The 137,905-nt window shown below is 33.2% G+C and overlaps 11 protein-coding genes and 1 pseudogene across 15 annotated transcripts; 6 read left to right on the top strand and 6 right to left on the bottom strand.

The window, feature by feature from the left end:
* Window positions 1–13,170: 13,170 nt before the first annotated feature.
* Window positions 13,171–16,988, top strand: LOC11435057 (probable protein S-acyltransferase 5). The gene is made up of 5 exons (XM_003602723.4): window positions 13,171–13,335; window positions 13,421–13,603; window positions 14,917–15,213; window positions 15,823–16,056; window positions 16,192–16,988. Exons 1-5 carry the CDS (start codon window positions 13,246–13,248, stop codon window positions 16,666–16,668), a joined length of 1,281 nt encoding a protein of 426 aa, XP_003602771.2. The 5' UTR covers window positions 13,171–13,245; the 3' UTR covers window positions 16,669–16,988.
* Window positions 16,989–19,482: 2,494 nt separating this feature from the next.
* On the bottom strand, window positions 19,483–22,270 carry LOC11435056 (mitochondrial import inner membrane translocase subunit TIM8). Its single transcript, XM_003602721.4, has 2 exons — window positions 22,117–22,270; window positions 19,483–19,985 (listed from the first exon to the last, which is right to left on the bottom strand). Exons 1-2 carry the CDS (start codon window positions 22,162–22,164, stop codon window positions 19,797–19,799), a joined length of 237 nt encoding a protein of 78 aa, XP_003602769.1. The 5' UTR covers window positions 22,165–22,270; the 3' UTR covers window positions 19,483–19,796.
* Window positions 22,271–27,171: 4,901 nt separating this feature from the next.
* Window positions 27,172–28,459, top strand: LOC11429693 (NAC domain-containing protein 83). The gene is made up of 3 exons (XM_003602720.4): window positions 27,172–27,468; window positions 27,629–27,900; window positions 28,042–28,459. Exons 1-3 carry the CDS (start codon window positions 27,288–27,290, stop codon window positions 28,312–28,314), a joined length of 726 nt encoding a protein of 241 aa, XP_003602768.1. The 5' UTR covers window positions 27,172–27,287; the 3' UTR covers window positions 28,315–28,459.
* Window positions 28,460–29,905: 1,446 nt separating this feature from the next.
* LOC11424384 (nucleolin) lies at window positions 29,906–31,617 on the top strand. The gene is made up of 2 exons (XM_003602719.3): window positions 29,906–30,873; window positions 31,322–31,617. The coding sequence occupies exons 1-2, from the start codon at window positions 30,166–30,168 to the stop codon at window positions 31,487–31,489; spliced, it is 876 nt and encodes a 291-aa protein (XP_003602767.1). The 5' UTR covers window positions 29,906–30,165; the 3' UTR covers window positions 31,490–31,617.
* An 816-nt stretch (window positions 31,618–32,433) lies between these two features.
* Window positions 32,434–33,991, bottom strand: LOC11434552 (B3 domain-containing transcription factor VRN1). The gene is made up of 3 exons (XM_024779024.1): window positions 33,556–33,991; window positions 32,960–33,084; window positions 32,434–32,775 (listed from the first exon to the last, which is right to left on the bottom strand). Exons 1-3 carry the CDS (start codon window positions 33,989–33,991, stop codon window positions 32,434–32,436), a joined length of 903 nt encoding a protein of 300 aa, XP_024634792.1.
* Window positions 33,992–38,321: 4,330 nt separating this feature from the next.
* Window positions 38,322–43,145, top strand: LOC11424383 (ubiquitin-conjugating enzyme E2 27). 5 transcript variants are annotated; one of them, XM_024780065.1, is made up of 6 exons: window positions 38,322–38,472; window positions 38,589–38,776; window positions 38,927–38,975; window positions 41,244–41,403; window positions 41,584–41,673; window positions 42,749–43,145. In XM_024780065.1, exons 2-6 carry the CDS (start codon window positions 38,599–38,601, stop codon window positions 42,848–42,850), a joined length of 579 nt encoding a protein of 192 aa, XP_024635833.1. In that variant the 5' UTR covers window positions 38,322–38,472; window positions 38,589–38,598; the 3' UTR covers window positions 42,851–43,145. The 5 variants fall into 5 exon arrangements, with proteins under 5 accessions (XP_024635833.1, XP_024635832.1, XP_024635831.1 ...); XM_024780064.2 differs by having other exon boundaries at window positions 38,327–38,472; window positions 38,576–38,776; XM_024780063.1 differs by having other exon boundaries at window positions 38,347–38,472; window positions 38,569–38,776.
* Window positions 43,146–52,455: 9,310 nt separating this feature from the next.
* LOC11431162 (probable serine/threonine-protein kinase At1g54610) lies at window positions 52,456–56,941 on the top strand. The gene is made up of 7 exons (XM_003602714.4): window positions 52,456–53,120; window positions 53,215–53,499; window positions 54,435–54,752; window positions 55,184–55,411; window positions 55,489–55,589; window positions 55,677–55,797; window positions 56,307–56,941. The coding sequence occupies exons 1-7, from the start codon at window positions 52,815–52,817 to the stop codon at window positions 56,628–56,630; spliced, it is 1,683 nt and encodes a 560-aa protein (XP_003602762.2). The 5' UTR covers window positions 52,456–52,814; the 3' UTR covers window positions 56,631–56,941.
* Window positions 56,942–64,111: 7,170 nt separating this feature from the next.
* Window positions 64,112–67,455, bottom strand: LOC11431221 (3-dehydrosphinganine reductase TSC10A-like; annotated as a pseudogene).
* A 2,695-nt stretch (window positions 67,456–70,150) lies between these two features.
* On the top strand, window positions 70,151–73,640 carry LOC11431161 (uncharacterized). The gene is made up of 6 exons (XM_039831735.1): window positions 70,151–70,443; window positions 70,836–72,035; window positions 72,153–72,404; window positions 72,612–72,692; window positions 73,017–73,397; window positions 73,474–73,640. The coding sequence occupies exons 2-6, from the start codon at window positions 70,953–70,955 to the stop codon at window positions 73,528–73,530; spliced, it is 1,854 nt and encodes a 617-aa protein (XP_039687669.1). The 5' UTR covers window positions 70,151–70,443; window positions 70,836–70,952; the 3' UTR covers window positions 73,531–73,640.
* A 4,503-nt stretch (window positions 73,641–78,143) lies between these two features.
* On the bottom strand, window positions 78,144–80,375 carry LOC11430468 (vacuolar protein 8). Its single transcript, XM_003602711.4, has one exon. It carries the CDS (start codon window positions 80,109–80,111, stop codon window positions 78,447–78,449), a length of 1,665 nt encoding a protein of 554 aa, XP_003602759.1. The 5' UTR covers window positions 80,112–80,375; the 3' UTR covers window positions 78,144–78,446.
* A 21,043-nt stretch (window positions 80,376–101,418) lies between these two features.
* On the bottom strand, window positions 101,419–102,399 carry LOC25491154 (uncharacterized). The gene has a single exon (XM_013606212.3). It carries the CDS (start codon window positions 102,234–102,236, stop codon window positions 101,541–101,543), a length of 696 nt encoding a protein of 231 aa, XP_013461666.1. The 5' UTR covers window positions 102,237–102,399; the 3' UTR covers window positions 101,419–101,540.
* Window positions 102,400–133,645: 31,246 nt separating this feature from the next.
* On the bottom strand, window positions 133,646–136,217 carry LOC25491151 (transcription factor bHLH137). Its single transcript, XM_013606209.3, has 8 exons — window positions 135,814–136,217; window positions 135,348–135,518; window positions 135,145–135,210; window positions 134,924–134,992; window positions 134,740–134,823; window positions 134,452–134,646; window positions 134,216–134,352; window positions 133,646–134,128 (listed from the first exon to the last, which is right to left on the bottom strand). The coding sequence occupies exons 1-7, from the start codon at window positions 136,129–136,131 to the stop codon at window positions 134,263–134,265; spliced, it is 993 nt and encodes a 330-aa protein (XP_013461663.1). The 5' UTR covers window positions 136,132–136,217; the 3' UTR covers window positions 133,646–134,128; window positions 134,216–134,262.
* Between the last annotated feature and the right edge of the window lie 1,688 nt (window positions 136,218–137,905).

Here is a 137,905-nt window from a genome sequence, read left to right as displayed (position 1 = left end):
CTTCATGATTGAAATGAAAATTGACCAATTCCGTACTACTAGCTAATCCTCGAAATCTCGAATTTGACGGAATAGAAAATTTGGCTAAATTATTGGAATGTCTGTCCAAGTACACCAAGACAGTTTGGCCAACTCCAGATAGATCTTCTTACGTGCCCTAATGCATGATTGTTTAATTTACATTGTCAACCATATGTGTGTGGATAATAGCTATGAATTGTGATGATATTTCACTTTGATTTAGTTTACGCAAAATAATTTTTCGACATCAAAACTCATCTGCATTAGAGAGAGAAAGAAATAATGAGAGTGGTGTGATAGATGTTACGTTATTGGTTGGTGATGTGATAGGATGAGAAAAATAGATAGAAAATAAGATGTTGAATGTATGTAAAAAAAAAAGAAGCGTATTCAAATATATAATTGCCCTTAATATATACACATTGTTAATGTTATGATTTTTTGTACTAACAAGGAATTATCTAGACTTTCCTCATAAGGGATTACAAATTCACACATGTATATTCCTGATATATTGACGGTTTAAATTTTTTACACTGACATTAGAGCTGAAGGCTGGCACTAAGGAAAGGCAACAACCTAAACATTGCTTCAAAGTTCAAACCACCATACTCACTCAACTAAAAAGATTCTTAGTTGGGCCTCACTTAGATTTCACCTCTCATTTGGAATAACATTTTTTTGTTCCCGACTCAATTATAGATCACGGGAATGCTGTATTTTTCGTCATTTTTCGAATCCAGATTTGGCTGGAGTGGTGCAATTGTCAAAGAACTCAAGCAATTTCACACCCGAGAAACCGATTACGGGGTTTAAATCCGCTCAAAATATTGGGTTTGCGGTGTGAATGAATATATAGTTTGCATGGGAAACATTATAGTACTGATCACGTTTTGCGAATCTATTTGATGAAATGGTCCCTCCCTGTGACAAAAAAGCTAGCTGGGCAAAATTGTCCTCAACTTAATGAAACTCTTCTTAATGAAAAACCATACACATGCTTTTCGTACAATTAATTGCCCCAGCTCCTTGTTCGTTTATGAAGCTTCATTAAAATAGCTCGGAATTTAGTTTGAATATAAGTAAAAAAATAATAATCACAAATATACAATCCAACAACGAAGCTAGCCAAAATTTTGTGATGGGACAAATATATGGGAAAAAAAAAAAAAAAAAACTTTTACGATGATTATTTTGACAATTTTTGTAGTTGAACAAGTCTTATGTATATTTACTATGGACACTGAAAGTGATAAAACGAGAAAAATAAATTTATTTATAAAATGTGTTGTTTTTCATATTTCTACTAGTAAATTCCTCAAAAAATATTTCTACTAATAACTTTTACAAATAAATTTATTTAATTTGTGATAGCTAAATTATATTATGAGAGTAGCTATACACAAAAATACAAGAACTTATAAAAAAAATTAAGAAAAAAAAAGGAGGTGACATTAACACCGCCAAGTGTCCCTACCATCATTTTTTTATTAGGGTTAAATATGTTTTTAGTCTCTCTAAATACACAAATTTACGTTTTTAGTTTCTAAAATAAATTATTCAAAATTTGATTACTCTAAGTTTTTAGTTATCAATTTAGTCATTTATTGTTTACAAAAGTTCACATTGCGTGTTCTAAGTGACCTTTTTATGACATGTCAATCTTAAACTATCATCAACTTAATAATTTAACTATTTAATCTTTAAAACTTGCGACATGAACTTTTGAAATGGACTAAAAATAATAGTCGGTATATATATATAGAGGGACAAAAAATATATGTAACTCTTTTATTATAATAACAAAATATAATTCTACTTTCCAAAAGAAAGAAAAATTTAATTCATAAACATAAAGAGTTTTTACAATGTAAATCAATCATAGACATTAAATCATTATAAACTTTTGAATTTAATCATAATAACTTTTAAAAAATCACATTCATTTTTTTTTTGTCACATAAAAATCACACATACATGATACATGTTATTTTGATATATTGATCAATGTAAATTTTTTAACATTAAAAGTGTATCAAAATTAAACTCACAAAAGAGGTTATTGAAACTCAAAATATAAATTAAATGAAAAATATTTTAGGAAGAATATGATTTATACATATAGTAGAACATATTTTGTTTTGCCTCTTTGTTGAGGACTTGATGTCTTTTTGTATTCGTTCGATTGATCTCTTTCGGTTGGAGTACTCCTTGTGCTCCCCTTGATCTTTATATTTTTTTGTCTCCATAAATGTATCAACTTTTCATTTTATTCTCTTTAAAAAATTTCTTTAATTTTTAGTTCTCTAAAAGTTTTTCATCTTCACTTTTAGTCTCATCTTTAAAGTAAACTCATATTTAAAATTTGTATTTTTTTAATAAATTTTTGCAGCAAAATTTATAATATTATAAGAATTTCTCCAAAAACAAAATAGAATTTTTATATTTTTTGCGGTTAAAAATTCATATTTAATTTTTTGTTTCGTTAAAAAATTCTATGTTTTTGAGTGATTTATACAATATTCTACACAATTTCATTAAAAAAATACAAAAATTGACTTGAACATAGAGACTAAAAGTAGTGATTGAAAATATTATAGGAACTAAAAATTGAAGAAATTTTTCAGAGAGACTAAAACGAAAAGTTAGAATATTTATAGGGATCAAAAACATATTTAACAATATTAGAAGAACAACTTCTTCGTAATAGGCTACCAACAAAAGACAATCATGTGCGGCGATGAGTCCTACACATGGATGACACAACGTGGGTGGGAGGCTACAGTTCTACAGAGATTGCAGATCATCTTCTTTTCGGTTGCGATATCTTTGGTAGCGTGTGGTTCGCGGTTATGGGGTGGCTCGGTGTATCTTTCGTCGCTCCTGTTGGCTGCCGTGACCATTATCTTCAGTTCAGACACTTGGCCGGATTACCGCATTGTTCTCATTCGTTCCTTCGGATTATCTGGCTAGCTTATATTTGGGTCATCTGGCAGGAGAGGAACAATCAAATTTTTCATCAGAAGGTTTCTGAAATTCACATTGTAGCTGACATGGTTAAACTCTTATCTTTCTAGTGGATGAAGGCCAATTTGCACACTTTTGTTTTCAGCTATCATGACTGGTGGTTGCACCCTATGTCGTGTATGTGTGTGGTGTTGTAATCTTCATGTTATTTTCTTTTTTTGAATCAGGTGATCCGACAATATATCTATTTTAGGTGATTCTCTTTTGCACGTCTTGTGCGAGATGCATAAATCACTTATGTTTAATCTAGTTCCATTTTAGAAGTTGGAGAAATAATATATCAAGTGAGTTCAATCACAATTCAACTTTAAATTATCTACTCCAATTGAAATACATCTAGAATACGCGCGAATATATAATTCATCGTAAACTTTTCTTCGTATCACTTTCAAGATCATGCGATACCTTTGCATTGTAAATACGTTGTTTGAAGTTCACCATGTCTCCAGAACCACAATCATTTTGCCGCTTCGCAAATCCTCTAGGACAATCAACATCTTGAACTAATTATTGTAATTATAATGTTTATATATAATAAATTGACGTCCTTGTAAATTAGCCAAGTGTTTTTAACTTTTAACTAATTAAACTACTCCTACGGAATGGACCCTATATCATTAGTGATATACACATATACATATACTACTCCACCATGGTATTATTCATTAATTGGTTGGTAGTGATATACATTCATTAATTAGATGGAGAATACATACGATTTTGATGAGTACTATATATGGAATTAATAGGAGTTAGCTTAGTGAACAAATAATAAACATGAGGTATAGTTTGGTAAGAGAGTGATGGTAGCATTAAATTAATTTAGAAAATGTGAGGCTAACTATGAGTTAGATTACTTTGGCATGAGGCAAAGGCAATTTACTATCACCGCTAGTTTAATACAATTTGAAGCACATTCATTAAAGACGATGCAATTTGTACATCTTTTTCGTTCTCAGCCACTACATAACAAGAACGCAAGCATAAATTGTGGACTTTGGTTCTTGCATTTAGCTTATATGCTTAAAATTCATATTGAGAGTTGAATAGCAGTCACATTCTGGGGGAATTAATAAATATGCCATGTTCGCATACACATGAAATGGATCGATCTTATCTTGTCCATGTCGTCGTCCACGAGGCCAAAATTATTGAAGACATTATAAGATACGATAACATCAAATACTACAACGAAGTCCACATAAATTCTTTGCATTCGTGGACAGCCTTGAAAATTCAGAGAAAAATATTTAATGGCGCTTTTATATATGGATTTAGACGATTTCAATCATAAAATTGTTCATTAAAGACAAATGTTTCATAGAAAAATATAAGACAATTGTTAGATAGTGTTTTTTTTTTTTCTTTCACGATTTTTTTTCTGAACTGTTGTTTTCAATTTTCATCGGTCTTCAATAGGATTTAGGGGGTGACCACGATATGACAATACTTCCATTATATCACCATTTTCTAATTAAAAACAAAAACAGGAACCGTTCCTTCAAAAAAAACAGGAGCTGTTTTGTTATTTTTATTTTAAAGGCGCCTTGTTGGTGGAGAAGTGTGCGTGTTTATATATAAATTATCATTGATTTCAACTTTCCAACAATGCGAGACTTTTAAGATATACATGAACAATGATCTTATCGGATTTGGCCATACCTTGATGACGACAGGCCATTGGAGGAGAGACGGTGATCTTCATGGTGGTTGGCCTAGCCCCTAGAGGAATGGAGGGGGTTTTGTACCAGCATGTGTTCCGATGCCCAAGTAACAAAGGGACAGGCTAGGGTTAGATGAGAGATACTTTGTGATGTCTTGGTTGTGGATTTTTCTCTACTAAGTTCTAAAACTTCTCTTTAACACCTTGAAAATACCAAATTACCCCTAACGACAGTTAACTAGTTCACTTTCAATTACCGTTAATAACTTTCGTTGCATTCTGGTTTATTCCATAACAACAATACCACCTCCAACAGTGCTCCTGAACACAAATCAACCTCTTTCCATTTGCTTAACAAGTCATTTACTTATGTATGGTGGTTATTTTTTTTATTTTTTTAAATAATGTATATGTGACATTTAATTGTTCCTAAAAATACAGTGTTTTACCAAGATATGGTGGGGTTTAGTATGGAAAGGAGAGTTGTTTCCCACCATGGAAAACTTTTTTCAACCATCAGATTAAAGAGGTGTATCAATTTTATCATGGACTGCCATTACCATATTTTTTTTCCTTTCTGTTTCTCTCACAACCTCTTTTTTTGCTCAGATCTGAAATTTTTTTCTTTCCTAAATCTGGAATTTTTTTTAAGATCTATAACCGGCTCATAAGTGTAAATTCAATTAGATGAACTAAGAATGTTTGGAAGCAATTTTTCCGGTGTCTGGTAGTTGGTTTAATTTTTTCGGTGCTCAAACATACTCTTCCAACCAATGATTATACATGCTAGATTGACAATAACAAAGGTCACATTAATAGCACCGATTCTTGGTATGTAAGGAAACATTACGAACTTCTTTTAACTGAAAAATGAAGTTTTATACTTTCATATTTTAAAATTTGGATATGTAAAGTGGACTTTTTACATATCTAGCTTTCATTTCACAAATAGAAGATGAGAATATTTTCAAATTGGTTTGATTATGATTTTGATTTTGATTTGAGTTATTGAATTGAAGATGAGAATAGTAGAAATTATGAGAAATGAATGTTTTTAGAGAGAAAGTTGTTAAACATGATTTTACTCATAAAAAGAAAGAAGAAAGAAGCCACTGGTGAGATAAACGAAATTAGTGCATGAAGAAAGAAGCCACTGGGCTGTTTTCATTCAAGGTTAAAAGGTTGAAGAAAGTGGAAACAAAAAATCTAGTGATGAGAGATCATGATAAGATCAATGTTCCTTGTTGATCTAATGGTTAAAAAAAACTTTCCCATGATGGGAAACAACTCTCCTTTCCCATACTAAACCCCACCCCAAGATATGCCACAACTAAGACGTGAAAGTTTTGTTCACACTACTTGATATATGCATATAAAACAATAGAATACCACATATGATAATTTATAATTTTATTTCATCTTCGTTTAAATCAGGCAATTATAATACATAAACACAATTAAGGAAGTCTTACATGACATTCTTCCTAAGGAAGTTGTATCTTTATGATGTAAAAATTTATTTAATTCATGGATGTATCAGAAAATGTTGGCTTTGAAGTGTCTAATACTCAGTGTAATGATTTGCTAGTCTCTTCGAAAATTCAAAAGAATGGAGATAACATATTTTGTATTCTACCTAGTGAGCTACATAAGTTATCAAATCAAATCCCTTCATATAAAATAAGTAGTGACAACAAGGAAAGTGTTCCAATATATTCTTTTGAACTTTATCATACTATCCTAACAATTAACATATATCAATTGACAAAGAAGAATAATCAATCTTAACACAACATCTTGGAACACACTCCCTTTCGTTGCCACTTCAATGCCAACATTTTTAGAAACTTCAATGAATCAAACAAAAATCTACATAATAATGATACAACATCATCTAAATAAAACATAAATCAACATAATAGATCATGGATCATGCAACCTAACATCTTTATCTAATTCCTTCATGCAAGCTCTGATTTATTCGTAGGTTCTGAACTGATTCAAAAGATATGACCAGTGAAGCTCTAACTCGATCGGTCCTTCAATGTTTTGTTTACCAAATATCTAAAACATGTTGGTTCATTTAGCAAGCAACGGTTAACTTCTGTTGGAGGCGAACAACAGTTGAAGTCGTTGGGGGCATTTTAGCATTTGGGGAGAGGGGGTGTCAAAGAGAAATTGTAGAAGTGGGATGAGCAATATTGGTTAGTTGCTTTATATAAGCCAAGTGAATAGTAGTTGGTCCTTGTTAGGCCATTTACCTTGTTGGACTTCAAATGACTTAGGGTGTTAGGACCCATTATTGAATGAGTGTTGCTCTTTCAACATCTAAAATTGCTCCCACGCACCCAAATATTACCTTAATACCCCCAACCACAATAGAATCTTAAATAGCAAATATCTTATTGTATGATAGACACATGTCTTCACATATGAGCTAGTAACTTAGGGTGACCCGATCCCTTGTTGGATTGAGCTTTGGCCCAGTTTGGAACATGCATAAAATTTTATAGGCACGATGTACTTGAGTTATTATGTTGTTATTTTATGATTCTTATTTTTTATTGGGCCTTATTTTGGTGTCATATTCACATTGTAGTATTTCAATCCTAGTATAGCACAATGTAGTCGGACCTTTTTCAAAGAAAAAAAAAGGAATTTCTTTTCCAACCCCTTATGTTCACGATTATATCTTTCTTCACCCTCCAAGCTTCTCGCGCACCCTGTGATTTTCGTTTTTTACCTCCATTCGAATTATATAATTCGAGTAATGCATATATTATATATATGCTTATGCTGATAACTTTTCATATGATGACAAGGACTTACCCATAGGGGTGGGAATAGGTCAGACCAAACTTTGATAGCCTGAGTCTGGCCTACAAAAAAATTGCAAGTCTGAACCTAGACAATGGCCTTTCGTAGACCTTTTTGCTGGCTTGGTCTGGCCTAAAATCCTTTTTACATGCCTATTTCATAATAAAATCATTAAATAGACTATTTTATCTACTTGTAAATAGGCTCAACATGCCTAAAAGTCTATTTTAGTATAGAGAAATTATATTTGTACAACCATTTTGCTGCAACTTTTTAACAACTATCTCTCTCATACTCACATGATGTTATTATCCTCTCTCTTCCTTTTTCTCTCTACATTGTTTTTGACCAATCAAAAGAGAGGAAAACAAAGTTGTCACCAAAGCTGTCATTAAATGGATGTACAAATATCATTGCTCTTTAGTATAATGCTTTCCTATCACATTAAGGCCTTAAAGGCCTTTTTCACTGCAAAACCATAAAGCCTATTTAAATAATACATTATTTGAGTTGTTTCTTTATTTTTATGTTTAATATAAATTAAAAATAAGTTTTGATCATATGCATAAACAGGTCGGCATATCAGGCTTCCTAAGCTTTTTTTTATAGTCTAATCCTAACCTATTTACTTCAATAGGCTCTTTCAAAAGTCTAAGCATAATCTTTTTAATAAATAGGTCAAGTTGTAGGCCCTTGTAGACCGGTCTGACCCTCTGTTTTCGGATTATAGAATATGAATTGAGTTTTCCCTATGTTTTTAGGTTTAAAATAAGTTTTTCACTTATTACACTGAATAAATTGATGATCATGTCGGATATGAGTTTCCTCATTGCAAAGATACAAACGTGTGGTGGTTCCACTCCTCATCAACAAAGGGCAATCATAAACCTTTTTTCCCTCTACGTGGTGCACCTTCGCATATAGATTGAATGATGTGTCTAGGATATGTGAATGACAACCATTTGATGAAGATATATTTGAATGATTGTTGTCAAATTCCTCCCACTTCCCTGCTATGGAAACAACATTTTTGAGAAGATGTAAAGTCATGGGATGAATATATCAAGAAGATGATTGCCTATAATGAACTATGTTGGGCGGCATGTTATGAGGTAATAGGAGATGATAATTTGTACCTTGTTGAAAACCTTGACCCTGAAGAGAATGTTGATGCTGGCAAGAATGTTGAAGATGGAGTCAAGATTGAATAGGATGAAAGCCTGGAACTTGATGATTGTAGTATAGATCTTATGGCGGATTAGTTGAAATGTATATCTCAACAACTGCATAATAATTTTTTTATATAATGATTTGTTAATATAATTATAAGCTCATTGTCTTTTATATAATGAAAATTTGTTGAATCCACAAAGACATGAAATCATTTCAAATAGTTTGCTAAACTCTGGCACATTTCAGATTATGAAATCCGAATAATTGTTTGTATTACATAATTCAAACAAAGGGTATTTTCAGATAATATTAAGGCGTGCGAAAAACTTTTAAGATAGAAAAAAGTAATAGTCTAAGGAGATACCAATTTTGTGTGCGATTTTTCTTCCAATTTTACTTTCAATGTGTGTTACACACACTTGTGTATTTTTATCTTGGTAGTAGTTTGGGTTTTTGGGCTCCATGTGAAGAATACTATATATAAAGGGAATATGGGAGTTTGGGATGATTTTTTCATTCTTCAATTTTCTCCCTTTTAAACAATTTTTTTTAATTGATGTATATTTTAAGCATATTATTTTTCTTATAAAAACTTAAAATTATAGTTTGAAAATTATAGCGTCTAATCTCAATCAAACAATTATCAATGTGATTGATTGCATGAATGATTCTCGAATAAACTTTTTCGATCTAAGTTATTAGATCCTTAAAAAAATCGAAGTCTTTAGAGTACATCATCAATATAAAGTATATTAAATGGTGTAGCCAAGATCCTAAGTTAGGGACTTCAGACTTTTTAACTTCACTAGAGATACCAAAGTTTTTTGTAGTTATTTTTTCATTTAATGTTATCATTGTTTTCAATCAAATAACTAATTAAAATATATATCACATGAAAGTTAGAATTTTAAAGATGAATGCCATAAATAATAAGAAATTAGCGATCATAGTTTTATTTTAGTCAAAGTGATCATAGTTACAGTGAAGAAGAAAAATAAAATAAAATAAAAAGGAAGATGGAGAATGACATACTCCATCAGTTCTAAATTATAGACAAAAATGAAACAATCAATTCACACTTATTAAAAAAAAAACTAAAACATAATAATTCGGGGTACAACTTTTCGTGTTCTTCTCTGAATAAGTTTTACAGAAAGAAGTATAAACAATTTTTATTTTTTTTAAAGAAAGCATGAACAATTTTTACTGATTATTGGTTATGGATCAAAGGGGGTGTAAATTGAATACAATTTGCATTTAATTTTATCATAATAAGTAAAAAACCAATTGAGAAAGCTGTTTTTTTTTAAACAACATGATTAAATAAGGTAAAAATTTGTCTTTTTTTGCTTATAATTTTAAGACAATGAAAATAATTATTTTTATAATTTAGAATGGAAGGAGGATAAAGTTATGAAAGTATATGAAATCTATCAAAAAGAAATGAAACTATATTAAATATTAATTAAGTAATACATGCACGCACGTGCACGTGCACGCGCTCGCGCGCGCCCACACACATGATTTAATGGTAAAGGCTTCTCATATGACTTGTAAAAATTGTGTTCATTCCAAAATGTCTCATATTAACTTCAGCACAAATTTAATTATTAATAAGAAAATAATGTAAATTAAAAGGAATATATATATCCTTAAAAGATATATATATATATAGGGATTTGCTAGAACACACCCACTAGTTTTTATGTGGGAGTGTTTTAGCAAAGCTACACCTTAAGGTGCAATAGAAAAGTGGTTATATACATATAAAAGAGAAATGATATTTAAACAACTATTTTTAAACAACTTTTGTGACAACTTTCTCTCTCATACTCACATTATATTTTTATTCTCTCTCTTTCTTTTTCTCTCTCCATTCTTATTGTCCAATAAGAAAAGAGGAAAAAAGGTTGTCAATAGAGTTGTTTGATTTTGGTTGTCCAAATATCACTCCTCAAATAAAAAGTGGTTATATGCATATAAAGAAAAGTCATTAACTGAGTCAGATGTCATTTATATGAGCCGAGGAAAACTTAAGCTTTAGATACAAAATGTTTGGAGCAGGTGCAAATTAAAAATTTCAAGTGGTTCAAATAAAAATAAAATTGAGCAGTAAAAATTAGTATGACATCAACATCAGTTTACACTATCTACTCTCTCAGCTTTGTAAACCCTTTCATAAACAATCTCATAAATTTGATGTTGTTGTCTCAACATAACCAAAATTTGTGGGTATGATTTCTTGCAATGTTTTGAACAAAGGATAGTTGGAGGTAAAATTTTAAACCAACTCCATTTCTAAGTTCTAACCAAAGGGCTTTCTAATTGGCTAACTTCAAGAAACATTCTAATATACAATTACCATGGATGAGCATATACTTACCCTTGCTTCAAGAAACATTCTAATATACAATTATCATCTGTAAGTGACATAAATGCTAGATAAAATGTCTCTATCACACAACCGAATGTGTTGATGGTGATGAGGAGAGTTTCACCAGTCTTCTCATAGGCATAGCATTGCACTAAGGAGGGCTGCAATGTACGGAATAGATTGGAAATTTTCAGTTGATTTCCTCTTATAATCATCATATATTAAAAACATACAATAAAGTGAAGTGGATTGAAAATATATTGTTTCTACTTACAGATGATGTAATGTTGCCTAGAACTCCAAATGCAAATGATAGATGACTGTGGTGGTGGTGGTGGGACGACATGGTTATTGGTTAGTTTATATTACAGGGAGATACAGAGATAAAGAGAGAGAAGGAAGGTTTTTATTACAATATATTGAATAAACTGAGTTATTGATGATATAGGTTAAACATGGATATGACATGACTTTTTAATTTAGAATCAAAGGTTTGTTATTCAACAGTATAATATGACTTATATATCGGTGTCAATTAATATTCATTCTATATTGTTATTCATCTAGATTATATTTGCGAATAAAATAAAATTCTAGAAATTAATTTTCAAAATCAAAATAATTATATAATATTATATTTTCGAATTTTTTTTATAATTTTAATTTAATTCAGATTTTTTTTATAATTTTTTTTTAAAATTTCGATATATATTAATTTTTTCATTTGTTTAAATTTTCCAGATTTTTATTAAATTTTCTAGATTTTTTCATTTTTATTAATTTTTCAATTATCTTTTCAGAGTTTTTTCATTTTTATTAATTTTTCCATAATTTTTTTAAAAAAAATCACAAATGCCACATGTTCCCCATAAAAAAATAAAAAGAATTATACAGTCAATATGCCAAGTCATCCGAAAAAAGGTGACGCAACATGTCACATTAGCGAAAATGCACAGTCAGTTGGCCTAGGGGGTATTCTAAAACAAATTTTTTTTGCAAGGACCGGATAAAATAAAAAAATTTACAAGGGGCAAAACCAAAAGTGACCTATATTACAGGGGGTAAGGGCATATTAACCCTTAATTTTTTATCCAAAATTATAGGCCAACATTATTATTCCATTCTTTATTTCAAAAATAAAATAAAATTACTATTATAAGGATGACAATGGGACTCAAGCCTAATGAACACCCGTAAAAAATACTCATAAAGAGCGGATAAATACTCGTAATGTTGGGTTTGCACTTGACTTTGGGTAATTACCCGTAAATTTGAACATGTGTGGACACGAGTACAAGCACTCTAGTGTTTGGCCCGTTCCACGCTCACACAATATATATACTGTAACTATTATTTTTTGTAATACTCTCTTCGTCTCAAATTATAATTTGTTTGGAGAAAAAATTGTCTCAAATTATAAGCCGTTTTATATAATACTCTTTTTTTAAAAAACTTCTACGGTACATTTGCAAATTAAGGTGTACTGATAGTTTATAAAATCATACTAAATTTTTTAACATTTAATTGTAAAAAATAATCAAAATTTTCTATTATGAGTAATAAAAATTTAGAAAAATTTCCTTCAAAAAAAAATCAAGAAAAATTAAATTTTATTTCGTCGACGTTTTTGGCAAATAAGATTTAGTTATTATAATTCTAGGTATTAGAAAATAATTTTTTCCTTCAAAAAATAACTTATTTAAGGATTTGGTGTACCAAATACACTCAAAAAAAATTACGTACCATAGAATTTACCCTTTTAAATTTCAATTCTTTAAATTTTCTCTTTCGTATACCCTACATGAATGATTAATTTGTAAAGTTACTTAGCATTTCCGTTTCTTTTTCTCTTAGTAATTACATTTTTTTAATTAAACAATTTATAATTTGAGAGAGAAGTAATTACTTTGACTAAGTTTATGTGCAATTATTTATTATAGTTGACTGGCGGCTCAACATACAACAAAACAACAACGAGGCTGATTGCCACATCATCTCATGAAAAAGGAATCTATGAAATCACACTTCACATATTACAAAAGTCAAACATAAACTCCTCCTTTTATTTTATCACAATTATTTTTTCTTTATTTACTTAATTTAAATAAAAATAAATAAAAGATCAAACTAAGACTAGAAGCCCTTGTTCAAACCAGAAGATCAAACACAAATGCATCCTCCGGCGCCGGCGAACTCAGTGCCCGGAAATACTATTGATCCTTCGCTCATCAGAATTTATCGCGCTTGGAAAGGAAATAACGTAAGTTAAGCCTTAATTATATAAGGATTAATTAAGCTTTTCTATTGTTTAATTATCATTACTAATACTACTTTTTTTTTTTCAGGTGTTTTTTCTTGGAGGGAGGTTTATATTTGGACCTGATGTGAAATCTATATTTACAACGCTCTTTCTTGTGATTGCTCCTGTTGCTGTTTTCTGTGCTTTTGTAGCTAGAAAATTCTTTGATGATTTCCCCAATCACTCTGGATATTCAATTTTGATTCTTGTTATTCTTCTCACAATCTTTGTAAGTCATTTTTATTCATATAGTTGCTCAAAAGTCAAACTTTATTATCAAGTCAGTTGCTTCTGATTGAAAGTGTGTCCCACGTGTCCAAAATATGTGATTACATTCAATTATATCATTTTTCTCAAATTATTATTGTTGTCGATGTGTCTGTGTCATATATGTGTCCGTGCTTCATAACTTGAATCCATTAGGGTAGTGCTTTAAGTAGGCAGATTTTTCCTATGACCTGCCTGTTAGTTATTCTTAACTCATCATGGGACATTTTATCTTTTCCAACTTCAAAAAATTTATACAATCGGTTAGCTGAGAAGGACTTGAGGAAATCATCATAGTTTCAAATTTGATTTTTTTTCCTATTTAGAATAGAAGAAGTTCAACATTTGGACAAATTTATGGATTCTGATACTTTGTATGGCTAGATATTTTTTTTTTGGACCAAGTATACTTAGCTAGATATAAATAAGATTTCTGGATATTACATGTGGATGTTGCTAAGATTCTTAAATGGTGTCATAAACTCTATGAACTACTTAGATGTGTGATAAGACTAGACGGGATAAGATTAGAAATGACACATTAGAGAGAGAGAGTTGGGGTAGCACCTATTCAGTAGAAAAGATGGTGGAAAATAGGCTTAGGTGGTTTGGGCACGTAGAGAGAACACTTGTAGATTTTGTAGTAAGAAGAGTAGATCAGATGGAGGATAGTTAGATTACAAGAGATAGAGGAAGATCTATGAAAACTATAAGAGAAACTATTAGGAAAGATTTAGAGATTAATGAGTTGGATCCAAATATGGTTTATGATAGAACATTATAGCATAATTTGATCCATGTCGCCAACCCCACTTAGTGGGATAAGGCTTGGTTGTTGTTGTAAACTCTATGAACTACCTTTGTTAAGAATTGGAGCTAGGGATGATCACTTTAAAATGAAGGAAAATGTGTCAGGTTTTGGCCATAGTAATTGGGAAATAAAAAAACTAGCGCGTCTCTTTCTAAATAAGTCATCCAAGAAGTTATCTCGACTCTAGAATTTGATTTTCATAATGAAATATTTTCTTGGTGAATGGAGTTATAATCACTTGTTTGCAGCTCTTCCATGTTCATAGCTATTACTAACTTTTAGAGGGTAATTATGTTTACTCTTCGTACTAAAACAAAAAATGATGCTTAAAAATACATGAATCTGAAAGTTGAGTGTAGATTACTTTTACTTTTTCAGTGCTTTTCAGTACATATGAAATTTTGTTACAACACAATGTTTAATGTTTGCCACTTTAATCCTAAACACGTTACACGTATTGCCAGGTTCTGATTGCTCTTATACTGACCTCAGGAAGAGATCCTGGCATAGTGCCTCGCAATTCTTATCCTCCACTCCCAGATAATTATGATGGAAGTGACAGTAACAACAGTGAACAAAATCCACCACCACATTTACCACGATCCAAGGAAGTAATTGTCAATGGAATAGCTGTGAGAGTAAAATATTGTGATACTTGCATGCTGTATAGACCTCCCCGCTGCTCTCATTGCTCAGTATGTGATAACTGCGTGGAGCGATTTGATCATCACTGCCCATGGGTTGGTCAGTGTATTGGACTGGTAATGCTAGTTAATTATATACAATATCAGTACTATGTGTTCCAATTTAAAGGATTGTATTCAAAAAGATAATTGGGTCTCTTTATAACGTCTCATTATAATTTTAATCAAGAATAATATTTTTTGTGCTGTCATTTTAATTTGTCATCTGTGTTATGTTTTAGATTTCAACTATTGATAAAATCTTCTTGCGCAATTATGAAATCCTGAACAAACAATTTTAGTGGAGCATTGACTAAGTTGTCAAAGGGGACCTCTTCCCGGACCCTGCGTATGCAAGAGCTTTAGTGCACCAGGCTGCCCTTATTGACTAAGCTGTCAATTTACTGTTATCAAATGGTTATATTTACCTCCTAATTAGAAATGGAATAATATAATCATATTCTAGTTGTTTTGTGTATATATAAAAAATAGTAATGGTTGTTTCTTTGCATGTATATTGGCATTTTCTGCTATATTCCAAACATCACACTCATTGGTACAAGCACAAGAACAAACACAATTAATAATAATACATAATTATATTTGCAGAAGATATGATCATGAAGTTGCTAAGTTAGAATTTTCTGCTTCTTTTTGCCTCTTTGCTTTACATGTACACGGCGACAGCGCAATTACCGGTTCTACTACATGTTTGTTTTCTCAGCAACCATGCTTTGCCTTTATGTTCATGCCTTTTGCTGGGTTTACATCGTGAGGATCAAGAACTCAGAGGAGATATCGATCTGGAAAGCAATGATCAAAACCCCTGCTTCCATTGCACTAATAATATATTCATTCATTGCTGTCTGGTTTGTTGGAGGACTCACTTGTTTCCATACATATCTAATCAGCACAAACCAGGTTTGAACACTATTTAACTCATAATCCCTTGACCTTAAATGCGACTACTTAATATGTCATTTGTAAAAGACTCATTCCTTTCTAGTTCATTTTTCTTACATATGTTAATGATTGTTCCTTTTGTTCTATGTGCAGTCTACTTATGAAAATTTTAGATACCGGTATGACCGGCAAGTCAACCCTTATAACAAAGGGGTAATTGAGAACTTCAAAGAAGTATTCTGCTCTTCCATTCCCATATCCAAAAACAGTTTCAGGTCCAAGGTTCCAAGAGAACCAACAGAATCATCTAGACGAAGAGGTGTTGATACCCTTATGATGCCCGTTTACAATGAGGCTGATGAGGTGGAAAAAGATTATAAAGACGAGGAATATGGCAAGAGTAGTGATTTAAGTGATACATCTGTGGATTTAGGCAGTATGCTTCACACAGAAAGGGGACAGAGACAAGTTGCTTCCTTTCTAAGGCAGTCCTTGTGGGAACAAAGCAGCAGAAAATGGGAAACAGCTTCTGATGTTCTTGATGAGGTACACGAAGATGGGGAATCAAAGCGGATCACCAGTGATAGTAGTAATGAACCTGATGGCAACTCAACAAAAACACCTCTATAATTTCAGAAAAATTCAAAGATGTAAATTAAAACTACAAAGAAAAATAGGTGGGGGATAGGGAAGTACGGCTTGTGTTTCTTTGGTTGAAAAATGTCATTGGATCTTGCTCATTGATTACTGAGTTTTATTTTTTTTGAGTTATTCTGTGGTGATATAGTTTTTTAAAGGTGGCACTCGTGTAAAGAAGTAGAAGATGGTGAATAGAAATTGTGGAAAGTGATCCTTCCATTATGTTCATTTACTTTTTTCCCTTCATTTCTTTTGTTTTTGTCCTTATACTATTGCTCCGAGAATTTAATTGCCGGCACCATTTGATTTGACTTCAGCATTGTTTTTATGTTTGCGGTGTATTTTATTTTGTTTTATTTATTATAGAGAGGGAAAAAAACAGGAGGATAAACTGTATTACATCGTTATCATTTTCTCCGATGAATGAATAGGATAGTCAGAGAGTAAGGTAAATACTCCATAGCCGTAACATTTGTACTTGTTTTTCCTATGTAACGACGGTTTGAATTTTGGTTGGGGGTGCTTTGAACTTTGATACTTCATTGATAATAACTTGCCAAAGGGGATTGTGCCGTGATATTGGTGCATGTAAACTAAAATATGACCAACTAACTAACTAGTGATCCAATTGTCAAATTAAAGCATTTACAAGTCTTTAACGAGAAAAATGCCTACTTGAACTAAATTTGATTTGTAATTACAATTTTATCCATTATTAAATTTCTATTTTACCACATTATCATCTTTGTATGGTAAGCTTTCCTATACTGTCGTCAAATTTTGTTGGCAAGTTGTTCATACTGTATAGCATATCTGTTTCAACAACAAAGATTTTGGAATGACCGAAGAATCGACTGTTCATGTTTTGTATCGCGTTTTTATGGTACTGTACTTTTATTGAAATTCCGAAGTAAAATTTTTGTCAAAATTTTGTTGAACCGTTGTAATTTTGCTAAATTCATTACCATTAACACAAACATAAACTATACAATGATAGCTGATTTGTGTAATGTGCGAGTTTCCTTCTTCGACCTTGTTATGTGAATGTGTGGGTTGTGACAAATTTGGCAACGTTACTTAGTTTTTTTTGTGTTGCCGTTTGGATGGTTGTTTGTGTGGCTAGTTTGGAATCAACAATCTTCACTATTAGTAGTTAGTTTTTTTTTGGCTTAGCCTCCAATTCTTAGTTGAAGGAAGTCGTGATAATCTAGAGTTTGAGTGAGAGGTAAATACAATTTAATTGAAGATTGATTTGAATTATGCATTAATATTAGTTCAAACCAAAGCAACAAAACTATAAACATTATAGTGGTGAATCAAATTACATATTTTATCTTATAATTTAAGAAGAAGAAAAAATCATTGAGAATGATGGAGAATGGCAAGACATGCAATATATCGTTTGAGGTTTGGAGAAGTCTAAGAAACTGTTAGATGAATGGATGAGAAAAACTTTAATTCTTATTTTTTTTAATGGACAAATATTAGTTGTTATGTTAGTATTATGTACACGATTACTTCCTTTCTCATTTCTTCTACCCTTACGGGTTTGAGTCCTAAAGTCTTTCTTTTTCTTGTAAGTGAAGTACTACCCTCTCACCATAAATTTATTATAGAAAAAAAATAATAATAGTAAATATAGCGTTTTTTTCCCTTTCTTTTCCGTATACAATACTACTATCTGTTTACTACGACAAGGATAAAAAAAAAAGTTATAATGATATATCTTCTGCCGTGCTAAAATCATGTAATGGGAACACTTATTCTGAACATGCCGTGTTTGTCTCCTAACTTAACGTTTGACCTCAAGATTGTACATAATAAATAAATGTCACCGTTTCGATAATGCCTAGATTCATGTCCAAATTTCTCTAGGCATACCAAAATCCTCCAATTGGCTAAGGCAATAAAATAGCAAGCAAATCTTAAAAGCAAAAAGAAATGCCATTATCCAGATACTGGAAATGGATTATGGACTTCATGCAATCCCTCTTTCAAACTTTTCCTCCTTCTTCCCCTCCTTCTCCACCAGTGGAACTGTGCAATGACATTCTCTTTGAAATCTTTCTACGCCTCCCTCCCGAAGTGCTCCCTCGTCTCAGCATCCTTAACAAACAATCTAATGAAATGATTAAAAGCCCCGTTTCAAACAACCTATTGGGCACAAAAACTAAGACTCCCTCGCCTTTGTGCTATGGTGTATTACCAACGTAAGTTGACAAACCGAATAGGTTTTACCTTGATCAACAAGGAACATGATCATAGATTGGACAAGAATGAGTTCCATAAGTATACACAGGTTCCCAAGATTAATTTCCATTCTAGTTACAACACTAGGCTCCACCAAAGGACCAAATCCATGCTTAAATACTACGAGATGGGGCAAAATGGCAATGGCTAATGCCACACTCGACAGGCCAACATCACGGCAGCTTGAAACATGTATGGAATCTCTACCTTTTGGTTGCAAAAAAAAATATATACAGGCAAAACTTGGATAAAATAGGAGTGAAAATGTTGTTCAGAATGGAGCAAGAATGATGAGAAAGAAAGGTAGAAAATTCATTGCTTAGGTCGATAATTGTAATCTATAATTCATAAGTTTAATTCAAAAGTATATACAATTTAGCATTTTGATTAAACTGCCAAACACTAGATGATTGATTGACAAATCAATAAAATCCACCAAGCATTATCTAATGGAATAAAAGAAAATAGCAATCAGAACCTTTGGCCCCAACTCAAGCTGAAGATGGAAACACTAATTTGCATGGAAATAAAAATTACACGAACAAGAAATATCAATTTCAAGTGCAAAATGAAAGTAGTTGGAATTTGAAAGCAAGAACATGGCAAGACCCTTGGTAAGCTGACAATATATCAGTGCTATTATAACAACTTTCCCACATTTTAAAACTGATACATGAACCCTTCAGTCAAACAAGCTCTAAGTTATTAACCACATGCACTGAGCTTTTCATCATCAATGCTGAAAAGTAAATTAAATATTCGGACACCACGTCTCGACAAAATATAAAAAGAATCCAAAATTTGCTAAATATTAACGACAAATTTAAGACTGTTTGTTAATTAAGAAAGCACATCAAGGCCGTTGATCTTCATTGCATACTCTGAAACCGTTTCATGATAAGCATGCTCATCTCCACGTAACGCTGTGCACAGTGTGTTAGGCAATTAGTCTCACCGGAACTGAACTTATTCCCCGGCGTGCCTGTGATGCATTTGTCCCAGCATTGACTAGTCATCTTTGCCACCATTTCATTAATCATGGCTCTTTGTTGTTCTTCCTGCATTTGGAGGGCAAAATTAGGGTTGTTATATTACATTATTGGGGAACAACAGGAAAAGTTAATTTAGATTGAAATATTGAAAGAAAAAAATGCCTAAAACAGAAGGCAGAGCTCAAGACTAAATATAAGTGGTCTATATCAGAATACCATTTTGAGCCCCTAAGCCATAATAATGATAACTGGCAGTGGTCAAACAATGAAACTTAAACATCATGTTTGTTGTGAATCCCCGATCGCCTAGATCGAACCACACCAATACAAAGAATGATGTGTGGAGCGACGGAGAGCGGTAACCACCAAACAAAGTGTTTGTGCAAGCAATAATCAACAAAACACCACCTAGATCTAATCTAGGAAACTAGTGAGAAACACAATACACAATCACAAGATAAACAAGGAGAGGGAAGAAGAAAACAAAAGCACCAAGAGATTGTTCACTCAGTTCGGTCCAAACTTGACCTACTCTGGAGGAGAGATTGTACTCTCCAATCCACTATCAAATGAGTTCTTACAAAAAAAGGGATACAAAAGGTTACAAGAAATTAGCTTGACAAGTTCACTATGAACAAACCCTAATTTCTACCCTTTTCCCAATCTCACCAAGACACTCAATGATTCTCTCTTTGCAAGGTGTTTCCCATGTTTTCAACCCAAGAGATACTCTAATCAAAGAACCCTAAACCCTAGAGTTGCTCCCTTTGATTCCCCAAGTCTCTCTCTCTCTTCCAACTCTCTCTTCAAATCTGCACAAGAACACTTTATACTAGCCTTCCTCTGTTGAAATCGTGTCACGATTTTCCCAATCGTGTCACGATCTGCGTACCACCCAAGAAACGACCAGTCCTTATCAAGGATACTTAACGAGCAAGTTTCACGATCGTGTCACGATTTTCCCAAATCGTGTCACGAATTTGCACCCTGCAACCTAGCTCACGGCACCCCGAAATCGTGTCACGATTTCCCTGTTCTTCCAGACCACAAATTTGAAGACAATCTCAACAATGTTCTTCACATTAGAGCTACAGGTTTTCATACTAATAGAGCTACAGTTTTTCATACTAAAATGGCCAGAAAAAGTACCAGACGTCAACCTCATTAAATGGATAGCAAAATTTAAAACTAAAGTAAAGTTGTTGTAGCTCATACAACACTAATATCATTGTAAGGCATACATGCAACACATAAAATCAAATAAAAAACAGAACAGATGAAAGGTGTAGCTCATAAATCAAAACTCTTCGGCTATCTTCAGAATTCAGATAGGTGAAGTCTCAAGGTTTTCAACAGATAAATGCCCAACAGTGGAAGCAGAACAAATATTATCTTCCCTCTATGTTTGGTTACCATTCCATAATTACAGCTATTATTAGATCAGTTAGAATGATAATATCTGCTGTCGTACTATTTTTTTTTTCTTTTTCATAAGATAAAGGGGGTCTTCTTTTTAGAATCTACTAAGTCTAATCATCGGTAAATGTAGTCATACAAGATTCACAAAAAGAAATAGTTAATCACCAGCAGCTGAAGTGAACCGAATCACTTTAACATTCTTAGGGTGTGTCTGTGAGTTGGATTATAGAGGGGAAGCTTTGGAGGGCCAAGTCTACATCTTAATATGTACTATTTGATATTTAATTTTTTTCTTTAAGAACAACATATGATACATGATCATATAATATCATATTGTTCTTTTAATTTTTGTTTTTTTAATATCAAATACACATCCTTAGCCGTCCCCTTCGAAAACCAACTAGCAAACACACCCTTAGCACTTGCATAAGTGAAAAACATGAAGCATATTTCCAATGATTAACATAACACTGATAGTATGTGTTATTTTGAAATTAGCATGACAAATCGTATATGTTTGAAACCTATAGTAACATACATAATCAACCTTTGCCACCATAAAATTGATTTGATAGCATCAGCATGAAAAATCAAATCTAGAAAACAAGGTGAACATGAAATATTGTATTAATCAAAGTGCAATAAAAATAAAGAATACATTATACAGACTTATTTACTGAATTGATGAACATGTAAAACTAAGAAAAACAGTAAAAATGTAATCGAATTGAAAAGGGAGTATCTATTAATCATAAGAAGGAGAAGAAATTGAACTTACAGAGTAAAACCTCTGCATTTCAGCAGAATTGAGGTCGGAAAGATCCATTGAGAACGAGCGATTGAGGAGAGAAAGGAATTCTAGTGATAAATCTCGCAAAAACCCTAATGAATGAAACACAATGACTATAGAAATAGAAAACCCTAAACTTAAGGAAAAAGAAGAAAAAAGAAAAAAGATGGCTTGTTCAGCGGGTCTCAGTTATTAATGGGCCGATTGCTTGGATGTTAAACATGGCCCAAATCATCGCCTAGCTTGAAAAACATTTTTTTTTAAAATAAAACATGTTTTTTTATCCCACTTAATCGCTTCTCACACTCTACAACATCTCGATTTTTTTTTTTTTTTAGAAGCACAACATCTTGAATTATATAATCTGAAAGCTCTACAAATACGTCCGACACCTTATAATATTTTCAATTATATAATTTGAACCATATATGAATGGTGGGAGAAGACTCCGTCATTTTTTACTTTACACTTTAGATTAAAAAAAAAATTGAAGGAACTTTGGATAATTTAGAAGGTCAAATTCTAACAAAATTGAAATAAAATAAAATAGCTTTCAAACAATTGAATCTTCTATGATTTTAAAAAACTCAAAATTTAAATTTTCTAAAACGTATTTTTATTGTGGCATATATATACTTTTGTTTTATGAATTTTGACTTTTCTTTTTTATAGAAGAGTTAGTTAAGTTCGAATAGTGGTTTAGTCATGGTTGTCCTATCATGGCTAAATTTTATAAGTTGGAAAATAAGATTCAAATTGTTCATGACAGTTGTGTTTTATGAAATTCCATATAAATAAAAACTTGAATTTGTGAGAATTAATTTCTTTTTTTGACAAATTCAAATTTGAGTTTCTGGAATTTCGAAATTCTTTTTTAAACGAAGGTTTTGCCAAAAGTCAAACAGTCAAATGTGGCTAAGTTTTAAAAATTGAAAAAAAGAAAAAGTCATACCGGACAATTTATTTTTTACAAAACATTGTGGGAATATGTGTGAGAATAAATGGGTATTTATTTTTGGACAGGCTTCTAAGAAGAAGAAGAAAAAATCTTAACTTTGCAATTTTTAGGAAAAAGTAATTGTTAATTTGAAGTTTGATCGAAAGATAAGAAAAATTTGACTATGAATTATTGAAAAAATGTATCAGTAAGCTGTTTATCGGTGTTTTTGGCAAATAATAGGATTAGTTTTGATTATTACAAGAACGATCAACCTAGAAATCGTAGGATATGTTGTGCAATCTTTTTCCAGAAAATATATATATGTTCATCATATTCATAGGTTGCTTTATGATTATGAACAAGATGAAGAAAAATGATTATTCAAACAAAAAAAATGAAGAAAACTGTTTTTTGTACAAAGATAATAGTCTTTCCACATAAATCAATGTAAAAAATGCAAGTAAAAGACTTAAAAGTTTAAACGCAAAAAACTTAAATAAAAGTAAATTGCATTGCATTAAAGTAGATGTGGTTCGACAAATCAGATTACATACATTTTGTGACTTTTCTCAGGACACTGCTATTTTGAGTGCTAGAATTATATAAGTGATTTGTGACCCTTTTTTCTTATGAAAAACTACTATATATACATAGAAGAAATAATTGCAAAACTAAATTGCTAAGAACTACGTTTCTACGGACCCAGGAATTTTAAGTAGTGTAGGCCATATAAATATAAGTAAATAATTATTTAACCATCCATCTTCCATATAATTTTGCATCCAATTCTCGTAAATACTCATAATAAAGAAAACTATTTCATTAGTTGCAGTTGCCATGTTTTCTGGTGGAATGAGGCATGCAATTTGGGAATTGAGATATACACTATTTGGTTTTTAGTTTATTGTAAAATTACATGGTTCATCTCTTAATTTAATTTTAGGTAACACTTTCGTCCTTCATCTTTTTTTCGTCCCAATTTAGTCCTTTTTGTTATAAAATGATAACACCTTATCGGTTTTTATGAGATTTTTCAATATAATCTGATTTTTCAGGTTTGTATGATGAAGATTTGAATTTGTTTATGAGTTTGATAAATTGTTTTGTAGTATTTGATTTTTGGCTTAAATATGCTTTTCATCCCTGTAATTATAGGCCGTTTGATTTTTCATCCCTGAACTTACTAATCCTTCCATTTTGCCCCTGTAATTACTAATCATTTGAAAGTTCGTCCCTCTTCCCGGATAATCACTGCCACGTCATCAAATTAGCAAAATGACATGGGAATGGACAAAAATACCCCTGGCTTATTTTTAAAAATTTAAAAATCTGAAAAAAAAATTAAAAAATATAATTTTTTGAAATATGAAAAAAATATAAAATTATATAATTTTTTAAAATCTGAATATATAATTTCGAAAATTATTAAAAAATCTGATTTTTTTAAAAATCATAATAATAATTTCGAAAAAATTTACAATTATATAATTTTAAAAAATATATTTTTTGAAATATGAAAAAAAATGGAAAATTATATATTTTTTTTAAAATCAGAATATATAATTTCGAAAATTATTAAAAAATCTGATTTTTTTAAAAAATCAGAATATTAATTTCGAAAAAATCTGATTATATATTTTTTAAAATTATGTGAAAAATTATTTCATTTTTTTTCGAAAAAGTTATTTTCAAAATATTTTTAGAATTTTTTTATTTTTTAAAATTATTTTCAGATTTTTTAATTTATAAAAACAATTTTCAGAATTTTAAAAATAAGCCAGGGGTATTTTTGTCAATTCCCATGCCATTTTGCTAATTTGATGACGTGGCAGTGATTATCCGGGAAGAGGGACGAACTTTCAAATGATTAGTAATTACAGGGGCAAAATGGAAGGATTAGTAAATTCAGGGATGAAAAATCAAACGGCCTATAATTACAGGGATGAAAAGCATATTTTCCCTTGATTTTTTTTCATAAAAAAGGACAATTATGTTGATATTTTATAACATAAAGGACTAAATCGGAACTAAATTGTTACCTAAAATTAAGTTAAGAAACAAATTTTGTCTAATTTTATTGTAGTTTATTAAATGTAAGTTTTTTATCATTCATCAATGGAGTAGTATATATAGGTAAAAAAATGTTGAAAAAGTAGTGAGGGCCTTGGCCCTCAAATGGGTTTGACGTGGGTCCGTCCCTGCCTTCCATGTGTCTGGACACTTGAAACCAACTTCTTTACTAAATTAATTGTCTGTCGAATTGTGGTTTCTACATAATGCTCTCGGTATATGTCGAACTCATCAACTCCAATCATGGACTTAGTGAATTTTGCAACTTTGAACATTATTTTTCTTGTGGATTATACACAAGATAAAATACAGTCCAACATAAGCAAAAAAGATATTTGATTCATATCAAGATTTAAATTTGTTTTGATTATCTTAATAAACGCATTCAATATTAAATAATTATATTATTTTCATAATTTCAAAAACTATATTATTCTCATTATTTCTTCTTGTATTATACATTTCGAAACAATGAAATTTTGAAACATGTTGATTATTTTTCTTTATTTTTGACAATTGTAGATTATTTTTCTTATTAACACAAGTCTATTTCAAATAGTACGTTTTTATATTCTTTAGTATATGGGAGTTAAGAACAATAATTTTCACAGTATTCTTTAAAGTCACATTCATTGACCAAGTTTCTTATGCACTAAGCATAAATTGCCTTTTCTGATTAGGTAAAGAAAGCACATCAAACTTTGGAAAATTAAGAATAAAAAGATCATGTGACAGAAATTAAAAGAGAAAGGGTCAAAAACCAGATAAAATGAGAATATTGATTGGTTAGATGCATTAAGAAAGAGAGGTGAGACCCATGTATAGAACTACAAGACACCCATTTAAAGGATTACCACCTACAAAGTGCATTGCTTTTGTTGCTGCTGTTAAGCAATGGATTCAACCTTATATAAGATATACACATATATAGAGACTTTTATATTCTTTTCAATTTTCTAGTGAGGGAGTGAATCTTTCAAAAATCTTTAGTTAAGTGGGAATAAAAAGAAAACTCTTGAAAGCAAGTTCCAGTAAGCAACATCTTCTTAGTGAAGTAAAGGACCAAACTTAAGTTTTTTTTTCTTTACAGCCACAGAAAAGAATCTGTTTATCATACATACAGTTGACTATACCTATTGGTTTAGCTTTTATTTATGAAAGAATATTGATATTCCATTCTCTGTTAGTCCAAATTCGATTCTCCAACTACTTTACAAAACAAGAAAATAAATTTCTATATTTATTCACAAAAAGTGATTAGGCAAATTCATCCCTAAAAGCGCCGGTATCAATCAAAATAGTCCATGATTTTTGCAAATGCAACTGCAAACATTACTCTCTCGAGTCGGGTAGAACTGAGAGTTAACACTGTTGCATTTAAACTTAAGATGATGTTTGCCAATCGACTTATACATCCTAAAATTGTAAATCGTTGGTCAAAATAATCAATCTATCAGTGTTAGAGATTATAGAGACATTAACCAAATAAGTTCCCTCCGTGTTAATAGTTAATCATTCGTTCGAGTTTGAAGTGACTTCCAACTTGTTAACCTTTAAGTCAAACCAATTGAGTTATCCAACCCAAATAATATCAACTTTGGAACTCGAACTTTTGCGACCAACCAGTAAATCAAAACGTTAACAGCCACTGCACCACTTAGCACATTAATAAAATGGGACAATTTATTTTTGTTAATATGGCTTATATCAAAAAGAAAAGAAAAAAATGTTTCAAGAAAAAAAGAAAAAGAAGCTTCATCTTTAGAAACACCTGCAGGAGACATGTATGTAAACGGCTGAGTCATCTATCCACTAATAATTGAAATTCATAAATAAATAAAAATATATATAGGAGAGAAAACCTTTGTCAAAAAAAGAATATATAGGAGAAAGCCAAATTAATTTAATACAGTACAAATCCACCAAGTCACAAAGGTATCTTAAAATTGCGTGGATATTCTTTAATATTAATTTGTTAATCATAAAATTTTAGACCAGTAAGCATTGTCTCCTTTATATGTTTCTCATTCTCAACCTGTTATATATAAATACACTCATGCAAGTATATACATATTCGTTAAAGTGCCTATCTTCAGCCTCATACTCAAACCGATCAAAATCAAGAGTTTGAGGAGAAAGTTTTAAGCAAATGGAAAAGCTGAATTTTGTGAAAAATGGAGTAAGCAAATTGCCTCCTGGTTTTTGTTTTCAGCCAACGGACGAAGAGCTTGTCTTTCATTACTTGAAATGTAAGATCTTCTCTTATCAATTGCCTGCTTCCATTATTCCTGAGATCAATGTCTGCAAGTTTGATCCTTGGGATTTGCCAGGTACTTAGCAAACTAGGCACAACATAATCATGCTACTTTTGTGCTTTATAACATAATGTGATAGATAGATGTTAATACAAAAATGATATAATATATAGCAATATATAAATAATTTGGTTAAATATTTTATGTGTGTGTGTGTGTGTGTGTGTGTGATTAGGAAATTGTGGTGAGCAAGATAAGTATTTCTTCAGCAGCAAGGAAGCCAAGTATCGAAATAGCAATCGCATGAACAGAACAACCAGCTCTGGTTATTGGAAGGCAACAGGATCAGACAAGAAAGTTAGTGTTTCTTCATCACTAAGTAATGGAATCGCGGGAATAAGAAAAAGTCTTGTATTTTATCAAGGAAAATCTCCAAATGGATCTCGAACTCATTGGATCATGCATGAATATCGCCTAGTTAGCTTAGGAACTACCGCTTGCAATCAGGTAATTAATATTCCATTAATCATATATGTAGTCTTTTTTACAACCAAAGTGACAATGACCAAATTGGAGTAGATCGTGGCAGCAAAGTCACTGTCACTTATAATGGCTTATCTGTTAAAACTTGTTGAATGTTGGGTGCAGTTGCAGAACTATGCAAACGAGATAGGGAATTGGGTTTTGTGTCGTATATTCACAAAGAAAAGAAGTAATATAGAAAACGGTTACATGATGAAGAGCAATATAGTGATGAATACTAATGTTGAGGTAGCTCAGCCAAGATTCTTTGATTTTATGAGGGTACACAACTTAGCTTCGGACCCTACTACTCATTTTTCTATATCGTCGTCTTGTTCGAGTTCCAGTGAGGTCTCTTCATCAGAAGAACGATGCAGCGATATATATACTGATTTTTAGTTACATTCCTTTTATCTGCAAAGTTAATTGTTTATGTCTATTGAGGAAAATGGATCACATGCTTGAGAATTGTTACTCTGATTTGCTCCTATAAAGAAGTTATTGGAATGCCTCGCAAGAGGATCCACTCCATACTTATTCCATATACAACATTAATTTTGACCAGCAGATTTTTAAGTTTGTCTATAGTATAGTACTATTTATAATTTACATAAATCAGTTCTGTATACATACATATTATATAGATTGCTGAAATACAGGATAGAGGGAGAGTCTATAAACTATTGGTTCTGTTCTGATCTTTTGGATCACGAACGCTTAAATTTGGACAATAAAGTCTAATCTGTAAACACTGCACAAATTTGGTAAAGTGTTCCAACATGATATTAGAGCTTAATGCTTAATTAACAGTTTTGATGGACCGACTAAAATATTAATTCAATTGTGCTCGAGGGAAAATGTTGAAAAACTAAGTTCGATATCGAATATAACTTAAAGGGCTAAAATGGAATTATAAGCATCCGAACTAGTGTCTATATGTTTAAACAAATGCTTTAAAAATTGGATCGGTCATCGAACTAGTAGCATCCTTGAGTCACGGTTCAAACAATGATGCAACCGAAATCAATCCAACCGTGCTAGCCCGCTTCCATCTCATAAATACAGTATATATTTTTAACATAATAACTTCTCACTAAAAAGCATAATATTTTTCTGATTATAGCGTGATCCAAATTTGGTAAATCTCATTCATATGAACCCTTGGTCCTAATTCACAATCTAATATGTACTAACAATAGTATATAGAATATTTTACTTCAAAAAAAAATAGTATATAGAATATTCAAAAGTGATTATACATGGTTAACTTATATGGCAAGGTAAGGGTAATTTAGTAGAGTATTTATGATAATAAGACGCTTAATTTGTGGTAATTAAAAAATGTTAAAATATTATTACAAAAAAAGGATATGCATTATGAAAATTTATTATTTTGCTGCATTATTCATCTTTATTTTGAGGGGTATATTATACATCTTTTGTTGTTGTATTTTAAAAATGATAATATGACATAAAAAAAAAAAAAAAAAAAAAAGAGTCTCCAATTAAATGTCAAGGTTAAATTTCTGTAAAAAAAAAAAATGAATGTAAATTTAATTTATACCGAAAACTTATCACTAAACTCATTTAAATTAAAGTGATAATATATTGGCTCAAACAATAAAATAAAATCCCTATTAACTCATTTGAAGAAAAATATCTGTCCTAAATTTCCCTGTCATAAGAGTGTTTAATTTTATGAAGACCAAAAATAACAAAAAGATTTGGTATATTCTATTTGTGTGCGAGTAAAAGGAGGAGTAAGCCTTATTTAGAGAAAATTGACAGATAAGTAATAGAACCAAGTTTGAGGCTGTGGCTTTATGTTACAGTTTACTGTTAACTTGTACAGGACATGTTGTGTTGGTGTTTTATCTAAAGTTGACACTTTCCAAATTCCAACAATAAAGATAACGTGACAGACAAGCAACATATAAATGGATCAATTACTTATCTTAATCTATAATTGAGCATCAACACCTGTAAACACAGACTGTATCTAGTTACTTATCTTAATCTTCAACTGTCACATTCTCAAAACCCCTTCATAACCCCCCATCTTTTTTACTTTCAATTCAACCTTGTAAACCAATCCAAAGAATTTTATTTTATTGCTACTATTTTTCATATTATTTTCCCACCCTGCACCCTCTTCAACATTGCAGGGTATACAGCTTATATATAATTAATTCATTCATCGACTTATATTCATAATTTCAACATCATTAATTGTATCTTGATCCCTTAATAATGGGAGGCAACAATTCTAGATCGGTTAATCCAAATGGAGAAGATGTATTGCCTGCAAGACTTCGTCCTCTTCTTCGACAACGTATTGAAGAGTTTAGAAAACGTAGGAATGCACGAAGAGATGGCGCTGTCTCCAAGAAGGAGCTTCTAAAAGATGATGCCGGAAATAATGATGATCCGTCTTCTAATGTAAATGAAGTTTTGGAAGAAACTCAACAGCATGAAGAGGAGAAAACAACAGTACATGCTGTGTCCGTAGAAAAACTCTCTCAAGTCGCTCCATTGCCTGTTTCTGAATGTGGAATTGAGGAGGAGGAGCATAAAGGAAGCAAAGATCACGACCTAGAAAAATGTAAAGAAATTGAAAGGAATGTAGCTGAGGTAAAGATTGCAGCATCATTACAAGAAAATAAATATGAAGAATCTAATGAAAAACATGATGATGAGGACAAGAAGGAGGAGGAGGAAGACGAAGAGGAAGACGAGAATGAAATTGGAAGACTTATAGGTCCTGGATCGCCAAGTTTTAGAATATATTACATTGAGGCCACGGAGAGAAAAGAGCAAGCATTACGTGATACGCGTGTAAATGACAAACAACAAGGTGAGAAAGAGGATGAACCTATTGTCGTGCACTACAAGTCACACAGTTGTGAAAGTGATGAAAGTGTGACATCTGAATCAGAGAACACTGACAACTCAAACGAGGTAATTAAATCGTTTTCAGTTCATTTGATTGATTTCCCTACCCTATAATCTATATGTTTAGTTATAAGCATGAGGCAATGTAACCCATTTGGGGTTGGCCTAGTCGTTGGCTTGGGATCTTGGAGTTTGCTCCTCCAGATGTCTCAGTTTCGATTCCCTCTGGTGCCAATTTCGGTGGGCTAAGTCCATACGGAGCTTGCTCTGGCTTTAAACGGGGCCCCCGCAAGTGGGCGGTGGGATTGGTCCCCTCGGATTAGTTGACTCTTGGATCGGATACCGAGTTTTCAAAAAAAAAAAGTGTGAGGCAATGTGATGCATAAGTAAAAGACATTTCACCTTATAAACCAGTTTTGTATGATTGAGTTAGACGCAATTCTAAATATTCAAAACAATAATATACATTATCAAGATTTTGATCTCAATTAGTCTCTATTATTTGATTATTCAGGTTGTTGAAATCGAAACAGCTCCTAAGAAAAAAGGACATCATAAGAGAAGGAAATTGGTGGCGATGAAGAAGAATCTACTCAACGTTAAGAATCTGCAGAAGAATAGCATGAACAAAATGATGGCCTGCGCTGGCAATGATAGAAGAAAACTTCTTGCGGATCATTGATTAATACATTAGTTGCTGCTAGAACGAATGTTGAAGACACATTAATTATATAATAACTTAGAAATAAGTGTTTCTTTGTTTGGGAATTTCTAGGCATTTTTTGGTTCAATTTCTTCTGAATCCACATATACTGGTAGCTAAATGTATGTAATACTATTTGATCATATTTAGAATAATGCAACCAGATTGCCTTTATAGCAAACTTCAAAATAGTCTATCTTATTCTTATGAGATACACTTGGTTGGTCCACAAGCCTAAATAAAATTCATTTAGATGTACACACATAAAGTATATATATTGATTAATTCTTCTCTTTTTCATTTATGTGTGTATGTCTAAATGAATTTATTTTTCGTCTCATAGAAAAAAGGTGGCACTTTTTCGTGCCTATAAAATTTTTTAGGTTGATTAATCCAAGCAGAGGAAATTTATTGTTTCCAAGACTTCGTCGTATTCTTCGATATCATATCGAAGAGTTTAGAAAACGTAGGAATGCAAGAGCAGAATTTGAAGAGTTTAAGGTCTACCAATCTATGTCAAACATTTTTTTTGACTGAAATTATGAAACCAAAACAGTTTTTTTTTTTTGTTTTGAGGAAGAAACAAATACAGTTGCATTGCAAGAGTGTATGACCAATTATTATTTTAATCATAAAAAACTACAAAACTAAGACTAAAACAATACTCAAGGGGTTGATATTAGGCGAAGATGTTTAACAATTCATTAAAAAAAAAATATATCATCAAGTAATGCCTAGAAATGCAAAAAATTAGATTGAAAAGTGAACTGCTTCATGACTTAACCAGCATTCAAAAGAACTACAACTCTTTGGTGGTGGTGGTAATTTGATTGTAGTGATGATTCTCATTCCCTTTCTGTATCATTGAGTAGCTTCTTTCATTTGGGGAAATTCTGCATAAAGTGGAAGAATAAATTTATTTGTCATATGAGAAAAGGAATTGGAAAGAAAATTAAACACCAATTAATCCTACTTTGAGATGTTGAACAATTTGTGTTGTCTTTATCTGTCTCCCTGAAGATATGAACTTGGAAAGTCATATTAGTACTAAGAATGAGCTCAAAGTTGCAAGCATCGCCAACTTTCAAGTTATTGTCTTTTGCGAATGTCTTCCATCCACTTGAGAGTTCAAATCTTAGTCCTGTGTGGGACATCCTGATTCGGTACTTTGCAGGCCAAACTCTGCCATTTGACAGTTGAAAATGAATATCTCCTCGCTTCTTATTCAAATCAAAGTGTCTCTTACCGAACATAGATGGTATAGTCTGCCAAGCAAAAGAAAAGGCAAATGTTAAAGAATAAAACACTGACATGTTATTGTATACATACTCTTTAAATTATTCTTAAATGACCAATATATATTTCTTAATGGAGAAAGATTTGGTTGTTGATGTTGTTGGTTATCAACTTAATTATGTTTTAAGAGCCAAATGTTTCTTTGCAACTTACCAGAAGAAAATGGTGCTCAACGTATGATGCACCCATGACAACAACAAAGGATGGATTACATGTTTTGAAAGATTTTGCTCTTTCAAGTGTTGTAACTTTATCAGCATCAACAATCACTGGTTTTCCTGCAAAATCGGAATGGAACACCATAAAGTAGATATTTAGTTGTAATTTTTTGTTTATAAAAATTGGTTTTAGTTTTAGTTAAAAGGGGATTGATTGTGAAGTGGTTTATGTTTACGTACAAGTGAGTTGAACAATAAATTTGAGCGTAAAATTCACTCTTGGATTCAAAAGATACAAATTCTTGCTTAAGTTACAACCAATTCTGAGACAAAGTCAATTTCAATCAACGTCATTGAGCTGAACGTGAAATTGTTTATGTGTAGATACATTCGCCTAAAAATGAGTTGAATAATAAAGTTGAGTGCATAGATCATCTTTGGATTCAAATTATGTCAGTCATTTTCCACATGGTTATACTAGAGTTAACATGAAGTACATGCCATTTAAAAATGATAACATGAATTGAAGAGAACAAAACAAATAACTTATGCGAAGCATTCACAAGACAATGAAGACACAAAATCTCATACCTTTACCCTTTCTGTCAATATGATGTACGGCTGCCTTTTGAAATTTCCGAACATTAACACAGCTACTGCTTCCAATTTCAAAGGAGGAGTTAGTTTTTCTCTTTTGACTTGCTCTACAATCTTCATTATTTGAAGGTTTTTTTCCTTGACAGTTGAAGACCCTTTTATCTTCAACTCTTGTCAAAGGGTAATTTATCTCTAAGGCACTCTTATCAAAGATGTGCACATGAAAAAGGGAAGTTCTTTCATATTTAAAAAGCAGGAGATGGCCATGAGCTAGAGAATGATACTCTGCAAATTCTTTCCATCCCTTTTGAAACCATATTTTGCCATCACTTTTTACCAAATTTAATTTCCAATTTACACCATTTGGAGTCTTTACACATATAGTTTTCGGTAAGCATTCTCCATATTTCTCCACAAACTTTCTTGGCATCATCTGCTAATCAATTAAACCAGGTTAATATGTATGATACTGCTCATAAAATTTTGTACCGCTACTTTAGACAATATTTACCAAGGTTGCATAGTTTATGAGCTAAATTAGAGAAATTGTGATAGTTTAGACACACTAAATTGAAAGTATATTAAAAAACATAAAAAGGTTGCATTAAGTTCTCTTCAAGCTTCTGTCAAAAAAGAAATCTCTTCAAGCAAGACACGAATTTACATCATCATTATGTTATAAGATATATAAAAACAGAAACTACAGGAACAATCTATAACTCAAATTGGCTTACAAGCTTTCCATGATGAAGGTTTTGAGTAAGTATGATCTTGAAGAAGTGAACTGGCTTCGCTCGAGGAATTTTGTTAGCCATTAAGAAGTAGCTTAACATAAAAGTATAAAACCTTATGAATGACTGAGTAGTGAGTACTGTCTATAATGAAGTTTAGATTGACAATAAAAGCAAAGAGGAATACTAAACTATGGCTTTTCACATTCCATATTAGGGAAACTGAGTGAGGAGTGTGACACTCTTTTTTATTTTGTGGTGGCATTTGAAATTTGAGATTGATTCGTAAACTCTTGTGTAGCCTGTACTACCCTAGCTACTCTTTTCTGCAAACCAAAGCTCAGGGCTTCTTGGAAGTTGGAACAAGTAATCGAAAGTCACATTAAAAGTGATTAAATGATTTCCAATGAATTGCATATTATATGCAGAGACCGGGTTCGAACCTCATGCACTCCATATTTAAATTATGTGAGCTCTAGCCAATAGGCTCCTATTTTTTTGGACAGATTTAAGGCAAAGAAGATCAATGTCATTCATGACTTAATTTGAATGGTTGGTAGAAAAATGTTACTCTCTCCGTCCCATAATAATTGAATTATTTGAAAAAAAAATTGACTATTTTCACTTTTCAATACAATAATAATTTTTTTTAGGCTAAAATATGTTTTTAATCCCTGCAAATATAGCAAGTTTGGGTTTTGGTCCCTGGTAAAAAAAAATTTTGAAATCCATCCCTGCAAAATTTTTTGTTTTTTAAAATAGTCATTGACCCCACTTTCTTGCTTATTTGGCACATTTTGGTCTAGGTGACAGTTGATGACTGTACAATCAAGTACATGTGACAATTATTTTATTTTAACTTTTAAAAAAATCAGAAAATATATTTATGGAATAAAAAATGTTTATTTTAATTTATTAAAAACAACATATCCCTTCTACTTCACCCTCCTCTTCTTCTTCGCAGATCTTTCTGCTTTCCTCTTCTTCGCCAGCCATTCAAACCTTCATCAATTCATCTTCTTTAAATTAAGATTCTAGAAAACGAAATTCATCTTCTTCAAATCAAAATCATTCATGTTCTCAAATTCATCCAAATCAAAAGTCTGGAAACACAGTGTTGGTCGAAATCGGAAAAGAAGATGAAGTTCAAAGAGGTTGAAATCAAAATCAAAATTCTGAAAAACGCAAGATTGAGGATGAATTGAAGATCTGCATCGAAAAAGAGGAAGAAAAGGGAAAAATCTAAAACCCTAGAAGTTTTCCCCTATTATGATTTTGGGGTTTGGGATGAAGTTCATGATGAATTTCTGAATTCAGGATTGGGTTTGGCACTGCTTTTTCAGTAGAAACAAAAAAATCAATGAGAAATATTGTTGAAATGGGAAAACAACCCATTTGGGTTTGAAGAAGATGAACAGGGGGAATAAGAAGAAGAACAACCACGATTAAGAAGATGAACACAAATTTGATGTTACTGAAGACTAGTCGCTGTTGAATGAACTCTACATTAATACTGTTAAAATTTTAGTGTTATTTCAGGAATATGGTGGTCAGAAAGAGAGGAATATAGTGGTTACAAGGAGAAAAGATGAACACTTTGTGTGGAGAAAAGATGATGGAGAGATCTGATGAAATCAACAAATTAATTAACAGATATGAAGGAGAGATTCTTTCAAAAAAATAAATGTTTTATTTTTAATGTAAATATATATTTTTTATTTCAAAAATAATTATTCTGATTTTTGAAAATGTTTTTAAATATTTAAAATATAGCAATCATGTCTGTGCCACGTGTACACAATTAAACAATCAACAATTGCCACATAGGCAAAAATTGGACAAATCATCAAGAAAGTGGGTATAGGGACTATTTCAAAAAACAAAAAATTTTGCAGGGATGGATTTCAAAAAAAAAAATTACCAGGGACCAAAACTCAAACTCGCTATATTTGCAGGGATCAAAAACATATTTTAGCTTTTTTTTTAATTATAATTTTATTCTATTTTGCATTTATGATAAGAATGAATGAATCAATATTTGATAAAATACTCAAAACTATCTTTCTCTCTTTCACTTGTACATTTTTTCTTAATATGTGTGAAATGAACCAAAAACTTAAAATGGGACGTAGGAGTAACTAGTGTCGTTGGTTAAGGAATCAAATATTGTAAAACTTTTTTGAAAGGTGTGTGACAATGTGTCAATTTCTCTCATAATCAATCATTCTCTCTCATCAAAATTAATTTATTCATAGAACATCCTCTTTCATCAAAATACACTAAAAGCATTCACATATATGTCATCTATATGTGTGGTATAAATGGGTCACACCGAATACATTATATTATTTCACACTTCTCAATCATTTAAACCACTAAACTAGCATTTTCTAAATATTCATACCACCCATCCAAAACTCAAAATTGCGTTCCACTTAATCACACAATACACCTCAAATTTATAGTTTAAAATCAAAAGTAGGAAAGAGACAGTGGTATTGCAGTACCACCACATTTGTTGGACAAAGTGAAAATATATGACACACTGTCATAAATATCCGCAAAGACACTCTAAAAAGGAACCAATATTTATGCTCTAATGTCAGCGATGTCACGGAACTCAATGTCACCAAAATATTTTCTCTTATTCACACATTGAGAGAAACTACCATGCGCTCGCTAGCTTGCTAAACAATAAAGAAAATTGCTTTTTTGACATTGAATATTTCCTATTGACACAAGTAAATGACCAAATCACACTCAGCGGAAGTTAAGTGCCTCTGGCATATGCGCCAGCAGTTAACTGCCGCTGGCTCCTCCAGACGAAGTTAACTGCCGCTGGCTTTGCTGCTTTTTATTATGATTTTACGCGTTTCGGTCGAAAAATCAAAATAAATCGAAAGTTATTAAGAATTCTACGAAACTTTACAAACACCTCTATAAAAATACATATAGATGATGTGCAAAGTTTCGTAGCATTTCGACTAAGTCTCGATTTATTTTGATTTTTCGACCGAACCATGCAAAATCGCAATTTTTTTCAAGTGCGAGTCCGAAAAAAGTGTCCTAGAGGTTGAAATTTTTCATGCTTTTTTGCACTCATGTTTAGAACAAAAAAATAACATCTCCCACAAAAAAATTTGAACTTTTCGACAAGGGACGGATTAAATATGAATTTTTAACGCGTCTAAAATTTAAGACACGAAAACATCAAAACATCAACCTAAAAATTGAATTTTGAGCTGTTTTTTTGCAGACACCTCTATAAAAATACATATAGAGGATCTGCAAATTTTATTAGTATTTCGAGTAATCCTGAATTTATTTTGAATTTTTTACTAAAACGTGTAAAATTGCAATATTTTTCCAACTGCGCGTCCGGAAAAGTTATATAGAGATTAAATTTTTCATTATTTTTTGTACACATATTAAGAACATAAAAAAAAAAACATTTCCTGCAAAAAATTATAATTTTTCGATAAGGGATGGATTAAATATGAATTTTTAATGCGCCAATAACTCAAAAAACCAAAACATCAAAACGTCGACCTAGAAATTGAATTTTGATATGGTTTTTTGCAGACAACTCGAAAAAAAATATAGAAAGGGTCTGTAAAGTTTCGTAGAATTCTGAATAAGTTTCGATTTATTTTGATTTTTCGACCGAAACGCGTAAAATCACAATAAAAAGCAGCAAAGTAGAAGGAGCCGGCGACAGTTAACTATCGACGTATATGCCAGAGGCAGTTAACTACCGTTGTGAATAATTTGATCATTTTCTTATATCAATAGGAAGTATTGAATGTCAAAAAAGCAATTTTCAACAATAAACATGAAGTCAATGTTAATCATCTTCTAACGTTGTGCAACTATCTTGCTCATCAAATTTCTCTAGAGCTGTATGTGGATTTTGCTAAAGTAATTGAACATTTAATTCCATAACTTTTTTTCTATTTTGAGGAAATTTCATTCAGCAATTTTCTTAATGTTATTTCTTTCTCAAAGTTTGTTGTTTTACCTAAAATTAGTCACAAAGAAAAAGATCTCTAAACAAAAAAAAATACACCAAGCACTCACTACCACTTCTATTATTACTACTACTACTACTACTAAAAAGTGAAAAGTAGCAACGAAACGGGTTTTTATTCTTAGCTTCTTCTGTACCGCACCCCACACAAAGGTGAGTCACAAACCGCTTCTTCTCCTTCTCATTCACATTCATATTTCTTCAACACACACAATACCGTATACTCTTTGAATTGCTAGGAATTTCTAGGGTTCAGTGATTGTTTTCAGATTGAAGAAGATGGTGGACTTTGCTCGCGTGCAGAAGGAGCTTGCCGATTGCCGCAAAGACGCTGAAGGATCCGGTATTCGGGTTGCCCTCAAAAGCGATAACCTTGTTAACTTGATCGGAACCATTCCTGGTCCCACCGGAACTCCATATGATGGTGGTGTTTTTCAGATTGATATCACATTACCCGGTATTGAAATATCCCCAATTATTGTTTTTTTAATCAGGGTTAGCTAGGGTTTTTCATTTCTTCACCTGGATCGTTAATTATTGCTTGTAATACGGTTAATTAATTATTTTTTATTATTATTAATTATTAATGACTTTACTTTTGTTGCAGATGGATACCCCTTTGAACCTCCAAAGATGAGGTTTTCAACTAAAGTCTGGTATGAAAATGTCTCTTACTCTCTCTTTTGTCATTAATTTATGAGTGGACCGGTTTGGATAAACAACTAATTTTTGCAGCTTATAGGATAAACGCATATCATGATAAGTGTTTTTCTATATCAAAAGATAAAATCAAAAAGTTAAATTGTTTTCTTACAAGCTATAAGCTATTTTCATAAGCTCTCTTGGAAAATTGGTGAAAATAAGGTGAAAACAGCTTATGAACAATGCCGTAAGTTGTTTTCATAAGTTCTCTCAACCAGTCTCACTAAACTTATGTCAGTAAGTTATCTCAAATAAGCCAATTCAAAGTGTGACGATGGAGTATGTGATGGGCAGTGTTATCTATGCAATTCAGTGAACTGGCGGCTAGCTGAAATCAGCTGCCACAACCTATTGAAATCTCTGTAATTATGTTGATCTATTGTAATATTTATCTTTGTATTTCATTGATGTCTACTATGTTTTATTCTTTGTTTTCCTTTTTAGTTGAAATGTTTTTACCAATAACAACAAAAAAGCCACATGTTGAAAGGGAAATGATATTTATAACGACAAATGTGATCATGGAATGAATCACGAAGGCATAAGTGAAACGTGGCAAAATATTAATGCTAAATAGTAGTGCTTCCCCAAACGTGTTTTCCTGCCAAAAGAGATGTCGATTGGTTGCCTAGAAACCATGTACCTTTTGTGAGACAGTTTGTCGTGATATATAGCAGTTCTCTTGTTGAAAACGTGAAACGAGATGAAAAATGATTTTTTTTTTTTGTTATTGTTGTAATTAACAGTGTTAGCATATCAACTGTACATATATAGTTATATAAACAAACCAAACTCACCCTTATAATTTGTTAGTGTTTAAAACTCATTGCAATTTGTTGCTTGACATGCTGTTACTTTCGTTGAAATTTATAGTGTAATCCCAGAATATAGTTTGGGTTTGATTTGAAAGATAAGCTCATCTTAGACCAATATGTCATCCTGTAGATGAGAGAAATGCTAGGGTTATCTTCATCTTTGTTACTCCCACTAAACTGTCTCTTCTTCACACAAATTCATCTGTCAAAAGGCATCAGTTAATTGAAATGTCCGATACAAAGCGAGATCTGGAAGATATTGCCCCTGTTAACCCTCAAAGTTACAAAAAAATTACTTTGAAACAATTTAGGAAATGAAATCTGGAAAATGTACCCATATCAAGAACATCATAGAACCAAAACATACCCAGATCAATAATCTCATAGAACCCAACTCGAAAACAATTTAGGAAATGAGATCTGAAAAATCCTACAACATACTCGAAGTGCGAGCGCCCCTTTCCAGGTTATGATTTATTCCGGCAACGGCAACCTTGGGTTTCTGTTTCATATTGTTGTTGTTTATCTATTACACAAAATTGAAGTTTGATGTTGTTGATTATTGTGCAAAACGTTTGCTCTAATTTCTTGTGAACTGTTGAGATTTTGTTGTTGCTGCTATGTAGTGCAGAATGAGGGAAAAACAAAGGAAAGTTAAATTCAGAAAATTGTGTAAAAAATGAGCAAAACTTGATTGTTAGTGTCACAAAAATAAAATAATAAATGAAGAACCAGAATGCTCATAAGAAGGTGGAAAGAGAAAAAGGCAGCAAGAAAGACGTTGAAAAAAAAGTGTAACTTTTTTTATTTTTTTTATTTTTTTTAACTTGCAGCAACCTGTAGAACCGGTTATTAGGTAAATGAATAAAAAGAGTGGATGATGTGGCTAATTATCATTGGAGTATGTTATAGGAGTGAGTTAGGGAGTGTGTCCCTAGCATTTCTCGAGTAGATGATATTGGACAATTGTAGTGACATTTTATGCTAGATGTTCGATCTGTCTTGATTTAATTACTGAATGAGTGTAAGCTCTAAACCTATTAGAGTAACATGATATGCCCATCTTTTTCATTAGTTTTTTTTTTGTTGTTGTCTTTGTCGTGTAATGTGGTTTTGGTCTCAAAATATTGACAGAGTTTTGTATGTCATCTTTTCTTAATCTTTCCCTTTCACCGTCTCTCGTTGATTACCAAATTCGCCGATTATGTTTCTTGTGCTTGTTTCATTTGCCTCATCATTCGGTGTCCAAGCTTGTTAAGAAACGTATGATTATTTAGTCTATTTTCTATTCTAGCCTTTATAGTATGAGCAATTACTTATGCATAGCAAATATGGCATTTAAATACATTACTGTTCAACAAATATCTATTCGATTGATTAATTTTGTGATGCATTTAACCATTGTAGGCACCCAAATATCAGCAGCCAAAATGGTGCTATTTGCCTGGACATCTTGAAAGATCAGTGGAGCCCGGCACTTACTCTGAAGACTGCACTACTTTCCGTGCAAGCACTTCTTTCTGCTCCTCAACCTGATGATCCTCAAGATGCTGTTGTGGCACAGCAGGTCTGATTCATTCTTATGAACTGCTTCTTCTCATATGTTGTGTGTTGAACTAACAAAGACAGTACACCTAAGAATGTCATGCTTGTCCAAGTTTCTGCTAGATCAACTTCTACTGGCAGTGCATATTTTTATCGATTATGTCATTCTGTTTAAACCAGTGTGTATTTATGGGCAATGCAGTATCTGAAAGACTATCAGACATTTGTCAATACTGCTCGCTACTGGACAGAAAGTTTTGCCAAGACATCATCTCGTGGGGTTGAAGATAAGGTAATAAACTTGTTGCACTTAAGTTTCTGAATGTGGATGCACGTCATTAAGCATATTTTAATTGGTCTCACCAGCTGATTACCTCTTTTTAATATTTCACAGTGCTCAATTTTTATTATTTACGCGGGTTTGTTTTGCACAAATGTCTTGTTTAAGAGTCAATGAATATTTCGATCCCTAAAAGTAGTAAGTTGTATAACACTTAGGTCTTTGAAAGTCTGTTTATACGAATCAGTCTCCAACTATGCCAACTTCTTTACAAATACATTCTTGTCAGGCAGGCAACATGTGGCACTTGTGTGCTATGTCAACTACTCCCTCCGGTCCTTATTATAAGCAACAAAACCAAAAAACATCAAAACCAATGCATTCATTGATTAATGTAACTTTTTGAACATTTTTACAAATATACCCTCAAAAAATTGTGAAACATTAAATACACCCACTAATATTTAAAAGAGAAACATTAAATAGGGATAGAAAAGTCATTTAAGCAATAACTACAGCTTAAAAGTTGTGACATTTTCTTATAAATAGGACCAAAAAAAAATTTGAAAATTTTCTTATATTAAGGACCGGAGGGAGTATTACGTTACACCTTCTTGACTGTAGTTGATGGAAAGAAAAAAAGAGTTTGTGAAAACAAAATAGAATATATTTGTGAAATTTGACATATTAATGACTAAATGGTATATTCATTGTCTTTCTAATGTGTTTTTGTTAAACATTTCACTAAAGAAAATTTGATAATGATCCAGTTAATAATATTGTATTACAATTTACAATGTGCTTTTATGACAATTTTATATGAAAGCAATAAACGTGCAAGTTTCGTTCATCACTGATGATTTTGTATCATATAACTTTATACCATAATTGTTTTTGAATATGAATCTTGCATTGTGGCATGCATATCCAGTTTAAGAGCATTGGTGTTGTACTTATTATTTGGTTTGCATAAAATTGTGAAATTTAAGTTACATCAGTAATTATTTTATTTCCATTGCTAATGTACAATTATGACGACGTTTGTTTGATGTAGTTTCATAACACACTTTATTTAATTTTGTTTCAGGTACAGAAACTGGTTGAGATGGGATTTCCTGAAGCTCAGGTAAGGAACATTTTGGAAGCTGTTGGTGGTGATGAAAACTTGGCTCTTGAAAGGCTGCTGTAGCTTATTTATGAGATATTGACTAAAATATCTTGATCATTGTGAACTTATTTCACATGTCGACGTAAGATGTTGGAAGCACATAAACAAAAAGGGTTAATTGGATATAAAGATAAGTTATAACCTATTAAAGATATATCGTATAGTCTTTTTGGTTAATTCTGCCTTTTATTTGCTCTTTTGAAACATTGTACCCGACATTGTCCTAATTTTAGAGTAGTAGGTATGGGAGAAAAAAAAAGTACTATGAAATTGATTGAATCCATTATTATTGGCAAGGTTTCTACTTCACGGATAAGTTCTTGGATTTTTTAGCTTTGTTCCAAAATATAATTCTAGTCCTAAACTTTTCCTTGCGGTGTGTTTGGTTGGTGAGTGGAGGAGGTAATGTTTTAAAAAAATTTGTCTCTGACTCAGGATAAAAAGCAAAATTGTCTCTGAATGTGTACCTTTGTTAGCCATTTTAGTTATTGACGTTAAAAGCTGAGCCGACAATTGTTTTGGCTAACAAGGATGTATGACGTGGATTTACGGACCAAAGTGGCAGTAGGCAGTTCAAGATTTTGATCCTTGACTCATGATAAAATGCAAAATAGTCCCTGGATGTGTATCTCCAATAAATTGTTTAGTCATTGACATTAAAATTGACCTTTAAAGTTGAGCTTACAATTGTTTTGGCTGACAAGGATGCATGTCGTATTTTGGGACCAAAGTGACAGTAACCAGTTCGAAATTATCAGATTAAATCTGTAAATTCATAGATCCCTAAATCCTAAAATCCCAATTCATCCCTCCCAAAAGTATCCACAACGTCCTGGATCATCCTATAATCAAGTGAAAATTGATTCAATTAGAAATAAGCTCATAGCGGAAAAATGAGGTATACATAAAACTACCCAAACGAAAATTGCTTCAATTTTCCAACAACTTAAATGTGAAAATTTATTCAACATTAAGTATCCACAATACCCAAAAGTATAAAGCCATATTAAAGAGACCTAATCGTACCTTCATAAGTGCATATGCGAAGAAGTATTTTCCCCTATTAGCATGAGTTTGTGCAACACGCCTAACATCAATTCTACCACAACCACATAACAATTTCATTGAGAAAAATACAAAGTTCTTGACGAATGAGAAACACTTCATTGGGACGAGTTTCCACCACCACCCATCATCATCATCATCATCATGTGTTTTGTTTGGTATTTAATGGAAGATTGGATAAGGAGAATGGTTATATATTCGTTTGAGATTTTAGGATTTAATTTGATAATTTTGAATCGGTTATTGTCACTTGGTCCCTAGATCCACGTCATACTTCATTGTCAACCAAAACAATTGTCATCTCACCTTTTAACGACCAATTTTAACGTTAAGGACTATAATGGCTATTGGAGGTACACATCCAATGAGTATTTTGTATTTTATCTCGAGTCAACGACCATTGTGACAGCGAGGAGTAAAGTCAGGGACCAAAATTTCGAACTGGTGACTGTCACTTTGGACCCTAGATCCACGTCATACATTCTTGTCAGTTAAAACAATTGTCAAGTCAACTTTTAGCGGCGAATTTTCACTGGCTGACATGAGTACACATCTATGGACGATTTTGCATTTTATCCCGAGTCATGAATCATTGTGACAGCGAAGTGCAAAGTCCACAAAGCCAGGGACTTAAAAAAAAAATTATCCCGATTTCCCATTTTTTAACGGTTGAACTAGTTTATAAGTATGAAATAACATGTTCTGTTAAAAAAAAGTATAAAATAACATAAAAAGGATATATTTAATTTTTTCAATTAAAGCTGCAACAGTAAAATTCGGATAAAAAAATTGACATGTTATAAGCTATTAGTTGGTTAAAATAAGTTATAAGCTTATGATAAAGTGATAGATTTTAAATGAGTTTATTTAATAGAGTAAATAGCCAATTACCTCCCTGAAATTGTAAGTTTCGTCAATTACCTCCATGAAATTAACAAAACGTCAATTATCCCCCTGAAATTGAACGTTAATCAATTTACCTCCTCCGTCAAATTTTTCTGTTAGTGAACATGACGTTTTGCAAATACCCCCCTGAAGTTTTGCACATGTGTGCAAAATGCCCCCCGAACTTAAAAATTTATATTATTTCATTTTTTTATTGTGGTTGGATAAAAAAAAGTGGGGTGAAACATGGTATCAAATGTTTATATTTTTTATTGTGAACTTAGTAATGTTTGTTTTACACGTGCACGTGTAAATTATGCGTGCACTCTATCTTTAGCTCCAGATATCCTTTTCTACGGGATTTTCCGGTGACGAGATAGATACAATTTTTTTCTTTTTTAAATTAAATGTGTAACCAAAAAAAAAAATGTTTATATCTTTTCATATTTTTTTTCTCACTCAATTTGTCCTAATCTATGTTTGGATCACATTTCATATTCCTAAGAAATCATATTTTCTTGCAATTCTTCTTTATTTTTGTTGATCAAGTTTGAATATTCTTGATGATTATATCCGCAACAGCAATATAAAAGTTTACTATTGTTTAAGTTAGTTCATAACTTCTTCCTTAGATCTAATCACAAGTGTCCTACATGTATTATTTATAATAGTGTATTCTTCCATAAAAATACAACATGGTTAAGAAAGAATAAGGTGAATAAGGTTAATTGTTTGCCTTTAAGAAAAAATAATATAGATTTTTAAGTTTGGGGACATTTTGCACATAAGTGTAAAACTTCAGGGGAGGTATTTGCAAAACATCATGTTCACTAACAGAAAAATTTGACGAAGGGAGTAAATTGATTAACGTTGTGCAATTTCAGGAGAGTAATTAAAGTTTTGTTAATTTCATAGAATAATTGACAAAACTTACAATTTCATGGAGGTCGTTGCCTATTTACTCTTATTTAATAAGATGAACTTATAAGACCTGAATTATAAGCTCAAATACGTGGCTTGTAAAACAGAGAATATTAAATTAAACTTTTACTCAACTTATACAAAAATAAAATAAGATGAATTGACTTGGTTTACACAAAACGTAACGTGCAAAAACTAGGTCAAGCCTCGTGTGTTCTGCAGATTAGAACAGTCAAGGTACTAGCGGTCCCTCCAAATATGCTAATAATACCACAAATTAGATTTCCAACTGTCACGGCAAGCAATTTTACTTGATCGTATTGTTAAAGTTTTTTGAGCAAACTGATGAAGTTATGAAAATTTAAAAACATAAGTTTTACTTTCATTAGTTAATACTTCCACTCCACGGTTAGTTTATTTTCATGCCCCAGCTTTTATTCTCCTTTAAGAAAAAGTTAGGCTAAACAAATTTTGGGAGAAGCTCTAAAAATAAAAGGAACTTCTTTTATGGAGTACTGTTTTAATTAAAGAGTGAACCATCAAATTCGTTCTTGAATTTTCACGGGTCGGCCAAATTCATCCCTCAATTATGTAAAATATCAACTTAGTTCCTGAATTTGTCAGACGTCCATAAAAAATGTCCCTCCGTCCAAGTGCTCCGTTAGTCATGCTGACATGCCGCCCTGCATGTTGTGTTGTCTTGTACACGTGGCAAGAATGAAGCCACGTGTTCAAGGACTAATTTGATTGAATTGGAAAAAGTCCAGTTTTCACTTTTCACTTTATTTTTTTCTGCTTTCCCCATTTTGCCCCTGCATTACCCATACATCCTTCACATTTTAGTCAAAACATCAAAAACATCCTTGACCTTTTACCTTTCCGCTAAAACTTTCTCCATTCTCACCCCTCCAAAATCATCATCTCACTGGCGATTCTGACGTTTTTGAAGTTTCTATGTTCGGCTGTGATTAAAGGTAACGCCTTTCAGATTGTTTATCAAGATTCTGTGTTCGTATTTACTCTGGAGATGCAGAAACTGCAGGAAATGTTTTTGCAAATGTTGGACAGGTGTGACTCTTAATTTTTAAGGATCGTTTTGGCAATTAGTATATTAATTGAAGGACTGATATGATTGATTATGTTATGATTAGGGAATAATTTGATTGAATTTGCAATTTGAGAGTGTTGCACCAAGGAGGTATGACCTTAGACGACCGATTCCTTTAGCTGATAGGCCTAAGCAGACACCAATGAGGGGTTCTGCACCAGCTTATCCAACTCATGCTGGCATGATTAGGGTTCCATATCCAACCTATGGTCCACCCGGTTCGACTCAACCTACTAAATTCATGGAGTTTATACCAACTCCCGAATTTCCAAAGAAGTGATGATTACTGGAGTTTAATAGATGTTTTGGATTTGTAATATTTAGGCTTATTTGAATTATGCCCCGTAGTTGGGTTTCTTTTTGCTTAACTTGCCGTTTAAGACTTATGACTTGTTGTTAATGCCTCATAGTTAAGTTGCTTTTGCCTATGTAATTTCTCAGACTTATGACTTATAACCTATGACTTTTGCCTATGTAATATTTCAGTTTCAATTTGTGTGTTCTGGCATTTTTACTTAATTTTGTACTCATATGCTTCAATGATCAATTTGATATCTGATTAAACAATTCAGAAACTTATTTGATGGTTTTTAATATAACGTAGGGATCTATTTGATAGATAGTGAAATAATTCAGGGACTAATATGATGGAAATATTATTACAGAAATGTAAATGTTACATTTCTGAATCATCTTCAACCTCTCTTCATCACCATTAAACTTGGAGCTTGAAAATGAAGCTCGACTTTCATAACAATTTTTTTTCCCATATTCTCACCCCCTTCATTTCAGATTCAATTTCAATAGTTTTGTTTCAAGAAATTTTGTGGATTTTGGCTTTCAGATTCAATACGAAAAATTAGGGTTTCAAGTTTTTTGAATTGGGGAAGAACTGGACCACTTATTATTGGAGGAAATTTAGGTGATTTTAGAATGTAGATTGCAGATTGTGTAATTAGGGTTCAAATTTTATACAATTGGGGAAGACAGAGCCGTTGGGGAAGAAAAGAGCCGTTTCGGAAGAAACAAAAAAAAAATCTGCAAATCAATCAATTTAGTCCTTCAAAATGTTTGTTATTATCGGTCAAATTAGTCCCTACCTACGTGGCGCCTGACATGTGAGAGGTTAACGGCTACGTTAGCCCCGTTAACGCTTCGTTTGAACAGAAGGACTAACTTGATTGACATTTAACAAATTCAGGGATTAAAGTAATATTTTGCATAATTGAGTGATGAAGTTGACCGATCCGTAAAAATTCAGGGACGAAGTTGATGATTCAATCATTAATTAAATCAACAAATTTGATCAAGAGCAACTTTAATTTGATCTAGTCTGCACCGCAAGTACAACACAAGTCTTCCAATCCTGCGCAATTTACTTTTTACCTCCTGCTTTTAAACTTGGTTGACCCTCTTCAAATTAGTTATGGGTATGGACACTTTTCTTTTGGAAAGGAGTTTTGGACTTTTTCGTAAGAGTTTTGGATTATTTTTGTTCTCCATAAATAATTTATGAATAAATTTTGGGTCTCGTTAACAATTACTTTTAGGGCACCATTTTAAGTAAATAAAGTTACTTTTAAAGTTTTAATATATTGATATTGAATGCACCATTTTTAAGATAAAATTTCTTTCTTAATCTTTTTAACTAAAATTTGAAGGTTTAACGAGTTTGATTGAGTTAACACTCGTTAAACTCGACCGATTTGTAATGGCTGACACAATATTTTTTTTTTTAAAGATTTGTAAGTGCTGGCATAAGCTTAAATATGTACAATTGAATTTTGTGGGAATAACATTTTTAATAAATAAAAAATGTGTATTGAGAATAATGTGTTCGAGTGTTTTTTAGTCCCTTAAAATCTTATAAAATCCATAAAATTTGAAAATCAATAGTAGAAGAATTTTTTATTGGTTTTATTTTTCTTTATTAAAATGCTATAATTTATTTGTTCATTATTTTTATCATTCATGCTTGTAAGTTTGTTTTTTTTCCCCTAAAATTCATTGAATTCTTTGAAATTTTAAAATCACATAAAATCCTTAAAAGTCCGTGTGATAAATCCTTTAAAATCTTGAGTGTATAAAGTCTTTTACATAAAAAGTCTTTTAAAATCTCACAGAATCAATACAATCTCACACAGTCTTTTAAAATCTTAAAGATTTTTTTTATTAAAATAGTCTTTTAAAATCCTAATCTAATACACCCCCTAGACACTTGTTAGCATTTTCCATAAATTTTATATATTTTTTGCATTTTTTTTCATATGAATTATAGTATATTAAATATATTATGATAGAAATTAGGACTTTGAAGAAAATATTTTATCAAAAGGCTTTAAGTTTAAAAGTACTTTTTAACGAAAATGAAAATAGCAAAAGCTTTAGTTCAACGATTACGGCTCTATTAATAAACTTTACTCTCCGCTTATTATTAAAATAATAAGTTGATTTTTATTTTTTTTATGGTCGAGATTCGAACTCCAAACCTTACATATATTATGCATTGTCCTTACCAACTGAGCTAAGCTTTAACCATGTAACTGATTATCTTAATAATAGAAAGTACCAGAACACAAAAAGACAATGGATGGAATCTATTTTATTATTTATATCATTTTATTTAAATTATCAATAAGAAAATCAGTTAAATTCCATAAAAATAGAAATAATCCATGACAATAAGAGGAAAAATCCTTTTTTTTCTTGTTATAATAAGAGGAACAATCTACAATAATAAGAACAATATTAGACGTCATAAAGAAAAACCTTTTATGGTTTCTTGCATATTCAAAGAGAGAATATTACACACGTTGGTGGTGTTGACTTGAAATTTTAAAGTGGGTTCTTCCTCAAAGTCTCAAATTTGATTGTATTTAGTGATAATTTGAGTACGGTAGTTTAACTTATTAAAAAAACAAAGAGAGAAGATTAGACACGAATAAATGACAAACAAACTAAAAATTGCGCCTCTAACGTAATATTTTTTTTAACCTATAAATATAGGGTAGTATGAACCCGCAAATCAACATACTACGAGTTTATTGTCAAAAACAAAATGCATAGTAAGTTGTATTTATGTAAAAAAAAATTGATAAATTAGTTGGTAAAAAAAGGATATTTATAGAAGATGAACATATAACAATTAATAGAATTTTAAGATTTTTTCTATCATCTTTTAAAAGAAAAAAATTCTATCATATGCAAATTTGCATTAAATAAAAAGTCAAACATAATAAGTTTATGTTTCCCTCCAAAAAAAAAAAGTTTATGTTAAAATTTTCTGTGTTTTTTGTAAGGTTGTACATAATTTTTATTTTGAATAAAAAATAGTATTTTTTTAATTACCTACCTTAACCTATGTAATATTGATTAGAATAGGAAAACTCTTAAATTTATAGTGTTTAGTAAAATTAATAGGTAAATGATCTAATAAAGTAACTACATTTTTTAATATGCGTAAAAATATAAAAATAAGTAATAATAAAATAGGGAGATAGGTTATTATTCGAGTTTTCTTTTTGTTAAACAATTTGTTTTTTATTAGAAAAAAGTACTACTCCTTTCGCCTACATCTATAAGTAATTTTTATTTAAAAATTCATTGAATAACTAATATATTAAAAGAGAATGCTAACCAGTGCCTTAAATGTATTGGTTAAACAACTGAAATAAATAAGTTTATAATAAAAAGTACTCACCCCGTCCCTATATATAAGACCCTTTTGTCAAAATCACGGGAATTAAGATAGTGAATATTTGTATTAAAGTTGTTTGTAATCACTATTGTTTTTACAATTTTATCCTTTAAGAAAGAAGGTTAGTTTATGTTTTCAACATGTTATTTATTGTTGATTGAAGAAAAAGATGTATAATAAATAAGGGCATGTATGTAAAGAAATAATTAATGTAGTTGGAAATAACAAAAGGGTCTTATAAAAAGGGACAAAAAAAATTCTCAAAAGGGTCTTATAATTAGGGACGGAGGGAGTAGTATAATTATTACTTGGTCAGTTATAACAGCTTACATTTCCAAAATAAAATTTCTATTTATGGATTACTTTTGTTCTTAGGACATTGGTTAGCAAGACCCTATCTTAAATCACATTTATATAAAGTTGGCGCAAAGAGTAATTCATCAATTCGAGTACGTCAAAAGAGAGAGAGGGGGGTTAGTTCAATAAAATAAAATGAGTAAATAGGCAATTACCTCCCCTGAAATTGTAAGTTTCGTCAATTACCTCCTGAAATTAACAAAACTTCAATTATCCTCCTGAAATTACATAATGTTAGTCAATTTGCCCCCTCCGTCAATTTCCTCCGTTAGTAAAAAAAAAATTGAATTTTTTTTTTCACGTTATGTGCAAATATCCCTTTGAAATTTTGTACTTATGTGCAAAATATCTCATAAAATTTATAATAATCAAGCAAATTGGACCTTGACAAAAAAAATATTCTTTTGTTCCCAATTTTTTTCTTTATCATCATCATCATCATCAAAGGCCCTTGTTTTAAACCATGATGAAGGAATCAAGCAAACAAGTTGACCTGAAAAACGAGATGAATTGATGTTCTGTTTTGTTATGTATTTTTGTTCTTTTTTTTTCTTTTCCTTTTATATGTTGTTTTAGATTCTGTTTTTTCAACATCTGTATTAGTCTTAGACTCTTCTTGCAGACTGAAAGAATTTTGTACAAGGCAGCACAATTCACTTAAGATAATTTACTAAATTTGAAAAGAAAAAACAGTATTGATAATATTCATATTATGTTATCTATGCATGGTCAAGTCAAATTAGTCATCCTCATCAGACATCACAAACCATTCTTTAAAGGGTTGTCTATTTTGTCACCACTCTACATATGCACACACAAGATATTGCAACAAGTTTATTTTATAACATATTGTTAGGCATGCTTAGGTTTCCTTTATAAAATCAAGTTCAACATGTTTTAGAAATTTGCAAATTTTTTTTTTTTGTCGCAGGAACCAATTTGCTTGATTGTTATAAATTTTAGGGGGCATTTTGCACATAAGTGCAAAATTTGAAGGGGGTATTTACACATAACGTAAAAAAAATCCAGATTTTTTTTATTAACCGAGGAAATTGACAGAGGGGGCATATTGACTAACGTTGTACAATTTCAGAGGGGTAATTGAAGTTTTGTTAATTTCAGAAGGGTAATTAACGAAACTTACAATTTCAGAGGGGGTAATTGCATATTTACTCAAAATAAAATTGGTGATTTTATTTGTAAAAAAAATAAATATTGGTGATTTTATTCTCAAAGTTTCCATCCAAGTCCTCTTTCTCCTTGTTTTAGAGCAATGAATGCAAAGCAAGTATTTACTCCAAATGGTAGAAGCAATATTTAATACGCAGAAGACGGTAGGTAGAAGTAACAACTTCATGTGTCAGATTTTTCAATCTTGAATTGAAACCATTAACTACGTTCACCATTGGTTCGTAGTCCCATTAAATCCTTTCTTCAATAGTTGCACCTAAATTCATCAAAAGAATTTCAATTCAAACAACACGCCATAATAATAATCAACCATAAAGTCAAATATCAAGAATTTTTAGCAGTAGAATTTTGTTTTTTCTTTTTCCTCTCTTTTACTTTTAAGGCACCTTTTTTTTTTGTTCACAAAATCAAATTACGTCATGTCGTTTTGGACTTTCTCTCTCATAACCACCACCATTGCATTTAACTGACAACACCAGCTCAGACTTTCAGACACAGTGGCATCTCCGTAATTTCATCTTCTTCCCGTGTCTTTTCTTAACTCATTCTACTCATTACACTTTCTCACTCACAAAACTTTCAACTAAAAGTTCATAGCCTTTTTCTTTTCTTTTCCCTCTTTCAACTAACAACCGTTACTCCGTCGTATCTCCGCCGCACACGACGGCGATTTTGTAAACTAACTTATTTTTTCTTCTGATTCCATGTGATTTCCATTTTCATACTCTGCATCCCTAACAGTACGTTGTCTCATCTGACGGATGGGTTGCGTGCTTGGTACGCCGGCCAGTGACGGAGACAGAGACCAGCGCCGTCAACGAAGAACTCAGCAGCGTAACGGTTCTTCTGAAGTAACTAATAATGTTGTTAGAGTTCGGGAGAGGCAAAAAAATCGGCATACCGGAGATTTTCCGGTGAATCTACCGGCGCTGGAGCGCCGGAAGCCTATGCTCGATCCGCTATCAGTGAATCAACAAGGTTGGCCGTCTTGGTTGATGGCCGTCGCCGGTGAAGCCATTGGCGATTGGACTCCTCGTCGCGCCAACTCGTTTGAAAAACTTGCTAAGGTGAAATTATACATTTTTTGTTGTGTAGTTAAAAAAATAATGAAAAAATGGATCTTTTTGAATCGGTGGTGATTTGTGTGTTTGATTTGTTCAGATTGGGCAAGGGACATATAGTAATGTGTATAAAGCAAAAGACTTGGTTACAGGGAAGATAGTAGCATTGAAAAAAGTGAGATTTGATAATTTGGAGCCAGAGAGTGTGAAGTTTATGGCAAGAGAGATACTTGTTTTGAGGAAACTTGATCATCCAAATGTTGTAAAGCTTGAAGGATTGGTTACTTCTAGAATGTCATGTAGTCTTTATTTGGTATTTGAATATATGGAACATGATCTTGCTGGCCTTTCTGCTGGTCAAGGTGTTAAGTTCACTGAACCTCAGGTACTATAATTTTAACCTCCTTTTGGCATGCTTAAATTATAATTAAATTAACTGTTTTTTTCTCCTTTTATTGGGTTTAATTACATAAAGTTGTTTCATTTGATTTGCATTAATTTTGTTTGTATAGTTTTAGGCTTTTGATCTTGCTCCTAGCTCTTTTCTAGGGGAAGTTGGGACCTCTTTTTACTATTCTAACCATATTTAGCTTTCCATTTATTTCATGATATTCATAAATCAATATTGTCCAAACTTCTCACATCCTTGTATGGTATGCGATATTTTTCAATTACATATTCTCTCTTATGGAAAGAATTTGACTTAACTAAGTGTTATATTTCAAATATTAATATTTTGTGTGTGTTGAGAAGCCTAGTAGATTATTTGGTTGTTTTTTCTTAGGGTAGATTATTTGGTTGTTAAGAAAACGTTTTTTAATTTTTAGTCAACCCCTACTTTGAATGGAAAAAAGAGTTTGCACATCAAATAGGTAGGGCGACTTCACATTTTATACAGCTGCAATTGATTGTTAAATCAAATCATATAAGGCTTATTTCATAAAAAAATTAGGGTCTTGTTAACAAGTGCCCTAAGGGCATTGTTTAAGGAACCCACAAAAAGAAATTATGTCTTGAAAATACAAGTCAAACATTTGTTAAAGTCATAACCGTACAATTTCCAATGCAAAAGTTGCTACTTTTATATGCTTAAACAATGCCCTTAAGGCACTTGTTAACATTTTCCAAAAAATTAACCATGAGACTTATTTCATGGAAACTTTTGCATTTAGTAATTGATGGAGTCTTTTGAAGCAGAGCTGCTTTTTCAATTATCAGTGAGACTAGATGGAAGAAAGACTCAGTCATGTTTTGATAAAATGTTGAAAGAAAACACATACTGAAAGGCTAAATTGTCTCTCAGTATTTTCTCTATGACAGGTTAAATGCTTTATGAAGCAATTACTTTCTGGTCTTGAGCATTGCCACAGTCGAGGCGTATTGCATCGCGATATCAAGGGTTCAAATCTGCTTATTGATAATGAAGGAATCCTAAAAATTGCAGATTTTGGGCTGGCAACTTTCTATAATCCTAATAAAAAACAAAGCATGACAAGCAGAGTTGTGACACTTTGGTATCGACCCCCTGAGCTTCTTCTTGGAGCTACATTTTATGGCGTAGGTATTGACCTTTGGAGTGCCGGTTGCATTTTGGCAGAGCTGCTTGCCGGGAAGCCAATCATGCCTGGCCGAACAGAGGTATTGCTCTTCATCTTGTTTATCAATCCTAATTGGGATGCGTTAGATCTATTTTTAAATATTTCGAGTATTTGACTCTGTAGTTTGTGGTTGATCTTGTTCCTTAAGCAACATTTCTTTTCCCGACCTTTTACTTGAAAAATTCTCTTTGACGCCAACCAAGTTGGGTAAGGTAGGAGCTTGTTTATTGACTAAAATAAACAAAGCATGTTAAAGAGAGATAGATTAAAAAGAAATAACAGAAAACAAGAACCATTTTGTTTAGGGCAGTTGCTATGATACTTAGTTTCTTCTGTCGCAAATATTTTTGGTTAGCAGTCTAGCCTTCTCAAGTTTCCTTTATCTGCCCTATAAGATGTCTTTTATTTTTGCTCTTGAAATGTGTATTTTCAGAACAATGTATGACTGACTTTTGGGTTGCTTGGGGCTAGGTTGAACAACTGCACAAAATTTTTAAGTTGTGTGGCTCTCCAGCTGAGGAATATTGGCGGAAGCATAAATTGCCAAACGCTACAATCTTTAAGCCGCAACAGCCATATAAACGCTGTATCTCAGAAACATTCAAGGATTTTCCTCCATCTTCACTACCTCTAATTGACAGTCTTCTTGCAATAGATCCCGATCGCCGTGGAACTGCCTCAGCTGCCCTAAACCATGAAGTAAGTGATCCCTGTGGATTAACCTTATATTTGAAAACTTAGATGTAACATATTTCACATCTGTTTTCTATTTGCAGTTTTTTACCACCGAGCCCTATGCTTGTGAACCGTCAAGTTTGCCAAAGTATCCTCCTAGCAAAGAATTGGATGTTAAAATGAGAGATGAAGAAGCTAGAAGGTCGTCTTATTCTTTTTTCGTATTTAACTTCTTGACTCACTCATCACTATGTCTATTTGCTGAGATGCTTTTTCATTTTATTCTCAGGCAAAAGGCACTAAATGGAAAAGCTAATGCAGTCGATGGTGCCAAAAGAGTCAGAGCACGTGAGCGTGGTCGAGCCATTCCGGCCCCAGAAGCCAATGCAGAGATCCAAACAAATTTAGATGTAAGTCAAAAATATAGTTATATTTGTCTGTTATACACTACTTGACACTTAATTTTTATTTAATGTGCCGCATATGTACACAATTTGGCTGCAGTTCATTTTAATTTTAAATTTCTGATCCTTCAACCAATGTTCTAGCATGTCACATACTTTTGTGAATAATGAATGTCTTTGACCTTATATGCATCTACCGACATACACTCATGACTAATTTAAAATCTCACTATTTGGTATTTAATATTTATAAATCATAATGTCACCTGGAACTTGAGACCTAGATTCTTCAGCATTTGTTTACTTGGGATTCTCTGATCTTGTCTACCCTGACATAAAATATTATTTTTGTGATTAGTTTTTTGTTTTCTTCTGATATAAAGACATTGAACTTTGTGAGAAATTTTGTTTGACTTGATGATGCTCTCATGGTGAATCGAGCTTTCCACTAAAATAGTGTCTTATATTATGCCTTGATTGAGCAAACATTACATGTGTATCTCACTGAATTTCAGAGGTGGAGAGTTGTGACCCATGCAAATGCAAAAAGCAAGAGTGAGAAATTTCCACCACCTCATCAAGATGGAGCTGTTGGATATCCACAAGATGAATCAAGTAAAGGACCTGTTTCGTTTGGTGCCTCGGACACATCCTTTAGTTCAGGGACATTCAATGTAAAACCATCTGGACCTACTAGAAGCCATGATGGTACAGGACTTCACAAAGGTACAAAAACTAAAAAAGAAGAGTCTCAGATGGCTTCATCATGGAAATTTATGCGTCCATTTAAGCCATCAACTATTGGACTTTCAATGGATTTATTATTCAGGAGCAAATAATCAGTTTCATTTGATTTTGCCATCCTATAATGAGATAAAAAATGATTTAGGCCTTGATACATCTTTTTGGCATGGTTTCCAATTTTTTTCCTTGTGTTTCTCATATTTTTTGGTATTTCATTTGCATAAAGTTGTTGTTGTATAATCATCTACAACGGGGATTCATATATTTGTATATCTTAGGATCAAATTCACTGCTGTACAGTTTTTGGGAGCACTAATTCGTCATGACCTTGGAAATGTTCTTCCATTTAGCAAGAAAATGTTTATTTTTTTAAGTGCTCTCACGTTTAATGTTTCATTTTTTATCAGTTTTTCTTTTCACTAAAGCCTTGGTATGCAGTTTCACAAGTCTTGTCTGTTGAACCAAATCATAAAATTTGTATTATTGTCTTAAATGTGATCATGCTTACACTTCGTTCTATTAAATCTGTTTTCCACGCTCTGTTTCATACACATGTTTCTATTGAAAGCTTCATACCCGTAATTTAATACTGTGCACCCATCTTCCATGATATAGTCCTCACTTCCGACCACAAGAGTCTTCGTAATTATCTCAGACCAGTCTTGTGAATAGTGTATTATAGTATGTTGTAGTGTATATGTTTTTTTATGAGGGTATTTGTCTATTCTAAACTAAACTTAAGATTCCCCAAATAACAAAACTAGGTAAAACTCAAATATGATCCAACATGTTCAAAACAAAACCTGTAAGATATGCAAGGCGGGTGGGTTCGGTATAAAATGGACTTGTAAAAATATTGGTTCATCATGGGCCACTTTTTTTTTATGGTTAGATTAGACCATGTACCAAATCTTACCATGGTCCACTCATATCAAATCTAACCCCAACTCCACCTATGTCATTGCGTCTCTCTCTATCTCTCTGTTTGTCTCCATCCAAACGAGAAATGGTTCCTTACTTCCTTTATATTTTTTGTTCTTGCTTTGTATGAGGTAGAATGACCCCCAAAGTATCAAAATACCAATTGCGATGTTTTTTTTTCTTTCCAGATTCAAAAAATTGTTGATTTTCCATCAATCCTCACTAAATTCTTTTGTATGATTCTCAAAGTATCAAAATACCAATTGCGGATGTTTTTTTTTCTTTCCAGATTCAAAAAATTGTTGATTTTCCATCAATCCTCACTAAATTCTTTTGTATGATTCTCCATCCACCCCTAAGAATAAAAATTGTTCTGTAGATTTTAACTTTTGAAGTGTTACTGCTACTTCTCACTCTGTAGAAACATTGTTTGAGGGAATAACAAGTGAATAGTTGCTGCAAAAAGAATTAGGAAGAAATACGGCTGTTATGAAATTGAAATTAAACAGGTCGAAATTCATATCAAAAGTTTATCTAGTTTGGTTGAACCAATGATTACTAGTGTTTGAATCATTTGGTAAATAATAATTCTCAATGTTTGTGTAATTCATATGAAGTGGATAATTTCTCATTAAACATGAGAGTTGAATGAACCTGTCTAAAAAATACTCTTTGTTGCGTTGAATGTGGGTTTGAGGTAGATCACCATGATGTTCATTAAGATTTTTTTCCCAAAATTGAAGAGATGTGAATGGTCTTCCACAGGGAAGAGAGAGAAAGTAAAGGAAACTTTAGAGAAAGTAAATGAATCATATGTGTGTGATGTATAGTGTTATTGTACTTACATGCTAATCTAATGGCTTTAATTTTTGGTCCATTATGGACCAATACTTTCATTGGTTCAGGCTAAATGCCACCATGCAAGGGACACATATTCTAAACAAAAATGATCCAACATGCTCAAAACAAACCTGGTAAAATCAAGTCAAATATGTTAATAGTAATTCTAGATGCAACATGTCAATAAGTAGAGTTTTTGAATTTTTTCAGTCTTTAAGTTAAACCAATCCTCCGAACCTACCCGTATTTCACTGGTAGTAGTCGATGTAGCATTTAAAGCAAGAGATTTACTTTTTCCAACTTATGGTTTTCTCACGCGTTCTGTAAAATTTTCAAAAATGCTCCTTTGCCGTTCGGATTATGTAATTCGGATTGCATTAGCACCATGAAAAAAAAGATCTAAATAATGGAATTTTGGATTTTGAGGGTGGAGTCCCGTAAGAAGTCTCTTCTAAAAGAGGTTTGATCATAAAAACACAAGTATGAAAACTAGTAAGATTAATATCGTCCTTATAATGACTATCAATGTTATAAACATGTTCAGAATTGGTGATGGTATTGTCCGGATTACGTAATCCGGATTGCATTAGCACCATGAAAAAAAGGGTCTAAATGATGGAATTTTGGATTTTGAGGGCGGAGTCTCGTAAGAAGTCCTTTCTAAGGGAGTCTTGATCATAAAAACACAAGGACAAAAGCTAGGAAGATTAATATTGTCCTTAAAATGACTAACCATGTTACAAACATGTTCAGAATTGGTGCTCGTGCTGTCCGGATTACGTAATCCAGATTGCATCAGCACCATGAAAAAAAGGGTGTTTGGTTTTCAGATTATGTAATCCGAAAAAATCATGTAACGCGCCCTATTTTTTGAGATTTTCGAATTACAAAATCCGGAAAAATCCATAACTCATTTTTTCATCTTTTAACAAAGGAAAACACAATTCCGGATTATTAATTCCGAAAACTTCAAGGATATTTTTGAAAAAAATAGGGCGCGCGAGAAAAACCATAGGGTGGAAAAAGTAAATCCCTTAAAGCAATCCCCCAAATAACACAATGAAATGTACCAACACACCATCTATTGATTGGATCAAAATTAATGTCCTAAATTAAAAGAAAATTGGTTTTTAGACATTCAAAACTTCATATTGACACTTGTAAATGACATTTTTACTCTCAGCGGTGGTTAACTACCGTTCAAAATATACAACACAAAACAAAAAAATGCTCCAGCGGTATTAACTACCGTGGAGAAGCATGTATATGATTTTTATGAGTTCTCACTTGTAACCACAAACACTTGAGAAGCTGGAAGTAGTTTCAACTACCAATTAAGTAAAAATATTAGTACTAGTATAAAATTAGTTCTGTTTATCTTTTTTATAGTAATTGAAAGCAATATTTATTTAATTAGTTAGTTGTATATGTGTACTATTGTGTAGTTATTTAGTTTGGGGACAAGTACAGAGGAAGTTATACCTTGTGCCGTATATTTTCAATTGGAACTATATACTCTCAATCTCACAAGAAAATATAAAGTTATACCTTGTGCCGTATATTTTCTATCACTAGAAAAAAAAGGGTCACTAAAAGGAAGTTCATATATATATTAACTCAAATCTTGTATTAATCTTACAGACAAGGCCTGAAGATTAATCTACATAAAATTAATAACTAGCTAGCTCTCTCTCTCTATATATATATATACTCGTAATATTAATTTCTAAGCTATATATGATAATATAGTTACTAGACTTGAGTAAGATGCCTGCAAGTAGGACAAGAATAATGAGATAACAAAAACTTATCAATACAAACCACATGGAAATGATGATTGCATTTCGGCAGGAACCTTATCTGGTCTCCATTACAGAATTCAGCTAAACAAATGACACAACTAAAAGTTGAGGATGGAGAACCTGAGTCACGAGTTGAGGATGGAATTGTTACACTCACGCTGCATTAAGGATTCCAAAAAAATCAATATTCATGCTCTACGGGTGTTAACCACCGCTGGAGTTTTTTTTTTTTTTTTTTTTTTTTTTTGTGTTGATAGTTGGAACGACAGTTAACCACCGCCGGATAAATCCAGCGGTTGTTAATTACTGTTGGAGGTAAAAATATCATTTACATGTGTCAATAAGAAATTTTGAATGTCAAAAAAGCAACTTTCAAATTAAAAAACTTAATTACAATCTCAATGTCACAAGTTTCTACAAGATCCTATCTTTGTTGCATGGTGCCATTTAATTTGGGAAAGAAGAGTTCTTTTCCACCATGGGAAAGTTGATCATATCTATTAGATTAAATGAGGAACATATTCCTATCATACTCTCTCAACCACTAGATTATTTTTTTATATTATCTTTCACACTCTCTCTTTCATGTCCCCACACACCCATACCACCACCACTAAATCACAAATTCAACAACCACTTTGACCACCACTGCACCACCACACACCACCATGGTTGCTGCCGGAAAACTTGTTAGCGTACGATTTTTAAAATAGGAAGACCAAAACATCATTTTCTTTTTAAATAGAAAGACCAAAAATGCATTTAAACCTTACTTTTTTAACATTTTTTCTTTTCTTTTCTTTTTTTATGCTTCCAGAACCCATTTGTTTCTTTATATAAAAAAAAAAACAGAAGAAAAATAATATAATTCAAAATTATATAATACAATCATTTTACCTGGAGAGAAACGAATTAATTGGATAAAAAAAAACACGATCACAAACATGTATAGTTTATGCGATGGTGATTGGAATTCGAACAACAAGATAATTATGCATCCCTCTAAAATAAACTATGAACAAAATAATATTGCATCCCTCTAAAAAAATATTAATATAATATTGCATCGTTAGGTTAATTTAGATTCTTTATAGGAAAATTTGCAGGTACCCTTGAGTTTTGATTAAAATGATGGTGCCATTTAATTTGGGAAAGGAGAGTTCTTTCCGGCAGCAACCATGGTGGTGTGTGGTGGTGCAGTGGTGGTCAAAGTGGTTGTTGAATTTGTGATTTAGTGGTGGTTGTATGGGTGTGTGGGGACATGAAAGAGAGAGTGTGAAAGATAGTATAAAAAAATAATCTAGTGGTTGAGAGAGTATGATAGGAATATGTTCCTCATTTAATCTAATGGACATGATCAACTTTCCCATGATGGAAAAGAACTCTCATTTCCCAAATTAAATGGCACTTGTTGCATTATTTAGTCTTCTCTAACATATGAACATGTAATTAATCTCAACTGGTTGTGCATAAAACTCATATCTCACCACTACTTTTAAAAGCAAATATTAGAGTAACATACTTTTGTGAGTAGTATTGACAGTTAAAATAAGAGTAAATTACACCCCACTTTCTTCTAAGATGCTTGAATTACATTACCCTATCTTTTTATGTTAAAATATATAATCTCCTTCCCTCTTATTCAAAACATATTAGAAAACTTTACACTCTTTCTCCTAAGAGAAGCTTGAATTACATTCCCCTCCCCTCTTATGTTAAAATCTGCACTTTACTCCCTCAATTTTTCTTTTTATTTCTAATAATTTAGCAAAAATAGTAATAATCTAACACACTTCGGAAAAAAATTGTATTACGGGTCTATTTTAATATAATAAAAAATTGAATACATATTTTTCGCTATTTTTTATTCACAATTTCATTAACATGTAGTTTTAAACTCTATTATAAAATATGAAACAACTCAAAATAAAATTAAAATATGTAAAAAATTACTAAAGAAAATAAAATAGGGTTATTTGAAAGTTAATTTTATACTCTAAATTATAAAATCAATAGCAAAATATTTAAATTTAATTATCATTGACATTTAAATTATAAAGAAATGAATTATTTTTTCTTAAAAGGTGGTTCAAAATTAAAATATATCATAAAAATATTTATTTATGTTAAATAGATTAAAGTGTAGATCATATTTAATTATTAAGGGAGGGGTTGTAATTCAAGCATCTTATAAGGGAGGAGAGTGTATATTTTAACATAAGAGAGGAGGGGAGTGTAATTCAAGCATCTTTGAGGGGAGGGGGGTGTAATTTACTCTTAAAATAACGAAAACAACTTACTAAGTGAGTTTTTTTTTCTCATTTCACAAAAATGTATTAGTGAAGAAGAGAGAAAAATGGTTTTAAGTGCTCTTGTCAAGTATTGGGACATTTACTATCAACGTAAATGCAAAGTAGAATACATTGAACTAAGAGTGATAAAAGTAGTATTAATTATAGTTATAATTGAAAAAAAAAAAAAAAATTAATATTGCATTGAAAAGTGAAATGAGTTAGTTATGTTAGGATAATATTTTTTTTACAAAAGACTCACTTATTATGGGACGGATGAAGTATATTTAAACCACTTAACTATATTTTTCAAATATCTATACCACTCAGTCCAAAATTTCATAATTTTATAATGATCCCACTAATTTCCCAATATATTACAAATTTATATCTTACATTAATTTAAAACAACCTTTGCACAAATATGAACCTATTAATTTAAAAAAAAAAACTCAAGTAAAAAAATGTTGACAATTGCAGGTAAGGATACGTTGCCGTGTAGAGCAACGATGAAGAGTTTGGCTACCATTCTTCAATGCCAATTATCTAAGACATTCTAACATAAAGACATTGAATATTGTGGAGCCACGACAATATACATACGATATTGATGCTCCTAGTGCCACATCCAAAGTTGGACGAAAAAATGGAACAAAAAGTTTTTTTTCATTCGAAACCTAATTAGAGATTTCATTCGCTCTCACGTGTAATTTGGTAACATTATCATCTATTATTTCATTCTTTATTTTTAAGAAAAATAAAAAATGGTCATATATTATTTTTGAAGAAGAAAAATGATCATACCTTATCATCAGTTTTCTTAATTTTTGTAATTTGGTAACATGGTCGTATATATTAAGGGAGGAAAGTAGTATATCATCCATTAAACCGTGTGGTTGAGTTGAAAGGACTGAACGGTATTCTTTCTCTGGTCTATTATGTGAGATTTTGTGGAAGGGTGTTTTTAATCATACTTCATACTCACTCATATAGGTGTTTTTAATCTGCACCATTCATATATGGTTCAACTTCTTTAGCAATTTATTACTTGAAAATGAATATGTAATGTGATAAGCTAAGGACTAAATGGTGCAGATTTTAGATGTAACTAAAATAGTTGTATGATTTTGTTGTGATTTCTGATTAATAGTATCATCTACTTTCTTTCAGTTGAAGGGAATCAATTTATTTACAAAGCTGCTTCAGAGTTAGGCTAATATGATCTTAACTATTATGATCTTAACCAATATTTTTCTCATCAATAATTTGAATTTGATACATTATAGCGAACTTTCATCTAAAACTAAAAGAGTGCTAAAATCATCAACTAAATCGTATTCATATCTCTGGTGCCTAAAATTTACACTGATTGCTAGCTTAAAAAGGGCACAGTCCCCAGGCAATATGCACAGTCCCTGTCGAAGATCTTCGGGTAAACCTAGATTCTATTTGTTACAAACAGGAATATGATATCTTTGATGTAAGGAACACATACTCTGTGTCTTCAAACATATAAATGAACAAAATCACACACAATAGAAAATCTTCATTCATGCTTCAAATAAATAGCACATGATTTAAACACATAATAACTACTAACGAATCAATCATTGAAAGCCAAACAACATTACACGTTTTAGAATTAGAAAGCATACACCTTTTACTAACAGAAAACACACGAGGCCAACTTGATACAGTTAAAAGCAGACAGTGTAAAATGACTAATTCAAAATTTAGGATGCTAAATTGCAAATAATAATCATTTACTTACAAAGTCTGTGAGGAACAAGAAATGAAAACTGGTCAGCGAGATATACCATATTGAGATAAAATAGTAGAAATTAGGTGTGCTCTTGAAGAACATTACCACAATTATAACTATAATTAATACTACTATTTTTTCGAAAATAGTGGATTCAGTCTACTTTCAGAAACAACATTGTTAAAAGAACATTTGTTTCGAAAGTCTAACATTTAGTCTACTTTATGAAACAAACTCAAATAGTAGAAAAACTATTCATAAATTTTATCTAAAATCAGAAACCACAGTTGAAGAACTCAATGTGTATGGAGTTCTCATTTGTCAACAATCATTTAAGTTTCGCTAAATTAATTTCATCGTAGAGCAGAGTGGATGAAGACAACATTTGTTTTGCATTTAACAGAGTGAGTATAAAGCTCAGAGTGCATCAAGTGCTTTGAGGTGTACCTGTATGAAGAAAAAAAAAATCATCAAATTCACAAACAATACCCAGCATTAAGAAAGTTACACCCAATTAACCTTCTACAAAGCACTAATTCATTTTGCAATAAAATGTCACTTTCTATTATGTGCATGTTAATTTTATTTACAGCATAGACGGACCACAATCATCATTTTACGAAAGAAAACTACAGATACTAATACTATTAATCATTCTAGACAGTCTACTTCACATTCATAAATTGGAGTAATAACAGAAGTTCTGAACAATCTCCAGAATACTGAATACATGAAATTTGTGGAGACAAACATTAAAGCAAAAGTAAATAAGAACATAAATAATCAATTCTTCATTTAAATGTGATTGAACTATTCTTAAACTGTAATCAAAGCCAAAATTTATAAAGCCATTCTTAAGAGAGTTAGAAAAAATGCCTTGATATAAAAGTATTGTTTCCTAAATCAAAGGGACTGTGCAAACCAAATTGTCAAGGACTAACATCCAATGTACACTTACACTAAAGTAGTCATGTCCAAAGTTTTATTCTGTAACCAAATTTAAAATTTGCCACTTTAGTTTGACAGTTTCCATGTGGATCCTTATAATTAGAAAACGCTTTTAATTTAGCTAAAAAACTGATTCTGTTATTTAGGAGTAAATTCCAACTCAGTTCCTCACTTTTCTATGATGTGTCAATTCAGTTTCCTACTATCATAAAATGTTAAGCTGGTCTCTCACTTTGCAGAAAGTTTGTCAAATTAGTCCATTTGTCATGTATTTGCTCATCGCTTGGATTTCATAGACACCAAGTATGTAATTTCATGGACCAAGAATACGAAATTTCAGGGACAACTTGATACTCAGTCAGTATGTAACTCCAGTGACAACTAAGTGAGGGACTGACGTGACATTTCATAAAAGCAGGGGACCAAATTGATACACCCTATAAAAATAAGGGAGCAAACTGGATATTTACTACCCTATCTATAACCAGCTTGATTATTCATTACAATTACAGGAGTCTTCCATCTTATTTTTATCAACTTAAACTGACAACAAATTTTAGAAAATGAAAACAAAATATGTTTTTAAAAAGTAAACAGACACTTACACTTCCTTTGCTTGTGCCATTTCTCTATACTTCCATACCAGTTCCACTGGAAACATAGTGCTGCAATACGCATTATTCCAGCAGCAATAACCTCAACAAAAGCCATTAAGAATGACCTCTGAGGGGATAAACCTGAAGTTGCTAGGGATAACGCAATACCCTCCAAATTGCAAGAAATGATAAAACTGCCACTTCTTATGCCATCAAAAGCTTTCTGAGCAACTTCATCGGCTTTCATAAAACCAGAAGAGGCGGCAATGATTTTGGTGAGCTCTGGTTTTCTCTTATTTTCTGCAAAAAGAACCTTTCAGTTTGTACTTACACTTGGATTACATTATAGTATACATAAATTTACCAAGAGATGGCACAAAATGGTACTTGGCATGACAAAATCAGATAATTTAGGACTGAGCTAACAATATCCTACATGACAATATACTATATACCCAAAGACACACTCATAACATGGAAGCTAGACTTAATAAAAAGACAATATATATTGAAATGCTAACAAATCATCTGTCAACTGATGCAGAATTTGTTTCACAGATTAAATAATTTCAGAGAAGTTGTACATTCAAGCACTTCCATAGCAGGACCTGATTCCCCATCCATATTGAGGTTGTTGTTAAGCCAAGGTTACTTACCTCATTTTCAATGTAAAATGAACCTAGATCAATTATCAAAAGTAATACTCCTTATATGGTTGATGAAATAAGCTCGAGTATCCAATTAATTACCTTCCACAAGTCCAGGAGTATCCGTGTCTGGAGGGAATATCAGAGAGACATGAATATTATCTCCTATAACCTCTTGTTGCAATGCTTCTGCTAAACCACGGAGGCCAAATTTACTGGCTGAATAAGCTACATAACCATAAATTCCCACCTAAACTCCAAATTAAAAAAATAAATAAAAAACCACATCACTAGATTATCTCTCTACATACTCAAACCGAAGGCTATTTTCCATCATATTTACAACTATAGGTGCTACTCCAACACACACACTCTCTCTGTCTCTCTAATGGTGTCATTTCTAATCATATCCAGTCTAGTCTTACCACACATCCAACGCAACATCCTAATCTCGGCTAGGCTTACTTTATTCTCGTGTTGAACAAAAAAAAAATTAAACTTTACTTTATCTTTCGTTATAAAAATAGCTTATACACAAACACTTATGGTATAAAGTGCAAATTAAGCTGTTTATCTAAATGGCCATAATTTATGGGTAAAATTCCCAATTCCATACCTGACCAGCTTGTGATGAAACAAAGCAATAGAAGCAGGTAAAGTATCTTTCCTATTCTTCTTCATATGAGGCAAAGCAGCTTTAATCATATTCAAACAACCCATCAAATTAACATCAATCGTAAACTTGACATCACTCAATTCCAACGCATAAAACACTCCATGATTCAACAACAACACATCAATGGGTCCAGCTTCATCAGCCACTTTCTTCACCGCATCAAATATCCTTACTTCAACGCCGGTGGCGTGTTTGACGGAGTTCTTAGCTTCTTCGAGTTTGGTGAGGGATCGTGCCATGATGGAGACACGTGCGCCATCAGCGGCGGCACGGTGGGCGAGGGCGAGGCCGATGCCGCTTGAGCCGCCGGTGATGAAGACGTTACGGTTGGTGATTGGGATCTTGATGGGGCGGGGGCGGACGAGGAAGTAGAGGAGGGGGAGGAGGAGGAGAGGGAGAAGATGAAGAATGCGTCCGCCATTGATGAAGCTTCGAAATCAAAATCAAAACCGATTAAAATGATAAAGAAAAAGTTTGAATCTGAAGAATTCTTCAATTTCTATGTCACTCTGTAACAAAATTGTTATTGTCGTTTGTGTAAGCTGAAGTGCTCTCTTGCTATATGGCGGGACAGAAACAAATGTATAGTATATTGTAAAAATCAATTTAAAAAAGATAAATTATGTTTTAGGTACTTATAAATAGGCGTGTTTTTAATATTAGTTCTTACTTAAATTTTATTAAATTTTTTATTCTCAACGTTTTTTTCCGTTAGCAAAATAGGTCATTGTTAATTGTTGCTGATTGAGCAAATGGTGAAGCACACGTGGATGTCATATTTGACGTTTTTTTGTTAGGTTAAATATGTTTTTAGTCCCTATAAAATTGAGGCATTTTAAGTTTAGTCCTTACTTAATTTTAATAGTTGTTTTAGTCCTTACAAAAATACTACGCACTCAGTATTAGTCGCTGCTCAATTCAAATTTGTTTAATTTATGCTTAAACTCTTAAGTTTTTTAACAATTTTTTATAGACGTGTTAAGAACATTATTAAAAGTTCCTCCGCAAAAAATTTATCGCAAAATTTTATTTATATGTCCAGATTTAATTACTTGTATCTTTAAAATTTTATCGTTTTTAAAAATTCATATTTAATTCGTTTCATGTTAAAATATTCTAAATTTTAGTAATTGAACCTTTCAAAGTGTTCTAAACTTGTCTCAATAAAACCGTTAAAAAATTTAAGAGTTTATGGATAATTAAACAAACTTTGTTTTAGCATGGACTAAATTTAGAAGTAATTTTTTTTTTTGTAGGGACTAAAAAACCTACTAAAACTAGTTACGATAGTATTTTCATCATGAAAAGATATTTTTGACTAGCAATTATTCCAAAAAAAACTATCAATTCGGCAACAAAACCACTCATGCCCGACAATGCAAGAGAAGTCATCGATAAGATAGTGAAAATCGTGAATATTTTTGGCATTGGGATAGCCATTCCCTCCATTTCGTCAAGATAAAGAAGACGTAGTTTATCATAACTAGTTCATGCCAAGAAAAAAAGGGTAGCGCCAATAAGTCCATGAGATATTATTTGTAAAACGGCCTCGTTGAGCCCAATATCACTTATAGAACCAATTCCTAGAATTATGAAACCCATATGAGATACAGAAGAATAAGCTATTCTTTTTTTTTTTAAATTAAGTTGACCAAAAGATGTTGAATCGGCATAGATTATTTGAATAGAACCAAATACCATTAACTAGGGGCAAAATATTGAATGAGCGTGGGAAAATAATTTCATATTAATTCGAACCAACCCATAAGCTCCCATTTCATGCAAAACTAGTGACAGTATACAAGAATTTAAGCATAAATTGAACAAATTTGAATTGAGCAGTGACTAATACTTAGTGCATAGTATTTTTGTAAGGACTAAAACAACTATTAAAATTAAGTAAGGACTAAACTTAAAATGCCTCAATTTTATAGGGACTAAAAACATATTTAACCCAACAAAAAAAAGTCAGATGTGGCATCCACGTGTGCTTCACCGTTTGCTCAATCAGCAACAATTAACAGCGATGACCTATTTTGCTAACGGAAAAAAACGTTGGGGATCAAAAATTTAATAAAATTTAAGTAGGGACTAATGTTGGAAACGCACCTATTTATAGGACCTAAAACATAATTAACCCATTTTAAAAAGTTAGATTTTTTTAACAAAACTTGAATTTTTTTTCCGTTAAAAATATAAAAATTCATATTTAATTTATGTCTTGGTAAATGATTCTAATTTCTTTTGGAAGAGTTCCTTATAATATTATACATTTTTCTGGAAAATTTGATTTAAAAATATAAATTCGACATATGAGTTTACGATTGAAAATAAAGAAGAAATTTTTTTGAAAGATTAAAAGTTGAAGAATTTTTTTTATAAAACGAAAAGTTGACATATTTATAGGAATAAAAACATATTTATAAGATTTCTTAGTTTTACTTTCTACCATTTTCTCATAAACCAATTCTCATTAGGTTTCTCAAAATAACAAGAATATCATCTAAATATGACATGGAGCGTAATGTCAACATGTCATATCATCTAATTTGGATGAGAAAATGGAATAAAGACTAAAACTAAAATATGTCCAAATGTTAAGGGCCAAAAACACAAACAACCTTTAAAGTAAAAACTAAAAACACCAAAAATATGCCAAAAAGTTTGAAAATCTAATTAGATTTCATTTGCTTTCACCTGTAATTTGGTAACATTATCATATATATTATTATTTTTGAAGAAGAAAAATGATCATATATTATCATCAGTTTTCTTAATTCTTGTAATTTGGTAACATGGTCGTATATATTAAGGGAGGAAAGTAGTTTATCATCCATTCAACCGTGGTTGAGTTGAGAGGACTGAACCGTATTCTTTCTTTGGTCTATTTATTGCAACATTGATAATTAGATTGATGGTACATGGTGAAATGGAATAAATTAGACTACCATAATATAAGAATGTCCTAAAATGTCAACATGAAATTTCCATCATAATAAAAAAAAAACAAAAAAAAGGCATGTCAACATGGCTAGACATATGTCATGGAAAGAAAAATAGAACCGCAACTTGTTGGACTCAAAAACAAACACACAACACAAGTTGCTTTTTTTTTTTTCCATTTTGCAAATTGTGGTTTTCAATTCAAACAACAAAATAGAACCAGCCAGCCAAAAAATTCTGGCTTAGCCATGCCCCACATAAATTCTTTGCTATTAGAATCTTTTTCATACCAATCATTATCATCATCCATTCAATCCAACACCCTACGAAACCAAGATATGGTAACACTTTCCATAGATAACACAAAACATAAAAATTCCTAGCTGATACAATACAAAGTTTGTTCTTTTTATCGGTGAATTGTATAAGCAAGATTGAATTTTAAGCATTCATATGGACTGGCGTTTGAAATAAAACCTCTGGTGAGTCTTTTTCATCATAGGAGGATGCTGCATTTGTACATTTTGTGTTTTGGTTGTTGGGTTTTAAGAGATAAAAATAATAATCATGTGCTTCACAATTTATTTTAAAATGGAAATAACTTTTGGACTAGTGGTTTTTCACCTTTGGAATTGGTTGCAGGGTTTATAAGAATTTAATCATTTGAGATTCTGTTGAAGGGTGTTTTTAATCATACTCCACAGTCATTCATATATGATTCAACTTCTTTAGCAATTCATTACTTGAAAACGAATATGTAATGCGACAACCGACAAGCTAAGGACTAAATGGTGCAGATTTTAGATGTATGATTCTAGCATGATCTTGCTGTGATGTCTGATTAATAGTACCATCTACTTTCTTTCTGTTGAAGGGAATCAATTCATTTACAAAGCTGCTTTGGTGTTGAGCTACATGGATTTTTTAAGAGTATGGTGAAGAAGGCGATTTGTTTTTGAAAATTTTGAAGAAACCTACACCTAAAATATAAATGGGGTTGCCACAGGTATCTTCAACCTACCTTGCTGAGGAGGTGGCAACTTCAATAGGCACATTTGTGCAATCTACACCTAGGAATAGAATTGCCAGCATAAGCAACTATGAGTTGAAATTGTTGGCCGGAGAAGAAGAACTTGGCAAATGCATGCACATTCATATGCCTAGCTCTGAAAAAACAAATGTTCTAGAGCTTTCAAAAGAATCACCTAATTCAAATATGTGTAAAGATGGTAAGTCCAAGATACAGAAATTGAAGATCGACTCCACGGAACAAATTGGTAGGTTATCTGTCAATGCTGAGCAAACTATGCAGATACCTACTTCTAGAACTGTAGGTTTTCAAATAAGAGCCTCAGCTCCTTGCGTTAATGGTTTTCGTGGAAACAGATATTTGCCAACTGGAGTATCTGAGTCTAACGTCAAAAAGCGATTATTATCACCTTTGAACGTGACATTGTTAGAAGATAATTTTAAAGGCGATCACCTGGACATTGGCAATGAGTTTTATCAAAGGTCTTCAGAGGCTGGTGATGATACTCTACATGCGGATAAGAAGGTTCATATTAGAAACTACAACAATATTCACTCTACACTTTGGTCTTCCTCTTGTTTTCATCAACTTGTAGATTCATCATGTAATGACCCAAACCAAATTTTAACGAGTCACGGCCATTCAAACTGTGAAATTGAGGAGCCAGTATCTTTTAAACATTACAAATCATTTCCTGCATTTAATGATTTGGAGGATTCAACTAAAATGAAGTCACAAACAGAAACGATCTTGAGACTTCAAAATAAGGCGTCATCACCTCGCTTCCCTTTATCTCCTTTGGGTAAAAAAACTTGTACAGATAAAAAATTGGGAGAACGCAGAGATTTTGATACTATGTTGAGTGATGTCAATCTGTTTACTCCTGATAATATCCTTGATATGAATGAGTATTGGACTAGTCCTGCTAGCTTTCCTCCTCGGCATGCAAAGTTATATGGATCGGTGAATAGGTTGCCAATTAGAAGGTCCCTGGTCGGTTCATTTGAGGAGTCACTATTGTCCGGTCGTTTACCGTCTGAGAAAGTTAGTCTGGTTGGCCTTATTTCTCATATATCGTGAACCTCTCCTGGTTGGCATTATTGGAGTGATGTTTATGTTATTTGACTCTTGTTATTGTTTTTACCACCTTCAATGTTGCAGAAAATTGAAGGCTTTCTTGCTATGCTGAATGTAACTGGAGGCAATTTCTCACCTCAATCGCGAAAAGTTCCATTTGCAGTAACAAGTGTGGATGGAGACAAATACCTACTTTATTATTCATCAATTAATCTTTCAGGAAAGTTATTATCAGGCAAGACTAGAGTAACTAAATTTCAGAGAAAACTTAGCATGGATGAGTTGCGATATGTAAAGAGACGTATGCGTATACCTATAAAAGGATGTATTCAACTGGTATTACACTATAAGACCTTTAAAATTGTTGAGTTGAGAATATCGTTTTCCCCCTCCTGTCTATGAGATGCCATGTATATGTAGCTCAAAACGGTTAAGCGTAGTGTGGCAGACTTGATTCACAACCTAATATTTTGTATAATGGATCATTAATTCATTATACTGTGTGTTCATATGTTGAATTTGTGTGACAAACTTACTGACCAGGTTCTCAACAATCCAGAGAGTACACCGATTCACACCTTCTTTTGCAATTATGATTTAAGCGATATGCCAGCCGGTACCAAGGTAGGGTTGAATGAAATATTGCATTCAATATTTTGTCACGTTTGGTCTTTTCTAGAAGTTGAATTTCTGAACAATGTATGTTTCCGAGCTCAAGTAGCTCTTGTGTAGGGAGCATGTTAGAGATACAATACAATCATTCATCATGTGTCACATAACAACTAAAGCTTTAGAGAGAGTTGGGTTGTGAAAATATTGATTGAAACCTTTCAAATTATAAGACTGTCTTCGTATATCACTTCTGATAAGATACTTTAATATATAGATGTTTAATCACCACTTCTTACAAGCTCGTGTTTAATGTGCTTTACTTGTGTATCTAAGTAGACGTTTTTGCGGCAAAAGATCACTTTAACCTCGTCTAGATCGATGTCTACAAATGGAAAAGAAATCCAAACAGATTCTGATACTGATGCTAAGTTCTCAAGAAGATGCCTTGTTGATGAAGACTGTGACACATTTCTAAATGGTTCTTCAAAGATCAACAACAATTCTCTCAACAATTGTATCATGCTTTATGCTCTTCACCTTCGCTTTATGTGCCCCTTGCCTAAGAAACATTCAAGGTTTGTTCCTACTCGCAATTCTGACCCTCCACCTTCGGAAGCAAGAAATCTTATGCACAATGAACATGAAAGAAGTTTCTACTTGTATGATGATATGAGAGTAGTGTTTCCTCAGCGTCACTCGGATTCTGATGAGGGCAAGGTATGCAAAAATATACATGAAAGTGGTTTTAATGCCTCATTTGTTTATGTTACTTAATGATTATTTCATGTTGCAGTTGAATGTGGAATATCATTTCCCATCTAATCCGAAATACTTTGACATCAGCAGCTAAAATGTCAATGCATCTCTGTCAATGGTTTTGTACATATAATTGTAAATATTGTATGCATACAATTCATATCTTCTTTGAGTTTTGGGGCCAACTGCTCCAATTTTTTTTTACTTCTAGCTTGTAAATTACTTGGTTGTTGTCCATGCTGAATTTTTAGTACTTGCTTCAGGAGTGGTTCTGCTTTCAATAGAAATTAAATAGTATTATGCTTGGGAAGGAAGACAATGATCACATTTAACATTGGAACAACTAAATTAATCAAAAGTCAAAGTGGTAATCATGTTTGCATCTTCTTATACAGTATATGCAGCCCACAAACTCCTCTAAAGTTGCATTGAGCTTGAAATGTAACACTAGAAGAGGGCATGAAAATTATATAGAAGCTAGTTAAGGGAATATAACTTTTCTTACCGAGTTTAGGGAGACTTCACAAGCTTAGCTGAGCTTTATAATTCACAAATCCACATAGTTCAAGGAATATTAGGCTTCCACTGCCCCTTCCGCGACATATTGGATATTCATAGGCGGAGATAACTCTTTCCCGCCGTCACCGCCTCCATGTGGCGGTGGTGGCGATGGAGAATATGGTGCATCTCGGTAAAATCAAGTCGGTCCTAAGATTTGTAAATAAAACAAGAAATGAGCATTTAGTTGTTATGACAAATGTTATTAATTAGTTATTGTATTAGTTTTTTTTCTTCTTCTTTGTTCGAGTTTGAACCTATAACCTTTAATCGAACCTGAGACCACGAGGAGGAGCACACTCCCAGATTTTTTTTGATTTAAGATATATATAAAAAATAAAAAATAAAGGGAAATAGAGGTTTTTTTATTAATAAGCTTTTGAATATTTTAGGAAATAAGAAACTTTAAATAAATAAACTTGTAAAAAAAATGTTATGGTTGAAGTTTCTTATTTCCTAAAATATTTAAAAGTTTATCTATTTAGTAGTATTAATAAAATAAAGGGAAATACAAGTTTTATTTACATTACCAAAGGGAAATAGAAGTTTTCTTTACATTACTCATTGATGAATTAGAGGAAATTACTCTTATCAAGTAAAAATCTCATCATTTGTCAAAAAAAAAAATTATATCAAGAACATCAAACTTTTTTTTTATCTCTTTTATTTAATATGTGATATTCAATTCATTCGTTACAAAATCGAATCCGACCTATCATCAAAGGTATTAAATATTTTAGAAAATAAGAAACTTTAAATAAATAAACTTGTAAAAAAAATCTTATGGTTGAAGTTTCTTATTTCCTAAAATATTTAAAAGTTTATTTATTCAGTAATATTAATAAAATAAAGGGAAATACAGGTTTTTTTTACATTACCAAAGGGAAATATAAGTTTTCTTTACATCATTCATTGATGAATTAGAGGAAATTACTCTTATCAAGTAAAAATCTCATCATTTGTCAAAAAAGGTAAAAATCCCATTTCTTCATCTTTGTTATTACAATCAGCTATCATTTTTATATCAAGAACATCAAACTTTTTTTTTTTTTTTTTATCTCTTTTATTTAATATGTGATATTAAACTCATTCGTTACAAATTCGAATCTCATCCATCATCAAAGGTAAATTACTACAAATTCATCATGGAATAGTGCAGATCTCACTTATAGAGTTTTTTTTTTCTTAGAATGAGTATAATTTTCATCTCAAGAACATTAAACTTTTTCATCTGCATTCAATATGTGATATCCAACTCATTTGTTCCAAAATCGAATTATACTTATCAATAGGTGTAAATTGTTCCATAGAAATCTATTGTTATCATGATTTGCGTGAAACTAGACTCAGTTCCTTAAACAATGTCTCGGGCACGAGCCTTGCCTAATTGTGGATAGTGAAATGTGGTTACGGAGGAGTATCTAAAAAGTAAATAGACTCTCAACAGATCAATAATATGGTTATGGAGGAGTATCTAAAATTTAATTTAAAACATGGAGAAGGTTAACTATATATAGAAAACCTATCTCATTATTTATATATAGACTTTAAAGAGAAGAACAACTATTATATCAATAGTTGCATCATAAGTAAATCATAAAAATGGTCAAGATAGAAATCTACCACAAAGCATATATGTTTTTGGTAAACCTGAAAACTCCATGAGATTAATCCTTTGCAATCTGTGAATCTAAAAAAAAATAAAACCAAAGAAATGGTGAGTCACAAGAATTCAATGGGAGCATGACAAACAAAGTGGAAAATAATGGGTAAGTGAAAATTTCACCGGTCTTTACCCAAACAATTTTTAAACTAACAATTTCATCCTTCGAAAGCTCATTCACGCTAAAAAATAATACTTGCAATAGCAAAGTCAATACTATTTGACAAAAATTCTTCGCATGAACCAACGGTTAGTCATACATAAAATTCTACAGCCCTATCTTCAAATAAATATATAAAAATAACCATTTCAAATTCTACAGCCCTATCTTCAAATAAATATATAAAAATAACCATTTCAACATGACTAATATCATTTATCTCTTTTCACTATTTGTACATAAACCACATTATCTCTTCGTTGTGGTGAACGGAGATATATCACATTTCTCTTTGTTGTGGCGAACGGAGGCGAACGGAGATATACCACATTATCTCTTCGTTGTGGCGAACGGAGATATACCACATTTATCTTCGTTGTGGCGAAAGATATTTTCTCTATTTTTACTATGAGCACGTACCACATAGGCTACATTATCTCTTCGTTGTAGCAAACAGAGTTTTTACATTTCTTACTATAAGTCGTACCTCATGGGCTACATTATCTCTTCATTGTAGCAAATGGTGTTAAAATTCTCATTAGAACATTAAAACAGAGTTTAAAAATAGTGTATATCACCAAAATTAATTCATAGGATTAAAACCCTCATAACAGGTTACCCTATAACAAGTTATTTTGAAAAATTTATTTGTTTCTCCCATTAAACAAATTTGTATTTTATAAAAACATGCCACAAGGTAATTTAGCTACTCACAACTATGTTGAACCGGCTGATATTTGACCCGCTGCCTTCTATGGTTCCATTTCCGGATTTCCCATTGAATCTCAATTACCAATAACTTAAATTATGTTGGCATCTCATAACAACAAGACTTTCCCCTTTCATCTCATCAATAATCTTCTCTATTGCTCTATTAACACATAACATGTGTATATACCATGTAGAGACATGTTTCTCCCAATAATTATTTCCTCCTCCCTCTGTGATTGTTACTCTCTCTTAGAAAAAACTTCCTAATTTCTCTAATTTTAGCAACTTCCATTATAGCAAGGAGATCAAGGTTTTATTATTTCATTTCAGTCATACAGATGGCATGCAAAAAGACTGAAATTCTAGAGACCTGTACATTTTCGGCTGGCTAAAGAAGTATCTATATTTTCTGTATTAAAGAACTGTTCTCAGGATGTGAAGATTCCCATGTAAAGCTGTCATCAAACATAAACTACTGATTTTTGATAAATTGAGATAATAATGACAACGCAGCAAAAGAAATTAAATTCAGGCATTCATTCGCAGGGGTCTTCAACAGAAAATTGTTTAAAGACTGAAAGGACAACCCCAGCACAGGAGTGTAGAGAGTCGAGGGAAAAATATTAAGGTAGGTAGGTCCTAATGTGTTAGAGCAACAGACAACAACAACACTGCAATTTGGGCAATCAATAAACCATATGCACATGCTCAAGAACAATAGCACATGGCACTCGCAGGCAATTATGTCACCATCCACCAAAAAGACATTTAGGAAAATCCTATGGTATCAAACACTTCTACTAATGTAATCATAAACTAATGAGGCAAAGGCAAAGAAACATTTAATTTTTTATTTATGAAATCAGTTTTAAGTATGATGTAGACATCAAAGAAATGTAAATTATGATAAAGGATAAAGAAGTGACCAAGAAAGCAATTCCTAATATAGCAAGGAGGAAATATTTATTAAGAGGATCGATCACACATGGTTCAGCCAAACACGTAAGAGTAAGATGAGTAGTAACCTATCAATGGTGATCTGAATCCTGGGATTTCCACTAACATGTTACCCACCTGTGTAAAAGAAGTTATGATTTGTTGATGGCAGATCAGGCAAGTTATTTGGAACTCATATGAAAACAGGGATTGGAATTACTCTGTGGTGCATCAATCAATATACAGTTAGAAACAGAAGTCATAGATAGGTTCATAGCCATTCTCGGCTACAACAGAATCAATCCTATGGAGTATGAACAAACACAAGGCATTATCTTCTATTTTATGCTTTAATTGATTGATGCTGAAATATAAAATGGAGAAAAATGAAATAGAATTTAGCATTAGTTATTACCAAATGTTTTTTAAATAAATAAAAAAAAGGAATAGAACTTTATCAGTCCATTTCATTCATTGTATCTATGATAAATTTTACTATTGCTATTCTTTTCCCAATCCTTTCCTACTACCATATTTGTTCTTGACCATAATCTATCCTACCCTATTCTGTTCTGTTCTGGCGGCATGTTAGATGTATCTGAATCAGAAGATAATGCAGGAAAGCTACATTGAAAATACTAGCATTCATTGATGTTGAATTGCACAGTTAAAAGCACCATATCAAAATCATCTATGCAATAAATTAACTATGAACTATACTAGTCTAGTACAATGCAGAGTCATCTACTCTGTGATGTTCCTAAACATAAACACAAATTCCCATTAAATAATTTGACAAAACTCACCTCCACATACAGGAGAAATAAGCATAAATTATTAGTAATTACAAGAAAAAAAGGGAAAATAAAGAAAACAAAAAACTGAACACACCTATAATATCATACATACAGATTCAGTGAAAAATCATCGATTGTTATTGTTCCTGTACCATGATTTAGCTCAATGTGGATCAATCTGATCTCTAGGGTCTTGCAAAAACTCCCCAAATCTTACCACGACCAAGTCCATCTAACAATTTCTTTGAACCCGGAACATCCAACTCAACAAGCTTCTGCATATATACACAAGCCCCAGCAGCCACCATTTGTTTCCGACAAGTCTTCGAATGCAAAAGTGAAACCAGAACCGAAACAGGGTATTTCTTATCCAAATTAACCAAAGCAGGGTTCAATAGATGAACTGCACTCACTATTCCCCTCTCATCCTTTCTAAAGACCCTCCTATTGAAAGGGTGCTGCAACAACACCGACAACGCCATTGCAGCAGATTCTTTCTCCTCCACACCTTTCCCATCCAACATCTTAATCAAAGAAGGAACACACCCACATTCCCCCATTTCCTTTCTCGTCTTATTTCCACCATTCAAACCCATAGCATAAACAGCCCTCGCGGCCGCAATCCTCACCGTTAAAACATCACAATCCAACACTCCAATCACCCTCCCAACAAACCCTTCACCAACTAAAACCTCATCAATTGGACCAGTCATAGCCAAATACCTCAACATTTCAACACCAACTTCAAGACTCTGAATCATCGTAACCGAATCCCAGTAATTCTTCAAACACTCGACACCACCTTCCTTCACAGCCAAAACCCTCATACTCTCATCCTCCGAAATCAAATTCGCCACACAACCAATGGCATTCTCTCGCGCCAACCCCGTCCCAGACGAAGCCAGCCCTAACAAAACAATAACCGCATTCTCCTCCACAAAATTCTCCTTAATTTCATTAAATTTTGCCAGATTCCTCAAAACCGCGGCCGCATAACCTTGCGAACCTGGCGTTCCACCTTGACAAATCCCTAACAGAGACGAAATTCCACCTCTAGATCCAATCGCTCTAGCATTATCTCTACTCAAACTCAACGCCTGAAGCGCAATACAAGCTTTCTCTATCGCTAAACCACTTCCCGAATCCAAAACCCTAACCAAATGATTCAACAACAACAAACCCTCCGCAAGTAAATTATTCTTCCCACTCTCCACCGTCGAAACTCTCGAAATAGCAGCAACTGTTTTCTCCTTCATATCAGAGCTGGAATCGAGTAACCGAACCAGAACCGGAACGACACCCTGTGCGACGGCTATGGTGACGTTTTTGTCGTCTTGATTGAGAAGAGATAAGAGTGAGTCGATTGCGGTGGCGCGTGATTCTGGTGAGCCGATTTGCAACCGTGCGATGAGGTTTCTCGTTAGAGATCGAACGGCTTCACGTTTAGAGAAAGCGGGGGTTTCGAGGAGGAGGCCGCTACGGAAAAGAACATCGCAGTCAGTGACGTGGCGGTGGAGAGTGGCGATGAGTGAATCGATTTGGCTTTGAGTTTGGAGTTTACCGTGGGGTAAAATTTGGGATTGACAGTGGTGAGAGAGTGAAACGGCGTCGTTGAGGGTTTGGAGGACGGAGTGGAGGAGGTGAAGGGAGAGTGGGTTGGTGGTGGAGGATTTGGAATATTCGGTGGAGAAATCGGTGAGGTGGGTTTGGAGTTGGGTTAGTTTGACTCCGAAGATTGACCATTTGGTTTTTAAGTGATGGACGGTGGGGATTTCGTTTTCTATGAGTGAATTGGTGAGGTTCAGACAAATAGTTATTGGGTCTGCTTCTGTTGTTGATTCCTTCATCATGAATTGAAGTTCTATGGTTCAATTGAGAACTGAAATGAGCTATAGGAAGTAGAAATAGTGAAATAGGGAAGAAACGGTTGTGTGTGGGACTGTGATTGGGATTGGGAGGAGAGAGAGAGTGAAGAGTGAGACTCGACTCAGCAGCGTTGTTGACAGCAATACAAAGCGAAGCGATGATGTGGAGCGTGGGACACACTCGCGTTTGGGACTTGTTAATTCCCGCTAGCGCCACTTGCCTGTTTCTTCTTACCGCCAAGCCAGCCGTTTGTGTCTGCGCTGTTCACCGTGTTATAATCACTTTGTTTTGTTGTTTCAATAATTAAGGGCTTTCCTAGGGTATCTTTAATTTAACCATTCATATTCATAATGATATTATGTTTTATATTAATTCACACTAGACCTGAAAACGACGACTAGAGTTGTTCAGGTGCGGCGGAGGACTACAACTATTCATCGATGGGTGATGTATTTGTAAAGACTTCAACGTTCGAGTTGGTGAGGGTTAAAGGGACACCACTTTAGTGCCATTAAGGCGTCAATAGCATCTGCCATTTGACCAATTAGGTAGTGTGTGTAAATCCAAACAAAACATAAACGCAGAGGTGCGCAGGGGTATACATGGTTGGGTTAACCCAAAAAAAAGTTTTGGTTATAAATCATGTCTAATTTCTAAAATTGACATAACACATTCTCTATATTGAAAATCAAAACATGTTGGAGTTACGAATTATGATGTTGCACTTTTTAATTATTTTGATGTTAATGCAATTTTACATCATCCAACTTTAATTTGTTGCAAGTATTTTATGATGAAATTTGTTATTAAATATTATAACTTATTATTTTATAAATATAGTGAAATAGATTACACAATTTTTTTAAGAAAATAAAAAGTTGAGTAATTTTTATGAGAAAAAATACGAGGATTCTAGTCATTTAATATTACCAAAAAAACAGAAAAATAATTTGGGTAACCCACTGCCCAACCCAAACCAAACCGAAAACTAGTGGGTTTTCCCAAACCCATCCATTAATATAATGGGTGGACATTTTACCTCACCCAAACCGGGGTACCCTATATGGTTCGGGTCTTGGGTTTGGTCAAACCCAACCCAAACCCACCCACGTACACCCCTAGAGGGGCGTATTCCTTTATCCTTCCCCTTTCTTCACTTCACTTCAACCCACCCCACCATTTCAGCCACCATCCGCCGCCTCTTGCCGTCGTTCTTTTCTTCCTCATTTTTTTTATCTTATTAAAAAAAAAACTGAAGGAATTATAAATGACAGAAAACTGTTTTCTCCCTCCTAGCAAGTCGCCACCAGATCTCAATTTTGTACTCTGACAAACACCTGTATCTTGAGATGCCACCGATCTTTGCTCCATCCTCACTGTCGCACCTCACTTCTTCCATCGTCATTGTACCAGTATTTCTCATAGACCCCGATTCTCCTCGCCGACGTCGATCTTTGCATTGTCGGCGTTGTTACCGTTGCACTAGTATTGCTCAATTTGTTCTCATTGTCTTAAATTTGTTTTGTTTTGGTGGGTTTCTACTGTCAAAAACCCCAATGGTAGTGGTGGTGTTCCTGTGATTATTTGGTCGATGGTGTGTGTATCAGTGCGCGCGTGGAGACAAAAGAGGAGATGGAAATACAGTTTCTTTTTATTTGTTATTTTCTCTTAAACAAAATGGACACATTGATCTAATAGCTCACAAGCATCCAAAGTCACATGACTTTGGTGCTTTAAAGTCACTAAAGCGTGATCCAGTTTAAAGAGAGTTTTAGAAGTTTAATGGAATGGACAACATGCATTTCACATGCATGTGCGTCCTTTTAAATTTAGTTGATGTGTAAGGGACTCTAAGTTAAAAGTGGTTCTACGTTTGAGAGATATTGTAACACCCCGTTTCCCAAAATCAATTAATTAATAAATAAACATGCATCAGAGTAATTCCCAAACGGGCATGTCACACTACATTTTCAAATTTTCTTAAATAGAATATAAAATCTATTTAATAAGCATCCTTCAAAATCATCATTAATGTTGCAGCGGAAATTTGCATCAAAACAACAACAACAGCTATTTAAATCTCCATAATTAAATCTTGGCATAAAAGCCTTATCAACATAAATTCAACAACCATAGGGCTACATCAGCAATATTCAAAAATTGATACATAGGAATGAAAAACAATAAGAAAATCTCATCCCGTACATATCAGAGCCCTAGACACTAGAGCCACCACTCCTACTAATCTTCAAATACCTGCAAGTTACCCATACGAAGGGCAACATTTCCAAGCAGAAGGGGTGAGATTTCTCAAACAATAATAATAAGCATAAAATTCATCAATTACAATTAACAACATAGACATCATCATATACACTCAATAATAATTCTCCTTAACATCCCCGTAGTGCTCATGAATAGAAGACAACTTAACATAACCCTCATCAAGTACATTTAACAACTCATAGGTAACCTCATGTAATATCATAACAACCTCGCATTCAACACTATAGAAGATCATCATAACCTCGTCATACTCATCAACATAAACAAAGTAAGAGTACACCACCTCTTATAGACAACAACAAAGTAAGAGTACACCACCTCTTAGAAAAACGATAAAGTAATAGTACACCACCTCTTATAAAATAACAACGTAAGAGTACACCACCTCTTATAAAGACGACACCTAAGAGTACACCACCTCTTATAAAAAACGACGTAAGAGTACACCACCTCTTATAAATGACAACGTAAGAGTACACCACCTCTTATACAACAACAACGTAAGAGTACATCACCTCTTAGAAAAACGATAAAGTAAGAGTACACCACCTCTTATAAAATAACAACGTAAGAGTACACCATCTCTTATAAAGACGACACGTAAGAGTACACCACCTCTTATAAAAAAACGACGTAAGAGTACACCACCTCTTATAAAACACCTAAACATAAACAATCACCAATAACAGCTTCAACTACGACTTCAACAACTTAGACAACATTAACAACTTAAGACTCCAATCAATACCATATTTCATTTCAAATTCTGGGCAGAGATGAAAAGAAAAATAAGAAAAAGCAACCTATATTATTTAACTTCACTTTCATTCAAAATCATCATAATCAATTGATTATCTAAAAATCTATAAACAAATAATAACCAAATTACTTGAACACACAACCATAAACTTCATTGATCAAAAGCAAAACATAAATTTCATCCAAAATATGATTCGACAACATCTAGCCAAATATTATTAATCCCTTTGATATAAAAATTAGCACCAACATGAACTCATTCGAACAAAAGCTATATCATGTTTTATCTATATAAAGGCATATCATTATTAAGCTTTTTGAAGACCTTTGGCAAACCAAATTCACCAAGGTTTAATCAGGGAACATAAAAAGTGGAATAGTTGAATTTAAGAGATCCTATGACCTCTAGAATTGGACAACTGAATGACTAATTGAACCATGTTGCAATTAAAACAAAAAAGAACAACAAAATAAATCGAAGCATTCACAATTATTTATTTTAAAATAAAAATTAACTTTGTATTCTATACATGCCTGATCCATGCTGATAAAGGAAAATAAGAAACAGATAGGCATTCAAAGATCTTGACCAATAAAAAGGCAACGATCATAAAGGATCAATAACAAAGTAATAGGCATAGTGAATAATTCAAAGCAATTGGCATCCAATTTACACCGATTTACAATAGGCTACGATAAAGCAATAGGCATCCATATCATATATATAAATTAAAAGAGCAAGTTTGTCTCTCAAAAACCAAGTACGATGACAAGAATCAATTACATAATAAGAATCATACAAATCTTAGTATTCTCACGGATCATGTTATCAGGCACGACAACAAAATTGGCACCCACTATGAATAAATCATCAATTCCTCACTTTAACCTAATTCTCCAACTTCCTTAAATTAATCCTACTCTTGTTAAATTAATCATCAGAATTACAGACTTAATAAGATTGAATGCTAGTCTCACCCTTACCTTAATTTTACCTTAATTTTGCAGAAAGAAATGCACAGCAAAATCAGTTCTTGGCTCTACTTGCTCTTCTCTCCCTTTTCTCCCAAAAATCTGTTTTCACGTAAACTGCTTCTGACTTCTCTTTTCCTAACTTCCCATTACTTAACTCCCCTTATTTTCATTTAACCCCCCTTAATTCTATTAAATCCTAATTAATTCCCCAAACTCCAAAATAATACTAATTTCTCTATTAATCTAATTATTATTAAAATAAACTATATAATAAAATATAACACACCACATAATAATATAAAATCAGATGTAAAAAGACTTTAAATCGACCAATAATAATTAAATAAAATTGGGGCGTTACAGATATCATGTACAGATTGCATATAACCATTATCATACGAGGGTCGTAATCCAATCAAAAGGTTCGATCCCCTATGTTGCTATACATTGTACGTTTTGGACATTTCACACATATTAAGAAATGTAATTAATATTGTGTGGGAAAAAGATATTATAAGTTGTTTTACAAAATTGTCATCAATAAATGATATGGAAAGATAAATGAAGGAATTGAAAGAAGAGAGTAATAAATAGTTAAGGATATAATAGGAAAAGTAACATTAATTTTTCATTGGTATTGTAAAGCGACATATAATTTAGGACAAATATTTTTTCTAAAATGACATACAATTTGGGACGGATGAAGTATTTCTTAGCCACATCGAACCTTGTCCATTCTAAAAAAAAATATTGTTATATATATTGTGTTTATGTCTCTCTACATAAAATTGTTCATTAAATAGAAAGGATAACAGGTCTCATGAGTGTGCTACTAAAACTAATGATAGCACACTCAACACTTGTGAATGTGATTAATCAATCATTTGCAATAGAAATTCTTCACATAAACTAACACAATGTAATTAACAACAAAAGAAATAGAGGTAGAGATGTTTCTTCTTCTTCTTCTTCTTCTTCTTCTTCACTATTTCAACTAAAAAGCTAATTGATTCATTCTTTAATTTGATCAACAATATAGGCACCAATTCATAAAAATAAGACAAAAAATCCTTATGTGCTAAGTAATTCATAAACTGCAGTAATATACGGATGCACTTACAACATGTTCATCCTAATCTTAACAACTACTAAGTTATACAAATATAGGATCTCAAACTTTGCAACTCAATTGTGCACAACACATGCATTCCTTCAATTTTAATTGGTCGGTATAGACTTTTACTCCGTCAATATATTGAAGTCAATTATGATGAAGAAAAGGGCTAGGGATCGAAGGAACAGGTAGAAGTTGGAAGCAGTATGAGCGTGACATAAAGACAGCGAAGTTTCCCAGGTCGAGTCTTTACTCACTCTTCTATTCCGAACTCCGGAATCACATGCAGTCATCCTTTTTAGTTTCTTTTCCTCCTTGTTGTTGTTGCTGACTTTCACGTGTTCACACACTCGGTTTCACAACAACTCTCACACGCGCACCCCTATGCACTTCATGGGTAGCGGCTACTTCACACGTTTTTAATGGATTTTTTTTTCTTCTTCAGGGTAGCGGCCATAGAAATTCATGAATAAGTGGGGTGTCCTGGTCGAACTCTGACCCCTGCATATAAATGTATAATCCCTTTATCAAATGAGTTAAACGCACGAGGACGATTTTGTTACTAGTTTACCAAAAATATTTTTGTCTTCTCTAAAATATAATACCTATGTTACTTTTATAATTTTTTTTGATACTAAACGGGTTAAAAAAAACTCCAGAAAAATTAGAAATTGCGCATGAAAGAGGTTAAAATACGACAACGATTAACTAAAGATAGACCTAATGTGATTCTTAAAACTATTACAAAGACATTGGCCAATAGAATCAAAAAAGTCTTGCCTAATATTATCCATGACTACCAGAGTGTTTTCCTTCCTGGGAGACTCATTACCGATAATTCCCTTATAGTTTTTAAAACTTTTCATTATATTAAAAAGCCCAGGAAGAAAGACAATGGTTTTGTGGGCATTAAATTGGACATTGCCTAGCTATGTTAGCTAAACAGGTTTGGAGGCTACATACCAACCCCAATTCTCTTATTGCCAGATGTTTCAAAGCAAAATACTATCCCCAGATGGACATTCTTCAGGCCCCTACTGGAAATTACCGAAGCTATGCTTGGAGGAGCATGCAAAACTCTATTTGGATTATTCTCAAAGGAAGCTGTTGGAGAATTGGGGATGGTAATTCAGTTAGAATTTGGAGGGATAACTGGATCCCTTTTCATCAGGATTTCAAGGTTCTATCAACAGAGTTGCCCAACTCAAACTACAATCTAGTTAAGGGTTTTATTCTCAGTGATAATCCCTCTTGGGACACTGAGGCTCTCCATTCCCAACTTTTACCTACAGACTACAATCTTATAGAACAAATCCCCCTTATCAACACCTCAAAAAAAGACTCTTTGATGTGGATGTATGAATAAAATGGGAATTACACTGTTTAAAGTGGGTACACAACTATTAAGAGATGTCAGAACCAGGAGTCCTGGTCCTCCCCCACTAGTAGTGCTAAATCTATTGTCTGGAAAAAGATATGGGCTCTAAATACCATACCCAGACACAAGATAATACTGTGAAGAATTCTCCATAACTCCTTACTTTTCAGAACGGAGTTAAACAATAGGGGAGTCCACTGCTCCATTTTATGCCCTAGATGCAACTCTAAAACGAAGTCTATTACTCATATTTTTATGCAATGCTCAAAAGTTGCCAGAGTGTGGTTTGGCTCGAGCCTCACCATCAAATTTCCAGAACAACCCAACCCAAATTTTATAGATTGGCTCTACGATTTTATACTCCACAATGATGCACATGCTATTATTAGCATAACAGCGATCCTCTATAACATTTGGCATACTCGTAATATCAAAGTTTTTGAAGACAAAGACTTACCAGAGGAAGACGTAATTTTTCGTGCAGATCGTAACATTGAAGAATTTCTGCAAGCTATAAAATCAGATGATGTTGTTTCAAACCCCGAAGTTCTGCACCCTAATCCTCGTGCCGCATCCACTGGTGTCTCTAGCTGGAAAAAACCGGATTTGGGCTTTCTTAAAGCTAATAGTGATGCCAATTTGAAGAATATAGGCAGCTGAGGTCTTGGTGGCATTATCAGGAATGATGAAGGTTTTAGTCATGACTACATCAACCTGGAAGTCTCTAGGTAGTAATGACCATATGTTAGTTGAAGGTTATGTTATGCTCAAAATGATGGTGTTAGCAAAGGAGTGTGGTCTCAGACAAATGGTTTTTGAGAGCGATAGCGAGACTTTGATTCGCATGGTGAAAGATAAAACTCAGAGTAATGATCTTATCTGGAAAGTATTATCCAGGAAATCTGGTATATCCAGTCCTATTTTGACACTTGTAATTTTGCTTTTACACATAGATCAGGCAATAAGGTTGCGGATTCTTTGGCCCATTTAGCTCATGATAAACTGAATTTGGTTTGGATTGAAGAGGTGCCTTTAGATGCCCACTCTTTGTATTTCCATGACCTATTGAATTAATATAAAGCACTTGTTATTTCAAAAAAAAAAAAAAAAGATAGACCAAACTTTGGTTAGACAAGCAACCACTTTGCTTCCCGGTAAATATGAGTCTCTTCGAATGGTAAAACTTCTAATCCTAATGAGTAACGAGAATTAAGTTGCAACGTGAGGGAGACAAGTTATCCTTTCCTATCGACGAATCCCAATTATGAGTCTCAACCATATACACGATCGAATTTGAGTATCCATATTTGGACGATCCCATCCTGCATGAATATAGACCATATTATTTATTATAAAAAAATGTTTAAAACTACATTGTTTTATCAATTTGATTTTTAAAAAAATAAATAAATAGAGGAAACGGCTTGTTTAAGAGTTTGACTTAGGAGGGTGTATTAAATTAAGATTTGAAGGGATTTTAAAAGACTTTTTAATAATAAAAAAATCTTGTGGTATTCAATCAAAACTTTTATAAAACATAAATAAATCTCATGGTATTGAATCAAGACAATCAAGATTTTTTATTCAAGGCAATCAATTCCCATGGTATTCAATTGAGTTTTGTAGCAACTTATAAAATGTCTATTGGTATTCAAAAATCTTGAGATTTTAATAGATTCAATTGTAGAGTGGATTTTGTGAGACTTTTTAGTTAAAAATACACCTGAGATGCTCATTCAACAATCTCACAAAAAACCTTGAGACTTTTTGAGACATTCACAACTTTTGTTTCATCCTTGTCTCTTACCCTCACAGTCATAGCCTCTACTCTCCTTCAACGTAATTATTCCAATTTCACACCGTACACTTTATATTATTGCTCTCTTAAAAAAAAGTTTTTATATTATTGCTCTCTTAAAAAAAGTTTTTATATTATTGCTCTCTTAAAAAAAAGTTTTTATATTATTGTTTCTCATTGTTGATGTGCTCATTCCAGTCAAGAAGGTTGTTGTCCACGTTACATAGTGATACTTGTATTTCAAAATTGCAGATTCATGTGTAAATTTTTTTAAAGTCAATTTATTTTCTAATTTATTATAATTATTTGAATTTGTAACAGAAAATTTTTGTTGACAATGTTATGTTATTTTGTTGGTAACCAACAATTTTTTCGTTTTTTTTTTTTGGGAACAATTATTATTATTATTATTTGATTATTTTGAGCAACTTATTATTATTATGGAAAAATTGCACTTTTAGTCCCTTAATTTAATTTCAGGTAACAGTTTGGTCCTTTATCTTTTTTTCATTTCAATTTGGTCCTTTTTTGTCCATTTCCATATACATTTTCAAGCTTCAAATCTAATATTCTTATGCAAACATAGACGAGAATCATAGATTTGAAGACTCAAAGACCATAAGAAAATAAAATTATGAATTTTAAGCTTAAAATTTCATATGAAAATGGACAAAAAGGACCAAATTGAAATGAAAAAAAAGATAAAGGACCAAACTGTTAACTGAAATTAAGTTAAGGGACTAAAAGTGTAATTTTGTCTATTATTATTATCGGTCAATTCCATATTACAATTTCATTCACTCTAATATTGAATTTTTCTTAAGAATCATACAATCCTTTCAAATCTTAAAATCTCATACAATCCTTTCAAATCTTAAAAGTAAGTTACAAATCCTTTCAAATCCTGATTTGAAAATCTTGATTGTAAAAAGCCTTTTAAATAAAGTCTTTTAAAATCTCACAAAATCAATACAATCACACAAAGTCTTTTAAAATCTTTAAGATTTTTTTTGCCAAAACAATCTTTCAAAATCTCAATCCAATACACCTCTTAAATTACTTTTAGGGTTGTTAATCTAAAATATGTAAAAAGTGCAAGTAGATGATAATTTTTTTTTAGAGGATATTGACTGGGAATCACACCGTAAATTGATGTCTATAATTTGATATATATATATATGTTCACCATTAATGACTATTTATCGTGTACAAAATTATTACTTCCTCCGTTTTAAAATGAGTGTCGTTTTAGTTAAAAAATTGTTTTAAAATGAATGTCACTTTCAGTTTCTAATGCAATAATAACTTTTTCTTTTCAATTGTACCCTTCAATTAATACTATATTACACTACTTTCAAAGTATTATTTTTTCTTTAATGAAAAGCAAACCAATAGTTGATTAGAATAATTTGGTAAAATTGCTATGACATTTGACTACTTTATTTCATTCCTTAATATGTGTGCAATTGGCTAAAGCGACACTCATTTTAAAATAGAGGGAGTATTTTTTATTAATGTGTGCTTTTTAAAAATGGAAAGAAAACTCATTAGCTCTTGAGGTATTCCTTAATAAAAAGGTCTTGAGTACCTATCAAAATTCCCAAAGTATTTGGGGGGTGAAGCACTGTAACTGTATAATAAAATCGCCCCTTTTGTTCAATAAAATTGCAATTCATCATTTTCTGTTTCTATTTCAAACTCATTTAATATGTAATTAAATATTATTAACTACTACTAATTACAAATTTTGTTAAAAAAAATTATTAATTATAGATATATTAATTATAACTACATCACTTAAATATAAGCTCGTTTTCAAAATTTGTCCCTTTTTATTAACTAACTCTTTTACAAATTTACTAGATATATTTTATTACAAAAATATCCCTAGTTATTTAAAACTCGAGACAATCATCATCATCAATATAATTAAGTGGAAAAATGTGGGGTCGAAGTCCACAAGATTTCTTACATGAAGTTTTCATATCAATAGCTCAACATCAACATTGATCTCATAGCATGCGAGCACAAATTGCATAAGAATATTAACTTTTTTTTTTTTTTTTTTTTACGTTAGGATAATATCGATAAAAAGTTTTTATCATCGTTGAGAGGTGACTAATATCTGAGAAAAACCTGTGAGACATATAAGACGTGTTCTCCCCTTTCAACTATGTTTTTTCTATACATAAATCAAAACTCCTTACAACATGCTTAACGAGCTCAAATTTCTTACCACTTGGATGGATTAGTCCATTATTTACACATGATTATTACTTATATACTATTAAAGCTAAAGGCTACTATATCAAAGATTTGATGCAAACAAATTTGTTATATAAAACATTTAACTACTATGCATGTATACCTGAGATATTTTCTTTCTGTACACTCTCCTTTTCATATGCTAGTCTAAACGTGAAATTAAGCCCTCAAAATATGCAATAGCACTAATCCTTGACCACCTGCTTAAACATAGTTTGATACTGTATCAAGAACTAACACACAAAAGAATGCTATGAAATTGGATACAAGAAATGTATCATGGATGACTTACTCTTGCAATTCAGGGATATACTACCATCTTGTTGCATTCTTCAAACTGTAAAGTTCAAATTATTCAATTTAATAGAGCATATACATGTTCCATTTGAATATATATGTGGTTGGACTTCAACATCAAAACAATGTGTTATATGATATTTGAAGAGTGAAGGTCTAGCATGTAAGATAAGAGACAGTCAAAAAGCCTAGGATACCTGCCTGCTAATAAACTAAACAAGGGACATACTCATCATCGATCAGACATAACATATACAAATTAAGTCCCCAATTAATGTAAATGGTTTTTAGCTAGGCAAGTCATCCTTGGCTTATAAACATGACTCTTCATCTACATACAAGACCCCTCTCTCCTTTTTACCTAACTACTTTCTTCATCTGATGCTTAATAATGGTGAATGCCAACTTCTCTTATTTATAGCATTCATCATACATAATACATGTATCATATAATTCACGTAAAAATAGCACTTTATTGGCATATGCTAACATATTCCTCGTTATCACGATTTAAATGTTACTCATTCATGATTTCTCCTTGGCTTGGCTACATTATATCATATCTGCTGCTAGAGAAAGAGATAATGAGTTAAGAATATATTCTTAATTCTTTTAAGAACTTAATTGGAAGGACCATCGATCCATTCATTTACATATATCTTCTAGGCCGCTTTGACAATATGGCAAGTCAACTGCATGGTCCTGCATGTTTTGATGAACCCAATTTAATTTGCAATCGAATCTGTTGGGTTTCAAATTCACCATTTCTCAAAGTACTCATCAAATCATCCATCTTCAATATTAATATACTCGATCGTTATCTTTTGAACGGTTGATAATCTTTAGATAATTAGATCCATCTAAATATATAATTACAGGTCACACTCACACACACTCATACTTCATGAAGATATATGCCAGAACATATTAATGGGAAAAGTAGGGGCAATTTTGAGCCACGAGGAAGTACTCCAATATTCTTGACCTACGTTACTCGGATTTTTAGAATTTGTGTTTAACTTAACTCAATTTTTACAAGGGCCGCTCTCATTTATTAACACATTTTTAAATTTTATCTCATCAAATATGAGATTCTTATCACACTCTTCAAATCAAAGATTCGACAATTAAAGCATGATCTGAGTGGTCCAATATCTAATAACTCTTAATCAAAGTTTCAATTAAGACCCAACGCATACTAGAATTTTTATATTAGACCCAACACATACTTAGCAAAGTGACCCTTTGTCAGGATTAGTTAGTTAGACTCGGTCTAAATTATAAGACAAAGTACTATTATTTGACATCAACCAATGTGAAGATCGTAGTCAATTCCTACTATATGCTTTCTTAACGGGGAAGCTTGGAACAATATATTCATGCATGTTTCTAATAACATTTCCGTGCTTTGCAATCCAGCAGTTGAAAATTGTGAGTGACCACAATTATATATGAAGCAACTTCACCTAACTGGTTGACTTCTCTATAAAATATTATATACTTTTTATATGAAATTCTTCTATTTTGAATAATTGGGGGATAAATTACGACTTATGAAGGTCAAACTCAGGAATTAATGCTTTTCATCATATATATATTGGGAAATTTTATGACATAATGTGTTAATTTGACTGATTAATTTATCCCTGTTAGTTATATGAAATCATTTTTTGTTAAAATTTGGACTTTCAAAGCATTGACATTTTGTTTTAAGGGCAAGTCTATTGGGTGGGTGTGATCGATCTGTGACTCATAAACCCCAAATCTATTAAAATCATAATATGTCTAACTAACACTGTTTTAAGCAATGACTCATGAAATGGACTATGATCTATCCTAGAAGCTATTCTATGTGAGAGTGAAGAAGCTCTTATAATATCTTTTATGCAAACAAAATTATACCTTACTAATGAAAGTACAAAATACCACGAAAAAAGATCAACCTTTGATGTTTAAATTCGTAGGGTAATAAAATTAATTATTTTCTATAAATAATTTTTTTATAACAAAAATAAAAATAAAAATTAATTAAACTCTATCACCAATCTAATCTTTATAAATTTACAAAGGATATATTCCTCGATTTTTTCAGATAAAAATAAGAATTTGAATCATTAAAAAAGTAAGTTTGGTACCACATTTTCTTTTTGGTACCACATTTTGTTTTGGGGACAATATGGAACTAAAAGCTCAAAGACAAAACAACCTAATTACCTACGGCCACGGGGAAGCCAAGCAGAATATATACAATTAGACTATCGACCCTTGCTCTGCACGGGTCCTTTTGACTAAAACATGTGCGAATAAGTTATATCATATTAAAAAAAAGAATGTGAAATAGTCACATGATAAAAATGTATTACATTAATCATATCATTTTGACATTAATATAGTTTGAAAACCGTACATTTTACATTTATCATCCGTTATCAATTTCTTCAACCGTTTTTTTTTTTTTTTTTACGTATTCAACTCATCTCTTAAAATAACTCTTGTTAATAGTGATTGCAAATAAAACAAACAAAAATTGACTCCTTCAAAACATGATCCAAGCCTTGCGCCAATTCCTTATTAAATGAACCAACCTTCGTTAACATAACTTAGTTAATATATCCGGTTAACATTTTCCGATTTAAATTACAAATCATAAATTTTCATTTATGACATCTTTGTGTTGCATTCCAATAGCAAAACATGATAACAATGTTAGAAATTCTTACAACTTAACTTGCATCACAATAATAAGATAATAGTTAACAATATAAATCAATTGCTATGAAATTTGCTAAGATAGAAGCTGACATGGTGAGCTAGAATGGAAAACAAAATAGCTTTGTGTTACTCAGACATTAAAAAATTATCACGGAAATAAAAAGAAAGATTAAATTCATCTTAGCAATAAAAAAAATCATGGTTTTTTTTTTTTGAAACCTTATCTTTGCAATTTATACAACTCATATTGTATCTTGTTTTGAATTCTCCCCCACTTCATTTACATAGACATCTTTGAGTATATGAGAGATAACCTCTAGCTTATTAGCATCCTCAACAACACATAGCAGTGCACTCAAAAAATATATTCATGAAAAATTGTCAATTGAGAAAACATCTTGTTTATAAGTCAGCATTATGAGAAACATATTTGTAAAAAGAAGAATTACATAAATTGTCAGAGGCAAGGCAGGTGTAGTAAATTTGTAAAACTCTTATAGCTACAGTCCTATAACTTGCCTATCGACGACATTAAATTTACAAAATACTACTTGTCATGATATGATATATGCTCTCTTCATCATCTTCGTCTTTTCCTCCTTAATATTACTTAATTATCAAATTACCCTAAAAAAATTCAAATTTAGTTAATTAATTCATATAAGTAATAAATGTGTTAAACGAATAAAATATAAGTAATACAAATATTAAGTTAGGAACACTTCAATAATTATTTACATAGCAATTACCTAGACACTCTAAGAAAAACTACAACACCAATTGTTGCTTGAATTGCTGTCTCTTGCTTGTTGCTTGTCGAGATAAATTCCTCAAGACATGACATGTTAATCTAGGACAGGACAGAATGACAGTGTGTAAATTGCAAGTGAGTTGAGTTTCAAAACATTCATATATTTAGTTTAAATTTTAGAGCTGAACGCCGATGCAAGATTAACCAATCTGTTCTAGAAACTTTTCTCTATATTAGAAAGCATAAAGCATGCATGGTCATTTTTATTCATATAGCGAATAAGCTTGTATCAGACTAATCAACTAAGATGCTTTAATTGCTTGAGATTTGAACTTGAGAGAGAACATAAAACTTATTCAATAGTTTTTGTAAATTGTGATAGCTAAAAGTGAAATTGGAAGTGTGAAAAAAAATCACAAATAAAAATAGTAAATATTATATTCAGTTAGCAAGTTCCTTTATTCTAATTGTGTCTATAAAATTATAAGTATGTGGTAACAAACTGAAGTTCTATTTCGGAGCATTAATAATTTACCGTATACATTAATTTTTAGAAAAGAGGATATTCAAAATGAAGAAAAATGCAATTTAAACATTTAAGTGAAACAGAACATATAATTTTTTGAAGAAAAAAATAACATTGTATGATAACCTTTAGAAGAGAAAAGAAGACACTACACTTACACATGTATGCAGATCACTTGCACACATCACCATTTTGGATTTGAACTGTTGGTGATAGATAGAAACAAATATCAATGTTAGAAACAAACAAAATGCATAATTAGACGGTTCATGCAGAGAAGATATATATTATTGTTACTGTCACTTCTCAAATTGGGAAATTTAATCATAACAGCAAGTTCATCATATATTTTTACATGTTTGATCTTCCAAAGCATGCAATTGCACATGAAACTCGATAATACAATTTTCTATAAACACAAAATCTTCAAATGGAAAATCCAAAAATCAGAAATTGAACAAAAAAGAAATATTGTCAAGGCTTCTCTAAAGTTCAATAACTTTGTGTAAAAATTATAAATAAATGAAATTTGACTTTTGTTTAATCTGTGTACAATGCCAAAGAGTTTATAGATTTAAAGCAAAAGTGTTTGGATACGTTTTTGATTTTGAGAAAAGGATATGAAATGTGGTTTCAAGATGAACTCATTCATGTTCAGCAATAGATGAAATTGTGACCTTATTAGAGACATAGATGTGGAGAAATGAAAGGGAAAACAACAATTAATTTTGTCTCTTTGAAAAATGAACAAATTTAGATGTGCCATACAAAGTCATTAAGGCACCTTGATTAACGTTGTTACTCCCTCCATCTCAAATTGTATGTCACTTTGGAAGAAAAAAAAATTTGTCCCAAATTGTATGTTGCTTTACAATACTAATGAATTGTTACTTTTCATATTATATCCTTCACTATTTATTACCTTCTCTACTTCTAAGTCATTCATTTATTTTTCCCATATTATTTATTAAAGACAATTTTGTAAAACAACTCATAATAGTTTATATGGGACGTATGGAGTATGTAGTATTAATGATGTTACTCAACAATGATGACATGACATTGGAAACAAACAAAATGATGGGAGAAATTGGGATTATAGCTTATATGGACCCCTCACATAATTAATTGAGGATATGGGAGGGAAAGTGGGATTAAGGTTAGGGTTAAGTTATAGCTTGACCTAATTAGCTTTTAAAGTAAGTATGATTCTCATAAGTCATACCTGGTGAATGAAAATCAGGGAGGAGTTTACCGCACACCCCTAACGTCACTTTAGACATAAACTTCATATTGAAAAGAATTGCAAAATTTTGTACATATTTGAATAAAATATGTCATCTTATGAAAATATACTTTTTTTCCCCTTCCAAATTTATAATTCTAAATGCATGTGTTATTTTTTTTTATAGAAATTTATAATGTTATTGTAGATAGTTTTAAATGGGCTGAACACAAAGAGATAGACATTTGGTGTATTCACTACATACAATTTTTTTTATTTTTTTTTGGGTGATAAATATCTTTCACTATAATGTGGTAATCAATTATTTAACAACTTTAAATTATTATGTTTTAAATCAATTTTAATTAAATTGTACTCACAAATAAATGCATAAAAGTCATTACTTGTCTGTCGTATGAATTATAAATGCATGAAAATACTAACTCAGAGTGAAAATGTATATCATTACAAGACAAAACATAACAATCGAGCAGAGAAGATTGATTATTTGATATGATTTTGAGAAAGGGTGAATTTCAAACAGAACAGATTCGATTGCAAATTGGTTCATCAACACACAAATTAACCCATACAGGACCATGCAGTTGACTTGCAATATTGTCAACTGCCACCACATTGGCCTAGAAGAGCAACACTTAGCATGTTAATAAATGGTTGGTCCCTGCAAGTTCTTAAGAACATATTCTGAATGCGGCAAATATGTTATAATGTAGCAAGGGACAAATCATATATGAACGAGGAATATGTCAGCATATACCAATAAAGTGCCATTTTTAAGTGAACTTATTATGATGATATGTGAAGGAATATGATGCTATAAATAATAGAAGTTAGCATTCACTGTTTAGCATCAGATGGTTAAAAGGAAGAGAGGGGCCTTGTATGTAGATGAAGAGTCATGTTTGATAGCCAAGGATGACTTGCCTAGCTAAAACCTATTACTTGGGACTTCATTTGTATAAATTCTGATGAATTAAGTGAAGTCTCTTGTTTGGTTTATTGGTAGGCAGGTATCTCTGGCTGGTTGACTGTCTCTTGTCTTACATGCTAGACCTTCACTCTTTTCATATCATATCAATATATGAAGTTTAATTTCAGGATTTCTTTTCTTGAATTGATTGAGTTTCAAGGACAGTTGAACTAGAATGAAGTTGTTGATTTCAAACCAAGCCATCAGATTGATGAATATCTTCCAATATTTTTGTCATGGATAGCATCTCATGACTCATTTTATTTGTAATTTAACAATTCCAATGAATGGTTATTTATTTATTTTCCTATCAAACCGTTAACAATTATTAATGTATGTCCGTTTGTGGCTAGGATAAGAGACCAAATAAAATAATTGCATCATATTATTTCTCAAGTTTGATGAAATTAAACAACAAAATATGATAAGTTTAGGGTCGTTCCCGACAATGAAGAAGCACTGCTATAATCTTGACAAGTTTCATTTAAAAACAATTGAAGAAAAAATAAATCTAATATCGTTTATAGGGATAAAAAACTAAGTTGTAATTAAATATATGAAAAATGGTTCAAATATGACTTACAAATAGACATTTACCTTTAAACAATCCATAATTGACAGGATAATTGTTGTCTTCCATAGGTAAATATTTATTTTTATTTTTATACAAATTTTGAGGCCCTTCTTATTAGTTTGAGGTCCTGTGTCAAGGCCCTTATTGCACTTGATCAAGGTCGGCCCTGGATAAGTTAATCCACCTCTAAAAAAAAGATAAATTAATCCTCATACCTATTCTATCTAATTATATTTTTTATCATGGATATAAGATGAGTTTTACATACACACATACAAATATAATTTTTTTGTATATATATATATATATATAATTGAAATATGATAAAATAAGAGGTGTATTATTTGAACAACCATTTGTGTGACAACTTTTGAGACAATTATAAATTTATACAAAAAAAAAAGTATTGACACGGAAACCAAAACAATAGAGAGAGAAATTAAAAATATAATTTAAGTATGAGAGAAAAAATTGTCACAAAATAGTTGTACAAATATCATTTCTCAAATCCTAATTACTCAAATAATTGTACATATATCATCTCTAATTCTAATTACTTACAAATGCCATATTTCTAACTTAACATTCGAATTGATTGTAGACTAGAGGTTTTTTTTTTTCATGATCTAGCATGATTTATCAATTAAGTAAATGACCTAATTGATTAACAAAAAAATTGTTACTATCATATATTAATGCCTGAGTATCAAAACATCTTTTAACCAAACAATTTAGTTTAAGTAGGTAATGTGTTCAACGAAAAACGAATTGTTTAAAAAAACATAAATTTAAATATAATTATTGGTTAGACTTTATTTACGTGAGAATCAAACTTGAGATTACCAAGATTCATTTTTCATGATTATTGGAGGGTAACACCAAATACATTTTTCAAGTAACAGATTAGACCAAATTACTTAGTATTTTATTTTACTCTAATTCACTGCATTGCAAATAGAATGACCAAGTCTCTCTATGAAAACAACAAACAAATAAGGAGAGAGGGTCACGTACGTTGGCAAATATCTCTAGAAAAGTTTAATATCGAAGTCTAATTTCCTTTCAAATTAATATTCATAGTAAGCCAGAAAGAAGCAATGAGAAATTAAAGAAATCGGATTATTCAACAAGCCAAAGTAATTACAATGTATCATTGATCAAATGGTTTTGATGATTGGGTGTGAGCATATAGACGCGGGATCAAACTTTGTGTTTTTTCGCGTTCAACTGTTATTTCTCGTCGCTAAATAAAGATACTTTTACAAATATGGTTGATAGTTCAATTGTTGTTTCTGTTTGCCAAATGATATAAAGATACTTTTACAAATATGATTGGATAGTTTAACTAATTTGAAAATAGTTAATGAGTTAAAATATTATGGTTCAAGTTCAAGTTCCAACTAAAAAATAAAAAAGCAAGCCAAAGTAAATTCAAGAACTCCAAAATAAAGCATCATTCAAACCTATGGCCTAATCCATTCAAACCAAATTGTGACTAGCTCACGGTTTGGCTCTCAACTATCCATCACAATTCAGTTCTTTTCACCCAGTTCAATTTAGCAGTTTAGATCATTTTAATTTAATAGTCATAATATTCTATTCAGCTTGATTTTTAGTTTTTCTCAATGTTCCTAATTACCAATCAATTTTAGCTATTAGATAATGCTTGGTTCACAAAAAATGATAAGTTCAGCGCCAATTCCATTGAAAAATATGATAAATCAGTTCAGTTCCAAAAAAGTATAATTTTTTTTTTTTTTTGGAAAGATAATTGAAACCACCAAACCAATGCATCGATCCTTTGTAATGGTTCGGTTCAGAATGAACAATTAACGGTTCAATTCAATTTTAACAAACTTTTGTACCAATTCAGTTTGGTTTTCTTCCCCGAATCAAATCGTGAACAATACTACATATCTAGGTTTGTTTGTCTTTTTTGTTGGTACAAAATCTAGGTTTGGTTTTACACACTAAGTTATATATGTATATTGGTTCGATTTTCTCCGGTGTTAATTTAGGTAGATTAATTTACCTTCTTCAAAAAACATATAACATATATGTATATTGATAAAAACTTTTCAACGGTGATATTGATCTAATTTATCAGTAGTCTAAAATACTTTATATTTTTTTTTTACGTGAAAAATATATTTATATTTATAAATTAAATATTTTACAAATTAAATTCTCTCAAAAAAAATTATCTACACACAATACATCATGTATTATGTATAGATTATTTTTTTTAAGGGACATATATAGATTATTATCAGTCAGTGTCACGGGACCTAAAATAAAATGTTGAGTTATTGAGATATCGTTGGATGATTGGATCCCTTTCTGATAGCATGAAAGTAGTAACTTAGAAAGTGAAAATGTATATCATTACAAGACAAAACATAACAATCGAGAATAGAAGATTGAAAAATTGATGAGTTTGAGAAAGGTTGATTTTGAAACTGAACAAATTCGATTGCAAATTGGTTCATCAACACACAAACTAACTATCGCAGGACCATGCAGTTGACTTACTATATTGTCAACTGCCACCACAATGGCCTAGAAGAGCAACACTTAGCATGTAAATGAATGGATCCATGGTCCCTCCAAGTTTTAAGAACATATTCTTAAGTCATTAATCTCTTTCTCTTGCAGCACATATGATACAATGAAGCAAGCACATATGATACAAGTCAGCATATACCAATATAGTGTTATTTTTATGTGAATTATATGACATGATACATGTATGTATAATGGAGGCTATAAATAGGGGAAGATTGCATTCACTCTTTAACACCAGATGAAGAGAGTAGATATATGGAGTTAGTTAAAAAGGAGAGAGGGGTCTTGTATGTAGATGAAGAGTCATGTCTTCTAAGCCAAGGATGACTTGCCTGGCTAAAAACCATTACATGGGACCTGATGAGTATGTCCCTTGTTTAGTTTTCCGGCAGGCGGGTTATCCTAGGCTTTTTGACTGTCTCTTATCTTACATGCTAGACCTTCACTCTTCCCATATCATATCAAGGTTCTTAATCTTACTACTATCTATGATGAATCACCATGATAGTAAATGCTATTCTTAATTACAGGAAAATGTTTCTTGTGGTCTATATGTTCTTGTTTTGACTGTCAGAGAGACTTGAACTGGAATGAAGTTCTTTATTTCATGGTATGTATATGTCTTTAATCTGCACATTTTAAAAAATAGATTGTTTTTAGTCCTCGTTAGTATTTTTGAAGAACTAAAAAGAATAAATTTTTGTAATACCAACAATGGAAATACACTCCCCATAGAACTAAGAAAAAAATGTTATGGAAGAATAGTCAACACACCCAAACACATTCGTTCAACAGGATTATAACAGACAAAACATACCTAACAGCATTGATAACTACCAAATAGAGGCTAAGAGAAAAGGCTTTAACCAACCACATCATATCATATTATATGTTATATTATATGGTAACTCTTGAAGAATAAAAGCATGCCCACAAATTCAAATGAGACCAACAGAGCCAGACATAAGCATAACATTAATCATTTATTACCCAATTGAGAAATCAAACAAATAACACATACTTAAATTCTTCCTCATAAATGTTACATACACCTACAATAATTATACTCAAGCACTTTTAAAACAAGTTATTATTATGTGAGAAAATAGAAGATAATCTACAACTAAGTAGAACTAAGAGTTGAAACATGCATTGCATTCATTATGAATATAAGGTTACAACAACAAAAAAAGAAGCTTAGGAGAACCCCTTCCCAAGCTTCTGAATAGCACAATACAATTTCCTTCTAGAACCAACAGCATTAATACCCATATCTTTAAGATCTTCAAGTGTTAACAAAGGCAAAACTTCATCATCAACTTCATGAATTTGAAAAACAGGTGCATATCGACCTAAACCTAATCCATTAAGCCAAATTCTAACACCATCTTCACCACAACTTCCTCTTCCACCATCTTCATTCCTAGCATCAAAATCACCTAAATTCTCTGAAGAACGAATTCTACTACCCGAATTATCACCTTCAAAATCTCGATACAAATCATCTTCATTATCATTATCAACATCTTCACCTTCTTCGATTCGCGAAGATACCCAATTCGATCTTGGTCTTTTGGAACCCTTTTTCACTTTCCAGCTACCAATGATTACACCGTCGGTGTTCGTTTCTACGTCTTCGTCGAAATCGGAAACAGAAGTCAAATTGGTCAAAGGACGAGTCTTTGAGGGTTTACCTGAGACGTTGCCCAAGCCAAATCGCCATGATTTTGAACTACGGCGAGGGTGGGAATCGGAGGGTTGGTCTCCGATATCGCCTAATCGGACGCTGGGTCGGCGTTGCCGCTTCGATCCATGAGGTTCGGAAGGGGGTAGTGTTACTGCAGTTGTTGCTCCGCCGTTTATCTGGACCTCCGGTGGCGGAACCTCTTCCATTTTCGTCCGTCTCCGGTGAGATATGTGGTGGTTGCTGTGTTAATTTGAAGTAGATTGGGTTGTTAAGAAGAGTAGATATAGAGAGGGAAGACAGTGAACGAAACGATAGGAATCTTCAGTTGCTGTGTGTCCAAGTGAACTAGTAAGTAAGTCACAGTAAGTCTGATAATATGACAGAAACAAATTTAAGGCATGTTTGGATAAACAACTTATTTATCATTGTTTATAAGTTAGTTAGTATAAGCTATATTTTTATAGTAAACAATTGCGTATAAATTTGCATAAGCTATTCCCTCCGCTAATGAAAATTTCCAAAAACTAATAATTTTGTATACATTGACATCTAATAAAAATTCACTATTTGTACGATAAATCAGAAAATGCATTTATAAGAGGGGGATAATGTGGTTAACCAATGTCGTCCCCCGCCAATTTAGAGGCCCTATTGTAATTTCGTCAATTTTTATTTAAAATGTATTGGAAAAAAAATCCAACACCATCTATAATGACAAACATCTACGTTAAATATACACGCAATAACTCAAATATAACTTTTATCTACGGACAAATAGATATTTACAGCAGAATTATTGTATTCTTGACTTGATTTTTACCTATAGGAAAAAAAAAGATATTTAGTGATAGATTTTGTCCGTAGGTATAAAAAAAATTTCTTCCATTTTTATAAATTTTGAGGCTATGTGCAAAGGGCCTTCTTATAATATTTTTATCATTTTAGGTAACGATTTATAAGGTATAAGGTTGTATATATTTTTATCATTAGGTAACGATTTATAGTTAGTTTTAAAATATTACAAAAATAGGTTGTAATTATTATAACTAATAAATTCCCTAATAAAAACAAATAAATAAATCTTCTTAGAAAAAAAACTAATAAATAATTTCAACTCTTTTGTTTAAAATTGGACATTTTATGAAAAAAAAAAAAAAAAAAAAAAAAAAAGGATTGGGCTTTTATCCATTACCCTTATTCTTTGTCTTCTCAAACTAGAGCTGTAAAAAATGAGCCGGGCTCATGGGCCGGCCCATATTTTTGGGCCGGGCCGGGCCTAAAAAACTAACCAAAAAATGCGCTCGGGCTTTTTTGGCCCAAGTCCATTTGGGCTAGACAAAAGTTGGGTTGGGCCGGGCTGGCCCACCGGGCTTTGGGCCGGCCCATTGGCCTATATTTTATTTTATTTTTGTTAAAAAACAACATATTTTTTTAAAAAATTATCAACTAATTTAAAATTTATTAACAAAAAAATATTTAAATAAATAAACTTAATAAATATGGATGAATTTAGCTTACAGTTTTAAAATTTTAAAGTTTATAAATTATTAATTTGATTTAATTGAAAGAATAATCTTGAGTTTAATTATTATTCAATGTTAATGTAAAAATTATTTATATTTTTATGTCCATCCAATCATATTTTAGCAAAAAAATAATGGTGAGTAACTAATACATAAAAAAATATATAAAAAAAAAGTGAATAAAATTTAAAAATAAAACATAAACGGGCCAGGCCGGGCTCTAGATTTCACGGCCCAATCATAAACAGGCCGGGCCGGGCTGGCCCATTTCTATAGTCGGGCCTCTCGGGCTTGGGCCAGGCTGAGCCGGGCCGGCCCATTTGACACCTCTATCTCAAACCAAGGGAAAAGCTCATTATATAATAGTAGAAACAACTCCATAAAAGCATCGAGTATTTTTTGAACGGCCATAAAAGAACAGAAATCAAACAAAATCAAAACTTTTGATTTATTTTCTTTGTTTCAAGTTTAATTTATCATGTTGTTCCCCTCTTCTCTCTATTTCTCCTGTAAATCTGAAACAAATCTGCAATCCTTATATAGGAAAATGAGGAAGATAATATGGGTATTTTGGTAAAGCACCTGCCACTTGAGAAATTAAAGCCAAAACCACGTTTTCTCTACCGCAGAAGCTAGGAATACCAGCTTCAACAGAACTGACGTTTTGAGTCCTAAACTGTGTTTCCTAGAATCAGTTTTCATTCATCCAAACAAAACAAAAAATGCTGAAACAACGTTTGACAAAGTAAACGCAAATTTGGCTGAAAAAACGTGTAGTCAAACACACACGAAGTATGCTGCTTGTTAAGGTTTTGAACATGCGAGTATTACATGCTTATGTGAGTTGTATTTAGGAATCCTGAACTACTCCGGCTGATTGCAAAGTCTATAGCCACTTAATTTCAAAAAATGCCACATATAAATGTAGCTTCCACAATGATCTAAATCTATACCCATCCAATTTGCCACCCTTAATGGATGGATTGTATAAATTTTGTAGCTGATGGATTTAATATAGTAGATTAAATTGCTACCCCAAAGCAAAACTGTTAAACTCTATAACTTTTTTTTTTTTTTGTTCAAGCAGCCTAGTGGCTAGAGCTCACACAATTTAATTGTGGAGAAGTAGAGTGTCTGAGGTTCGAACCTCAGCCCCTACATATAATATGCAATATCCCTACCAACTGAACTAAGCTAACGGAGATAACTCTATAACTTACTCTAAATGTAAACTTTGATATCTTGATAGCTCAATCAAATTCAATTAGAAGTCAATTGAGCGTTATATGCATGCCACACAAAATTCCCATACCTATTCTGTCATCATTATAATAACAAAATAAATCAATAATTAAATACAAAATAATTAGGTTTTGGTTTTACTCGCACAAATTTGAGAAGGAAGCCAAATTAGGAAAGAATCTTCTAAGGTGACTAAAGTATAAAGTAGGACAATCAAATATGAACATCGATTTAGAGGGGTGATTTAGATGTGAGCTCAACAGAGATTTCCCTGGTTCTACGTATCCCTAAAGATATTAGGGAATAGGAGCAACATAGTTATGCACTAGTAGGGACTTAGCTTTCACTACTTGAGTGAAGGGTGTTGTTATCATGGTTTTTGGGTGCCAAGCCATTAATTGGACTTGTACCTTTCGACCGTTGATATCTCTCTTTTTTCTTGGGAAGGGTAAAAGGAGAAAAACCCTTGAGTTTCCGAATTCGGGGGTCGGTTTTACTACGGGAAGGTGTTAGGCACCCGGAGTAACTATAGTCCTCTATAGGAGCCGTTTTCCTAAGTTGATTTCTACGCTTTAGTTTTATTGCTTATTTGTAAAAAGAAGGTGTGATTAGTTAGGAATGGGGGTGAGAAGAAGTAGGATTTGATTTTATTTCGGCTTGGAGGGGTTAAAGTCCCTTGCCTACGTACCGTTTTACGGGATCAAAACCGGCGTAGTTCTTGCTAAAAAAACTTGTTTTTTGTTTTAATTGTTTGATTTTAAGTTTTGAAAAAAGGTTTTGAAGAAGGAGATTGGGAGGCTTCATGAGCGTTAGATTTAGCAAAAAAGTGAGGTTTGATTAGTGATTAGAAAGAAAGTCTAAATGGTTAAGATGAATTGAATTTTTCTTAAGAAAAAGAAAGGAAAAAATGAAGTGTTGACTTCATATTTATTATGAAAATTTTTGAAGTGAAGTTCAATTGTTTTTTTTTTGGAAAAAGGATGGATTTTCTCTAAGTGTTTAAAACCTAAACGCTTATTTAACCATACAATCCTATGCATACATCTAAGGTGAGTGTGTGCGTGTCGGTGCGCCATAGTGTCCATAGTCCATATTACAACATTTCCTAAATACATTCTATGGCCTCTTTGCCAAGCTACAAACCAATGGTAAATTACATCTCTAAATGAATTAAAACTTGCAAAAGTAAATGCTAGGCTAAAGAAGGCAGAGGGAATACTAAATGAGATGCATGAAACATGGAAATAAACTTGTTAGTGAAAAGAAAAAAAAACATAACAAGTACTAAGAAATAAAAGCATGCAAGATGGCACAAAAAGTTAACAAAATGACATTAAACCCTAAAAACTTAGGTATGAAACCTAAAGCATTCTTGGCCTCTAATTCTCATGCTTTAACAAATTTTGAAAGAGTTTTCTTTATCTCAAGTTATAGCATGGAATTATTGGAAACATGCAAGCATGGTTTCATGCCATATTTTCTAGAATAAACTTGGCATTTTATATCTTTCAAAATATGCATATATTGTTCATAAAATCAAGAACTTATGAACCAAATCAAAACAGCAAATCAACATGAAATTAAAGGCACAAATCTCTCATATTAACACAGCAAGTAGTTTTTATCACATATTCTCACATCAAGGACAAATGTGTGAAGAAGAATCCATAACAAATAATTCAAAGAGAATTAAAATGCTATGAATTAATTATACCAAAATTTCATAGATCCTTAATGTGCAAAAATGTCATAAAAACACTAAGAAAATATCAAGAAACATGTATGAATTTTTCTAGGAATTTTACCACAATTTTAATCAAGACATAGGTGCAGGTAGCAAAAAATAGGGGTGTGAATAGCACAGGAATAGCAAAACGTAAAGATCCAAAGAAACCAAAGGCCCAACCCAAAACCCTAAAGAACCGGATTCACAGGAGCCACAGGATTGATCCAGGATCCTGAAACCCTAGATCAAACGGCCTGGAATCAACAGGATTGGACCGGTCTTGGACCGGTCTGGTTCACTAGCTTATTTATAAGGCATGGCACCGGTTTATTTCATTTTCTAACCCCCTCTCTCTCTCTAAACTCAGAGCTTCTCTCTCTAAACTCTCTCATCTCACCTCTCTCCTCTCTTCTCCGGTGGTTGTTGGCCGGAGAAGATGAAGGTTCCACCGGAAACTTCATCTTCTCCGGTGAGAAGTTAGGGTTCCGACGAGCAAATCACCCAGAATTTCAATTTTTTTACATTTTCTTGTTCGTTTTTAAACCCTAAACACGAATCTGACCTTGATTTTTACAAATAAAGCTTGAAACGACGTAGATCGGAGAATTTCCAAACGGTTTTGAAATGATTTTTTAGGGTTTTGAATGCGTGCGTTCAACACTCTTAAGGATCTACATCGTTTCGTATTTGTTACTTCTCTGATGCTTGTTCTCGCTTACGAAACTTGGATCCTTATGGATTTGTGTTTTGGTGTTTACGGTTATGATTTTTCTTTATGATTCTGGAAAATTTTTTGGATCTTGTTTGCAGGTTTAACAGTGATTATACTTTTTAAAGAGAGAAAGATGAGTTTTACCTGAATTTTGGTTGAGATTCTTGAAGGAGAAAATCTTCGGAAAACTTGAACGTTCTTTGATTTTCTCTGGACCGAAAATAAATCGGTTTACTGGCTTGGTTTCTTCATCTTCTCCGATTCTTTCTCTTTCTCTCTCTCTGTGATTACGTGCTTGAGCTTGCTTTTTGCTTCTTAGATCCACGTGAGAATTCCTGTGATCAGTGCTTGAGCTTGCTTCAATGTGAACTCGCACTTGGAATTGCAGAGAATCGATCAATTCAGTGATGAAGATTCATACGAATCTCTGAGAATTGATACGAAAAACACTGAAACTTGATGAATTTGTGACTTTCTGGAAACGGTTAGGGTTTTGTGTTCTTCATGTTCTTGAGAATTTCTGATTTTTGATCTTTAACAGAAAGGAGAGAGAAACTTGATTGTGTTTGTTGAGTTGGCGTGTAGTTAATGGCATTGAATCTTACACTTGGCTCTATTTATAGCTGACATGTATTGCCTCTGACCCAATTGAATTGCGCCACCTGGATTCTGACTAAAAAACGCAAATTTGACATTGGGGCCTTTTCTGCAAAATTAAAGAGTTAAGGGACTGAAATGAAATTTACAAAGAAAGGACTGAAAAGTAAAATAAAATAAAAAAAAAATCTGGACTGAAATATGAATTGAAAAAGAAACTGGACTGAAATGCAATTTTGGACCCTTTTGGGGACCAAAATGCAAAAAGGTAAAAACAAAATAAAATTGGATAAAAAACGTAAACTGACAAAACGTAAAGTGAAACCCAAAGTAAAATTGACAAAAGGACTAAAACGAACCAATGGCTTAAATGAGGTACTTCAAAGTAACCTCCCCATGCCAAAATTTCATGTGAAATGACCAAAATGCCCTTAGGGCTAAAAACGACCTAAACTGACTCAAACAGACTTGACACTGACTCAGACGCAAGTTTGAAATGAAATTAGCAAGGTTTACTGATGAAATGTTAAAAATGAATTTGAAAAGACTCAGAGACAGTCACAAGGATGAAAATGGGTCCCACTGCAGGAAATGACCAAAATACCCTTCTGTATGACTTTTTGCAAATTTTGAAATAAACTGTGGAAAAAAGCAACGTAATGATTCAGAGACACTTTTGCATGACTTACAAGACCAGTAAAGACATTTTAAAAGGTTTTATGTAAGAAAAACATAGGTAAAATTGTGATTGAAAATACTGCGAGGCAGAGACAAATTGAACTGTGCAGTTGAAATTTGATAATTGACGAAGTTTGAAATGAAATTGGGCCCAGTATTTTTAGGTCCAAAAACAGGGTATAACAGCTGCCCCTATTTAAGTTTCTTTGTCTGGAGAGTCAAGAGACGGAGTCTTTGGCTTGACAGGACGAAGATACTTAAATATTAGCATTTGCACTGTGTTTGGACGTAAAAATACGCCTACCCATATTCAAATAATATGCATGCCATGCATCATTTGGATTATGAATGCAAGACCTCATGGGGATTGGAATTAACAAAATATGTCGTATCCATTGCGGGATTGGTAGACATTGACAAAGATAGTGAATAGCAGAGTAACGGGGAACTAGAAACAAGTTGGACAGGTACAAGCTGTTCTTGGATTCGAACTAGCCACTTGACCGGGGATGAAACAAACAGACAATTGCGAGTTGTTCTTATGGATTCGAACTGGTCACTTCACAGGGGATAGAGGTTACTGGACAAACATGAGTTGTTCTTATGGATTCGAACTGGTAACTCACTTGGGGATATTGGAAAGTGCGAGTTGTTCTTATGGATTCGAACTGGTGACCCGACTGGGAAAAAAAAGAAAATTGGCAAGTACGAGTTGTTCTTACGGATTCGAACTGGTGACTCGACTGAAAACATGTAAAATTGGCAGGTACGAGTTGTTCTTACAGATTCGAACTGGTTACTCGACTGAAAGCAAGGCAAATAGACAGGTGCGAGCTTGTTCTTGGATGCGAACTGGTTACTCCACCGGACAGAAAGAGATAGACAGGTACAAGCTGCTCTTGGATTGAGCTAGCCACTTGACCAAACGGAAACATACTGACAGGTACGAGCTGCTCTTGGATTGAGCTGGGCACTCGACCGATAACATAAGCAATTTGATAGGTACAAGCTATTCTTGGACTTGAACTAGCCACTTGACCGAACAGAAACATATTCACTGGGGATTGGTTTGTTGGCAAAATATAGATTGAGATTGACTTGACGTCGATTTGATTTGAAAGGTAGAAATTGACCGATATTATTGGCTCACAAGGTTTTGACAAAGGACCTGTCATGAGTTTTGAATTGAGACTGATATTGATATTGGAAATGCGATATGCATGGATGATATAACAGTTTTATTAAATGCATGGGCACGTATTACGCATGATTATGCATGTATGAATGCTTGTAATGCATGACTGTTGGCAGTTTGTAGGCACGACTTTACGGGGAAGACAAGACATTAGAGTATTGGGCACGTAGTGGCTCGTGCTATATTACACATTCTCGGAAATCCTCTTTGGAGATGACGTCGTTGGGAGACGTGTCGGAACCATAGCTGAGGGCAGGTAGATATGCAACTTGCTGGAGATAGAATCTTGAGAGGCTCCACTGGGGAAAACGCCGTTGTGCTGGGCATTTCAGTGCTGGGTATGTTGTAGACATTGCATCTGTGGTCAATGCTTTTTGCATGTTATATTCTCAATTTCATTCATTCATTTTTTGCATCCCATTTTTGCCTGGATCGCCCTTTCGGGTTTTCGATCCACCGGGGAAATAAATTCTTTTCAATGCCCCATTTTTGCCTGAACTGCCCTTTCGGGTTTTCAATCCAGCGGGGTGCTCATTCTTGCCTAAGCCGCCCTTCCGGGTTTTCAACTTAGCGAGCCTTTTCATTTTCATGCATTTTCATTCTGTTTTTTCATTCTTGCCATTGACCACAGACTATCCTGGAGGGGAACCTGCTTGTAACACATATTGAAATAGACATCAACATACTCTCACTCATGCATGTTTCATTTGAATGTACCCTGTTGCTCAGGTTTGCTTTTCAAAATAGACAAAAAGTTTTCAATTTTCAAAATGTTTGTTTCAAGCATTGTCATTATCAAAATAGAAAGAAAATGTTTTGTATATAGCTTTGAAAGTAGAAGAAAAAATAGAGTTTTCAAACAAAAGCAAAGGCTCAAATTGATGTATAAGAGTGGTGGTCAGCCAAAGGCATGACTCCACGGATTCACAAAGCTTGGAAAATGGTAATTTTATTGGTTGGTGGTACATTGAACACAGCAATCATTACATTTCCTGGAAACTTTGAATTCGCAAGCGTAGGAGCTTTAGATGAGGATAGGCATTAACAGCTGCAGATGCCCCAAGGGAGACGGTGGTTGACTAGATATAGTTACTTGCCTTTTGTTTCAATCTCATTTTTGCATGAACCGCCCTTCCGGGTTTTCGGCTCATCGAGACGCTCATTCTTGCCTGAGTTGTGTACAATCTCAGCGAGCTTTTCATATTTGTTTCTTTTTTGTCCCTTATTTTTGCCTGGACCGCCCTTTCGGGTTTTCGATCCACCGGGAAGCGCATTTTTGCCTAGGCCGCCCTTTCGGGTTTTCGACCTACCACGCTGTTCTTTTCATATTTCTAGGCAAAGTATTTCTTGACTATATCAGCATTCACTGGATTTGGAAGTTCTACACCATCCATGTGTGTAAGGATTAAAGCACCACCGGAGAAGGCCTTCTTGACAACATAAGGACCTTCATAGTTAGGCGTCCACTTGCCCCTTGGGTCGGGTTGCTGGCTTATCCTCCTTTTCAAAACAAGTTCCCCTACCTTGAATTCTCGAGGATTGACTTTCTTGTCAAAAGCAGTCTTCATTCTTGCTTGATATGACTGTCCACGAGCCATGGCATCCATACGTTTTTCCTCAATCAAATTCAACTGATCATATCGGCTTTGACACCATTCAGCCTCTGATAACTTTGCTTCCATGATCACACGGAGAGACGGGATCTCTACTTCCAAAGGAAGAACTGCTTCCATACCATATACAAGAGAGAAAGGGGTTGCCCCTGTTGAACTGCGCACAGTAGTACGGTAGCCATGCAGAGCATAGGGTAACATCTCATGCCAGTCCTTGTAAGTGGTTACCATCTTCTGGACAATTCTCTTGATATTCTTGTTGGCGGCCTCAACTGCACCATTCATCTGAGGTCTATAGGGAGAAGAGTTATGATGCTCAATTTTGAATTCTTCACAAAGAGCTTGCACCACATTGTTGTTCAGGTTGGTACCATTGTCGGTAATAATCTTGCTGGGAACACCATATCGACATATGATGTTGTTCTTGATGAACTTAGCTACCACTTGCTTGGTCACATTGGTATAAGATGCTGCTTCAACCCACTTGGTGAAGTAGTCAATTGCCACTAAGATGAAACGATGACCATTTGAAGCCTTCGGTTCAATTCTTCCAATCATGTCGATGCCCCACATTGAGAACGGCCATGGGGATGAAATAACATTGAGAGCATGCGGAGGCACATGAATCTTATCAGCATAGATTTGACATTTGTGGCACTTTCTGGCGTATTGGTAGCAATCATGCTCCATGGCCATCCAGTAGTAACCTGCCCGTAGCAACTTTCTTGACATAGTATGCCCTGTAGCATGGGTCCCGAAGGTACCGTCATGTACATCATGCATTAACTGCTCTGCTTCGTGTTCATCAACACATCTTAACAATACCATGTCATAGTTTCTCTTGTACAGAATATCTCCATCTAACAGGAATCTACTGGCCAATCTTCTCAGGGTCTTCTTATCTTGTTTGGAAGCACCCGGCGGATATTCGTGGCTTAGCAAGAACTGCTTGATGTCATAGTACCAGGGTCTATAGTCAACCACATTTTCACCAGCCTGATCGATCACATCCCCAATAGCAAACACATGCGAAGGTCTTTCAAGGCGTTGCACTTTGATTATTGGCATATCATTCCAATGGTTTACTCGAAACATGGAAGATAGAGTAGCAAGAGCATCAGCCATTTGGTTCTCATCACGAGGAATATGGTGCAGCTCAACCTTTGTAAAATATGTCAGCAAACGCCTCGCATAATCACGATAAGGAATCAATTTAGCATGATGTGTCTCCCATTCACCCTTTATCTGATTGATGACGAGCGCGGAATCTCCATAGATGTCGAGGTGTTTGATTCTCATGTCAATTGCTTCCTCGATCCCAAAGATACATGCTTCATACTCAGCCATGTTGTTGGTACATTCGAACAGAATTCGAGCGGTGAAAGGAATGTGATGCCCCTGCGGGGATACAATGACTGCCCCAATTCCTTTACCATAAGCATTGACAGCACCATCAAAGACTAAACCCCACTTGCTATTGGGATCTGGACCTTCATTAATCAACGGTTCTTCGCAGTCTTTGGATTTCAGATACATGATCTCTTCATCGGGGAAATCGAATTCAATTGGTTGGTAATCATCAAGAGGTTGGTAAGCAAGGTGATCGGCAAGAATGCTACCTTTGATTGCCTTTTGAGTTTTGAACACAATATCATATTCTGACAAAAGCATCTGCCAGCGTGCAATCTTTCCAGTAACAGCAGCTTTCTCAAAGATATACTTTATCGGATCCATTCTGGATATCAACCAAGTTGTATGATTCACCAAATAATGACGCAGGCGTTTGGCAGCCCAAGCTAAAGCCCAACAAGTCTTCTCAAGCATTGTATACCGAGTTTCACAATCGGTGAACTTCTTGCTTAGATAGTAGATAGCATGCTCTTTCTTTCCAGTTTCATCTTGTTGACCAAGCACGCATCCCATGGATTCATCAAACACTGCCAAATACATAATCAAAGGCCTTCCTTCCACGGGTGGGACAAGGATAGGTGGTTCCAGCAGGTAATTCTTGATGCTATCAAAAGCTTCTTGGCATTCATCATTCCATACAACAGGCTGGTTCTTTCTAAGTAGCTTGAAGATCGGCCCGCAGGTTGCAGTCATATGAGATATGAATCGGGAGATGTAATTCAAACGTCCCAAGAAACCTCTGACTTGCTTCTCTGTCTGTGGAGCTGGCATTTCTCGGATGGCCCGGACTTTATCAGGGTCGACTTCAATGCCCTTTTGGCTGACAATGAAGCCTAATAACTTTCCGGACCTGACACCGAATGTACATTTGTTGGGATTCAATCGCAGCTTGTATTTTCTTAACCTTTCAAACATCTTTGTTAAATATTCAACATGCTGCTCTTCATCTGCTGACTTCACAATCATGTCATCCACATATACCTCAACTTCTTTGTGAATCATGTCATGAAACAAAGTAGTCATTCCCCTTTGGTAGGTAGCACCAGCATTAATTAGACCGAATGGCATCACTTTGTAGCAGAAAGTACCCCATGGAGTGATAAAAGATGTCTTTTCTCTATCTTCAGGAGACATCTTGATCTGATTATAACCGGAAAAACCGTCCATGAAGGAGAACACCTTAGATTGAGCAGTATTATCAACAAGCACATCAATATGAGGTAATGGAAAGTTGTCTTTTGGGCTGGCTTTGTTCAGGTCTCTGAAGTCAACACACATCCGAACTTTACCATCCTTCTTTGGCACAGGCACAATATTGGCAACCCATTCGGGATACTCAACTGTCATGAGGAAACCCGCATCAATCTGCTTTTGAACTTCATTCTTGATTTTGAGAGCCATATCAGGATGAGTCCTTCTCAATTTCTGCCTGACGGGAGGACATTCAGGCTTGGTAGGGATCCGATGCTCCACGATCATAGGGTCTAGACCTGGCATATCTTCATAGGACCATGCAAAAATATCCGGATATTCCCGGAGGAGCTGGATGATCTTCTGTTTAACCCCTTCCTCTAGAGTAGCACCAATCTTGATTTCTTGCTTGTTTTCCTCGGTACCTATGTTGATAAGCTCAATTTCTTCCTGGTGAGACTGAATGGCTTTCTTTTCTTGCTCAAGTAACCGAGTGATCTCATACGGTATGTCATCACCTTCCTCATCTTCGGCTTCACACACAGGGAAATCAAAACTTGGAGGAACCGTAGGATTACTGTGTTCAACGGGTTTATTATGGTTCAACCTGCATATAATGATTGGATGATTTTAGAAAGAGTTTTTTTTTTTTTTTTTTTTTTTTTTTTTTTTCATGCAGATTTTTGAAATTAATAAGAAAATACAGACGTTTTGGTTTTTTCTGGCATTACCATTGTTTCCAAGGGAAAAAGCACTAAAAAAAAAGTAGTCGTGGAAGAAACGACAAAATTTTATTAATCAACGGCAATGCCGAAACAAACATGCCCTTACAGAAAATATCACTCTCGCTTTGGGCAGAGCGAGAGGATTGTTATTTTGAAAACAAAGCATTAAAGCAACAAGACACATTACTCAGAAACATGCATGATTGAAGGAATGTCAATGGCGTCCCAATCACTCGCAATGCCTCCTGGTGTAACAAATACAGGCCTGAGACCAGATCCAGCGGCTTCTTCAGAGATAGCATTAACAAACCCTGCACTGTGGAAGACTCCCGAGGAAACCCTTGATGACGGGGAGAACCCGAGACCTTCTTTACGCTTGTTCTCACAGAGCTGTATCACCTTGCCCCAACCGGCAGCTTGACCCTCTTAGACGGCTCTCTGTGCATCCTTCAAAGAAGCCATAGCAGCCCCAGCTTTCTTAGGCTCTGCACCTTCGATGGTCAAACCCTGGAAAGCAGTCCCTTCAGCAGACCCTGCTTCAATACAAGAAAAAGAAGACAACTGGCTGACTAAGTACGCTTCTTCACCGTGGATTGTAACGAGTTTTCCATTCTTCAGAAATTTCAACTTCTGATGTAAGGTGGAAGTAACCGCACCTGCATCGTGTATCCACGGTCTTCCCAACAGGCAACTGTAGGATGCATTAATGTCCATCACTTGGAAGGTAACCAAGAAATTCTCAGGGCCAATGGTTATCGGCAAGTCTATCTCCCCCAGCACATTCTTTCGAGATCCGTCAAAAGCTTTAACCAAGAAAGTACTTCTCCTCAACGGGGTCCCACGGTAGCTCAACTGATCTAGAGTTGTCTTGGGCATTACATTGAGAGAGGAACCGGTATCCACCAACACATTTGATATCATGTCTGATTTACAATTCACCGAGATGTGTAAAGCCAGATTGTGACTCTTTCCCGCTTCCGGCAATTCTTCTTCACTAAACCAGAGATTGTTACAAGCAGTAATATTTCCCACTATGCCACCGAAACGATCTACCGTAACTTCGTGGTCAACATAAGCCTGCTCCAGCACTTTCAACAAAGTATTCCTGTGAGCCTCAGAGCTTAAGAGTAATGACAAGACAGATATCTTCGAAGGAGTCTGCAGCAACTGATCAACGATCTTGTAGTCGCTCCTCTTTATTATCCTCAGAATCTCATCTAAATTCGAATCCTCTATAGATTTGCCAGGCTGGTTCACATCTGTAGCAATGGGTGAGACAACGGTTGGAGTTGCTTCTTCAACTGGTGGAATGGTCGGTGTAGCTACCTTCTTCTGAAATAACGGCGGACGAACTTTCCCGCTTCTTAGCGCTGCAGAAGTCCCTTCGGCAATATTGCTTACTGTGGCAAAGGAGGCTAGAGGCACCTCTACTCCATTTTCTATCATAGTAGCATTGTATTTGTATGGAACAGCCTTATCCGAAACATAAGGAATTGGTCCTGGCAACCTTATCACCAAAGGCTCAGCATTCTTCTTCAAAGGTGTACTCTTGACAGGCGGATCGTGAAAAACCGGCACAATCACGCAAACATCACTGACAGTCAGAAGATTATCATTCATCAAGCTTTGGATGTCTTCTTGAACAGTATAACAACCCAAAGGATCACGGAGACATCCCAGACACTTGGCATGATCATGATTGAACAGAGAAGCTTTGCACAGCTTGATGTGTAGAGGTACCAGAGGAGTTGCGACGTTGCGGACATCAAGTCTCGGAGCTTCTTCACACACTTCGATCATATTCACAGCGGCATGATTTGGAAGAGGATTGTCGAGGACGTGTGGGACATTATTCTCAAAAGTCAGCTTCCCTTGATCGATGAGCTTCTTCACGATATACTTCAAAGCATAACACCCCTCGACATCATGACCTAGGGCACCTTGATGAAAGTCGCATTTGAGATCAGACCTGAACCTTGGAGGCAACGGATCAGGTGGGGGCTTACCCTGTCTAGTTGTACAATGCCCTCTCTGGAGTAAAGTTGGAAGCAACTCAGCATATAACATCGGTATCGGAGGGAAAGTAGGCCTAGCTTGCTGATTTTGTTGTTGTTGTTGAACCGGCATCTGTTGTTTCATCTGTTGGGCAATCGCATTGACGGGCACTTGAGGCTGGCCCGGCGGCAAAGGGTACTGATGATAAAACGGTGGGAAGAACGGATGCTGAGAATACGGCATATATGGGTATGACGGAGGCATTTGAGCTGCATTGATAGGAGCAACAGTAGCCATTGATTGACCGGCTCCAGCTGACACCATCCCCACTTCCGTTTCTTTCTTCTTGTGGTGTCCATTACCGTACCTTTTCGATGCACTCGTAGAAGATTCAGCTTTCTCAAACACAATGATTCCATCCCTGACTGCTTCCTCAAGACGGGTTCCCATAGTGACCATCTCCGAAAAGTTGTTCGGGGCAGCGATGATCATCCTCTCAACATAATCTTTTTTCAACGTCTTTAAGAACGTCTGGGTCATTTCTTCCTCATCTAAAGCAGGAGTGATACGGGCAGCCGCCCCTCTCCACCTTTGCGCATATTCACGGAAACTTTCCTCCTTCTTCTGAGATAGGGACCTGAGAAACTCCCTATTTGGCCTCAGTCGAGTGTTAAACCCATAATGGCTCTTGAAAGCGGTGGCTAACTCATCAAAGGTATGGATGTCATTCTTACTCAAACTAGTATACCACTCTGCGGCATCCTCCATCAGACTATCCTGAAAACAGTGGATCATAAGGGAATCATTGTCTTTGTAATTGCCCATCTTCCGGACGTATTTGATGATGTGATTTTGAGGACAAGTTAGCCCGTTGTACCGGTCGAAGTCCGGAATCTTGAACTTTTTAGGAACATCCACTTTTGACACTAAGCAAAGGTCTTGAGTTTTGACAGAGTCTGCATTCCCTCGATTGGCCTGGATCTCGTGACGGAGTTCTTTAGCAAGTTCCTCCATCATCTCTTCCATAGTCTTGGTTACGGGGATGCTTCTGTGCTGTGTGTTGATGTTAATACCTTGAGGCAGAGTGTGTACCAGAGGCTCAGTGACAGCTACTGTTGTTTGTGGCAAAGTAGCAATGATGGAGGCGGCATTTGTTGCAGGGATCAGAACATTGTTAGCAGTGCCCGAGGTGCTTGCTGTAGCAACGGGAGTGAAGAACGGTGGAAGCCCATACGGAAACCCCACTGGCATAGTAAAGCGGTTGTCTGCAGAAGTGGTAGGGAGCACGCTTGTAGTTACTGGTGCAGCTGTGGTTGTAGGGATAGCTGTAGCTGATTGCTCTTGAGCAGCTAGTAGAGCAGTCATGACGTCATTAGCTTTAGCCAATTCCTCCTTTAGAGAGGCTAACTCGGTGCGAAGCTGAGCGTTCTCTTCTTCCATAGCCCTTTTCTTTCTTCTGTATTCTCTGGTTCGATCAATTCTATCTGGTTCGTAAACTCTCTGAGCACGAGCCACTTTTCACACTGCGGCAGAGGAACCAGGAGATAGTGAGCACTTGGAAGCCTTTGTGACCAATGCATGATGCATATGATGCATGATATGCAAATGCGAATGCAAAAGACTTATTTTTTTTCATCGAAGGATTTTAAAACAAATTAGAAATCTTGCAAATAAACAAAATTACACAACATTTTCAACAAGGTAAACAAATAGAGCTCTCAAGCATAGGAAGTAGTCGGAAGATCATCGGACTCGGAATCTGAATCACAGTATCTGTCAAAGAAATCTCGTCGTCCTCGAGCTCTCTTGGAATCCCTCATAAGCAGCTCGTCTTTCTCTTCCAACTCCCTCCGGGCTTTAGCTAGTTCTTTCTTCAACATCAGATTCTCATGAGTCTTCTGCTCATCTCTACCATCCAAAGTCATGATTAGATTCTCAGCTTGATTGTACCGAGCTTTCCACACTTGCTTCTCACGACTCTCCATAGCTAGATGCTCCTGATACATATCCTGAGTCGCGGGGAGCAAAGGTAGAGGCATAGATGGGGTAGATGAAGACACATATCTCATAGCTGGATAAGGCATACCAATCTCCTCAGCTCGATCTATCACCCACTGAGTATAGGCCTCATGAGCGACACCGGATCTCACACCTAGATGCTTCACACTCTTCCTTCGAACCTTGGACCAAGCGTCTATGAAAGCTTTCCTTTGTCCGGTGGGAGCATTCATGTAGAAGAAGAACTCTGGAGATGTGGCAAGATTGATGGGCTTCGATTTCATAGGGAAACCGAACTGTCTCATAGCAAGCTCGGGGTTGTAGTTGATTCCTCCACGGGTACCAAGAAGAGGTACATTGAGAAAGTCTCCGCAACCCATAATGATTTCCTTCACTTGAGCGGCAGGAGTGAGCCAGACGACCTCATTAGGAGTAAGGGCCATAATCCGCTGCGAGTAGGACCAGTTCTCCGAGTTGTCATGGAAGGAACTCGGAAGGTGCGAAATAAACCACCTATACAAAAGAGATATGCAGCAAAGAATATACCCGCGGCCCTTGAGAGTCCTGTCATGAATGGCGTGGTAGGTATCCGCTAGCAAAGTAGGAACCGGGTTCTTGGAATGAAAGATCTCGATAGCATTCATGTCCACGAAGTTGTCGAGGTTCGGAAAGAGGATGAGCCCGTAGATAAGCAAAGCAAGAATAGCCTCGAGTGTATCCTGACGAGTAGTACCGAGATTAGCCTGATCAAGAAGATACTTTGAAGTGAACCCCCGGATGTGAGACTTAGTAATAAGATGGTTGGAGACGTCGGAAGTCTTGAGGTAGAGATCCTTAGCAATAACCAGAGGAGTAAGAGAAGTCCCGGGACCGGTGAAAGGCGTCTTTTCGGCTATAGGTAAACCCACTAGATTGGAGTAAGCCTCGAGAGTAGGAACCAACTGGAAGTCCGGGAAAGTGAAGCAACGAAAGCTCGGATCATAAAATTGCACTAGAGTGTGCACTAGCTTCTCGTCCACATCGGTTCGGAGCAAAGTAAGCAATCCCCCATATCGGAGTCGGAACCCTGTTTGACTCTTGACCTTGAGTGCCAACTCTCTCAAACCAACCAGATCCACTTCCTTGAACTTGTAGCACTTAGTCTTCTTCATACCTGTGATTATTTACAAAAATTCTCATTTGTTTAAACCCTTCGATGAATGCATGAAAAATGTTTATGCATGAATGCATGTATGCATGATTGCGTTGTTTAGTTACAATGTGGGTTGAGGTTCAAAGTAACGGGGCCACGGATGGACACGGCGTCCGGTGAACTAAGGCTTTAGATAGTGGTAACCAAGGTTCTAACACAGTTCCCAAACTGCAACCTCTCTCACATATATCATGGTAGTACAGGACGACACCCGTTCCATGATTATTTGTGAGAAGGTCTAGTTTGAGTGTAGTATCGCGTGACGACTAAAGTTTGAGACAACACTCAATTTAGCCACCGCACTACGTCCTAAAAAGGCTAGGATGGGTTTGGTAACTACGGTTCATAGCTTCGTCGAACAATTGAAAGTGAAGTGCCTAAGCATGACAACACACGCCGACAATATCACCTCCAAAATGCCTCAGCTATGTGAGATTGATCGCATAATCCAATACACGAGGCAACCCCCGGATCGAATTGTCGATTATATCTCTACCTAAACATAAGTTCACTCAGCCCGGGTTAGGACTTTTGATATTCTCACCCCACACGTTGAATGAAAGTAAACAAATATTCACATATGTAAGCAATAAAATAAAGCGTAAATATAAACTAAGGAAAACTAGGCGCGACCCGCTAAAAAGAATCCCCAGTGAAGTCGCCATTTCTGTTATCATGGTTTTTGGGTGCCAAGCCATTAATTGGACTTGTACCTTTCGACCGTTGATATCTCTCTTTTTTCTTGGGAAGGGTAAAAGGAGAAAAACCCTTGAGTTTCCGAATTCGGGGGTCGGTTTTACTACGGGAAGGTGTTAGGCACCCGGAGTAACTATAGTCCTCTATAGGAGCCGTTTTCCTAAGTTGATTTCTACGCTTTAGTTTTATTGCTTATTTGTAAAAAGAAGGTGTGATTAGTTAGGAATGGGGGTGAGAAGAAGTAGGATTTGATTTTATTTCGGCTTGGAGGGGTTAAAGTCCCTTGCCTACGTACCGTTTTACGGGATCAAAACCGGCGTAGTTCTTGCTAAAAAAACTTGTTTTTTGTTTTAATTGTTTGATTTTAAGTTTTGAAAAAAGGTTTTGAAGAAGGAGATTGGGAGGCTTCATGAGCGTTAGATTTAGCAAAAAAGTGAGGTTTGATTAGTGATTAGAAAGAAAGTCTAAATGGTTAAGATGAATTGAATTTTTCTTAAGAAAAAAGAAAGGAAAAAATGAAGTGTTGACTTCATATTTATTATGAAAATTTTTGAAGTGAAGTTCAATTGTTTTTTTTTTTGGAAAAAGGATGGATTTTCTCTAAGTGTTTAAAACCTAAACGCTTATTTAACCATACAATCCTATGCATACATCTAAGGTGAGTGTGTGCGTGTCGGTGCGCCATAGTGTCCATAGTCCATATTACAACATTTCCTAAATACATTCTATGGCCTCTTTGCCAAGCTACAAACCAATGGTAAATTACATCTCTAAATGAATTAAAACTTGCAAAAGTAAATGCTAGGCTAAAGAAGGCAGAGGGAATACTAAATGAGATGCATGAAACATGGAAATAAACTTGTTAGTGAAAAGAAAAAAAAACATAACAAGTACTAAGAAATAAAAGCATGCAAGATGGCACAAAAAGTTAACAAAATGACATTAAACCCTAAAAACTTAGGTATGAAACCTAAAGCATTCTTGGCCTCTAATTCTCATGCTTTAACAAATTTTGAAAGAGTTTTCTTTATCTCAAGTTATAGCATGGAATTATTGGAAACATGCAAGCATGGTTTCATGCCATATTTTCTAGAATAAACTTGGCATTTTATATCTTTCAAAATATGCATATATTGTTCATAAAATCAAGAACTTATGAACCAAATCAAAACAGCAAATCAACATGAAATTAAAGGCACAAATCTCTCATATTAACACAGCAAGTAGTTTTTATCACATATTCTCACATCAAGGACAAATGTGTGAAGAAGAATCCATAACAAATAATTCAAAGAGAATTAAAATGCTATGAATTAATTATACCAAAATTTCATAGATCCTTAATGTGCAAAAATGTCATAAAAACACTAAGAAAATATCAAGAAACATGTATGAATTTTTCTAGGAATTTTACCACAATTTTAATCAAGACATAGGTGCAGGTAGCAAAAAATAGGGGTGTGAATAGCACAGGAATAGCAAAACGTAAAGATCCAAAGAAACCAAAGGCCCAACCCAAAACCCTAAAGAACCGGATTCACAGGAGCCACAGGATTGATCCAGGATCCTGAAACCCTAGATCAAACGGCCTGGAATCAACAGGATTGGACCGGTCTTGGACCGGTCTGGTTCACTAGCTTATTTATAAGGCATGGCACCGGTTTATTTCATTTTCTAACCCCCTCTCTCTCTCTAAACTCAGAGCTTCTCTCTCTAAACTCTCTCATCTCACCTCTCTCCTCTCTTCTCCGGTGGTTGTTGGCCGGAGAAGATGAAGGTTCCACCGGAAACTTCATCTTCTCCGGTGAGAAGTTAGGGTTCCGACGAGCAAATCACCCAGAATTTCAATTTTTTTACATTTTCTTGTTCGTTTTTAAACCCTAAACACGAATCTGACCTTGATTTTTACAAATAAAGCTTGAAACGACGTAGATCGGAGAATTTCCAAACGGTTTTGAAATGATTTTTTAGGGTTTTGAATGCGTGCGTTCAACACTCTTAAGGATCTACATCGTTTCGTATTTGTTACTTCTCTGATGCTTGTTCTCGCTTACGAAACTTGGATCCTTATGGATTTGTGTTTTGGTGTTTACGGTTATGATTTTTCTTTATGATTCTGGAAAATTTTTTGGATCTTGTTTGCAGGTTTAACAGTGATTATACTTTTTAAAGAGAGAAAGATGAGTTTTACCTGAATTTTGGTTGAGATTCTTGAAGGAGAAAATCTTCGGAAAACTTGAACGTTCTTTGATTTTCTCTGGACCGAAAATAAATCGGTTTACTGGCTTGGTTTCTTCATCTTCTCCGATTCTTTCTCTTTCTCTCTCTCTGTGATTACGTGCTTGAGCTTGCTTTTTGCTTCTTAGATCCACGTGAGAATTCCTGTGATCAGTGCTTGAGCTTGCTTCAATGTGAACTCGCACTTGGAATTGCAGAGAATCGATCAATTCAGTGATGAAGATTCATACGAATCTCTGAGAATTGATACGAAAAACACTGAAACTTGATGAATTTGTGACTTTCTGGAAACGGTTAGGGTTTTGTGTTCTTCATGTTCTTGAGAATTTCTGATTTTTGATCTTTAACAGAAAGGAGAGAGAAACTTGATTGTGTTTGTTGAGTTGGCGTGTAGTTAATGGCATTGAATCTTACACTTGGCTCTATTTATAGCTGACATGTATTGCCTCTGACCCAATTGAATTGCGCCACCTGGATTCTGACTAAAAAACGCAAATTTGACATTGGGGCCTTTTCTGCAAAATTAAAGAGTTAAGGGACTGAAATGAAATTTACAAAGAAAGGACTGAAAAGTAAAATAAAATAAAAAAAAAATCTGGACTGAAATATGAATTGAAAAAGAAACTGGACTGAAATGCAATTTTGGACCCTTTTGGGGACCAAAATGCAAAAAGGTAAAAACAAAATAAAATTGGATAAAAAACGTAAACTGACAAAACGTAAAGTGAAACCCAAAGTAAAATTGACAAAAGGACTAAAACGAACCAATGGCTTAAATGAGGTACTTCAAAGTAACCTCCCCATGCCAAAATTTCATGTGAAATGACCAAAATGCCCTTAGGGCTAAAAACGACCTAAACTGACTCAAACAGACTTGACACTGACTCAGACGCAAGTTTGAAATGAAATTAGCAAGGTTTACTGATGAAATGTTAAAAATGAATTTGAAAAGACTCAGAGACAGTCACAAGGATGAAAATGGGTCCCACTGCAGGAAATGACCAAAATACCCTTCTGTATGACTTTTTGCAAATTTTGAAATAAACTGTGGAAAAAAGCAACGTAATGATTCAGAGACACTTTTGCATGACTTACAAGACCAGTAAAGACATTTTAAAAGGTTTTATGTAAGAAAAACATAGGTAAAATTGTGATTGAAAATACTGCGAGGCAGAGACAAATTGAACTGTGCAGTTGAAATTTGATAATTGACGAAGTTTGAAATGAAATTGGGCCCAGTATTTTTAGGTCCAAAAACAGGGTATAACAGGTGTATTTATAGATACGACAAACAACATATCTTTCTACTGTTAAGGGAGCCTTTTTCTTAAATATCTCCTTTGTTTGTTAAATGAGTCAGTGTGGTCGTTCCTATCGATAGATGACGGTGAGTTGGTTTATTCATATCTAACAATTGGGGGCGAACTCATCGCCCTTTTATGGATATATTCGTTACGCCGGTCCATGTCCAAAAGGTTTTATTTTAGCTTACTAAGGTACTAACAAATCAAGAGGATTTCTTTTTCAGCCTCTTCGATATCTTTTTGTACTGAAAATGTCATCCGATAATTATCGTCTTTATGTGTTGAAATTTAAAAAAAAAATGGCATCCGGAAGTTATCTCTCAAATTGTTTGGGGGTCTAGGATACATTGAGGGGACCTAAAAAGAACTGCTCCAATATCAAAGGGGCACTGTTTCAGATCCAATAAGAGTTTTTTTTTTTTTTTTATCAGAAAAACGGAGTACAATATAATTTGAGCCTTAAGGAACATATTTTTGAAAGAGAAAAGATATTTGTACAACCATTTTCTAACAATTTTTGTGACAACTTTCTCTCTCATGCTCACATTATATTTTTACTTTCTCTCTCTATTACTTTGATTTTCTTGTCAATACATACTTTTCGTTGTAAAAGTATGGTTGTCCATTTGGTTGTCAAACAAATTGATGTTCGAATAACACTACTCTTTTTGAAACTCATGATTCTTAAGTATATGACAAACAAAATAGCAAAATATGTCGACAAATTTTTATCTCACCCTACTAACTTTTCGCGCACCTTATAACTTTTAGATTATATAATCCGAAAAGTATAAAAAAAACCTTTTAAGAACACTCTCCAACGTTCTACAACATTTCATATTATATAATCTTAACCAAATGTGGAGGGTTGGAAAAGAAACTGTCAAATATGCTAGTGCATCTGATTTCTATCATCTGGATTCATATTATGGCCCAACATGCCCATATTAATCCACATCTGGTTGGGCTGAGTAAAGACCTAGGGGTATTGCTCTTTAGACACCCAGAAAAGTCAAATGGTAGTCAACTACCGTTCGGAAACAACTTTGAAATCAGATGAACCGGTTTAAAAGTGTCTCAACCGACTTTAAAAGTGTCAAACACCAGTTAACTGCTGTTCGGTGGGTGTCTGAGACCAATCATTAGGTACATAAAGAGCAATCCGTCAACACCTAGTGATATTGTTTACCAATATTTGTTGAATTTTATCATAAGGACAACTTGTCAAAAAATAAAATTAACTTCATGTTTTTCATAATTCATTAAATACCGTTAGAGTAAGACTGATAAGAGTATGGAACATTTGTTGGTATTATATGAAAATTTGACTAAAATATGATTCATTTCGTAATTTTAATGTTTGTACTTTATAGAGCACTGAAGAGTGGAGAACATGAACAAGTAGTTATGAAAATTAACTTATTACCACTTGACCTACAAGCTTGTGAGCAAGTTTTTGTTGGTGCTAATATAAATTATAGCATATTATAAGTTTAATAATATCTTTTTCTTTTTTTTGACGTTTAGTTTTAACAATATGTCAAGAAAAATAACAATCAATATCTAATACCATCTCTCAAATATTATATTTTTAGAGAAGATGGTTGGTGGGTAATTGAAATAAAGCAGGGACAAGAAGAGTTGAATAAGAAATAAAGAAAAAAATAAAACACGTTGTTGGGACATGCCATGTCCAAGGTGCAAAGAGTTATGGGTACCTCCCTAATAAATCAATGTCACCTTCTATCTTCTTCAAACCTTCTTCCTCAAAGACAAAAGGGACAAGGCCATTCAATGAGCTAAGGGGCCATGGCCATGAGGCCAACTTTGCTTTTCTTTTGCCTGGTTGGTGGGACAGTAGGTGGGTCTCTACCCCTACATTGGGTCTGCACCGTCCCCAGCCCTCTCGCACTCACATCACCAAGTCTGGTCCCTCTCCCTTCTAATTAAGACTATCACCTCTCTAAGGGACTCGCGAGGATAATGGGTACCTCTAGGTGTGGGAATAAGTAATTCCGACCGATAACATATGCTTACGGTTTAGCCTACGTTATGCCTAAGTCATATTTCAATGTTAAAGTTTTCTTAGATCTCAATTTACTAAAAAGATCGGCTACAAACTATAAAAAATGTCTTATAGTTCTATCAAACCGATTTACTTAAGTAAATATGAATAATATTTTTTCACTGTTATTATTGTTACTATTATCGATGGTTTTGTACTTCTTATTTAAATTATAATTATTCGATAACTTTTCAATAACTTGAGTTTATTAATCTATATTTCTTTCTGGCAATTGAATGAGTGATTGATGTCCTATGTAGATAGTATAGCCACCCTTTTATAATTGTCAATTTCAAATTGAAGTTAATCATTCACATAAGCACGATTGTGTATTAATCACTGTTTTTGTTGGTTGGGGGAAAGTTGTGGTGTCAGTGTCACAGCTACATATAACTTCAGCAAAATCATATGTACCCCGACAAATAAGTTAATTAGAACAAGGATTAAGGTTGGATCAACATTTTCCTATTAAGCATTAGTATTTGACATGATAAAAAGCAAAACACCGACCATCATACATGATTACAAACAGAAAAAGAAACATAATTATACTCCCAAACTCATGATTAGCTAGCGTCTATTAAGGTTTGTTCATGCAAGATACATGCACTTATTCTTGACTCACAATAAGCATGCGCTAACTACTTAATTAATTTTTTTTAATTGTTATTATTATTTGTTTAGTGACAATTTTGACTTTAAAACCTCAAGGACTCCTATTAAAGGCGGGGCTTTAGTCGAACCCTTGTGTCACATTAAAAACAAAAGTCTACAAACAACTATGGTTATGAGTTATGATCTCCAAACACTCCATTGAGATGAGATATAATTGTTTATCATATGTTCTCTCTATTTTATTATTATGACCAGTGGCGGAGCAGGAAATTTATGGAGCTTGGGCGAAAAATTTATTCCAAATTATATCAACGGTCATAAATCAATTTTTTTTTTAATTTTAATAATTAAAAAATTGAAATAAAAGAGGTTTATCATTTTGTCAATAAAACTACAATTTAAAATAGGATTATTAATTAAAATTGACCATGTAATATATGTGAAGTCTGAAAATTGGCCCTGTAATTAAATAACATGTATTTTGACCATGTAATTCAAAAAAAATATTATTTATAACCCTGTAATATACGCGAAGTCCAAAAAAGCAACCGAGAGATTGAATTTTTTCATGATTTGTTAGAGGCGAGTTAAGAACGTTAAAATACAGCTTTACACAAAAAAATTTATAAATTTTCGACAAACGACAAATTAATTATGAATTTTTAAAGTATCAAAAACTCAAAAAACAAAACAATGGAATCTCGACATATAAATCGAATTTTGAGCTCATTATTTGCAGAGACATCTATAAAAATACATAAAAAGGATATGTAAAGTTTCATAGCATTTCGAAGTCGTTTAAATTTATTATGATTTTTCAACCAAAACGTGCAAAATTGAAATTTTGTTCCGCGTAAGCGTATACTCACAAGTCAAATTTAGTTCCCTAATTTGTAGGCATGACTAAAACATGATAAGAACCTTCACAGTGAAATTTTGTAGTCTTTAAACGAGATACAAATTAATTATAAATTTTTTAAGAAATTCATAATTATGAGGGAATGAAAATTCATAATTAATTTATCTCTAGTCGAAGAAATTTAATTTTTTATGTAAAGCTATATTTTAACGTGCTAATCATGTATGAAAAAAATAATGAAAAAATTCAACATGTAGGTCACATTTTTAGACTACACGTATATTACACGGTGGTCAAAAATAAGAAGAAATTCAAGTTACAATGCTAGAATATATGTTTTGTATTTTTAAGGGTCATTTTTTAGACATAAGGTATATTACAGGGTCAATTTGAACAATTAACCCGTTAAAATAAGAGAGATGAACCCGTCAATAGTGTGCTAAATAAAATTCCGAGACCTATTTGTGTGTGAGAATTTTCAGATTGCCCAAATTTTTCTTTTTGTAAGTGTGTTAATTGGCTTTTGGGTTGGGTCTAATGCGCAAAAATTATCGATCGAGCCCGGGCGACCGCCCGGGGTCGCCGGGCGGTGAAACCGCCCTTGATTATGACTATTAAACATACCATTTAATTTCTTGGATTAAGAAACATGAAAAGTATAAGCACTACTGCACTAGTATTTACTAGTATTTGACCCAACTTTTTCAGTCAAAAAAATATTTGATTCATCTTTTTCTGTATCGTTTCAATTTTCTCAGATGTCCTCGAAGGGACATATTTGAGTGATTGTTCTTAATCTAATGTGATGATTTATCGCAGTGCTTAAGACTCTTCTAGAAATACTAATTGTTTTATCAGAGTCTCGTTCGACTTGGTGAGAGTGTGAGAATGATTCATGATGTTAAATTAAGGACATATAAAGTCTCACACTTGAGCGAGAGAATGTTGATGTGTTAAATGTGAGTTGAAAGTCCCTCATTTGATGAAAGAATAGATTTTTCGAAACATATATGTGAAGGATCCATATATATGTATGATGTTTTTAAGTTTTGGATGAAGATATGTTGTGTCTAAATTTACCTTTTTAACAAATATGGTGTTCAAACTCACTTGTGTGATTATTTTTAACTCAATGTGATAATTCGTCAAGTGTCAAGATTTTCTCAAAAGTCTCAACAAATTTATTATCATACATTATGAAGTCATTTCATATGTATCATGTTCATGTTGTTTATGTAAATTTCTTCACCTCAAAACTTTTGGCTATGGTCATGAGGGGGATTTGGAGATCGTTATGTGCTTTTGAGCAATCATTTAAGTCAATTGGAGACCATATTTTAAATTCAAAATCTTAAGACGATAGATTTATGGGTCCACTCGTTTATATCATGTTAAATCAAATGGTAGCTTTTACATCCATATCTACTTTGCATCGCTGTTGCTTTTCGTCAGCGAGACATGCTGCCTAAAAACTCTAGTTAGAAAGACTTTCAACACAAGGACCTGATTCAACCATTGGATCTAATACTATTGTTAGTTCAACCATTGGATCTAAGACTACACACTAAATATTCATTTGTTGATGTTTTTGATAAATTTGAATCAAAACCGAAAATCAAGTTAACACACACATATTTTTTTTAATGGCAAATTATATTATATATAAAAGGGGATTAGATCCCAAGATTACACCAGAGAAAGAAAATAAAAATACCCAAAACCTCCAAAGAAAAACCACCAACACCTTCAAAATGCCAAAATCCCTAACAACAGCTCCTCAAAGAACCAACACCGCCAACGGTGATCAATTAGGCACTTGATAGTGATATTGATTCAGATGTTTAGCTTCGACCACCACTTAAGTTCCGGTCTATCGAAGGAGACATCACAACAGCCTAAAAGGACCTGAGTCACAAACTTGCTTCCGACCTCGAATCAAAAGCGATTGGCCCACAAGACTCCCGACAAAAGTCAAAAAGGCACCCCTCAACTCACGAACCACCAGAGCAGACACCCTAACCTGTCCAAAAACTCGACCCACCAATAACCCAATGCCAAAATCCAAAGACAGAAAAAAGGTGGAATAGTAGCGCAAAACGAACCAACTCGAACACAAACAAAACAAACCAAGCCACCAAATCAATATGCATCACCACCACCTGAAGTTAACACACACATATGGTTTTTTGTACCATAATAATAGAGGTTATGCTCTCCTCTTAACTCAAGTAAACAACATTACCTCTCCCATTTGACCACTTAAAATAAGCTCGAAATTATTTGTACCATATCGAGCAGAGACAACGCCGGTACTGCATTACTTGTCAGTTTAGGGAAGACGACCCTACCACCTTGTTTGAGCAAAACAATGGGGACCCCTGAATTGCAGATGGATGTGTTGGTGAGCAACAAATATGCACAGCATTCACTTCTTTTGGTACTAACAACTCTCTATATTGCTAACAATTAGCAGCACCTTGTCCTTTCAGACTCGTTTGGTTGGGACTTGTGTTTCAAGTTTCATGTTGTTTTTTTCATTAAATAAAGAATAAATGGTATTTAGAGACAAAAAAATCAGTATTCCAATACCGTATACAAATAAATGTAGATCTCTCATGAATGGAGAGAAAAATAATATAAAAATCGATAAATATTCAATATGTTAGTAGTAGTTAATTTTCGGGGATCAACATGTGATCTTCTACTCCAAATTAAATTCCTTCGTCGACCCTTCTCTTGCCAACCGAACTACTTATATCGAACTTTTAACAACCATTTATATTTTTGAATATGTGAGACTATGTCACATGTTTAAACATAATAAAATTTGTGTACCAAAAAAAAAAAAAAAACATAATAAAATTTCAAAAATATTTCCATAAAAAAAAAAAATCAACAGTATTAACGAATTCATAAATTATTTACATAGATCCCTTACACATTTAAAGATAATAGTAACTTTTTCTTGATCAAGATTTTTTTTTCTTTCTTGCTTTCAGTAAGTATTCTTATAGAAGCCAGTGGACAGACATGCACCAATCGTCCTCGATAATAGTAGTTTGTGTTTTATAATAATGTACAATTCCAGCATTGAAGGAATGGGTCATGATATGAAAATAATAATATTGAACTAATCTCTCCACTTTCCGAAGATCTTTTGCATAATAATTAACAAATATAAACATAAGATAGTTTGGAAGGAAGTAGTAGGTTCTAGAGCAGACTAACTAAACGGGATATGATTAGACATTGAGATATATTTTTATTGTTTTTTCTAATACCAAACGCCAGTTGATCATATAGTATGTCTATATATATAGGGAAATGACCAATGGAAAGATGAAGGTGGGTGTGATTGGAGAAGACAATGCAACAAGAGAGTCGACATACAGAACAGGATGCACACGAACTTCACATGGACTGTCTATATCTCTCTCCACTTCATTTGATTTTATGTGTACTGGTTCTTTTTTATTGCTTGCGAACCATATCATATGTCTCTCTTCCTTAGACTTTGTTTTTATCCTACCCACAAAAAAAGACTTTGATTTTATCCGACATTGATTTTCATCCGTCTTGATGTGCTAAGAACACATCATCTACAACATTATTTTTATATAATAATCTAGCACTGTTGGAAAAAATTGGGATAGAGAAACTAAGGGTACACATCATGAACACAAGAATATGAAAATTTTAAAATATGATTGTTTTAAAATTTGGGATAGAGAAACTAAGGGAACACAACATGAACACAAGAATATAATGTGAAAATTTTAAAACTAGAGAATGAGATTACATGCAAATTTTCACAACATATAAACTATATTATCACGATTAAAGATTAAATAAAAATAAAGAGGTACATATACTGGGGGATTAGACCTGGCCAGTACAACCCAATCAAAAATAAATCGTGATAATACAAACTAAGTGGATCAAATTATAGATTAAATAGTTAAGTTATTAAGTTAATGATATTTCAAAGTCTTCCGTAAAAAAGCAAAGATTAAATTTGGTAACAGAAAATTCAGTGGAACCAAAGTTCAAAGGAAATTTTGAGAGGATTAGAAATAAAAGTTTTCAAAGAAAATTTCAAGAGGGACTAAAAATAAAGGTTGGTAAAGAGACTTAAAAACATATTTAACCCTATATATTATAAATGATAAACTCAAAAATAATATTAATTGTTAATAAATTTAGTATTATTGCAAACTTTCTTAATTTTGTGATTAATTAGTGAATAAAATTCTATATTCTTATCCCTCTTAAAAAAAATTCTATATTTTGAGATTGGGTAAGTACTGCTTTTTTTTTTTCTTTTGTATACCAAAGACATTTACTTCTCATAAGTAGAGAAACCAAGAGAAATGAAGAAGCAGCATTTTTGAGGTAGATAGATTGAGTGGCAAGTATTGTTCATTCAATCCTTTGGTATATCAGGACCCACATTTAGCTGAGGAAAAGAAAAAGCAAAAGGAAGCTAGTCTTTGTCACATTTTATTTTTGCTTTGAGGGCTAATATTCTTAATTTGTCGATACGGATAGACAGTTGTAGATGTCACACCCATTCTAATTCTAAGTAATCAAACGAAACTTCTCTTTGTTCACACCACCATCACAGACCCTTTACCATTCAATGAATATGTTCATTTTGGCAAATAATAGATTTCCTGGTTAGCGTCCCATAAGCCCTAACTCAACTGGTAAAAATATCGAAATTGTTAAACCAGACGTTATAATCGGGATTCGAACCGCAATATTTCCATTTTGTATGTGTGAGTTTATGATGACTTTATTTACCATCTCATCTATCTAACAAAAAATAAAATAAAAATTCCTGATCAGCGTTGCAAATTATTTATGTATGGAAGCCCTAGATAATAGCCAATATTCAAGCAGCTATTGTTCTGAATTCATATGTAGATAATAATTATCCTTTGGTTAACTGTAGCATAACTGATCACAAAATTACTAATATTTTATTAAAAAAATACAAACTCAAAATGAGGTTGATCCAAAATGACTCAGATGTGCTCACCACCATAGTTATCATGATTATTTTTTTTCAACAGCATCTCGTCTATTTCTAAAAGGTCATTTTCTGTACCTGACAATTTCTATCTTGGTCACTACTCACTGCCACTCCATATTTTAGTATTAATGGTTGGTACAGAGCTTGGGAGGAATTGTTGTGTGTTCTCATAGCACATGCACCTAAAAACATGCAAGATTTTTCTCTACAGTTTGACAGTTCTATCCACATAAAAAGACATAACATCCTTGTCTGTTAAAACATAAATTTGTCATGTCAATTTCTATACTTGTTTTTATATTGTTTAAATGAAAGTGAATTAACATAGTTGTTTTTTTCCTACAGAAAAACTAAATTGACAACGGACATACGTAATTACGTCCTTTTGTAAGATTACCTATATACACAAACACACCCATCATTGAAAGGAACTACTAAAATTAGAATACAAAAAGAATAATTACCATGTACACAGTGGTAAATCTAAGTATAGAGATTGTCTCAATTGTCTATCTCGTGTTATAAATTTTATTTTAATAACCATAATCTTTCGTAAATATACTAAGCTTGTGTTTATTTTCGCGGCAAGTAACCTATAACATGCCGAAGCTTGAAAATATAGCTTCGTAATTACGAAGAATAAACTCTTCAATTTTCAAAGTTAAAAAATCTACTTTCTCGTGTCACGTAGTAAATTTGCATACATAAATGACATTGTTGATGCGATCTTGAAAGAAATTGCCTAGTTGTGAACTTTAGATAAGAAGGAATTAATAATCAGAAAAAACTAATTACTACATGGAGTAACTTAATACTCACAAGAAGATGAATTATCATTGTGTTTCAAACTCTTAACAATTTGTTTGATTTTTCACTCGAGCTGGACCATTTCATTAACATAACATGAATGGTGTTGTTAATTGTTATTTTGTAGTAGGAAAAAAACCATACAGTTGAATCCATAAATAGAAAAAAAAACTATTATAAATTTACACAGTAGTAACCATACAGTATAATGATGCCAAAACTCAGTAGATTCTGCAGATCATTCATATACATAAATCTAGCTAGGCCTAGACCAACAAATGCATGGCCTTGTAGCCAATAATGAATTCAACCTCTCATTTCTCAATAATGATAGTAAAATTAAATAACTGTACCAACAGAATAACTGCCACCACAAGAAACAATCACTACTTCAATAATTTACAGTGACATAAATTTCAATGTCTACTTAGCTAGGATCAATACTAGTCTCTCGGAATTTGTGCAACATAAGAGTCAAAAATAACTGAAACGGAACAACGGATCTAGAAAAGATATGGTCTTATATTTGGTCTGCATTTTCTGTCATTTTCAGTTCTCCATCCATTCATTTTGATCATATTGATTGATACCAAGTGTTAATTCATAGGAGTAACTTCTTTCTGGTTCAACTCTTGTGTTACTTTTTGGAATTTCCTTACCTAATGTAAAAAAGCTAAAAATCCTGGAAAAAAGAAATTATAAGTATTAGAAACCAAGAATTATTAAGTAAATTAAATTATATAATAAGAGACAGGATTTGAGAGCTTACAAACATGTTGGTAGTTTTGTAGGGCATGCACCTCTGTGAATTTTAAATTAATGAAAGGAACATAAGTTGCTGTTGAATCCATGTGAATGAAGAAACTTTTGTCTCTGATCTTCTACCTCCCAAAAATGACTAGCATCCTGAAAATGTTATTTTATGTCAGAATAAGAAAAGAATATATAATTACATCCATTTTAGGATTAAATAATTTTTTGGTTATTTTTGTTTTGTTTTTATACCTCAGAGACAACATTTGATGACCTTTGCCCTTGTAGAAAAATTGAAGCTGAAGTATCCAAAAGGTAGTCATTAGCAGCTTGGAAGATGTTGGTTGGAGTCATGGTTGTTGTATCAGCAAAAGTTGTGCCTTGTTTAGGACTATTGCAATGTGACACAGATGATAATGTTGATGGTGATGCCAAGTTATTTAATTTCTGATAATTCAAAAATACTAAGTTAGTTTATTTCATTATCAGACCTTACATGTGAATCATCATATATATATATCACTAATTTTTCTTACTCACCTCTTGTCTAACCAAAAGAGTGTCTAGGTCTGTTGCCATGTCATAGAACATAGGGTTCACAGAAGTAAGTTTCATTGACAAGAACTGAAAAAAAATAGAGAGCATATAGCTTGTTAGTATATATATTTATACATTTTAAGTAATAAATTATAACCACAAAACAGCTTGAGAATATTGATGTTACCTCCACTTGATTCTGTAAAGACTGAACATAATTGATTATTTCATCTAACATAAGAGCCTTTCCAGTTACCTGGTTACAAAGGGAGAAAAATGCTTATGAATAATTATATTTTTTGAAAAATAGAATGTTTATTATTAAAGATATTATTTTCAACAGTATAATTTTGAGACTTTAATTATATGGGCCTGTATGTGCTGTCATGAAGGTTTTACTTGACCTACCTTATCACAGCCTGGCACAAGTTGCTGCAACTTCTTCATCCTTTCACTTATTTTCTCTCTTCTTACCTGAATATAATTCATCCAATTTAATTCAATTTGCAATATTCAGAATGAGACATGAAGATAACTAAAAGGGACAGTTTTGGAATTGTAGTATACAAGTGGACCCCACATGAAATGAAAATACTAGTAATGTACTGTACCCTTTCAGCAAGGCTGTGGCTATCAGTGGCCTGACCCCTTCTTGCTCGGACGTGGATATAGCCAGTTGGGGGCTCATCCAAACACTTTCTCTGATCTTTTTTCTCTGCTTTTGCCTTCTCATCTTCTTTGTTTTTCTTCTGTTTCTTGTTTTTCCCTTCTGCTGCATTATCCTGTCATATTTAATTACTAACAAATTCAGAACAAAATTATAATCAATTCAATTCATAACAAGAACCAAACACATATTTATATATGCATGCATGGCTTAATTAATGAAACTATAGTACAAAAAAGTGCTAAAAGTACATTACCAACAAAATTATCCACAAGTTTTCTTAAAAAAAGAAAAACATTAAACATATCTCTAATTCTGTCATAGGAATTATATATTTTTTTTGTCTATAATTTTAGTTTTTTTAACAGTGATATGATGGAGATGGAAACAGAAACCATTAATATTATTACATGAGATTGAGGGTTAGTATTGTTTCTGGTTCTCCTCTTCTTCTCCGTAGGACTATTTTTCTGAGTAACCTGCTCATCACCATTTTCAAGCTTGTCCAGAACCATGGAAGACTGTGGACTAAGGTTTTTGGTAAGAGAAGAAGGTTCATTCTCAGTTATGGTAGTAGTAACTTTGGAGCTTTGTTGATCAACACAGTTAATAATATCTTGATGAAGAGGGTGAAACTGTGAAGGTGGAGGAGGAGAAGCAGTGTTCATGTTGAGCATGAATGATGAGTCAACAAGGAAAGGATGGTATTGATATGAAAAAGCTGCCATGATGAGTTTGAAAATGCAATTAGGCTGTTCTTAAGAAAGAGTGGTGATAATAGTAATGAAGTACTCAAAAGGAAAGTTGGTGTGTGGCAAAAAGGTAATGGTCTATATATAGAAATATAGAATATGGATGGGCACATAAAATAAAAAGGAGCTTCTTCGGTGTAGTCATCAAACTGGCTTTTTTGAAAAAGTTAATTTTAATTTTAATGTTTAATTCAATAGTAATTCATCTAGTAATGCTTGCAACATCTTGGACTTACCGTTACTATTTTATCGTTGGCATCTTTAACATGGAAACAGAGTTGCTGATATCATATTATAGTCTTAAGTGTTACACTTTGTAGAGTGTTACACTTAAAACAAGGTAGGATAAAAATTAAATTAAATGTATTCTTGTTAATCTGATGAATTGATGATACTATGGGGACTGAACTTTTGATGCTACTGTACAAACAGTGAAGTGTTACTCACACAACACTTTTGATGTTATAGTGTTAACTTCACCAAAAAAGTTATTCTCACAACTTCACCATAAAATTTTCCAAAATTAAAAATGCTGAAATATTTTATTAAAGCAGTAAATCGTTCCCATACAAGGTAGGAGAGGCAATACATTTGACTGGTCTAAGTCTAACTTAAATGAGCCACAAATAATGATAAACTAGAAAGGCTAATTGAGCATAGGCTCATTATTTACCTAATTAATAATGTAGTAATAATAGTGAGAAATTATTAAGATTAATTATTTATACCATGTGGGAGACATCATTACCTTGGTTTTTCTATAGTTGAATGTACTACTGGGTCATGAGAGATACAACATCTTTATCTAAAGCTTTAAACATCTAAGATACAAATTTTTTTCGATCTATATGTTGCTCAACCGTCACTTTTTTCAAGCAAGATATATGTCTGACTTATGATTCACACTTGTTAGACAATATAATGTTTGGATAAAATGTTAGTTTGGTGAAACACTGTACAAAACAAGGAGAGTTGCGGCAATTTTAGGTGCCATAAAATGTCGTGGCTCAAATTGCCACTATTTTACGCTGGTTCCACTTATGTCATGGATACAGGCACTGTCAGCACCTATTGTGGCGGTTTGAACACCTGCCGCACAACTGTTGGAAACGACCTATAACATTTTATATTTGTGTTTGTGACCATGTAAGCATTTTTTTGTTTAAATTAATGTAACATGCTAATATAACTAATCTTTATACATAATACCGTAATTTTGTTGAAAATCTAAGGTGTATAGTTTTTGTCAAATCTACATTGTTGATTTGTCACACAGTAATTTTGTTAAACTCGCAGTAAATACAAACATGCACTAAATTTTGCTTTCTAGCAAATTGGAAATGCCTTAAAAAGTATGGAGTTTTTTTTTGTTAAGGGATAAAAAGTTTGGAGCTATCCTGTTTTATTTTTCCCCTTTCACGAAAAGTGTTTAAAGTGTTATCTTGGGACATATAAACCTGAGGAAGGGATATTTCAGTTTTATGTTATACCGTGTTCATACTCTTATCATTCATGTTTTCGTCGGTTTTAAGAATATAAAGATAAAAAGAATAAACTCGATTGAACAATGTCCATACCTTCAATAAATTGAAAGACAACAATATCCAATGACCATACCTATGCTTTTCGTAAGTGTATTACAATTATATTATACTCAGATTTATTTTTATTAAAGTTGATTTGAGAATGAAACCTATGAGCTTGAAGCTTGGATACTTTATGCTACGGTTAAGATTTGTTTGGATTTTAT

Source organism: Medicago truncatula, chromosome 3 (genome assembly GCF_003473485.1).
Source record: "Medicago truncatula cultivar Jemalong A17 chromosome 3, MtrunA17r5.0-ANR, whole genome shotgun sequence".
NCBI lineage: Eukaryota > Viridiplantae > Streptophyta > Magnoliopsida > Fabales > Fabaceae > Medicago > Medicago truncatula.
The sequence above is the reverse complement of the archived record's forward strand: the minus strand, read 5'-3'. Positions and strand labels throughout refer to the sequence as shown.

Coding starts and splice junctions, on each gene's coding strand:
- LOC11430468 (XM_003602711.4), bottom strand. CDS start 80,111: ATGATGAAGGAATCAACAACAGAAGCAGACCCAATAACTATTTGTCTG.
- LOC11434552 (XM_024779024.1), bottom strand. CDS start 33,991: ATGCCAAGAAAGTTTGTGGAGAAATATGGAGAATGCTTACCGAAAACT. Junction 33,085..33,555: donor TATTGACAGAAAGGGTAAAG/GTATGAGATTTT, acceptor CCGATTTTGCAG/GAAAACCAGTGATTGTTGAT. Junction 32,776..32,959: donor TTGAGCACCATTTTCTTCTG/GTAAGTTGCAAA, acceptor TTTGCTTGGCAG/ACTATACCATCTATGTTCGG.
- LOC11429693 (XM_003602720.4), top strand. CDS start 27,288: ATGGAAAAGCTGAATTTTGTGAAAAATGGAGTAAGCAAATTGCCTCCT. Junction 27,469..27,628: donor TGATCCTTGGGATTTGCCAG/GTACTTAGCAAA, acceptor GTGTGTGATTAG/GAAATTGTGGTGAGCAAGAT. Junction 27,901..28,041: donor GAACTACCGCTTGCAATCAG/GTAATTAATATT, acceptor TGTTGGGTGCAG/TTGCAGAACTATGCAAACGA.
- LOC11431161 (XM_039831735.1), top strand. CDS start 70,953: ATGGGGTTGCCACAGGTATCTTCAACCTACCTTGCTGAGGAGGTGGCA. Junction 72,036..72,152: donor GTCGTTTACCGTCTGAGAAA/GTTAGTCTGGTT, acceptor TCAATGTTGCAG/AAAATTGAAGGCTTTCTTGC. Junction 73,398..73,473: donor CGGATTCTGATGAGGGCAAG/GTATGCAAAAAT, acceptor TTCATGTTGCAG/TTGAATGTGGAATATCATTT.
- LOC11424384 (XM_003602719.3), top strand. CDS start 30,166: ATGGGAGGCAACAATTCTAGATCGGTTAATCCAAATGGAGAAGATGTA. Junction 30,874..31,321: donor ACACTGACAACTCAAACGAG/GTAATTAAATCG, acceptor TTGATTATTCAG/GTTGTTGAAATCGAAACAGC.
- LOC11431162 (XM_003602714.4), top strand. CDS start 52,815: ATGGGTTGCGTGCTTGGTACGCCGGCCAGTGACGGAGACAGAGACCAG. Junction 55,412..55,488: donor CAGCTGCCCTAAACCATGAA/GTAAGTGATCCC, acceptor TTCTATTTGCAG/TTTTTTACCACCGAGCCCTA. Junction 55,798..56,306: donor AGATCCAAACAAATTTAGAT/GTAAGTCAAAAA, acceptor ACTGAATTTCAG/AGGTGGAGAGTTGTGACCCA.
- LOC11435057 (XM_003602723.4), top strand. CDS start 13,246: ATGCATCCTCCGGCGCCGGCGAACTCAGTGCCCGGAAATACTATTGAT. Junction 13,604..14,916: donor TTATTCTTCTCACAATCTTT/GTAAGTCATTTT, acceptor ACGTATTGCCAG/GTTCTGATTGCTCTTATACT. Junction 15,214..15,822: donor TTGGTCAGTGTATTGGACTG/GTAATGCTAGTT, acceptor ACACGGCGACAG/CGCAATTACCGGTTCTACTA.
- LOC11424383 (XM_024780065.1), top strand. CDS start 38,599: ATGGTGGACTTTGCTCGCGTGCAGAAGGAGCTTGCCGATTGCCGCAAA. Junction 38,777..38,926: donor GATTGATATCACATTACCCG/GTATTGAAATAT, acceptor CTTTTGTTGCAG/ATGGATACCCCTTTGAACCT. Junction 38,976..41,243: donor AGGTTTTCAACTAAAGTCTG/GTATGAAAATGT, acceptor TAACCATTGTAG/GCACCCAAATATCAGCAGCC.
- LOC25491154 (XM_013606212.3), bottom strand. CDS start 102,236: ATGGAAGAGGTTCCGCCACCGGAGGTCCAGATAAACGGCGGAGCAACA.
- LOC11435056 (XM_003602721.4), bottom strand. CDS start 22,164: ATGGATCTTTCCGACCTCAATTCTGCTGAAATGCAGAGGTTTTACTCT. Junction 19,986..22,116: donor AAATGCAGAGGTTTTACTCT/GTAAGTTCAATT, acceptor CTCCAAATGCAG/GAAGAACAACAAAGAGCCAT.
- LOC25491151 (XM_013606209.3), bottom strand. CDS start 136,131: ATGGCAGCTTTTTCATATCAATACCATCCTTTCCTTGTTGACTCATCA. Junction 135,211..135,347: donor GCCACAGCCTTGCTGAAAGG/GTACAGTACATT, acceptor AATTATATTCAG/GTAAGAAGAGAGAAAATAAG. Junction 134,824..134,923: donor CTTTACAGAATCAAGTGGAG/GTAACATCAATA, acceptor ATTTTTTTTCAG/TTCTTGTCAATGAAACTTAC.